At 44.0% G+C, this 141,760-nt stretch overlaps 1 protein-coding gene across 1 annotated transcript; it reads right to left on the bottom strand.

Annotated features, from left to right (window-relative positions):
- Positions 1-47,605: 47,605 nt before the first annotated feature.
- Positions 47,606-108,066, bottom strand: hapln1b (hyaluronan and proteoglycan link protein 1b). Its single transcript, XM_078215424.1, has 4 exons — positions 107,961-108,066; positions 74,579-74,947; positions 64,319-64,621; positions 47,606-48,119 (listed from the first exon to the last, which is right to left on the bottom strand). Exons 1-4 carry the CDS (start codon positions 108,064-108,066, stop codon positions 47,833-47,835), a joined length of 1,065 nt encoding a protein of 354 aa, XP_078071550.1. The 3' UTR covers positions 47,606-47,832.
- Positions 108,067-141,760: the final 33,694 nt, after the last annotated feature.

Genomic DNA, 141,760 nt, shown 5'->3' with positions numbered 1-141,760 from the left:
TACAACCTCACCATAACATTCCAACTCCTATACTCAATACTTTGATTTATAAAGGCGAATGTACCAAAAGCACTCTTTACGACCTTATCTACCTGTGACGCCACTTTTAGGGAATTATGTATCTGTATTCCCAGATCCCTCTGTTCTACTGCACTCTTCAGTGTCCTACCATTTACCTTGTATGCTCTACCTTGGTTTGTCCTTCCAAAGTGCAATACCTTACACTTGTCTGCATTAAACTCCATCTGCCATTTTTCAGCCCATTTTTCTAGCTGGTCCAAATCCCTCTGCAAGCTTTGAAAACCTTCCTCACTGTCCACTACACCTCCAATCTTTGTATCATCAGCAAACCTGCTGATCCAATTTACCACATTATCATCCAAATCATTGATATAGATGGCAAACAACAATGGACCCAGCACTGACCCCTGTGGCACACCACTAGTCACAGGCCTCCACTCAGAGAAGCAATCCTCCACTACCACTCTCTGGCTTCTTCCATTGAGCCAATGTCTAACCCAATTTACTACCTCTCCATGTATACCTAGCGACTGAACCTTCCTGACTAACCTCCCATCTGGGACCTTGTCAAAGGCCTTACTGAAGTCCATGTAGACAACATCCACTGCCTTCTCTTCATCCACTTTCATGGTAACCTCCTCGAAAAACTCTAATAGATTGGTCAAACATGACCTACCACGCACAAAGCCATGTTGACTCTCCCTAATACGCCCCTGTCTATCCAAATATTTGTAGATCCTATCTCTGAGTACTCCTTCCAATAATTTACCTACTACTGACGTCAAACTTACCAGCCTATAATTTCCCGCATTACTTTTTGAGCCTTTTTTAAACAACGGAACAACATGAGCTATCCTCCAATCATCCGGCACCTCACCCGTGGATACCGACATTTTAAATATATCTGCCAGGGCCCCTGCAATTTCAACACTAGTCTCCTTCAAGGTCCGAGGGAATACCCTGTCCGGTCCTGGGGATTTATCTACTCTGATTTGCCTCAAGACAGCAAGCACCTCCTCCTCCCCTTTAATCTGTATAGGTTCCATGACCTCCCTACTTGTTTGCCTTATTTCCATAGACTCCATGCCAGTTTCCTTAGTAAATACAGATGCAAAAAACCCATTTAATATCTCCCCCATTTCTTTTGGTTCCATACATAGCCGACCACTCTGATCTTCAAGAGGAGCAATTTTATCCCTTACTATCCTTTTGCTCTTAATATACCTGTAGAAGCTCTTAGGATTATCCTTCACCTTGTCTGCCAAAGCAACCTCATGTCTTCTTTTAGCCCTCCTGATTTCTTTCTTAAGTAGTTTCTTGCACTTTTTATACTCCTCAAGCATCTTATTTGCTCCCTGTTGCCTATACATGTCATACATCTCTCTCTTCTTCTTTGTCAGAGTTCCAATATCCTTCGAGAACCAAGGTTCCTTATTCTTATTCACTTTGCCTTTAATCCTGATAGGAACATACAAACTCTGCACTCTCAAAATTTCTCCTTTGAAGGTCTCCCACTTACCATTCACATCCTTGCCAGAGAACTGCCTGTCCCAATCCACGCTTTTTAGATCCTTTCTCATTTCTTCAAATTTGGCCTTTTTCCAGTTTAGAACCTCAACCTGAGGACCAGATCTATCTTTATCCATGATCAAGTTGAAACTAATGGCGTTATGATCACTGGAACCAAAGTGTTCCCCTACACACACTTCCGTCACTTGTCCTAACTTGTTTCCTAATAGGAGATCTAATATTGCATCCTCTCTAGTTGGTACCTCTATATATTGATTTAGAAAATTTTCCTGAACACATTTTACAAACTCTAACCCGCTAGACCTTTAACAGTATGGGAGTCCCAATCTATATGTGGAAAATTAAAATCCCCTACTATCACAACTTTATGTTTCCTGCAGTTATCTGCTATCTCTCTGCAGATTTGCTCCTCCAATTCTCGCTGACTATTGGGTGGTCTATAATACACCCCCATTAATGTGGTCATACCTTTCCTGTTTCTCAGCTCCACCCATATGGCCTCGGTAGACAAGCCCTCTAATCTGTCCTGCCTGAGCACTGCTGTAACATTTTCCCTGACTAGAAATGCCACCCCCCACCCTTCATCCCTCTGCCTCTATCCCGCCTGAAACATCGGAACCCTGGAACGTTGAGCTGCCAGTCCTGCCCCTCCTGTAGCCAAGTTTCACTAATGGCTATAATGTCATAATTCCACGTGTCAATCCATGCCCTCAGCTCGTCTGCCTTCCCCACAATACTCCTGGCATTGAAATAGACACACCTCAGAAGATTATTACCACCACACACAACCCTTCTATTTGTGATTTTGCATGAACTATTAACATCATTTATTTTCACCCCCGCTCCACTATCTGCTCTGGCACTCTGGTTCCCATCCCCCTGCAAATCTAGTTTAAACGCTCCCCAATAACACTAGCAAACCTCCCTACAAGTATATTGGTCCCCTTATAGTTCAGGTGTAACCCGTCTCTCTTGTACAGGTCCCACCTGCCCCAGAAGAGGTCCCAATGATCTAGAAATCTGAAACCCTGCCCCCTACACCAGTTCCTCAGCCACGTGTTCATCCGCCCGAGCATCCTACTCTTACCCTCACTGGCACGTGGCACAGGTAGCAATCCTGAGATTACTACCCTCGGGGTCCTGCTTTTTAACTTCCCACCAAGCTCTCTCTGCTGAATATATGTTGATTGTGTTTCTTTTAACATTTAACACATTTGAAGAATATCAACTATCAACATTACATTAATCACATGATACAGTAATTGGTGTCTATGTGATGCCATTATGATTTTAACTGCAAGTCCAGTGTTTCAGACACTAAAAGCACAAATTCCGACAATGAGAGAGCTGTCTAATTAATTACAAGATGCATCCACAGAAAGCTGACATTATTCAGTCAAAATTGGTTTGGACTGTTTGAAAGGACCATTCTACTTTAAAAGACTTAGACAGCCTTTATAGATCATTTACCAAGCACTCAACGTATTGACACAATCCAAGTTGAAGCACATCACTGAGTTACCACAAAATTGTTGTATCATTTGCACATGGTGCAAATATAATGGACAAATTCATACTTGACTATTTCACAATATATCACAATGTCTCCATCTAGTGGTCACTCCATGTGGAAGGTTTTTCCTTTTACTTGTGATACCAACATGTCGTCGTTTCTTTATTCTCGGGATGTGGGCGAGATATACAAGGCCTGCCTTTGTACCTGTTGCCAATTTCCCTGAGAAATTGTAGGTGGGCTTCTCCTTGAATTGCTGAAGTCTTTGTCACAAGGAAACTCTTACCATGATGATAGGGAATCCAAGGATTCTGGCACATTGACAATGATAACAGCAAGTCAGGATATATCATTTGGAAGCTACCTTGTTTCCACAACGTTGTGGCTTTTGCCATTCTCAGTGGTAGCAGGTGCTGTGGCTGTTGAGTACTGTTTAATTAACCTTGCCAAGTGAGGCACATGGCTGGAGCAAAGTTTCTTCAGTGTCACTGAAGCTACATCCATTCAGGCAAGTTGTAAGCATTCAATGGGAGATTGAAATGGGAGACTTTGAGGTTTCAGGCAGTGAGCTACTTATCTACCCTACCTCCAGCCCTACTTTGATGTTGATATTGGGTAGTCCGATTCAGGTTTTGGCCAAATTGTTGATGGTGGTGACTCAATGATGGTGTCACTAAAGGGAGATGGCTAAGCTTTCTCTTGTTTGAGATGGCCATTGCCTGACACTTACGTTGCTTGATTATTACCTATCTCTTGTCCAGAGGTTATCCAAGGCCTGTTAGGAACATAGGACATAGGAACAGGGGTAGGCCATTCAGCCCATTGATCCTGTTCCACTATTTAATGAGATTATGGCTGATCTGTGGCTTAACTCCCTATCTTGCCTTTGGCCCATATCCCTTAATACCTTTGCTTAACCAAAGTTTATCTATTTCAGATTTAAAGATAACAACTGATCAAGTCCCATTTGTGGAAGAGAGTTCCAAATGTCTACCGCCCTTTCTATGTGGAAGTGTTTCCTAACATCTCTCCTGAAGGGTCTGACCCTAATATTTAGACTATGCCCCTAGTTCTAGAATCTCCAACTGATGGAAATAGTTTATTTTTATCTACCCTGTCTTTCCCTGTTTGTATTTTGAGGATTACAATCAGATCACTCTTTAACCTTCTAAATTCTAGAGAAGACAGGTCTAATTTGTATAATCTCTCCTCATAATTAAGCCCTGAAGTCCAGGTATCATTCTTGTAAACCTACACTGCACTCCCTCCAAGACCAATATATCGTTCCTAAGGTGTGGTGCCCAGATCTGCTCACAGTGCTCCAAGTGGGGTCTAACCAGGGCTTTATATAGTTCTCACCTGACACCAACTGTCTCAATATCAGAAAGGCACCAAAAGGTGTTGAAAACAATAGAATCAACAATGAAAGCCCCTACTCATGCCTTTGTGATGGAGAGTACAGCACTTGGCTTAAAAGGGTTAAATTTTGAAGAGAGGTTGTTTGAAGTAAGCTTGTGTTCTCTTTAATGGAGAAAATTAAGGGTGATCTAATTGAAGGGTGTAAGAGGATTAAAGGATTTGATAGGCCAGATGCAACAAAAACCAATTCCTCTGGTGGGAAGTTCCAGATCAAAGGGCGAAACCGTAGAATTAGAATTGGCCTTTCAGGAAGCAATGTCAAAAACCACATAAGGTTATAGAATTCTGAATTTCTTGACACTTTCCACCAAAAATCTGTTGAAGCTAAAGCTGTAAAAGCTGAATTAATCCAAAATCTCAAAATGGAGATTGATGAATCTTTTCTTGTTTCAAATCCCCCAACACCCTCACCCATTCCTATCTTTGTAATCTCCTTCAGCCCACAACTTTCCAGGATATCTGTGCCTCTCTAATTCTGGCCTGTTGAGCATCATCCCTCATTTTAATTGTTCCATCATTGGTGGCCATTCCTTCAGTTTCCCTAATCTTCGGAAGAGGGTGGTGAATGTGTGGAATTCACTACCACAGAATGTAGTTGAGGCCAAAATTTAGTCTGATTTCAAGAATAAATTAGATGTAGCTCTTGGGCTCAAGGGATCAAGGGATATGGGAGGAAAGGGGGAATCACGATATTGAATTCGGTGATCAGCCATGATCAAAATGAATGAACAGGCTCGAAAGGCTGAATGGTCTATTCCCGATTCTAGTTTCTATGTTTCTAATTTCCTCCCTGAACCTCATCGCCTCGCTATCTCATAGAATCATACAATCCCTGCAGAAGAAGGCCATTCGGCTCATTGAGTCTGCACCGACTCTCTCACAGAGCATCTTACCCAGGCCCTATCCCTGTAACTCTACGTATTTACCCTGCTAATCCTCCTAAGCACAGTAAGGAGTCTAACAACACCAGGTTAAATTCCAACAGGTTTATTTGGTAGCAAACGCCTCCTAAGCTACAGATCTTGGGACAATAGGGGCAATCTCTCTTAGAAAAGTACAAAATACTGCAGATTCTGGAACTTGAAGTAGAAACTTGCTGGAAATATTCAGCAGGCAAGGCAGCATGTGTGGAAAAAGAAATAAGAGTCAATATTTCAGGATTGCTGATCTCGATCTCTTTTCCCTTCTTTAAAGCGCTCCTTAAACATACTTCTTTGACCAAGCTTATGGCCATCTGTCACAACATCACCGTACGAACCTTGGTTGCCCATCATGCTTAGAACATTCCTGTGACACATCTTGGGATTATTGTACTGAAGGTGCAATATAAATGCAAGTTGTTGCTGTTGTTATTATTAACAATATATCTAAATATGTTTCAGCCGAGGAACTCCTAGATTTGTAACCTTTCTATCTGACAATCACGACAATCCTTCTATCTGACAACCCTCTTCATCTTCCACTAACCCAGGGATGTTTCCAGAAGATTTTCCCTTTGGCCCTGTTGGCTATATTTACTAGGGCTCATCATTGCCACAATCAGAATGTCCACTCTCACTTAATGTGCCCATGTTTGGACCAAGGCTTTAATGAGGCCTGTGGCTAAGTGGTCCTGACCGAATTCAAGGTGAGTGGTTGTGATCAAGATATTGCTGTGTAAAGGTCACAGAATGAATAGGATTTTCCTCTCCGGAGACTAAGTGAGGTAGTGAATGGGAAATGCGACCAATTTCCCACCAGCCAGAATGGCAGCTCTCCACGTCAGATCGTTTGCTTTTCAGCTCATTCAATATTCATGAACGGGAACCATGTTGGATCTCGTGGTGGGATAGGTTGCATGTTGTCCGCTCTGCCGTCGCCTCATTAGATCATCTTTATGGGCACCATATTTAAACAGCACCTGCACACGCTGAAGATAGTGGTGGCTCTCAAAGGAAAGGAGCAGAGTGCCCCCAAGTTCAATGACAATGTGCTGACTTGACTTCTGGATGCAGTGGAGGCACACCAGAATGTCCTTTACCCCAGTTCAGCAACCTCACCACTCGTGCCAACTGTAGGCCTGCCATCCAGTGCAGAAAAAGGATGAATGATTTCACCCCCACAACTAGGATAAATCTATCTTCTCACTTTCAACTCTCAATCTCCCAAGCCAATGAGACATTCACGGGATACATTCTGTAGGGATCTCCCAGATTACCAGCACATGGGACATTATCACTGACTCTCTCACACGCACTTTTCATTTGATATTTTTATCTCTTCTCGCATCCTCAGACTTTTCGCAGGTCTATTCAACACCCAAAAAATCCAGGCATCCTTGTCATCTACTGTGGTATCCATCCTGTTCACAGTTTGTCCATCTGCCTTTATGCAGGAAAATGTCAGAGAGAGCTCCCGGACAGAGTGTGCGGCAGAGCAGGCTGGCAAAGATCGGAACAGTGCCTGTGCTGAGGGTGAGACCAGTATGTCCCAAGCAAGTGACATCCCATCACTCGCTCATTGTTCACCCAGTAGAACTGTGAATGCTCTGTAATGTTGGTTAGCAGCAAATCACTAATTATCTCTTGTTTCTTTGACAACACTAGTGGGAGACAGAAGGAGCTCACTGGCAGCCAGCCCCTTAGCCCCAATCCCCAATTCACCTCAGATGAAGATGCTGAGCAGCCACTGATGCGCGATTAAATCACTCGGGAGGCTAGATTGTACCCGGGAAATAAAGGCTTTTATTACTAACAAGAATGGAGCACACTTTATACAATACAATCCCAGACTAAAGGGTCACCAGGCAGTGCAGTGACCTTTATACTTCCCCTAGTAGGCGGAGCCAACTGGAGTGTACCACAGAACAATATCAACAGGTAGAACAGCCCAACCCTAACCCCAACAGTGACAACAGTAACATATCTACAAATACCCATAGTGCTGACCATCCATGGCTCAGCACTCATAGTGGTAACCAACTATGGTTCACCACATTCACCCCTCCTTTAAAACAAAGGCCGGCGGGGCAAAAAAAAAACAGAACAACTGTTCGTATATTCACAAGTTCAGTCGTATTGGAGGACCGCACCGTCTCTGCGACCTCCTCAACATTGGCGGTAACGCCGGTTCTGGTGACCGTGGTGACCTTCTCTCCAAGGCGGTGTCCAGTGACTCCTCCAGTTCCTCACGGACAGGTGGACCACGAGGTGGCGACAATCTGCTGGACTCGAGCACGCCTCGAGGTAGCGACAATCTCCTGGACTCAGGCAAGCTGTACATGGGAGTAAGAGGATTAAGTGGTGGTCCCGATACTGCCCGCGCCGTGTCAGGAGGGGAGATAAAGGTCAGGGGGTCCCTAACTAGGGGTGTGGGAGCGACTGGGGTTTCCAAGTCCCCTGCAGGCGCCAGATCTCTAATAGAGACCGTGTCCTCTCGCCCGTCAGGATATGCCACATCGGCATATTGAGGGTTGGCGTGGAGGAGATGGACCTGTTCAACCAAAGGGTCGGACTTGCGGGTCCTAACATGCCGCCGCAGGAGACAGGTCCTGAGTACCTCAACCAAGACGGTAATGAGGTCCCAGAGGAAGACTTCCTAGGGAAGGAAAACATCCTCTCATGTGGAGTAGCATTGGTTGCCGTACAAAGGAGGGAGCGGATGGAATGGAGCGCATCAGAGAGTATCTCTTGCCAACGGGAGACTGGAAGACCTTTAGACCTCAACGCCAGTAAGACAGCCTTCCAGACTGTAGCATTTTCTCGTTCAACCTGTCCGTTACCCCGAGGGTTGTAACTCGTAGTTCTACTTGAGGCAATCCCTTTTGAGAGCAGGTATTGCCTCAAGTCGTCACTCATAAATGACGAGCCCCTATCACTGTGGATATAGCTGGGGTAACCGAACAGGGTGAAAAGATCCCGTAATGCTTTGATAACCGTGGCAGCGGTCATATCTGAACAGGGAATGGCAAAAGGGAATCGTGAGTACTCGTCAATCACATTGAGGAAGTACACTTTCCGATCTGTCGAAGGGAGGGGGCCCTTGAAGTCCACACTCAGTCTTTCAAAAGGGCGAGTGGCCTTAATGAGGTGTGCCCTGTCAGGTCGGTAGAAGTGCAGTTTGCATTCAGCACATACCTGGCAGCTTCGGGTTATGGACCTGACATCATCCACTGAGTAGGGTAGATTCCGGGCCTTTACGAAATGGAAGAGCCGAGATGGCAGAGATCATTGTGGAGGGCCTGTAATCGATCCTCCTGCGCACTTGCACATGTTCCATGCGACAGGGCGTCTGAGGGATCATTGAGCTTCCCTGGACGGTACATGATATCATAGTTGTAGGTGGAGAGTTCGATTCTCCACCTCAAGATTTTATCATTTTTGATCTTACCCCGTAACGTGTTGTTGAACATGAATGCCACGGACCGCTGGTCCGTGAGCAGGATGAATCGTTTTCCCGCCAAGTAATGGCGCCAATGCCGAACGGCCTCCACAATGGCCTGGGCCTCTTTCTCCACCGCAGAGTGCCGAATTTCAGGGCCTTGGAGGGTGCAAGAGAAAAAGGCGACGGGCCTGCCCGCCTGGCTAAGTGTGGCGGCCAGGGCGAAATCAGATGCATCACTCTCCACCTGAAAGGGGATGGACTCATCAACAGCGTGCATCGTGGCTTTCGCGATGTCGGCTTTTATCCCTTCAAAGGCTAAGCGAGCCTCTGTTGCAAGGGGAAAGGAGGTAGACTTGATGAGCGGACGGGCTTTGTCCGCATAATTGGGAACCCACTGTGCTTAGTATGAAAAGAAACCTAAGCATCTTCTCAGTGCTTTGATACTAGTGGGCAGGGGAAGTTCAAGGAGGGGACGCATACGGTCTGGATCAGGGCCAAGGACCCCGTTTTCCACCACGTATCCGAGAATTGCTAGGCGGCGCTTGCTAAATACGCACTTCTCCCTGTTGTAGGTCAGATTCAGGCGAGACGCAGTGCGTAAAAATCTAAGGACGTTGGCATCGTGGTCCTGCTGGTCATGGCTGCAGATAGTGACGTTATCCAGGTACGGGAAGGTAGCCCGCAGCCCGTTCTGGTCCACCATTCGGTCCATTGCACGCTGGAAGACCGAGACCCCATTCGTGACGCCAAAGGGAACCCTTAAAAAGTGGTAAAGACGACCATCCGCCTCAAAGGCCGTGTATTTTCGGTCCTCTGGGCAAATGGGGAGCTGGTGGTAAGCTGACTTCAAGTCAATGGTGGAGAACACCCGGTACTGCGCAATCTGGTTGACCATGTCAGATATGCGCGGGAGAGGATACGCATCCAGCTGCGTGTATCTATTAATGGTCTGACTATAGTCTATGACCATCCGGGGTTTGTTTCCAGTTTTAACCACCACGACTTGCGCTCTCCATGGACTAGTGCTAGGTTGAATGATCCCTTCCCTGAGGAGCCGCTGAACTTCAGATCGAATAAAGATCCGATCCTCAGCGCTGTAACGCCTGCTCTTGGTTGCGATGGGCTTGCAGCCTGGCACGAGATTCTCGAATAAAGATGGTGGGGTGATTCTGAGTGTCGAGAGGCTACACGTGGAGCACGCTGGGCAATTTGGAGGCTGCTGTGCTCCCACTGAAAGTGGAGGGAGTGGCCCATCGTACTGCAGGGTTACACTCCTCAGGTGGACCATAAAGTCTAGTCCCAGGAGTATCGGAGCGCAAAGGTGCAGTAACACGAGGAGCCTGAAGTTCTCGTAAACTGTGCCCCGCACCGTTAGGTTGACCACGCAGCTCCCTAGCACGGTAACAGACCGGGACCTCGACGCCATCGAAATTGTCTGTCTGACAGTCCGTACTCGGAGACCGCACCGTTTCATGGTGTCAGGGTGAATGAAGCTCTCCGTGCTCCCGCTGTCAAACAAACAATGAATTTGGCGGCCATTTACCTCTATGCCCATCATGGACTTGTCGAGTCTGTGAGGCTTGGCCTGGTCCAGGATGATTGACGCCACCGTTGGGTCTTGGGTGCAACTGCAGGCAGCTGAGATGGTTGATGATGATGACCCCTGCTGGTCGTCTGCGGTCAGTGCCGACCAAAATGGCTGCGCCCATGGATCGCACGTGGTCGGTGGCGCTAAAAGTGGCGGCCCCTGCAGGTCGCACGTGTCTTGCGTCTCTGTCGTCAGGAATGGCGGCGCTCTGGAATCGCACGTGGTGGAAGACCTCGAAGAAGCTGGAGACAAGGAGACAGGCTCTGGAGAATCACACGCCGCGCTGCTATGCTTGGAGGGTGGTTTGGTCCTGCAGACTTTGGCATAATGCCCTTTCTTTCCACACGCAGAGCACAATACCGTTCTAGCTGGACATCGCTGCCGAGGGTGTTTCGCCAATCCACAGAAGTAACACCGCGGGCCTCCTGGAGCTGCCGCCGTCGTCAGGTCCGAGGTTGGAAACACAATCGCGCAGTTTTTCGGAGCCGCTGAGTAAAGTTGAGTTGGTGGCTGTACTTGCCACGATGTTCCCACGTGGTCGGTGGGGTACGTTTCTAGACTTCTGGAGGCCGTTTCCATAGCGTCAGCCAATTCTACTGTCTTAGCGAGGTCTAGATTACCTTGCTCTAGCAGCCGAAGGCAAATATACGACGAGCCGATTCCTGCCACGAACGCATTTTGGATCAAGTCGTTCGTATACTGGGCCGCCGACACTGGCTTGCAGTTGCAGGCTCTGGCTAGCTGCTGAAGTTCACACAGGTACGGTTCTGTCATTTCGCCGGGCTGCCGCCGTCGAGTGGCTAGAAGGTGTTGAGCATGGATCTCGTTTGGCGGTTTGTTGTACCGTTTCTTAAGTAGTTCGATGGCTCCTTTGTAGTCTTGGGCATCGCGGATTGATGAGTATACGGTGTCGCTTACCCTCGCGTGGAGGACCCGCAGTCTATCGGCGTTGTTTTGAATGGCTGTTGAGGCATCGATGTAGTCTTGAAAACACTTTAACCAATGGTCGAAAGTGTTCGACGCTCCTGCCGCACGTGGATCTAAAGTAAGCCGATCGGGTTTCAACATTTGCTCCATGGTTTTTTTTTACCAAAATTTTGTTAGTAATAAAATTGATGCGCGATTAAATCACTCGGGAGGCTCGATTGTACCCGGGAAATAAAGGCTTTTATTACTAACAAGAATGGAGCACACTTTATACAATACAATCCCAGACTAAAGGGTCACCAGGCAGTGCAGTGACCTTTATACTTCCCCTAGTAGGCGGAGCCAACTGGAGTGTACCACAGAACAATATCAACAGGTAGAACAGCCCAACCCTAACCCCAACAGTGACAACAGTAACATATCTACAAACACCCATAGTGCTGACCATCCATGGCTCAGCACTCATAGTGGTAACCAACTATGGTTCACCACAGACACTAATCATAGAACCATCATAGCATTCACCCAGACCCTCCACCAATACAGAGACACACATCATAGTGGGACCTGGTTCTAGAGCAGGTTTGGAATCGCAATCTGGCAACATCCCAGATTCAGGTCCACAGCTTGGGAATGTAAGGACAACCAAGGTGAACGGTACTCAGAGGACAGCTGGACGCCAGACTCCAGCTGAGTCCGATTCTGATGATGAGCTTCTGGACTCGGCCCTAAGGAGTTGGAGCTGCAATGACAGATACAAGAATGTCAGGCAACATTATCAAATGCAGTCAACAGATTGCAACAGATGATGGAGGAGTTTGTCCATGCTCAGTCTGAGGTCATAGCGCTGACATGCCAGCGTGCGAGATCAACACTGATAGGATGGTGACAATCATGAAGACCTTGGTCCACAACATAGACCCTGATGTGCGCCAGGAGTTGCACTTTATCGCTGCAAGCGTAGGTGAGTATCCATCAGTAGCTAAGCAAAAGGGGATGTGTCCTCTTGATCTCACTCCAGGTGCACCTTTTCCTCAAGGAATCAGGCAAGGGATCCTTGGGCACCAGAGGTGGCACCCCATTCCATCCACCCAGGTGATTCTCAGTATTCAGTCAATCCCATCCTCCTGTGACCCCACCAGCTGCAGATCTACAGGCTGAGGAGGAAGAATCTGCCCCACAACAGAAGACCCGAAGCAGACTGGAGCGTGCTGGAGAACATCCACTGGGATAGTGTGGCCCCTCTAAGGGGCAATCATTCATGGGCCACATGACCATGCTGGGACCTTTCAGAATGGAGCTTGTGAACCTTAGCCTATCGAGTGTTAGGACGCAGTAGGTGGAACCTGTAGTGCGTTCCCGGGAGTTGGTGGAACTAGACCTATATCTGTACTGAGCTTGTCTGTATGTAGTTACCACTATCATTCAATAAATCAACATTGTGATTTAAAGCTTCCTCGTCATATTAACTTACGCTATAATATTGGTGACGAGAATAGATTGGCCGACAGTTGGAGGCTGCTAAAGTTCCCCAATGCTTGCGTATTGTAGTGTACTGTGTACATGAGATGATGACATGTGAACACAGCAAAGCTGAGACATCTTTCTTTGTCCTCCATATATTTTCCACCAGCCTTGAGTGTGCTTTACCTCTAATCCCAAACTCTGAGCTCATGTGCTTTTGTATGCATGCAGCATTATCTCATGTCGGCATGCATATCTGTTATCATTATCCCAAGATTAGTGGCCAACTTCACACCTCCACATTTTTGAGGATACATATTGGTCCTTGTGTTTCCTGCTAGATGGTGTGATGATACTGTGCCTTGAAGAAATGTACTTGTGTCAAGTGTCTTATGCAGGATTTTTATTTAGTAGTCAGTGCTATTTACCTGTTGCCACTTTATCTATTATTGGCAGCCCGCATGTTGATACTGCAGAAACATAATTGATCCTAATTGTTGGAGTATTTGTTTTGGCCTGGGCTAATGCAGTTTTGCTATTTTTGTGTTTTCCACTGGGATTTTCAGAGTAGGGTTTGATTAGGTTGACTGACAGGAAAAATCATGTACTGGGCAGTGCTAGGCTTATAAAGAGAAACAAGCACCTAGTTGCTGTCTTGAAACTTTTCAGTGCAGTAGCTCTGTGTCTAAGTCTCCTTCTCTGAAATTTTGCTGTTTGAAGATAGACCTTTCTCTGGAGGCTACTCTCTGGGAATCAGAGGACAGGTATCATTCTGTATCTCTGTCCAGAGGTGTTAAAAGGATGGAAGCCTAGCACCCCACATAAGCCTGTGTGTTTTAGAACATAGAACATAGAACATTACGGCGCAGTACAGGCCCTTCGGCCCTCGATGTTGCGCCGACCAGTGGTACCAATCTAAAGCCCCTCTAATCTACACTATTCCAATATCATCCATATGTTTATCCAATAACCACTTGAACGCACTCAACGTTGACGAGTCCACCACTGCTGCAGGCAGGGCATTCCACGCCCTTACTACTCTCTGAGTAAAGAACCCACCTCTAACATCTGTCCTATATCTCTCACCCCTCAATTTAAAGCTATGTCCCCTCGTGCTAGCCAACACCATCCGAGGAAAAAGGCTCTCACTATCCACCCTATCTAATCCTCTGATCATCTTGTATGCCTCTATTAAGTCACCTCTTAACCTTCTTCGCTCTAACGAAAACAACCTCAAGCCCCTCAGCCTTTCCTCATACGATTTTCCCACCATACCAGGCAACATCCTGGTAAATCTCCTCTGCACCCTTTCCAACACTTCCACATCTTTCCTATAATACGGCGACCAGAACTGTACGCAACACTCCAAATGCGGCCGCACCAGAGTTTTGTACAGTTGCAGTATGACCTCCTGGCTCCGAAACTCAATCCCTCTTCCAATAAAAGCTAACACACCGTACGCCTTCTTAACAACCCTATCAACCTGGGTGCCAACTTTCAGGTATCTATGCACATGGACACCCAGATCCCTCTGTTCACCCACACTACCAAGTATCTTACCATTAGTCCAGTACTCTGTATTCCTGTTACTCCTTCCAAAGTGAATCACCTCACACTTTTCCGCATTAAACTCCATTTGCCACCTCTCAGCCCAGCTCTGCAGCTTATCTATGTCCCTCTGTAACTTGCCACTTCCCTCCCTTTTTGATGACTGATTCTGAAGAGGGGTTTACATCTATGGGGATATTGCTTAAATTGGAACTATAAAGATAGCTAGCAGTTAAGAACCATACCTTGTCATGTTTAAGTATTTCAATTGAAATAAGTTTTGCTAATTCTTGTTATATTTTAACTGCGTTGTTAAATAAAGTTTGTTTTAATAAAAGTTTCCTTATGGGTCAGTGGAATCATACCTGGAGCAAAACACCTTATGCTCACACGAATGCCAAAACCAATAAAGGTTGGGGTCTGGGCTAACTTCATAGTATGTGCGAGAGCTAGGAGTTACGTGCACATAGATATGGGAGGATGCAGCACTGGGCTATAAGGTGTGGCTAGCATTTCCTCCATTAACCAGCCAGCCTCTCAGATGAAATTGTTTGTGTGCAACTAATAATGCCATTGGTGTGCTGGATTTCTGTGTGCAAATGTCAAGACTGTTGGGATGAAAATGTGTCGCCCTGAAAGGGAATCAGAGCAAGGTTTCAATATGTATGCTCTTTATTATTAATGATTTAGTTCCTTAAGGGCTAGAAGAAGTATCAGCATTTTCAGGACAACAAGCTCTATAGTTATCTGAGGGAAACTGGGAGACTCGAAGCGGAAGCCTGTTGATGAGTGGTAGGCAGATACCAGAACATACCGCTCAAAGTTTGATGAAAGGTGAGCCGAACCAGCCTCATATTCTTCACTGAGAATTAGAAATGATTCCATCCCAAAGAGGGATGCAAAACATAGGACCGAGTTTGATCAAGAGGTAACACCACCAGTTTTAGATGAACAATTGGCTGTGTGGACTCAGAATCAACATCACTTGAAGCTGACATCCATTGAATGTAGATTGAGGCACCTTAGGTAGTTCATGCTGAAAAATTTTAATAGTTTATGTTCAATTAGCAGTACATTACATGTATTAATTAGCTGAGTACGCATGGGGTATGAGGGTCTGTGGCTTTAGGTGCAATCCTACTTGACAAGCGATGCATGCCATATTGTCTTAGGCCAAAGTAGGGTGAGGTTAGAGGATACATGTTTAATTGTGAAAGCAAATGCTGTCAAGATTAGGCTTTAGGAAGGGATTTCACATTTATGCTGTATTCCTCTGGCAAGTAAAACAGAGCTGAGGTCTAAAGCTATGTCTTTTAAAAAGAAATAGTAATTTTTCTTTAAAATGGACAACAGATTTGTGTAATTACTGTGGGTTTTATTATCAGTTTCTCTCATCAGGTAACAGCTTGGAAGTGACACCAAACATCCTATCAATCACAAATGACCTTGTGGTGCCTAGTTATCTTGGTGGAAAGCTACAAAGTGGAAGGAGAAAGACGCTGCCAAAGTGACTGACATTTCAGCAAACCAGATAGGAGTTGGAACGATCACCCTTAAGAGATAATTCAGAAATTGATCATGCAACATTTAACCAATTGGGAACTGATCATGTGCTATTAATCAGAACTAAAAAGGATACTACTGGCCATGCAGTGAAGTCGTTGCTAGCAAGGGTTAAGTAACAACTTTTGATGATATGCTCTGTGGTCAGTCAAGTGTCGCACATGCTCCCATTACTCCCAAATGTCCCACTGTGTCGCACCATCTTATTACAATCCCTGACTGTTCTCTATGCAGTATCGACACGAGTGAAGCCTCTGGCTCTAAGAACTTGATGGTTGGGCAAGACATCTCTGAGACTGCTTCAGAGGTTCATATAATGTTGCTTCATGAGTTTAAAAGCTGGAGGCAGCTTTAGTCTGCTGATTCTTCTTTATTGAAAGCACCCAATGTACATCTTGCAAGATTGAATGTTGACACGCGTTGCAGTCAATCTCAGTCGGGGTATCTTTCATCGGTCTCCATGTAATTCCCACCAGCCTTGAGTGTGCTTTACATATATACCAAACCTTGGGGCTCTAATGCGTTTCTGGTGCCTAGATGGAGTGTCAGCATTTTTGAGGGCAGAGATACCAAGGCTGTACGATAACTTGGGAGATTCCAACTGGAGCCATGGTCATGAGTGCTTGACAGAGCACAGACCGTGCTGCTGCTGAACTTTCGTGCTCCACTGAAAAATGAGCTGAAGTGCAGATTACTTTGTCCTGAAGAAAGATCTCACGCTGGGGACTCAGTTGTATTGCATGAACGATTGCCTCTGCAGAAATACTGCGGTACGGATTCAGATTAGATCTCAGGTATCAAGGTGGGAACTAGTAAGTGAGGATTGTCCTCCTGAGGTGCTTTGTTTCAGTGCAGGCATACTGCCATGTGTGCACTAAGGATTGCAGTGCTGCTTCTGCCTCTTGAAAGCTCCCATAGGCAATGGCCAGATGCTCGAAGAGACTGTATCATCTCAACTCTGCTCAAAAAACTCGCTGTTGCAGTAGTCATCCCATTACAGAAGGGTCACATTCTCCAGGGGCAGCCTTATACTCCAAGGATAAGAATATTGAGATGCAAGAGTATAACTATTCATTCAGAGATTGACGTGCTGCGTTGAGATGATGAGAATCGCAATGAAGATGTTAAATTGGACCCTGCATGGAGAGCACTGGTTAAATGGAATTGCGTGAGCTAGTTGTCATCATTCTCCTGAAACCTGGTGGCTATGAGCATGGCAAGTCCATACCTGCCTCATCTGGCTCGTACTATGGCCTCTTCTTCTGGAGCCTCATCCTCACTGAGCTCAGCCCTCTTGGGCGACACAGTGGTATAGTAGTTAGCACAGCTCCCTCACAGTGCCAGGGACCTAGGTTCAATTCCGGCCTCGGGTCACTGACTGTGAAGTTTGCACTTCCTCCCAGTGACTGTGTGGGTTTCCTCTGGGTGCTCCGGTTTCCTCCCACAGTCCAAAGATATGCGGGTTAGGTTGATTGGCCATGCTAAATTGACCCGAGTGTCAAGGGGATTAGCAGGGTAATGTGTGGGAGACAGGAATAGGGCCTGGGTGGGATTGTGGTTGGTACAGACCCGATGGGCCAAATGACCTCCCTCTGTGCTGTAGGGATTTTATGATTCTAATCTACTCATCGAAGGAGACGTGCAGCTCCTCCATCTCTTGTTCTGTACTGTCATCCCCCCTTTGGAGCGCCTGGTTGCAGCAAGCCACACTGATGCAGGAGAACATCTGTGGAGAGTGTTAGCATGCATCACCATACCTGTGCAGACATTGAAAATGCATCTTTCAAATGCCAATGGTCTGCTCAATAAATGAGCATATTACAGAATGAGCATATTATATTCTCCTCTGAGGCACTCTGCGGCCACCAAATTGGTGTCATCAACCACATCTTTTGTGGGTAACCTTTGTCACTGAGGAGCCAACTGAGGGCCCTTGATGATCTGTGGCACCTGTGAGTGACTCAAGCTATACAAGTTGTGGGAGCTTCACAAGTTATCTGCTTCTGATAGTTGCAGACCAGCTGCACATTGTGAGAGCAAAACCCTTTCCTGTGGCTGAATTCTAATGTCTGCCCTCAGGGAGATCTTAAGGTCACGAGTGTAGCCTGTGGGAATCCAGAGATCGTTACAAAGCCCGCTGCTCTGTCAGTCTAACTGGCTTCATCTGGGAAGAACTGGATGTAATTGTGCACCTTTCTAAATAGGGAGTGTGTAACATCTCGAACACACTTCTGAGCAGATGCTTGTGAAATCCCACAGAGATTCCCTTGAACATGCTATTCGTAAAGTTTAGAGTGTCAGTGACCTTTACAGTTACTGGCAATGGATAGTCTACAAGACCCTGTGATGTCAACTCCTCCTGGGGAAAATGACAAATGTGAGCCACCACATCCCTAGACATGCAAAGGCTCTTGCCACACTGTTCCTCACTCATCTGTAAGTATGAGAGGAGTCTTCTGTACACCCTTGGTCTTGCCAGACACCTCCGCCCAATGGCTCAGTCAGCCACATTGCTGTGGATTTCACAATGTAGGCCAGACCAGGTAAGAATGGCAGATTTCCTTCTCTAGAGGGCATTAATGAACCAGATGGGGTTTTAACGACAATCGACAATCGAATCGACAATCGAATTTTCATCTGGGTTTCCCTGATCACTCAGGCAGAAGAGTTAAAGGAATCCAAGGGAGTTGACATAAAGAGCACTTATTAAATTGGAACATGAACTACATCCTTCAAAACAATTCTGAATTGGGTAAGATGATTAGATTGGACCAAATTTGTTACTTGCAGAAACTCTTTCCAAGAATCATTATTCTTCTTATGAAAATGCATGATTTCTGAGTACAAATAACTTGTTTACTTAAGTACAATGCACAATACATCCTTCTATCTTGTTTTGTAACGCGGTGAGCACTACACCTTCACCAGGGCAATACAACATGCCATTTTGGAAAATGTCCAGCATTTATCTGTAAAACATGTTCTCAGATACACAGATTTATCGAATTCTGGCTGCAACAAATAAGCACATGAAGTCAGTGTTGGTGCTCCTTCATCACCTCCCTCTCTCCCCGCAGACAAAGCAAGTGAATAATTCATGCCAATGAATAATGGTTTCAACATGTGCCATGTACGTAATAGATCTGATTTAATGCTAACATCTAAATGTACTAACTATAGTTCACTTCTTTTGACTGCAATACATTCACAGCCTCAGGTTAGCATGTACAACAATCTTTTTGTTCGGGTACAAGATTATCTTTCTGACTTTGCTCTTGAATTGGACTCAGTGGAGCTGTAATCAGGCGTTTTGGCACACAGCTCATGCCAGAAAGAATTGTAAACCATGCCCAGTTCCGGTATGACGTAGGGCATTGGAGGCCCCACTTGTATTCTGGACTGCTTCAAATTTAATGTTCCAAATCCCATAACATCTGTTGGGACCACTGAAATGGACATATCTATGATAAGTCCTGCTGTGAAAAACAAACCTTTGGCATACATGAAATTTGCACAATTTGTCCCTTTTTATTAAAACTGCCTCTTACCAAAACAATGAACCCATTCAAGATAACCTGAAGAACACAAAACTGACTTTCTCTATCAAATTGATGATATATAAAGAAAAGTAAGACACATCACCTAACACCGTACTCTATTATACTGAAAAATTCTTGTCTTCTTGCACTTTCAGGATACAAAGATATTAAGGATGTTAGACATAGGCCATTCAGCCCTTCATGCTCTGCCTTTCAGTTGATCAGTGCTGCCAAACATGTTCTCACTGTGACCCCATTTTAATGCTTGAAATGGCGTGTGACACCAGAATGAAAGCAAACGACAGGTGTTGTGGTAGTGGGATGGGGTAGGGGTGGAAGAAGAGTTGTTGAACAGAGTGGTGTAGATGTTGAGCAGGAATGGGATGAGTTATTGAGCAGGAGTGGGAGGGGGGAGATCTTGTTTAAAGTTTAAGTTTATTTATTAGTCACAAGTAAGGCTTACATTAACACTGCAATGAAGTTACTGTGAAATTCCTCTAGTCGCCACAGTCCAACGCCTGTCCAGGTCAATGTACCTAACCAGCATGTCTTTCAGAATGTGGAAGGAAACCAGAGTACGTGAAGGAAACTCACACAGACACGGGGAAAATGTGTAAACTCCACACAGACAGTGACCCAAGCTGGGAATTGAACCCGGGTACCTGGAGCTGTGAAGCAGCAGTACTAACCACTGTACCACCATGCCGCCCTGTTACTGTGCCGCCATTGAACTGGAGAGGAGGGATGGCGTTGTTGAGCAGCAGGAAATGGTTTTGTCCACAATAGTTTTGAAGATTCTGATAGGGACTCGGACTAAGAATCATGCGCACACAGTATTGGAGGCTCAGCACTGGTCCCAGGACTTGCACCATTCACCATAGTGCACATTCTTTTTGTTTTATTCATACATGGGATGTGGGTGTCGCTGGCTGGACCAGGATTCTTGCTCATCCCTCATTGCCCTTGGTTTGTTAGGCCATTTCAGAGGGCATTTTAAGAATCAACCACATTGCTGTGGCTCTGGAGTCACATAAAGGCCAGACCAGGTAAGGGTGGCAGATTTCCTTCCCTAAAGGACATTAATGAATCAGATGGGTTTTTACGACAATTGACAATGGATTCATGGTCATCATTAGACTTTTAATTCCAGATATTTATTGAATTCAAAGTTCACCATCTGCCCTGGTGGGATTTGAACCTGGGTCCGCAGAGCATCACCCTCTGTCACTGGATTATTAGTCCAGTGACAATACCACTGCACCACCCGCCTCCTCCATTATGAGCATGTCCAAGGAAGTTTCCAATCAGCCAATTGGAGCACTGGATGGAATGGCCTAAAAGGGAACTGAAGTAGTAACCAATCAGAGCATTGAAAAGCTGTCCCAATTGCTGAACCATTTGGGAACAAATTCTAGGCATGGCCAGAGATTCTATTCATCGTTGCTGCCTCGGAGTTTGCCACCCCCAAACCTCAATGGAGGTCACATCCCATGCTTTGGTACCCCAGAAATAGATCATGGTGGACCTGTATCCTAACTCCGCCCATCAGTAATGGTGACCCCAAAAAGTTGTAAAAACCCTTCTGGTTCACTAATGTTCTTTGGAAGGAAATCTGTTTTTCTTATGCAGTCTGGATTATATGTGACTCCAGCACCATCAGTAATGTGGCTGACTCTTAACTGCCCTCTTAAATGGGCTAGAAAACCATTCAGTTGTGTCAAAATTCTTCAAAAAACTAAAATGAGAATAAAACTAGAATAAAACTAGACCACCTGATATTGACCTTGACTTGCTTTGAATATGGGCCGGCCAGTGTTGTGTTGTTGGAAGAAAGTGGCCCTAAGAATCCTCAAAATTGATGTTAGCTCCATAAAGTCTCATGGCATCAGGTCAAAATTGGAAAAGGAGAGGTGTGGGATGATTCTTTTGACCTTGCCATGCCTGGCGCAGATCGTGCTGATCCCAGAAAATAGTGTGCGATATTAAATTCAGCTTTGCACCTGGTGCTGAACAGTTTGCAATCATCCTGGTCCCTTTCCAATAGCGTGAATTGGATCGCACCCAGAAAGGGCACGAGGCCGATTAGCATATTTGGATTAGCATTTAAATATGCACAGCCCATTCAAATCCCAGCTTATGGGATCTTCCGACCCGTGGGCATGTTGTGAGAAAGGCGACAATCACGATTGGCCTCCACCAGTGGAGAGCAGACGCAATGGCCACATTGGGGGGCTCGGAGGCCAGTGAAGCCCCTGGGTGGTTGGGGACATGGAAGCGCTGTGCCCATCGGCGATGCCCAGCTGGCACACTGGCAGTGGCCACCGGGTGCCCCGGCAGTGGCCACCAAACACCCCGACAGTGGCCACCAAGCACCGCAGCGGTGGTCACCAGGCACCCCAGCAGTGTCAGTTGGGCATTGCCAGAGAAAGTAGGGCAGTGCCAAGGGGGTGGAGCCTGAGTGGGGGCTATGATGGGTTGGCTGTGCGTAAGATGGGGTCATGCAGGGATGGAGCATACAGGGGGTCATGATGGGAGGGCATGTTAGGGTCATGATGGGGGGCATATCCGGGGTCAGGCTGGGGGACCGATCGGGAAGGCCCCAATGCCCTGATGCTGGTGACCCATGTCGGGGCGGGGTTGGGGAAACATGTCGCTGATGGGGAGGGGAGGGGTCCCGGTGTCTGTGAGGGGGGAGGGAAGGGGTCTCCCAGTCCACTGTGAGATTGGAGTGCCCTTGTGAAACGTGTCTGAGTACTCTGAAGCCGGACTCTCCGGCATGGTTAGGCCCCAGCCTCCCCCGACCAGCGCACAACTCACCACTCTCCCAAAACATGGCCAAGTGAGGGGCAATTGTGGTGCGGAGCACACCTGATGGACCAGTGCAGAATGCTCCGATATTCTCATCATTATGAATGACATTTAGGGTGGGATTCTCTGGCCATTCACGTCAGCAGGATTCTCTGGTCCCTTGCAGTGAACAGAAATGTGACTGAGCGCCAATTACTCCGCCCTTTCTGGCAGTGGCGGCAGGGTGTGAACGGTTGGAGAATCCCGGCCTTAATTTTCTTTGGAAAACTCCTCCCCCTTCCTACTCAGTAGTTGTCGAACAAGAACCTGGAAGGGTAAGGGGCTTTAGTTAAGTAGGGCAGCATGGTCGGTGCAGGCTTGGAGTGCTGAAGGGCCTGTTCCTGTGCTGTAATATTCTTTCTTCTTTGTTCTAAGATGTTGCTGCATTTTTAGTTTGTAGAAGAGTTGTGGATTTGCTTTATTTATTAATATTCAGCTGCTTGGGGTGGTAATCCCATTTGATCTACAGGGGAAAATGAGTGACAATGGTTAAAGTATAATCAATCTTAATTGCTGGTGACCAAGCCTATCTTTGCAGTGATGGAATAGTGTAGCTCTATTTGGTTCTCTTTACAAGAAGAACATTCAGCTTCGAATATTAGTTTGAAGTTGCCACGTTGATTTCTGGGAAAGTGTACTTTGTTGAAGATATGTGTTCTGGTGAGGAGAAATGTGCATTTCCGTGTGGATTTTAAAATTTGTTCTCTGTTACCAAGATAGGCCAGTCAGTATCGCAGATGACATCACTGTGTCACTGATAACCTTAGACAAGTATGACTCAATAGTTTTACGAAATTCTTTCCGGTGGCAACAAAACCCTTTTAAATGAGATGAAGTTTTGCACAATTTTAAAGTATAAATTTATTGTAAAATTTAGAAAGCAAAGTGAAGGGCCATGAGTGCAGGATATCATTAAGATAGTGAAGTGGAAAAGAGAAGAGCAGGTTTATGGGGAAGTGTTAAGTAGGGAGGAAGGGAAGGAAGGGAAGGAAAGGAAGGAAGGAAGGGAAGGAAGGGGAGAGATGTTGGATGATATAATTAGAAATTCAAAGAAACAAGAAAGGAAAGTTTAGTGCCAATAAACTGTCTATAACCACTTCACGTTCTTTTTCCCAATTTTTGCAAGCACGTATACAATCACAACACTACACCTCCCGAAAGACGCAATGAACTTGACAAGGTGGAACTGGGTAGGTCACAGTTGCACAAGGGACAGTGAAATAGCATTAGGCTGCAAAGAATGTGCAGGCAAGTTGCTACCTTAATGGTCACATAGTTGATAACAATAACCTCTGTACATTGGGAAGCTGCGTTAAGGAGATGGAAGTGTTGGCTCTGTTGAGCATTGTATAAGACATTTGTTTCATTTATTTGTGGCAGTATTTTGGTTGATGCTTCAGGTGATTCCTGAGCTAGCTTGGAAGGAGGCCTGAGGAGAAATGCTGTGGGTGCTGGTGGCATTAATAGTATGATCATTGTGCTCGCAATTCACTGGAAGAGTTCTACAACAGATGTATATCTGTGAAACTGGCTGGATCAGACTCCAAGCCTGCTCTCAGTCATTACGGTGTAGGTATCATGCCATCTCTTATGTTTGGGTTTCGGAAATTTGGCTGCAAGGATCTGGTCCCTGTTAATCATGCATGCCTTCTTTCATCTTGCACAACTTCTACCATGCAATCGAGTCACCTTGAAGGGAATCTCCATCATTTTATTTTTATATTGTCTTGCCAAACAGCAGGGGACTCGAGCTTGAAGCTTGATGGCTTGTTGTTCCATGAGTTGGATTGGGGATTTATGTTAGAACATCTTGACGTGGTTGTTTTTTTTTTGCCATTTTCCTGTACTGATCTCCGACAAACATTTCAATTACAATGGGTTTCTCAGAACTCCTGGAGAAGTAATAGGATGTCTTTTGTTTTCATTTTCTGATGTCAAAGTAATAACCTAAGCTGAGGCAATCAAAAAAAAAGAATAAAGTGTAAAAAACTGCATTAAACATGCATTTAAAAGCACAGCAGTTGGAAGCAGAAAATAAATGAAAATGTTCATCTAAAATACCCAGGACTCTTGAAGTGCTCTTCCACCTATGAACTGCTCTTCACTCTTAATGTGGATGGGCTGTTAGTTACACAGCAAGATGCTGTTGTAAATAATAGAAGATGGTATTACATTTACATATATGCCGTGGCTGTTATGGATAATAAAATGTAGTCTTTTGCATAAACTATTTGCAAGAGAAATTTCTGCAGATGTTGAACCCAAATTCACAAATCTTGAGCAGTTCAGTGTGACTGGGCAGGATTGTGCTCTGCCAAATTTGCAAATCTCTGTCCATCCGAGTTATATCAGTAAGAGCGAGCTCCCATGAACAAACTGCGGCCTATTTTTGATTTGCAACTAAGGTACGTTTCTAACCCGACGCCAATCAAAACTCAAAAAAGGTGGAGACTTGTAATGTCGGGTCTACAGCACCCTTTATGCTGCACGTGAGTTTTTACAAGGAGCAGCTGGTGCCTCCTAACCCTTATTCATGGTGGGACCCGAATGTAGAGATTCCCAGTTAGTGAGCCTTAATACTGGCATCTATCTCTCCTCAAACTGAAGGTTCAGGTAGATGATAAGCAGTAAAGCTCTGCTTCCTTATCTTTTTTAAAGAGCCAGCATGATTGGGGATTGGAAGTTGCTGCATCTCTGTTTCTGGGCCTGAAAGCAAATGGCCTCTTCATACTCTGCTCCTTTACTGCTGGGATTGAGGATGTTTCTGCACAGGTAATGTCAGACCTGTGCAGGTAACATGAAGCTGGAAGTAAGAGTGGATTAAGCTCATGTCAGGCAGCACACACCAGACAGGGATCGGGGAAGAAAATGGGGCAGGTTTCATTTCTGATGACTTGAAGGCTCCATAGTTTCTCAGGATACAATCCTGACAGTACCACCAGGATCATGCTCCATCGCCAATCAGCTGGTGTTTGCAGCAGGGTGCTTAACTTGCTTGGAACAGGCCCCTGCGAATGTGCCCCCAGTCTCACCTCTGACACACAACAATGCCAGTGCTTGCCACTGTGGGTGGTTTCCCAGGAGTTTCCAAACTTGGTTCCCGTGGTTTCTGAAGAAAGGGAATGAGCAAGAAGAATATCCCCCAGGGTTTCCTCCAGGTGCTCCGGTTTTCTCCCACAGTCTGAAAGACGTGCTGGTTAGGTGCATTGGCCATGCTAAATTCTCCCTCAGTGTACCCGAACAGGCGCCAGAGTGTGGCGACTAGGGGATTTTCACAGTAACTTCATTGCAGTGTTAATGTAAGTCCACTTGTGACACTAATAAATAAACTTTAAAAAAAGAAATTCTCTTTACTTTGTAGGCCAAACTGCTTTTCTGCCTTGGATCCCATTGTTGAGTGTGATAACCCCCTTGAGGCCCATGGGTAATCACTGATTGATCTCCCTGTGGGGCTCACTGAGTACGAGTTCCCCCGAGAGATTAATCAGTGATTCCCCATGGGTCTTGTGGGGGTTATCACAGAGGGACTCACGTTTGCTGGTTGAAAGCCATTGTTCTTCAACTCATTCAGCCTCGAGAGGTATGCTGGGTCCTGACTGAGCCAGCGAAATGAAGATTTTGCTGCACATCTGTCAACATTATGGTGGTGGTGAGGGAGCAGGCCTGAGGAAAATCCAAACTTTTAGGTGCTTTTCCAGAGGTTTCAGTCAGTCTCCTGTCAGAGTTACAGCAGAAGACTGGTTAAAAACCCCACAGAATATCAGCAACAAGCTTTTATTGCCTTGTTTAAAGGCTTGAAGAGATCAAGGTGTTATGATTCAGTCATTGCAAAAGGGCTAGAGTTAATGTACACTGAGGTTTTGTAATGTGAACTGGTTAGTTCCACACCAGCATTTAGCTTTATAAACACCAGCTGTCGTCATTCCCATTGGAGTGAAAGAAAACATTAAACTGACAGTGAGAAATTACAAACTGGGATTACTGTTTCAAATCGCTTGATTTGTGAAGGATTCAGTAAATATTCCAAAGTGGTTTGTGTTTTCTTTCCTCAGTAATCATGTATAATGAAATGTTTATGTTCTCTTCAATTAATTAAATTTTGCAAATCCAATATTGCATGAGATTTATTCCATCTGCATTAATCCTTTCCATAGTGGTATCAAATCTGTGATATTCCATAGAATGAAATTTAAAAGGGGTCAACCTAGGCTTTTCACAATTTCTTTTTATTCATTTGTGGGACATGGGCATCGCTGGCTGGCAAGCATTTATTGCCCATCCCTAGTTGCCCTGGGAGGGCAGTTGAGAGTCAACCACATTGCTGTGGCTCTGGATTCACAAGTAGGCCAGACCGGGTAAGGACAGCAGATTTGCTTCCTAAGGGACATTAGTGAACCAGATGGGTTTTTCCAACAAGCGATAATGGTTTCATGGTCATCAGTAGATTCTTAATTGCAGTTGTTTTTAAAAAATCAAATTCTAATTCCACCATGGCAGGATTCAAAACTGAGTCCCCAGAGTATTGGCTGAGTTTGTGGATTGATAGTCTAGTGATAATACCACTAGGCCATTGCCTCCCCATGGCAGAAGTAACCAGAACAAGAGTAAAAGTATCTGGACACCACATCCAGCTATTACTGAGGATTATAAACTTGTAAAACTAGTCTCGATATTAGTCTGATGTCTACAAGAAGCATTCCAAATTTGTGCAGTCAGCAGAAATCGATGGAGAATTTTTCCATCTCTAGTACATTGCCTTGACATTTCCATATGAATCCTACTGCTGCTACAGAATGACTTTTGTGTATGTGCTCACTCAGAAACCGAACCCCAAATCATTGTCAACTCCTCTGAAGCCCAAGAGACCAAACATCAGGAAAAATAAGGTCCTCTCCCAAACAGCACCCAAGGCACAACACCTCCCTCTGTCAATTAAGATCTCTGGTGAGATCTTGCAAAATGTGGACTATTTCTTGTATCATGGGAGCCTGCTCTTGATGAAGACAGATGTAGATGACAAAAGTCATCATGGGTTCCAATGCACCAGCTTAGTTTTTGGCCAACTGAGATAAAAGGCAGGATTTTCCAGCCACGCTCGCCCAAAACTGGAACATCCTCCCAAGGTCAATGGACCATTGCATAGTCCATGTCCTGCCCGTTACAATTCCCATGGCGTGCAGAACAGGAAAATTCCGCCCAAGCGTATTTGAGGAGCAGGATCTCAAACCTGAGACTAAAGTCATTATTTACTGGGCAGCAGTGATCCCTCTGCTCCTATATGTTTCAGAGACTTTTTGAATGAAGAACATAATGGCGTAGGGACAATTTACCTTGACTGAGGTGGAGTCCAGGAGGTCAGGTGACATTTTGTGATCTCTGCTCAGATAAGGATTGACACACGTCTCTGGAAAATCATTTAACATAAATCTCTGGGGTGAAGAACCCTCCCTTGAAAAGACATTCAAAATGCAAGACCACTTGTGGAATTTGTCTGGGTATTTGCAGGAACTCAAATACAATGGCCCCAAGAAGCAGCAGGCAGAACCCTCCAGTATGGAGTATGTGTTGGGAGGTGGGAATGGAAGTGAGAATGATTTCCACTTGGCTGGCCACCCATGATCTTGTGCTAGTCAGCACATTCAATTTACATGCCCAATGAGCATAGCAACTCTTGAAGTGGGGTGGGACAGAAAGTCATGCCCCCACCACTTCCTCCTCAGCTGAACCATAGCCAGTAGAAGTGCAGGGTTGCCTGGAGCCAGCATCACGAATGCCTGATCGGCAAACTAATAGCAGTGATCAATCTAGTCAGCATAGTCTTTGAAGCTGTCCCTCCAGCCTTGACTATTTCAGCCAGTGGGAAGCCTGTACCCAGCATCAGTCTGACTCTGGCCTCCTCTATGCCACACTCAATTCAACCCCCAGGGCCTACCATAAACAGCATCAGCCCCACCCTTTAGGAACATCTCACACCTACCATCCTTCCCCAGATCCCACCCATTCATAGGGCTCCCACACCCAACTCATAAGGCCCTTTCCACCCGACCACATCTCTGTGCCCTCGCCATCCCTCTCTAACTATTTCCCTGCCTGGATTTCCTCCCTCCCTCCACCAGCCTCCCTGCCCCTTAGGCTGCCACAACTTGACCATTGTCTCATTGAACAATGTTCCACAAAGAGGAAAAAAACAGTGGCTACTCACTCCAACCCCAACAAGCTAACTACTCGCCTGCAGTCATACATCTGGGCGGCACGGTAGCACAGTGGTTAGCACTGCTGCTTCACAGCTCCAGGATCCCGGGTTCGATTCCCGACTCGGGTCACTGTCTGTGTGGAGTTTGCACATTCTCCTCGTGTCTGCGTGGGTTTTCTCCGGGTGCTCCGGTTTCCTCCCACAGTCCAAAGATGTGCGGGTTAGGTTGATTGGCCAGGTTAAAAAATTGCCCCTTAGAGTCCTGGGATGCGTAGGTTAGAGGGATTAGCGGGTAAATATGTGGGGGTAGGGCCTGTGATGGGATTGTGGTCGGTGCAGACTCGATGGGCCGAATGGCCTCCTTCTGCACTGTAGGGTTTCTATGATTCTATGTACTGCAAGCTAAATTGAGAGGGGAACTTAATTCTGCTGAGCCGGCCTTTTAATGAGTATGAATGACACACAGATGCATGGGAATGTGCTTCCCAATGCTCGCGACTGGGAAGCTCTCCATGCTTTTAAACTTCCCTGAACTTAATTGCAAAAGTTCATTCTGCCATTGGGAAGCTACTTTTTGGCCTCCTGCTCAATTAAGTTCCCCTGCCCATCTTGCTTCCTGTTCCCGAGAACGCACACAATTCTTGTAACCTAACTGAGAACAGTCTGAAGATACCAGATTGTCACCACCAGCCAACACCCACCTCTGAGAGTATCTATCTTTTCTACAGAAGCTCAGTCACAATTTTGAATGAAAATCCAGAGACTTCCAACCTCCATTTATCTTCAGAGAATCGAGACAAGGGACTCATCAGGCCTGCAGTGCTCCTCAAACTAAAGGACTGATTTAAAGCGCAAAGCTTGTTTCTTGTTATTCTGTTAATAACCTGGTGCATTCTATATTTATAGAACTCATCTTTTCTTGTGTACGTGTCCATGTGTTTGAGGGAGTGTGTGTTTTCATTGCATTTATATTTTGGGCGTTGTGTGAATAAATGGTTCTCTTTAATTTTGATATAAATTTACAAGAAAGCCTGTTCTGTGTCTATTCTTGAAAGTCACAACTTTCAAAAGATTTAATAGACTCCATCTGAAACACAGGGGCGGCACGGTAGCACACTCACCTCTCATTACCCTATACCAACCTATGGTTAGCACTGCTGCTTCATTGCGCCAGGGACCCGGGTTCGATTCCTGACTTGGGTCACTGTCTGTGTGCACTTTGCACATTCTCCTCGTGTCTGCGTGGGTTTCCTCCGGGTGCTCCAGTTTCCTCCCACATTCTGAAAGACATGCTGGTTAGGTGCATTGACCCGACCAGGCTCCGGACTGTGGCGAGTAGGGGAATTTCACAGTAACTTCATTGCAGTGTTAATGTAAGCCTTCCTTGTAACTAATAAATAAACTTTATCTTGTTGCAAGCAGCCGAGAAGTGAGGGAAAAGGGAAAAAGTTATCCTACCACCTCTCCCTGGCTGCAATTGACCTCAAACACTGAAGAAGTGCCATTAGCGATGTCTTTGCAAGATCCTCCAAAACCAGTGGCAAGGAAGATCGTCCAACAGCTGTGTCCTCTCCCATGCCAATGTGCTTGGCATTGAATTGCTAAACCATTGCCTGACACCAACCCCTGACTCAATTGCTCTACACAGAACCTGGTTGTGATGGGAGACTCCCAAGTACACAGTGAAAATACTTTAGGGAATATTTCAAAACATCCCCGACAACTCATGGTTGTCCTCCCCATGGACCCATACATCTCCAATGCCAACCTATGCCCTCACCCACCTCTCATTACCCTATGCCAACCTATGTCCCCAGCCCCCATTTGGCCTTATCCCCTCCTTGCCAACTCACCTAATATCCTTGGACAGTTCATTGACAGCATTGACAGATGTACTCCCTGTATATCTTTGACAGCTTTGGCATTCCCTGGACAGGTTTAACAGCTTTGCTATTCCCTGGACAGCTTTGACAGCTAGACAGCTCTGAAACAGTTGCTTTGTAGCTGGACGTCTGGACAGCTCTTTAAAAGTTCTTCAACTGCTGGACAGATCTTTGACAGCTTGACAGTTCCAATGAGTTTGTGTGTAAAATGTGCATAATTATGTTCACTTTTAACAATCCCAGAAGGTGTCTTACCTCTCCCACAGGTGGCCCAGGACCCTCTCCATAGGGGTACCATGGCTATCCAAACAAATCCACAAAATTCAGACCTCCGTTTACCTGTTCTAATCTGCACACCCTGGATTCCACTCTCCTGGCTGTCCAAAATCCCAGTTCCATAGAGGCAGCTGGATATTTAAATGGCCAACTGCCTCCATGAATGATGCATGCCTCTTCAACATAGCAAAAATCCAGGCCACAGTTTACCCCTCTGAAGAATGGTGAGATTACAAAAATATTGTTTTGAAAGGCCAAGTCAATTAAAGTGCCTGGAGGTAATCAACGCAGCTGCTATTGTTCTGCATTTGGAAGCATCCTGGGGCCACATTAACAGAAATTTCAATGATCAATAAGCTGCAGGGCTTCTCCTTGTCCCTGACTTCCTCCCACCAGCCGAAAACTTGTGTTGTGGCCAGGCTTGAAGCTGCCCTTAAATGGACATCAATTGGCCACTTAAGGTCCTCAACTGGGTACATGTTTCCCTGTAAAATGGCTGCTAGGTCAGGGTGGGTGGTAAGAAGGACACCTGCAGAATTTTACAACCACCCCTGCCACATGCAATCTCATGGGTATGGGTTGATAAAATTCTGCCCAGTGTTTTCAGAATTTAAGTAAGTGAAAGCAAAGGTCTGGTGCAGAAATGGAGCGAACAGAGATAAAAATGCAAAAAAAATTAATAACTCCTGGAGTTTCTGAAGTGACTATTTTGTTTAGGGACAATGGTGCTATATGAAGAGACTTTAAATTTTCACAGTAGAAATTAATAATAGTGTAGCGGGACCTCCAGCAGTGGATGGTGATGTTGGGGGTAGAGCACTGAGCAGGGGAAGAGGTTTCCCCCTGTGAATCCCTTCCTGCAGGGAAGCTGAGGGACGAAGCCAGATACCATGAGGTGAGGGAGAAAGCAGCCAAGACTTGTGATTGGCAGCGCAGTAGGAGCCTTGGGAAGCTTGCAGCCTCTGAGTTGGCTAAGGTACCAGGAAGGGAATTGGAAACCCAGTCAAATTGACTGGCGGCACCCCTCAGTCTGAAAAGCCTCATGGAGAGACAAAAGGGGAGCAGCACTGCAGCCAGGAGCTGGGGAGCAGACAAGCCTGAACAAAATTGGTGTGTGGCTGCGTTGAGGAGCCAAGGACCCAACTAGGACTAGTTTGGACCAGGGAGCGGCGCGGGCTAATTGTTCCTGGTTTCTCGTTTCAAGGCTTCATTCTACGATCATCTTGCTGGTGCCAGTACAGAGTGAGACTGCGGATAGTTGGGAACCTGTCTCGGGGGCAGGGAATTCATATGGTGTTCGTGGAAGTGGAAATGACTAGGGTTGGGAAGCATTTTCCGATCGGGGCCATTGTGATCTCCTGGACTCGTTTCGATCGCCTCAGGGGGTCGGAGAGGAATTTCCCAGATTTTTTTTTTCCCCATATTGGCCCTGGGGTTTTTCACTCTGGGTTTTCGCCTCTCCCTGGAGATCACATGGTCTGGAATGGGGGGGTGGGGGTAAGTTAATAGGTTGTAATGAACAAAGCATCGTAGCTGTGAGGGACAGCTCGGTGGATAGGATATTGGTATGTAGATAGGCTGGAAAATTGGGCGGGGATCCTGGATTCAGGATTCAATCCTGGACCGGGGAGCGGCGCGGGCTTGGAGGGCCGAAGGGCCTGTTCCTGTGCTGTATTGTTCTTTGTTCTTTGTTCTAGGACAGAGATCTGGAGCATCAGCAGTGAATATTCTCTGTAAATAGTCTGTTTCTTGGAGTTACACTGTTCCTTGAAAGGATGCCAGTGTAATATATCAACCTTGTTTTATAACCTTTGTGCAGTCTGTGCACTTAAACCACAAGTTACAAAATGAACAATTTATAAAATCAGGCAGTACTAAAGTAAAATGACCTTGAGCATAGCTTTGAATCTAATTTAATATTTAGCCTGCTAAAAGTAGACCATGTTTTATGATTCTTTTCAGATATTCTGGAAAATAGATATAATGAAGATTGAATTTAGTCTGTAAGTGCACAGGATAAACTATGTTTTAAAAATTCCTTTGTCAGTTCGTTAAAAGTCATAATATGTGCAAATTGCCAACCATATTTAATCATAGGAACATAGGAGCAGGAATAGTCTATTCTGCTCCTCTCGCCTGCTCTGCCATTCAACTAGATCATGATTAATCGTTTATCGCAACTCTGCTTTCCCATATTATCCCCATATCCTGTGATGTCATTCATAGAATCATAGAATCCCTACAGTGCAGAAGGCGGTCATTCGACCCATCGAGCCTGCACCGACAACAATCCCACCCAGGCCCTAGACCCATAACCCTATAAATCCATAAAATTTCATAACTTCATAAAATACCTATAGTTTTCAGGAGAGAGCAGTGAACATTTCAGATTGTGGTCTTTAATTATTTATATATTGTTCTTTTGTGTGAAATAAGAATAATGATAAATGTTCAAATTTTAACAGCTCATGCATAAGATGATGTGTGCATCCGTTAGGGCTCAGTACAGGTCGAAACGATTTGGGGTAGGTTTGGAGATTAACAGAGCATGTCGGTAAATTGCCCATTTCAGCAGTGAAGAGACCATATATTAGGGAGGTTTAATTTCAGTGATGGGAGCCCCCTCCCAGTGATTAAAGAACTGGTGGGAACACTGTCACTTTTCTCTGGGAGGCCTGATGCAATTACTTGGTAAGCAGGCAGTTACTTGAATATCCCTTGGGCCTTGCATTGGATAAAGTCACCAGTAGGAGGAATCTCCTGCCCTGAGTGATTCTGGCTAATCAGAGGCTAGCAGTTCTCCATTACCAGCAGCACCACTGGGAGAGGTGGCAGCTGCTGCTTATGATCTGAGACCTTCACCTGATATCATCGTTGGATTTCTGGAGGCGGCTAAGTGGGGTGGAATGGAGTCGGAGAGAAAGGGTTGAGGCAGGGGGGAGGGTTATCAGATGCAAAGGAGGGGGGGGGGGGTGGATGGCTTTTCGTGACACCAACCTTACTGATGTTGAGTCTTTAAATTGGGCATTGTGAGCTGTGAACACAGGACTCCACTGGTAGGCCACTGGCAAACCTGACAGGGTTTTCTGGGTGACCTTTGGGGGCCTTGGAGACCCATGCAAGTCCCCTAAATTCTGGTGGGCTCAGGGATAATTGGCTTTAAGTAGCTCATTAGTGAACCTATTTGACAAACTGGTGTCAATGGGATGAATTCCTGTGTAAGACCCCTCCTGCCATATTGGGGACAGTTTTCCCGACACTGGGAATTGGAAGTGGGTATGCTTACCCAATTCTCCTGCCCACACCTCCCGCCACTCCCCCTGGCCCCCACCCTCCCTGACATACCTGCTTTGGCAGCTCCATTAAATCCCAGCCATCATTTTGAGGTATTTAAACACTCGCATTCATCAATGTGGCTACAGAGCTCAACACAGCTTGCCAAGTTGAATACTAGAAATTGGCTGCTGGTGCTGTCAGCAAAGTAAGCAGTGGATACTTGAGACAATCATCAAATTCCTACAGTGCATAAGGAGGCCATTCAGCCCATCAAGCTTTCACCGACAACAATCCCACCCTGATCCTATCCCCCTAACCTCACTTAATTACCCCACCAATCCCCCTGACGCCAAGGGGCAATTTAGCATGGCCAATGCACTTAACCTGAACATCTTTGGACTGTGAGAGGAAACCGGAGCACTCGGAGGAAACCCACGCAGACACAGAGAGAACGTGCAAACTCCACATAGACAGTCACCTGAGGCCAGAATTGAACCCGAGTCCCTGACGCTCTGAGGCAGCAGTGCTAACCACTGTGCCACCATGCCACCCCTGATCCTGAGACACTGATTCCAAATTCGAGACAGGAGAGATTAAACAATGCCCGGGATTTTCTGGCTCTGCCGCACTGGGTCCTGCCACACTGGATATGGTAAGCCAGCCAGAAGTCCATTGACTTCGGTGCAGTGGTAAATCCATGTAACAGGTGGGACTGGAAGATTCTGCAATTAAAATGGTTCTTGGTGCCTTCTCTTTTGTTCTTTGTCTCACCCTCCCATCCTTACACTTGCTTAAAACCTATTACATCTCAAACTTTTCACAATCTGGAGAGAGGCCATCAACCTGAAATGTTGACCCTTTTCTCTCCCTCTCTCCACAGATGCTACCAGACCAGCTGAATATTTCCACAGCATTTTCTGTTTTTAGTTCAGATCTCCAACATCTACAACATGTTTCCTTCCTACCTATAAAGGGCCTCTTCTTTTTTCATCATCTGTATAACTGGTTCTGGCCTGTGGTTATGTGAATTCTACCAGTTCCTATCTAAAATGGCAAACAGGTTTCTATTTATGTGATAGGATCACAATGTCCACATTAAAAGGGATCTGTCTGCTGAAATAGGTAGGCACTTTGGACACCTTTCAAAAGGTGGTGGCCCCTTTCAAAATGAAGCCAGCTTGTCACTGTGCTAATGGGGAAGTGAGTCTACGAAACACATTTTGAGCCCATTACTGTCCCATTAATGTCAGGCAACAGCACTCACAATTGACTCTATTTTGTGTTTGCGCAAAATTAATGATTGAAGTTAAGTCCCCGAAAACACCCTCAAAAAAAGCTTAACATATATTAGAGAGCTTTCAAACATTTGATGGGACTACATTTGAAAACTGGCTCAGATTTCCCTCCTCTGTCATGGTGAAAATCCTGGAAAAAGCCAAAATTTCTAAGTCCCATTCCCGAGCTCAGCATTTTCCACCTTTATGGGAGCGAGACTGGAGTTAGGTTGAGGTTTACATATGTGGAATTTGCCAACAGCTGCCTCCATTTAAGTGGGATTTTGGAAGAATTTGAGGTGGAATCTGGTGATTGGACCAGGTAGGATGAACTTGGTGAACTCTTATGAATGGCTAGAAGAGGTTTACCCTTTCGAGAGGTATGGTACCCCTATGGATAAGGTTCCAGATCATTTTTGGGACAGATAAGGCACAACTTTGGGATTGTTAAAAGTGAACATGATTATGCACTTATTTTTAAACAAGCAATAAAGGATGTGTCCAGCTGTCCAGGAACCGTCCAGCTGTCCAGGAGGTATTGTTACAATTCCAGTGGGAAGATCCCAGAATGGCTTAAAAAACATGGAGGAACAAAGTCACAGGACTGCTAATTAGTTTTAACAAGGAGAAAACAATTTATTCAAGATGAAAAAATGGATGTTGATACATACTTCTTTACTCTTCCATTATCTCAAAAATATGCACAGATTTTAAGATTAATATCGATTACAAAGTACATCCTAAGTGACAATAGTCTCATTAACATAAAATCCCTTCTACCACACAGATTAGCTGTGGTTAAATGAGTTCTGCACTGAACTCAAGTTAATGTCTGTGGGTTTTTCCTCAGAATCCCCCCAGATGATTGTCATGTAAGTGTTTGAAACTCCACTCCCAAAAACCCACTTTAAAATCTAATACCCCTAATTAGCAGAATCCAGTCAGGTTTTCCAAATGACTCTTTTAAACAATGCTTCCACTCCACTTTTAACAATGAATCCAGTATCTAGGTTTTATACTTTTCTCTTTATGAGTTCTTTGTTACTGTTGTACAAGCTGTTCAGAATTGCTTCAACTGTCGATTCTCGGACTCTATTAAGATGGCATCAAACTTTGATTTACCTTTGAAGTCTGCTTTCCAACTTTAAATCTAGCTACTGCAGCTGGCTTTTTAACTCACACTTTGTTTATTTTTCCCCTTAGTTTCTGTTCTCTCAACTCCAGTCTTCTTCAAACATTCTTCAGTTTAGTTTTATGCCCCAATTCCCTGGTTCATAGAATCTTATAGTGCAGAAGGAGTCCATTTGGCCTGTTGAGACTGCACCGACCTCAATCCCACCCAGGCCCTATCCCCATGCATTTACCCTAGCTAGTCCCCCTGACACTAAGGGGCACTAGCATGGCCAATCCACCTAACCCGCACAGATTTGGACTGTGGGAGGAAACCAGAACACCTGGAGGAAACCCACGCAGACACGGGGAGAACATGCAAACTCCACACAGACAGTGACCCAAGCCGGGAATTGAATCGGTCCCTGGCACTGTGAGGCAGCAGTGCTAACCACTGTGCCACCGTGCTGCTCTCTTATCTGGACTGCATCTGGTTCTTTGGGAAGCCTGCCTCTTTGCAGCTCCTTTGACCTGTCCAGTCTTTCTTATGGCAGACTTGTTCACTCCCCAGTGTCCTGTCTTCAACTGTAAACGAATTCAGCTAAAAACTAAAACTTAAAAGGCTCCCTACATTAAAAGGCCTCTTACCTTAAAAAGGCCTACAGTTTCTAAGTAACCAGTGCTATTTCTGCCAGCCTATTTATTTTTCATGCTGTAACCCTCTCTAAGCAGAATTGAAATCAATCCTGACACATACAAACACCTTTGTCCAGCATGAATGTAACTCTAGGTTTTACCCTTCCAGGCATAGAAACATTAAATTAAACCCACTTAAAACTATATCTTATTTCGAATGTTTACCAATACAAACATAAATCCCTTGAAACTACCTTTGTTTTCTTAACAATATCCATCTGTCCAGGAAACATGGCTAAGGGAGGGACAGGACTGGCAGCTCAATGTTCCAGGGTACAGATGCTATAGGAAAGATAGAACAGGAGGTAAGAGAGGAGGGGGGGTTGCACTTTTGATTAGGGAAAACATCACGGCCGTACTGAGAGGGGATATATCCGCGGGTTCGGCCACTGAGTCTATGTGGGTAGAACTGAGAAATAAGAAAGGAGAAATCACTTTGATAGGGTTGTTCTATAGGCCCCCAAATAGTCGGCGGGAAATTGAGCAAATATGTAAGGAGATTACAGATAGCTCCAAGAAAAATAGGGTGATAATAGTCAGAGATTTTAACTTTCACAACATTGACAGGGACAGCCATAGTATTAGAGGGTTGGATGGAGAGAAATTTATTGAGTGTATTCAGGAGGAATTTCTCATTCAGTATGTGGATGGCTCAACTAGAGAGGGGGCAAAACTTGGGAAATAAGGAAGGGCGGGTGACAGAAGTGTTAGTGAGCGATCACTTTGGGACCAGTGACCATAATACTATTAGTTTTAAGATAGCTATGGAGAATGATAGGTCTGGCTCAAAAGTTAAAATTCTAAACTGGGGCAAGGCCAATTTTGATGGTATCAGGCAGGAACTTTCAAAAGTTAATTGGGGGAGTCTGTGGGAAAGCAAAGGGACATCTGGTAAGTGGGAGGCTTTCAAAAGTGTGTTAACCAGGGTTCAGGGTAAACACATTCCTCTTAGAGTGAAGGGCAAGGCTGGCAGGAGTAGGAAACCTGGATGCCTTGGGATATTGAGGCCCTGGTCAAGAAGAAGAGGCACCTAACATGCATAGGCGGCTGGGATCAAGTGAATCCCTTGACGAGTATAGGGGGTGTAGGAGTGGAGTTAAGAGAGAAATCAGGAGGGCAAAAAGGGGACATGAGATTGTTTTGGCAGATAAGGCAAAGGAGAATCCAAAGAGCTTCTACAAATACATAAAGGGCAAAAGAGTAACAAGGGAGAGAGTAGGGCCTCTTAAGGATCAGCAAGATCATCTATGTGTGGATCCACAAGAGATGGGTGAGATCCTAAATGAATATTTCTCATCAGTATTTACTATTGAGAAAAGCATAGATGTTGGGGAACTTGGGGAAATAAATAGTGATGTCTTGAGGCGTGTACATATTACAGAGAAGGAGGTGCTGGAAGTCTTAAAGCGCATCAAAGTAGATAAATCCTCGGGACCTGATGAAGTGTATCTCAGGACATTATGAGAGGCTAGGGAAGAAATTACGGGTCCCCTAGCCAAGATATTTGAATCATCGATTGTCACGGGTGAGATGCCTGAAGATTGGAGAGTGGAAAATGTTGTACCTTTGTTTAAAAAGGGCTGCAGGGAAAAGCCTAGGAACTAAAGGCCAGTGAGCCTCACATCTGTGGTGGGTAAGTTGTTGGAAAGTATTTTGAGAGACAGGATCTACAGGCATTTAGAGATGCAAGGACTGATTAGGGACAGTCAGCATGGCTTTGTGAGTGGAAAGTCATGTCTCACAAATTTGATTGAGTTTTTTGAAGAGGTAGCCAAGAAGGTAGATGAGGGCAGTGCAGTTGATGTTGTCTACATGGACTTTAGCAAAGCCTTTGACAAGGTACCGCATGGTAGGTTGTTGCACAAAGTTAAATCTCACGGGGTCCAGGGTGAGGTATCTAAATGGATACAAAATTGGCTTCTTGACAGAAGCCAGAGGGTGGTTGTAGAGGGTTGTTTTTCAAACTGGAGGCCTGTGACCAGCGGTTGCCTCAGGGATCAGTGCTGGATCCACTCTTATTTGTCATTTATATTAATGAATTGGATGAGAATATAAGAGGCATGGTTAGTAAGTTTGCAGATGACACCAAGATTGGTGGCATTGTGGACAGTGAAAAAAGTTATCTCCAATTGCAACGGGATCTTGATCAATTAGGCCAGTGGGCTGACGAATGGCAGATGGAGTTTAATTTAGACAAATGCGAGGTGATGCATTTTGGTAGATTGAACTAGGGCAGGACATACTCAGTTAATGGTAGGGCATTGGGGAGAGTTACAGAACAAAGAGATCTAGGGGTACATGTTCATAGCTCCTTGAAAGTGGAGTCACAGGTAGACAGAGTGGTGAAGAAGGCATTCGGCATGCTTCGCTTCATCGGTCAGAACATTGAATACAGGAGTTGGAATGTCTTATTGAAGTTGTACAAAACATTGGTAAGGCCACACTTGGAATACTGTGTGCAATTCTGGTCACCCTATTCTAGAAAGGATATTATTAAACTAGAAAGAGTGCAGAAAAGATTTACTAGGATGCTACCGGGACTTGATGGATTGAGTTATAAGGAGAGGCTGGATAGACTGGGACTTTTTTCTCTGGAGTGTAGGAGGCTGAGGTGTGACCTTATAGAGATCTATAAAATAATGAGGGGAACAGGTCAGCCAGATAGTCAATATCTTTTCCCAAAGGTAGGGGAGTCTAAAACTAAAGGGCATAGGTTTAAGGTGAGAGGGGAGGGATACAAAAGTGTCCAGAGGGGCAATTTCTTCACACAGAGGGTGGTGAGAGTCTGAAACAAGCTGCCAGAGGTAGTAGTAGAGGCGGGTACAAGTTTGTCTTTTAAAAAGCATTTAGATAGTTACATGGGTAAGATGGGTATAGAGGGATATGGGCCAAATGCAGGCAATTGGGATTAGTTTAGGGGTTTAAAAAAAAAAGGGCGGCATGGGCAAGTTGGGCTGAAGGGCCTGTTTTCATGCTGTAAACCTCTATGACTCTATAACTGTCAAGGAGCTGTCAAATCTGTCAAAGCAATCCAGGAAGTGTCAAAGGTACCTCAGGATACTAGGTAAGTTGGTATGAAAGAGGTAAGGCACATGGGGCCATGGTTTGGCACTATGCTGGAAAATGGGGGTGGGTGGAGGGACATTAAGTTGGCATAAGAGTGTGAGGGTCTATGTTCGGTGGGTAGAGGGGCAATAAGTTGGCACGGGGTCTGAGGCTATGGGGTTTGGATGGGGCATGGGTTGGCATGGATTGGACATAGAGAATATGTGGGGCTAGTGAGCGATTAGGTCTGGTGGGATGCCCTTTGTTTTATTATTTCTGTAAACCCAGTGACAGGGCACAGAGGCAGGCCTTGCGGCCAGCCCACCTCTGCATCTGGAAGCCTTCGGAGTTGTTCTGGTGTCACACATTTGCCATCCCCTCACCTATTCCCCGACCTGAACCAAAAATCAGCAGGGTGGGGGGGGGGGGGGGGGGGGCTGCATTTTTGAAGATCGGGTTCAGCAAGCCAAGAAATCACTCGACTCTGCCAGAGATTAGTAATTCATTTGATAAAATAATATGACAATAAAACCCACAAAATAAAACTCACGGAGAGGGTTAAGTTTCATACTTTTATTCGCATTGCTGTGCTCCTGTCACAAAATGCAACAAAAAAATGTTTTTTAATACTTGAAATAAATTCCTTCAAATATTGATCTTTGGGGTTGAGTTTTACCTAACTTTCCATATGTTATACTACAATTTACATTATATTAAATCAATTGCTTCACTTTGTTAATGTATTCCAAGTAATTATCTAGAAGACACATTAATAGTACTAATGCGGTACAGTGCAAATAGATGCGAGGATGGCATACAAACATAGAAGCACATCATAAATTTTATTTACATTGCAAGATAGCACACAGGACCCACTGAGTCCTGGAAAATTGTCTCTGCACCCAGCAACATGCCAACCGTTTAGTGCTATTGAAACACTATGTGCTTGTGATCTAAAAAATATTTTTGCGCTTTATTCCTCCATAACACTAGATTTCTGTAACGATGCCACCAGAATGCTGCAGGTTGTATTAAAGTAGTCTTCCAGAGGTTAGAATTCAGATACAGGCAATGCAGAGTGACAAAATACTGCAGTATGTGAGAAGAGGGGGAAAAAAGCACTGTCAGCAAAAAAGAAACACCAGCATCTTTCCCTTGGGCAAGACCTATGCAGCAAACTTGATGCTATTTAAAACACAGTTAGAATTTACAGTATCATAGTTCCATAAGCTGAAGCAGAGATTGCATGATAATGGGAAGTTGCATTTGAAAGACCCACAAACCGGACTGTTTATGTATGTACATTCGAAAACTAACATTTGACTACAAGCAAGATGTTTGAGATTTCCAGTCTTGTGGCCTATGTGTCTCTTCCTTTAGCAGTTTGTTAAAAAAAAATATACGGGGAGCCCATATTACTGCAAAACAAAATCCAGATCTCTGCAGAAATCAGTGTCATAATTCTGAACTAGCCCCTTGATCCACATTTCATAGAATGCATGAAACAATAATCCTTTCACATTGCATGATATTAAAGACGGATTGCTCTGCATAGTCAGGTCCGGTGAGAAGATTTTTTTTCATTTTCAGGATTTGCTTATCTCTCTCATGTATACCGTACATGCATTTTTATCAAAAGGTTACTAGATTACGCTCTTGTTCCGACTTAAATATTGACACGGAGCTTTAATGAAATTATTAATAAACCAAGAGGTCTAAATTGAATTTAAACATGTATGCTCTAGTCTGTCAAATCTTTATCTAAATTGTTAGTGTGTACAAACTGGTAGCCTCATTTATCCATACTGCTTCTCTGAACATTCATTGCACAAGTAACTGTCTCGGTAAATACAGACTAATTTACTTTGGAGTTCATCCTACCATATTCCTTAATATAATTTGCAACTTTTTCTGTGACAAGCCACAAAAGCAACTGCATATTTAAAAATACTTTCTGCAGATTTATACTCACGGCCTTTCTGTCTCTTCTTGTAGCTATGTGAACCAATGCATTGGTGATATTAAGACATTTTGCCATGTCTGAACGTGTATCAGATAGTAGCAATTTTTTGTTAGTAACATTTGGATATCTCATTCAGTAATAATCCCTATACGTAGCTGAAGATGGATAAGCATCACACATTAGGAATGCTACAATGGTACAAATATTTTGACTGTAGCTAATCATATGGTTCCTTTCCCCTGCAGTTTTGCCAGGTAACTCTTCAGAATGAATAGAGTTACCTCTGTAAAGTCATACAATGTATGGAAGTACCTCCCAGGCAATGACTACCAAAGTCTAAACAAAACATTCACACTTAGTCTGCAGCATTTCATAATTTGCAGAAAAAATGTATGTCCAAGTAGTGCCATTGCCCGCACATGCTAAGGAACGCACTGATTGCACACAAACGCACAAAGGGAGACTGCAACCAGAGACGCAATTGAACTGTAGAGCACACTTGAAGCTGACAGAATCTGCATACCTTACTGTCTGCTGCATCTAGCCTTATCATAAAGCCAGGAAAAACAGACATGGGTAAAAACTAATCATTCCTTTTGAAACAGTCAAATCCACTAATAGCCCAAAAACATTTGCAACCCTGGTCTACTGCATGCTGCCTTTTCCTGAGATAAATGTCATCTACCTGATAAATTTCTCATTCTCCTTCCCAATACAAGTCTCACCCTTTCCAGATAAAAAACATCATTTTCTAATAGGCGATTTCCTAATCAACATGGTCTCGCTATCAAAAGTCAGAAAGCTCTTTCTTCTAAACCAAAACCATCATGACAGAGTTGTGTCATGAGAGTTAAAACCTCACTTCTCATTCAGCACAATATTGCTCCTCAACACACCAGAATCTCCCTATTTATTCAAAATCATTTCATCTATAACCCAACAAATTCTTTCCAATGGGGATGGGTTTTGTCTGCACCACTGTTCTGTTCATGGTGAAAGTAGGGAGATAAACATTTTTTTGACTCATTGGCCTTCTGAGGTCCACCCAAGTGTTTTTGAGCTGGCCTTGAAATATATGTCCATCTGCTTCAAACAAGCAGGCGCCTAATTAAAATATTTAAATATGGATTCTACACTAGTTATAAAGCTCAGATACAATTTTCAGGGTCACTCAACATTCCTTCTGGCCCAGTCTGCGGCCTGTATGCCCGCCACCTGAATTGCCGTGTCTACCTTATTTTTAGTATAAACTTACAGTTTTGTGAAGAAACTGCAAGGTTTTCCGCTCTCTCCCAAGTGACAAGCTTCTTTCAGTGCTCTGTCATCCTTGGTGACATTATGTAGAGGAAGCTTGACCCATGAAAATGCCACTGTCCAGCTGATTTGCACCAGTGGTGAAACTCACCTCAATTTGTTCAACTTAGCTATCAGGATAATCATGACATCTGAACCATTAATGAACTGACAGAGTGTCAGATTAGTTTCGTAAGTAATCATATCACAAGATTTGATATTAATACTTTTCTACCACAAAAAAGTATCGGTTTACAACAGAAATAGAAATTGGGGAATAAAACAACATTCGTGGCATAAATTGACACATGGTGCATCCCATTGGAATGCAACTGATATACAAGTGTCATATCGAGCATCATAACACGCATGTAATCATGTTATGTTAAGTTCACCCAGTGGGAATGCACCATGTAACACTTGGTCCTTTATAAAGCAGTGTGCTTTGATTTTACAATAACTAACAGTTAAATATCATTTTCTAATGAATTAAATAATATCCTCACGTGCCATTTCATGCAGAAAATCTAAGAATGAGAATCTGTAGCAAGGTTTGGACTCCAGTTTGGACATTGAACATGGTTCTCTATTTTCTGAACCATTGATCTATTCCTCATCTAAATCAGTAATACCTTTCTGACACAAATAAATGGGATATAATTATATTAAAACTACACCAGATTCTTATTCTCATTCATGGTCCACTCCTACTCCAACTAGTAGCTATTCTGCTATGTCTCTAGGTAAGACTCAGAGCTAGGTAGTTTTTTCCAGTTTGGAAATCTTATTTACATTGGAACAGAGCTGCAAATGAGCAGTGGTGGTGACATATTTTTAATACTTCATTACCAAAGTTAACAACTAGCGCACAACGTCAAAACCAAAGACCACAAACAGTAATCTGAAATTCTAACACAACAGGGCACCAGGCATTGTTGAACTGGAAATACATTATGCTTATGACTTATATTCATTAAAAAATACTTTCAAACTGAATATGTTGTGAGTTCCACATTGTGATTGTTGTGATAAGCAATCAGGCGATTGGATCAACCATTAAATAAAGTTTCTATTCTCTTTTTGTTCATGATGAATGAACCCTTTATTATTCCTAACTATGAAATTGAGGCCAAGAACTGTTTGGAAAACAGTTTGCTTTACTGATAATTTCTTAGTTAGGTGGAACAGCTCCATTAGCAACCTCTGACCTGTGCATGAATTGAATGTTGCACGAAGTACGTTGTGAACCCATGGCGTTGCAAACAAATACATCCAACATAGACAAGGAAATTAAACTAACATTTTGAGAGAGATCTATGCAATTTTTTAATTGTTAAGTGTAAGAAAGTCGAATGAAGGGCTATTCTGATTTTTTAAATGTAAAACTGTAAGCAAATTATGGCTTATATAAGATAACAGATTTGTGTCATTTCTGCAACCACACAAGAGGCACAGTATTGATATGGCAAAGAAGGAGGCCATTTGGCCCATTGTGTTTTCACTGGCAGACAAGAAAATGTAAAATTTCATTTCTGTAATGGTCTGTGTCCCTTTGTGAATGATAGGCCCCTAAAATCTTCACAGGTATCTCATAAAAAAGCTTTGATGGTCTTTCATCCAATATAAAATCTTCTACACTTTAACCCCTGCCACTGACCAGAAAGGTGTCAAGAACAGTTACGCATGTGCACTTGGCTGCTCCACCATGATGATGGATGACTGCCCTTTAGTTCCCAGGCCAGTTTAACTTTAAACACTAAAAGATTTATTGTGAGAAGTTGAACAAGTGAACAAGTTGGAAGGGTTTTGTGCAGGGAGTTCCTACAATGCCTGACTAGCTCAGTTGACAGATAATGGGATGCTGAATCCCAAGGTCATGGTTTTGAGCACCATTGTTATTAATTTTACCATTGATGAAACTCCACAATTAAGAGCCTATAGCCTTGGTTTCCATGACTGGTTCTTACCCAAATTAATTGGTTACTTCGAGGGTGGGAAGTATTCTACCTGTAATTCCCATCTTGTACTCACTTCTTGAATGACTATTTGAAAAACCGTACTGCTTCACTTAATAATTTGCAAGCCTTTACCTTAAATAAAACATACCATCTTAAATAAAGCTCCAGAATCCATCATAATCAGCTAATTTTTGTGAAGAAAAATATATTTTATATATATATATGTTCATAAAAATATATACAGGGTAGTTGCAGGTAAGATGTTTCCCTTGGTTGGGGAGTCTAGAACCAAGGGGCACAATTTCAAAATAAGGGTGATGCCATTTAGAAGATAAGAGGAGAAACTTATTTAAACAGAGGGTTGTGAATCTTTGGAATTCTCTCCCCCAGAGGGGTGTGGAAATTCAGTCATGGGCCTGAATTTTCCGGCTGTTCACGCCAGCAGGATCTTCTGGTCCCACCAACAGTGCATCCCTGCCATGGGTTTCCCAGTGGCGTGGGGTACAGTCAATGCAAAATGCCATTGTGAGAAACACGCCACAAGGACGCCAGAAAATCCCCCCCCCCCAATATGTATGTTTAAGGCAGAGACTGATAGATTTCTGATTAACAATGACATAAAGGGTTATGGGGATAGTGGATGTAAAAGGCATTGAAGTGTCCAGTCACCATGATCATATTAAATGGTGGAGAAGGTTCGATGGGCTGAATGGCCTCCTCCTGTTCCTACCTTCCTACTAATAGAAAGCATAATTACTTTGGAAATGCACATTTAAGTTCTTCCACTAGAAGTAAACTCTTTCTTCCAACAATTCACTGGATAGATTTCCTCAATTTTGTCTAGCCATGAGAACCCACAATTGTCTCAAAATCCAAAGATGACAAAATTCGAAGGTGAAACAATTTTGAAACAAACTATTAATAAAATGATTCTCTGAGTAGCTTCATTAGCGAATTTTGTTATTAAAGAAAGTTATAAGATACCAGCTTGCGCAAAAATACATAAATTCAGCAACAGAAAGCAGAGCTACACTTAAAAGCATCCCTCACTTTGCACAGTCTCCGACTCTGATACTGACACCGCTATGTGCGCATGTGCAGGGAGTGCTCCCCCTAGTGTTGTGGCACAAATATACGCAGCCTTCTTAAATGCAGTGGTGACCTTCAGCTGATCATGGTGACATGAAGAGGTTGAAGAAGGTGTTGCATTTCTCAGACAATTCATTATTCAGCACAATAACCACAACTACTTGTTCAGGGAGAGCGAAAACTACTACGCATGCATCAAACAGTTGTGCTTAACAACAGAAATCTGGAAATTAAGCTGCTATAATTTATTGAATACACTTGTACCATAGTTGGAAGGAAATACATTTTGGGCCTGCATTTACATTTTATTTTCTTGACACTAAACTGTGTGATTGCACCATAAAACTTTTTGGGCCCTATAACCAGTAACCAAGTTCAGTTTCGTAGTTTTAATGCTGATTTTCAGATTTTACTTTGGGTACAATGAGGATTGATATAGTAATGCAGCCATTCTGTTGCCTCATCTTCTTCTAGTTTGTTTTTGGATTTATTTAAAGGATTCAGCAAAAGGCTTATCTCCTGAACGCTATTTCATAAAGCATTCTTGGTAACTTAAAAAAAAACACAAGCTTTTGATAAACAATACTTCCTTGTTCGTCAAAATTAACGTTGGCACAACACAGTACCACTCGCTGACTTTAAAATGTTGCGACCAAATATGGTGTGAAGCGACATAGCACCATTGTAGAAAGTGGTCCACTATCAAGTTTTTTTATTTTCTTGAAAACGATAATTGCTATTACGTTTCTGGGATAAAACTAGCAAATTCGTCAAGCTTGACGTATCACTAAATCTGACAAAACTAGAATGGCGAGGGACTTTTCTAAGTTGTTCAACATCTAATTGTTTTGCAAAGGCATGCATCATCAATGGCAGCCAAATCAGATATAAAAACTATTGGACAAATTGATAGCATGTTGCAGGAACTTAAAGTTAGCATCAGGTTTCTCCAAAGTTTTCTTGGAGAGTCAGAAACGCAGTAGGTTTCAGATAGTTTAAAAGATGAATTTGAATGTTTTTGTATGTTTGACAAAAAGATTGAAAGATTGCCTGAGAAATGCCCATTTCGTACTTAAATGGCCATACAACTTTTAGTCAGGTCAAGCTATGGCATGCCCCACCCATTCCTGAAATTTCTAACTATTAGACACTGTCAGAGCAATGTTTAGGGTAACTTTTGCTAACCAGTACTTTAAGAAGAAGCAAAATGGTGTTAACTCTCGGTATAGCTTCCTATAAAAATTATATTATTTTTAATATTTAATGATTGTATGATACATTACAACAAAGGAAAAAATGTTTTTGGCTTGTATGAAAATGGCATTGTACAGTAAGTAAAAATAGTTTTATCACAGTTTTGGTAACATGTTTCGAGTTCATATCATTGAAAGTACATCCTTCACATGTGCAGAATTAAAATAACACTTGTCTCCATCTAAGCTTTTAAATGAACTATCAGTTGCTTCTGAAGCAGTAGACACCATATAGCCGATGTTTCTTATCTGGGAAGCCTGCAAAGCGCACGGCTGCCTCGCTTTCACTGCACCGCTTTCGGGGTCTGCTGATGGGATAACGAACGCTGCCATCAGCGAGCCAGCCCGCGTCACAGCGGTCGTAGCCCAGCAAGTTCCAAGCTGCGTACATCTGGCCAACTTTGGCGATCGTCGATCCATCTTTAATACAGGCTTGTACAGCTTCTCCATACGTCAGCTTTCTGAAGTGGATCAGATAGTAGAAGCGTCCTAAGAAGAATTCAAAAATGGTAATCTGGTTAGAGGAATGCGCAACTTCAAGAGAGAGCTATTCTGCAGCTCTCCAAAACAAAATGCACATTTTTAACCCATTGGAAGTCATTTAATCAGCAAGCAGTGATTTTATTCAAATATTATAAAATGGCAATTTAGAAACTGTACAGAAAAATTATTTTCTATTATTTTCTCAGAATGAAATATTCTTGGTTTCCTTTCATACATTTTCTTCAGTCTTTGCAACATTAAATAAACTACTCCTGATCCTTACAGGGACTGGGCTGATCTACACACAGGAAATATATCCCGAGAACCACAAATGTTGATCAACAAAATCATAATTTCAAACAAATCGATCATTCCAGTTGGATCCAATTGTTATAACATTTCTCATATCCCTTCACTTTACAACTGGCTCCTGATATTGTCAAGTCCTGTTTGTTATTTGCTGACAGCTGAATCTTCAAGTCATTGAGGACATCACCTATCTGCTTGACCTGAAAAACAAAAGCTGGTGGGCGGGGCTGGAGGTGAGGGATGGGGCGTCCCTCATTATAAGAATTCAGTGCCATCTCCTTACTCCTTTTACTGACCCATCTCTCCCCTTCCCAGCAACCCCCATCCCACAATTCCACCCATCCCTCCTGTCATTACTCACCTGTGCCTAAGTCCATGGTGATCCTCGGCTTGGGTGGATGCAGTACCAACAGCAGATACCACTACCTAATGGCGCTGCTGAGCAATGGAGCCTCTGATTGCCCCGAAGCTCTCGGTGAGCAGGACTTCTGTCCTGGGGTCCTTGATCCCAGGGAAGGTCCACCACTGATTGGCACTCAAATTGGCTGGCCTTTCTGAAAACTGGTGATGCGGGGCTCTTGCCAGTTCTCCAGTCGGTGGGCTAGACTTCAGTTGCCTCCATTAAATACTGCCAATTTTGTCACTCTTTAAACTTTCAGGAATGCCATGGTGCAATTTCCCATGCAGAGCCCTGAACTACATACAGTATTAAAGGGCGGCATGGTGGCACAGTGGTTAGCACTGCTGCCTCACAGAGCCAGGGACCTGGGTCTGATTCCCGGCTGGGGTCACTGTCTGTGTGGAATTTGCATGTTCTCCCCATGTCTATGTGGATTTCCTCCAGGTGCTCCGGTTTCCTTCCACAATCTGAAAGACGTGCCAGAATGTGGCGACGAGGGGAATTTCACAGTAACTTCATTGCAGTGTTAATGTAAGCTTACTTGTGACTAATAAATAAAGTATTGCAAGTGTAGACTCACGTCAGGGACCTAAGCAAGGTTTGCAGGTAATGTTACAAGTCTGCAGTTCTGACAGAATGTATGCTAAAGTACATATGGTTTTCAAAATAATCAATTTGTGATGGGCCATGTATAAAATACATTTACACATTTTATGATCCAGTGTGCTGCTCATCTTGTCACTCAAGAAGAGTTCCTGCTGTGTGATGTTGATTCACCAGTGGCTCAAATCCACGGATGTCGAATGAGCAATAGTGATTATTCCATTTTAAAGCAAGGTAAGCAAAAACCAAGAGATCAGGGTGTTCCAAGATGGCACAATGAAAATTCAAAACCCAGTTGAATCTCTGTGGCAGACTCAGAAATTAAATGTATAAACCAAGCAGGCCTGTCGTATTAACCATGGTTAATAATTGACCAGGAACTGGCACATCACTGGAGCTTATAGAATTCAACTGGCCGCTCGAGCAGGAATTCTTCTCAGGCTATTCAAAGTCATTGGGTAGGGCAGCTCTCATGGAAGACGCACAGCTTTAGAATGTTCAATTTTAGGTGAATAAATTCCAATATGATTAATGTACATTCAACACTGCACCTATCTCAGAGAGCTGCTGCAGAACAGGGGTTGGGGGAGGTCCATTTATTTGCATGGGACTGAGGGACAGATGTACCACTAGGGTGTGTCAATATTTCCACATATTGAGGAACAATTTACTTATTCGTGAACCAGGGTTTTGGTTCCCTCTAGAAAATAACATTGATGCATCTCTATAGTCCCCTTTACAAAGTAGTGCCACTGAGAGGCAATATTTTATAACTTTGTTGCAGTGGGGGAGGGAGTGTGGGGGTGTGGTTCACCTGGATCTATGGCCAGAAATTTCCAGCCACCGCACCCCCCGTGTTTGTTCCTGTGGCGGAGGTGGTTCACCATTGGCCATTGGCGGGATCTTCCAGTCCCACTGAAGTCAATAGCAATGTTTAAAGCTCACACGCCCTGCTGCTGGGGAACCCGTGGTGAGGGTCAACTATGGCGTGACTGGAAGATCCTGCTTGCAGGAAGGGCTGGAAAATCCCACCCAATGAGAACTGCTACTGCGCTGACACCATAGATATGGAGAGCACCTAGCAATGTGAGGCTCTCCCTCTTTGTCTATTCCTCCTAGGGCTTTTTCTTCCTGAGGTGGATGTTCCATACTCTAAAATTGCTGCAGAATCCCTGACATAAGAAGTAGACAGTGCAATTTGATCCCTGACTAATTGCAAAAGTGTGTCAGAAAATCCATGGATTTCAGCTTCACTAATTTTGATCAAATTTTACACCCACCAATTAATGAGGCATATTTTCCGTTGTGCAATTTTGAGAAACCCAAGTTCATTAGTGGGAATGGCATAACACCAATCACAACACATGCTATAATTATGTTGCGTTCATACTTCTCAGGCAGCTAGCTGGTGATGAAAATGTGATTAATCTAGCCATCTGGAATGCACATTTGAAGCATTGAAATAGTTGGTTTTGGAGGGTCTGGTAGACAACATCCTGGAGACATTTGTTCACACACGCAAAGCTGAACTAATATAATTCAATGTTAAAAAGTCACCATCCTGCCTTCATATGTAAATGATTCAGCTATATAGAGATCTACATACTGTTAATTAATAATTATTTTGTCTTTCCTAAGAATACACATGGAAATGAATGAATATATATCAATGAGTGACCAAGAACTCTTGGGCTAGCAGACCTTAGGGGCCTTACCCCACCTAAACCTGCCACTGATTATTTTTAAACAACAATTATTACCAGATCTTGTTCATCCTTCTTCTTCCTTCCCTGCCCATGATCCGACTTTAATAAGGGCTTTAGAGATAGAAATTTGCATTGTGCACATTTTCCAAGATTGGCAATGGCATGTTCCAAATTGGATTCAAGTTTGATCTTACATTTCCATCACTGATTGATTACATTTGTTACAGAGCAAAATGGGCTATCATCACAAATTATAGTGAGGTGTACATTGATACTCAGGATCTGTTACATCACGACATTTGAAAGATTGCTGATGATTATTAACTGCTTGGAATCTTGCTAGACAGCATATTTCAAAATGTTCAGAATGATCTCGTTCCTGACATTACGTTTGCAATATTGTATCAAGGTTAATTAGGATTAAATATGCAAATCTTGTTCTTAATAAGTACATCTTAGCTTTCATTTATAATGTAGCTGAATTGCTGGATTCATATTCCCTTACAGTTGGATGAAAACATTAATACATTAATACTGCTTATAAAATACGGCAAACAAGTCATTATGAACAGATGGCTACTTTTGGCCACTTGGCGTTAGATGTTAACCGTGAAGCATATTAGAATCATAGAATCTCTACAGTGCAAAAGGGGGCCATTCAACCCATCGAGTCTGCACTGACAATAATCCCACCCAGGCCCTATCTCCGTAACCCCACGTATTTACCCTGTTGATCCTCCTGAAACTAAGGGACAATTTAGCACGGCCGATCAACATAACCTGCACATCTTTGGGAGTGTGGGATGAAATCGGAGCACCCGGAGGAAACCCACGCAGATATAGAGAGAATGCGCAAACTCCACACAGTCACTCGTGGCCAGAATTAGCACCGAGGAGAAATTTCTTAATGTAGAAATTTGCATGGGTAGATGGAATTCTGTGTCACAGGAATTGGTTGAGGCAAAGACTATTGCAAGTTTTAAGGGAAGAATGATTATATATTTGAAGGAAGGGATGATGACTATGGGACAGAAAAGAGAGAGGTTACTTTTGGATTGCTCCAGCAAAGGGCTGGCACCGGCACAACAGATAAAATTGACCCCTTTTGTGCTGTAAATGTGCTGCTTTATAGAACAAAACATTTCTTCCAATCTCATGTCTTTCTTTGAGAAACTACAATGGTCTAGAAAATCTGTGGGGATGTAATCCTGGCATTAATGCCAGATTGATGCCTGCCATGGAACTCTGCTGTTGGTCTTGCTCGTGTTTACGGGCTCAGAGGAAGGATCACACAGTTACGTATGGGCTTTTGGACATTGGGATTCATCCAGAAGGCCCCCAGTGAAGACTTTGGAACTGCCAATGGTGATCCGGCCTGACCACGCAGGGGTGCTGGACTCAACGGCAGGAGAACATTTTGCATGTCCCCAGCAGCGCCTTAGAAAGGCAACTGCTTAAATCCCAGCCCAAAAGTATCCAACCTCTCAACATTGGCCCCAACGTAGATTCCAAGGTAGCACTTGCTCAGTCATATGCACTGACTAAAACCAAATGTACCTGCATTGATTATGTGCTGCAAGCTTAATCAGAACTAGAGAACTAAGATTGGTGGCATAGTGGACAGTGAAGAAAGTTATCTCCAATTGCAATGGGATCTTGATCAATTGGGCCAGAGGGCTGACGAATGGCAGGTGGAGTTTAATTTAGACAAATGCGAGGTGATGCATTTTGGTAGATTGAACCAGGGCAGGACTTACTTGGTAGGGCGTTGGGGAGAGTTACAGAATAAAGAGATCGAGGGGTACATGTTCATAGCTCCTTGAAAGTGGAGTCACAGGTGGACAGAGTGGTGAAGAAGGCATTCGGCATGCTTGGTTTCATCGGTCAGAACATTGAATACAGGAGTTGGAACGTCTTGTTGAAGTTGTACAAGACTTTGGTAAGGCCACACTTGGAATACTGTGTGCAGTTCTGGTCACCCTATTATAGAAAGGATATTAATAAACTAGAAAGAGTGCAAAAAAGATTTACTAGGATGCTACCGGGACTTGATGGTTTGAGTTATACGGAGAGGCTGGATAGACTGGGACTTTTTTCTCTGGAGTGTAGGAGGCTGAGGTGTGACCTTATAGAGATCTATAAAATAATGAGGGGAACAGGTCAGCCAGATAGTCAATATCTTTTCCCAAAGGTAGGGGAGTCTAAAACTAAAGGGCAGAGGTTTAAGGTGAGAGGGGAGAGATACAAAAGTGTCCAGAGGGGCAATTTTTTCACACAGAGGGCGGTGAGTATCTTAGAATCTTAAAAACCCTACAGCACAGAGAGAGGCCATTCGGCCCATCGAGTCTGCACCGACCACAATCCCACCCAGGCCCTACCCCCATATCCCTACATATTTACCCACTAATCCATCTAACCTACGCATCTCAGGACACTAAGGGCAATTTTAGCATGGCCAATCAACCTAACCCGCACATCTTTGGACTGTGGGAGGAAACCGGAGCACCCGGAGGAAACCCACGCAGACACGAGGAGAATGTGCAAACTCCACACAGACAGTGACCCAAGCCGGGAATCGAACCCAGGTCCCTGGAGCTGTGATGCAGCAGTGCTAACCACTGTGCTACCATGCCGCCCCCTGCTACCGTGCCGCCAGATAGTATCTGGAACAAGCTGCCAGAGGTAGTAGTAGAGACGGGTACAATTTTGTGTTTTAAAAAGCATTTAGATAGTTACATGGATAAGATGGGTATAGAGGGATATGGGCCAAATGCGGGCAATTGGGATTAGCTTAGGGGTTTTTAAAAAAAGACGACATGAACAAGTTCGGTCGAAGGGCCTGTTTCCATGCTGTAAACCTCTAAGCTTAAGGAAACACAGCTTTTGGCCCTGCTCTAGCCTCCCTTACATTGGTGGTCTTATGGAGGATTGTCCCTCTTTGCAAAACTCTACCTTAAAGATGGGGCCAGGGATCTCCTGTATCCAGCTGGGTCTGTAGCTATCCTACGGACTTGAATGGCCACAGATTCCCTGGGCCAATAAAGTAAAAAATTAAGCAAACCAAACTAATAAGAGTAAAAACAGCAATAATTTAAACAGAATTGTTGCTGCCTTCCATCGATGACAAGAGATTACAAATACACAATGTGCTAATTCTGCTTCATGTTGATTATGGCAATGTAGTTTTCAATATTCAGTGATTGCCTCACTTAATCTGTTGCCAAACAAAGCAAACACAATTATATTGAATTGCTATGCCAAGATCTCAAAGGAAATAACTTTTGCCAAATTTGAATGACTTCCATTACCAATAGGAAAGTCTTCATTAAGTAAAAGCAAATGAAAGATTTTTCCACCCAACGATTCATGATTCCTCTGACGTCATATCGAGGATTTGCAGTTCCCTGGGGCTAACCACCTCCCCTTCACGACGGACGTCCAATCCCTCTACACCTCCATCCCCCATCAGGAGACTCTCCACTTCTTCTCTGAGCAGAGGTCTGAACAATCCCCATCCACCACCACTACTCTCCGCCAAGCTGAACTTCTTCTGCCACTCAACAAATTCTCCTTTAGCATTGTCTCACTTCCTGCAAATAAAAGGTGTGACTGAGGGTGCCCGTATGGGCACCAGTTATGCCAGTCTTTTTGTGGAGTATGTGAAACATTCTTTGTTCCAGTCCTATTCAGGCCCTCTCCCACAACTCTTTTTGGTACATTGATGACTGTATTCACGATGCTTCATGCTCTCATCTGGAACTGGAAATATCTATTGATATTGCTTGCAATTTCCATCCTTCTCTCACCTTCAAATGATCCATCTCCAACGCTTACCTTCTCATCCTTAACATCGCTGCCTCCATTTCTGGTGATCGATTGACCACCAATATTCATTACAATGACTCCCACAGCTATCTCAATACAGATCCTCACACCCCACTTCCTGTAAGGACGCCATCCCTTTTTCCCAGTTTCTCCACATTTGTCGCATCTGTTCTGATGATGCCGCCTTTGAAAACAGTGCCTCTAATATGTCTGCCTCTTTCCACAACCAAGGTTTCCACCCCCACCAACCCCCTCCTCAACTGGGCACTCAACTCGGCCAGGCCCACTTTCCATACTTGATAGAGTTGCTCATCTTCAGTTTTCACCTCACCAGGCTCTGCATCCAAAGGTTCATCCTCCACTATTTCTGCCAACTCCACCATAATGCCACCAAAAAACACATCTTCCCCAACCCCAACTGTCAACATTCCACAAGGATCGTTTCCTTCATGACACATTAGTCTGTTCTTTCATCACTCCCACCTCATCCCCTTCCCATGGCACCTTCCCTTACACCTGTCCCTTTACCTCCTTCTCAATGTTCAAGGCCGCAAACACTCAACACTCTTTAAAAAGGGTACCCCGATCTCCAAGGAGCTGGTCTTGCCGGTGTTTTTAGGTCCCCACTTCAAAATATATCCTCAGTGTGGGTGAATTGCAAACTGAATTGCACCAAGTCACCGATTTTTCGCCAGGGACAGCACTTCAAAATTCTTTGGGAGAATTCCGCCCATAATATACTTAGATTTCCAAAAAGCATTGATAAGGTACTGCACAAAAGGCTACTTAATAAGATATGAGTCCATGATGTTGGGGGTCGTATATTAGCATATGTAGATGATTGGCTAACTGATAGAAGATAGTTGGGATAAGAGGGCTATTTTCAGGATGGCAACCTGTAACTAGTGGAGTGCCACAGGAATCAGTGCAGGAGCCCCAATTATTTACAATATCTATTAAGAACTTGGACAGCAGAAGTGAATGTACTATTGCCAAGTTTGTGGATGACATAAAAATAGGTGGGAAGGCAAGTAGTGAGGATAACACACAGAGTCTACAGCGGGATATAGGCAGGTTAAGTGAGTGGACAAAATCTTGGCAGATGGAATATAAGGTAGGGAAATGTGAAGGTATGCACTTTGGTAGGAAGAAAAAAGGAGCTGAATATTATCTAAATGGAGAAAGACTGCAGAAAGCTGCAGCACAGAGGGATTTGGAGGTCCTCATGCATAAATCGCATGCAAATTCAACAGGTAATAGGGAAGGCAAATGGAATGTTGGCCTTTATTTCAAAGGGAATGGAGTATAAAAATAATGGAGTCTTGCTAAAATTGTACAAGGCATTAATTAGCCCGCACCTGGATTACTGTGAACAGTTTTGGTCCCCTTATCTAAGGAAAGATATGCTGGCATTGGAGGCAGTCCAGAGAAGGTTCACAAGGTTGATCCTGGGTATGGAAGGGTTTTCTAATAAGGAGAGTCTGAATTGGTTGGGCCTGAACTCAGTGGAATTTAGAAGAATGAGAGGCATTCTTATTGAGACATTTCGATTCTCAGGAGGGGCTCAACAGGGTAGATGTTGAGAAGTTGTCCATCCTTGTGGGAAAGTCTAGGTAAGAAGTTTAACAACACCAGGTTAAAGTCCAACAGGTTTATTTGGTAGCAAAAGCCACACAAGCTTTCGGGGCTTGCAGCTCCGAAAGCTTGTGTGGCTTTTGCTACCAAATAAACCTGTTGGACTTTAACCTGGTGTTGTTAAACTTCTTACTGTGTTTACCCCAGTCCAACGCCGGCATCTCCACATCAGGAAAGTCTAGGACCAGAGGGTGTAATCTCAGAGTAAGGGGTCGCCCATTTAAGACAGCACTGAGGGGGAATTTCTTCTCTCAGAGGCTGTGCCATTAAGTATGTTCAAAGCTGGGATTGAATCAAGGGTAATGGGGCTAAAGTGGGAAAGTGGTGGGGGTGGGCGGGGGGGGGGGGGGGGTGGTGTATTGGCGCTGTGCCCGTTGCCTACCTGCACTCACTGTGTCGGGGGGCACCCCGCTCACCTCTGGGCCAAATGAGTCCCTTAATTGGCCAATAAAGATTGCAGAATTTCCTCTCAGGACAACATTACTGAACCAGATGGATTTTTACAACAATCCAGTGGTTTAATATTTTATTCCGCATTTATTGATTAATTGAATTTAAATTCCCCCAGCTGTCTGAATGGGATTTGAACCCATGTTGCCAGAGAATAGACCAGGCCTCTGGATTTTTTTTGTTCTTTCTTGAACTGGTGCAGTCCATGTGGTGTAGGTACACCCACAGTGCTGTTAGGAAGGAATTCCAGGATTTTGACCAAGCGACAGTGAAGGAATGGTGATAAAGTTCCAAGTCAGGATTGTGTGTGACTTGGAGGGAAACCTCCAGATGGTAGTGTTCCCATGTATCTGCTCCCCTTTAGGGTGGTAGAGATCATAGGTTTGGGAGGTGTTGTTGAAGGAACCTTGGTGAGTTGCTGTGTTGTAGATGGTACAGAATGCTACCACTGTGTTGGTGGCGGAGGGAGTGAATATTTGTGGGTGGGGTGCCAATCAAGTGGGCTGCTTTGCCCTGGATAGTGTGAAACCTTCAGAATTGTTTAACTCCAGTCACCCAACAAATGGACAGCATTCCAACACAATTCTGACTTGTGCCATGTAGATGGTGGACAGGCTATGGGAATGAGAAGGTGAGTTATTCATCGCAGAATTTCCGGTCTCTGATCTGCTCTTGTAACCTCAGTATTTACATTGTTGGTCCATTTCAGTTTCTGGTCAATGGTAATGATGGTGGGGGATTCAGCGATGCTAATGCAATGGAATGTCAAAGGGAGGTGGTTAGATTCTCTCTTGCTGGAGATAGTCATTTTTTGGCACTTGTGTGGTGCAAATGCTGCTTGTCACTTATCAGCCCAAGCCTGAATATTGCGCACATCTTGTTGCATATGGACATGGACTGCTTCATTATTTGAGGAGTCTCAAATGGTGCTGAACATTGTGCCATCATCAGCGGACATCCGCATTTCTGACCTTATGATGGAGGGAAGCTCATTGATGAAACAGCTGATGATACTTGAGTCTAGGACATTATCCTGAGAACATCTGAGCAGTGATGTCCTGGGACTGAGATGATTGATCTCCAGCAACCTCCTTTGTGCTCGGTGTGAGCCCAACCAGCAGAGAGTTTTCCCTCTGGTTCCTTTTGACTTCAATTTTGTTTGGGCTCCTTGATGCCACACTTGGTCAATTGCTTCCTAGATGTCAGTGGCAGTCAGTCTCACTTGACCTCTTGAGTTCAGTTCATTTGTTCATGTTTGGACCTATGCCGTATTCAGGTCGGGAACTGAATGACCCTGGCAGAACCCAAACTGAGCATCAGTGAGCAGGTTATTGCTGAGTAAGTGTTGCTTGATAGCACTGCTGATAAGCCCTTCCATCACTCTGATAATTGAGAGTAGACTGACAGGGCAGTAATTGGCAAGATTGGATTTGTCCAGCATTTTATGGGCAGGACATACCTGGCCAATTTTCCACACTGCCAGGTAGGTGCCAGTGTTGTAGCTGTAGTGGAACAGCTTGGCTAGAGGCATGGCTAGTTCTGGAGCACAGCCTAATACTGTTGCCAGAATGTTGTCAGGGCCCATAGCCTTTGCAGTATCCAGTACCTTCAGCTATTTCTTGATATCACATGGAATGAATCGAATTGGCAGAAGACCACCATCTGCAATGCTGGGGATCTCAGGAGGAAGCCGAGATGGATCACCCACTTAGCACTTCTGTAGGTTATTGCAAATGCTTCCGCCTTTTTGTTTGCACCGATATGCTGGGCTCCCCTATCATTGAGAATGGGGATATCTGTGGAGTCTCCTCCTCCAGTTAATATTTAATTGTCCACTACAATTCATGACTGGATGAGGCAGGACTGCAAGTAGTCCTGTATTGTATCTTCACCAGGTTGATACCTTATTTTTAGGTGTGCCTTGTGCTGGTCCTAGCATGCCGTGTCCCACACTGTTTACTATACTAGGGTTGATCTCCCGGCTTGATAGTAGTGGTAGAGTGGGGGACATGACAGGCCATGCGGTTAAAGATTGTGGTTGAATTCAATTCTGCTGCTGCTGATGGGCCACAGTGCCTCATTAAGCCCAGTTTTGAGTTGCTAGATCTGTTTGAAGTCTATCCCATTTAGAACGTAATGGTAGTCTAGTGACATTACCACTATGCTGCTATTCCCTCAATGTCCAACACAAAAAATGGATCAGTCACACCAACATTGACTAAGAAACCCTAGTCATGAAGGACATAGTTGGGTTTGTATTAGGTGGTGAGCAAGCCAGTAAAATGAAATAAGCTACTTGATGCCATCTTCATTAACCTGTCACCCACAGCAGACAGGCCTTACAATGAGTAATGAGTGATGTGAATACACAGGGTTACCAGCATGCTAAACTTCAAAAGCCACCAGGTACAGAAAAAGCTGAGTCGTTGCAAAATCAATGCATTAGAACCCATCTGAGCCCACCTGATTGGTGGTGAACAACTAAGTGAGTAACAGGACAATAAGGCCTCATGAACATCCCACCTTCATGTTGGAAGCCAAGCAGATGACTACAAAGGATGAGCGTTTTGGAATTATCTTCAGCCAGGACGCCAACAATGCTGTGAACCCTGATAGCATTCAGAGGGGATCTCATAGAAACTTATAAAATTCTAACAGAATTAGACAGGGGGGGTTCACAAAGAATATTCCCAATGATTTGATTTGATTTATTATTGTCACATATATTAGTATACAGTGAAAAGTATTGTTTCTTCTGCACTATACAAAGCATACCATTCATAGAGAAGGAAAGGAAAGAGTGCAGAATGTAGTGTTACAGTCATAGCTAGGGTGTAGAGAAAGATCAACTTAGTGTGAGGTAGGTCCATTCAAAAGTCTGACAGCAGCAGGGAAGAAGCTGTACTTGAGTCGGTTGGTAGATGACCTCAGACTTTTATATCTTTTTCCCAATGGAAGAAGGTGGAAGAGAGGAGTAGTCCAGAACTAAAGGTCATAGTTTGAGGATAAGGGAAAAACCTTTTTGGACTGAGGTGAGGAGAAATTTCTTCACCCAGAGAGTGGTGAATGTGCGGAATTCACTGCCACAGAAAATAGCTGAGGCTAAAACATTGTCTGATTTCAAGAAGAAATTGGATATAGCTCTTGGAGCTGAAGGGATTGAGGGATATGGAGGGGTGGGGAGGGGAGGCAGGATCAGGATATTGAATTTTATGATCAGTCTTGATCAATTAAATGTTGGAGCAGGCTTGAAGGGCTGAGTGGCCTACTCCTGCTTCCTAGTTTCTATATTTCTATGTTTCTATTCCGGCAGTCCTGCTGAAGACTTGTCCACCAAAGCTAGCCACCCCCAAGCTGTTCCAGTTCAGCTAGGACATCACTGCAAGTAGTGATGTGGGAGAATACACTATATGATGTTCCACCATCATTATAAGCTTATTTAATTTGCAGTTACCTGCATGATAGCAGTACCCATCCAAATTCAACTCAGCGATATGATACTGAAAGATCTGATAATTACACAATTGGGCTTGGCGGAATGGATTCCTGGCCCATTTTCCACCTAGCTCCACTAAAATAATGTCTGAATATTGGGGTGGCATTTGCAAGGAAATCTTGCGTAATGGTGATCTTTGTTTCTAAAGTTGACCGATAGGCTTGTCCAATCCTTTTCATTATATGTCGTTGATAGTGTGTGTGAAAGGCATTGAAGTGTCCCATTAGCCATGATCACACTGCATAGTGAGGCAAGCTCGACTGGCTGAATGGCCTATTCCTGTTTCTATGTTCCTAAGATGATACACATTTTTTCAAAGCGACCCACTGGGTTTATTTTTTTTTGGCATCTTAGTAACTTGTAGGCATCTTAAGTCGCTGACAGTAACCAAACTGAGGGGAACTATTTGTGGGTCCCTGACAAGAGGATTCCCTTGCTCTTATATTAACATTAAAATCCAAACTAATAATGGGTTTAGGGACCTGAATTTACCCTGAATTTAACTACATACTCATCCTTAATCCAAACAATTTCAGTTAATTTCACTGTGTCATTTTCTACTGCGGTAAAAGCAAATTTAAGACAAAAAAGAATCTACGGAATTACAAGGTGGCAATTCAATTGCATGTTTCTGGTGACATTACAATTTTAGAGAAGGGAATATTGGCTTCACTCACAGCTTCAATTGCTGCCTTCAAAAATTGCAACCAGTTATTTGCTGCTCTTTACATAAAACTGCTTTAAAAAAAGAGGAATCTATCCAGGCTCAATTTTCTTTGCATTTTACATGAGCCACATAGAATATGGTAGGCTGTAGGTGAAAGAATAATTAAATTGTGTTCATATGGCAACACACGATTGGTGCTAAAGTAAACCCTATCAGTTTGGCAACTAATTATGTCGAATAAACATAACTTACAAAAAGGAGAAGAAATAACTAACTGGTTCTGTTGCATTCAGATATCTCGCAACCTACATGCACCACCCAGTCCTCTCACATGGTGGGGTGAATTATGAGGCCCTGGAAATGGACCAGAAGTGCATGGGCGACCAGAATGATACTAAATCCCAGTTATGCAATCTCTGGAGAGGTAAATAAACAGAGAAAACAAGGTGTGGGAAAATTTACAAATAAAATTTCTTGATGATTTCTACACAGACCTGTGAAAATGATTATTTAGCAGCCTTTTGTGTGGTACCTTATCAGACACTTTTTGGAAATCCAGGTAATTACAGGCCGGTGAGCCTTACATCAGTCGTAGGGAAATTATTGGAGAGAATTTTTCAAAACAGGATTTATTCCCACTTGGAAATAAGTGGACGTATTAGTGAGAGGCAACGTGGTTTTGTGAAGGGGAGGTCGTGTCTCACGAATTTGATCGAATTTTTCAAAGTAGTGACGAAGATGATTGATGAGGGTAGGGCAGTGGATGTTGTTGACATGGACTTCAGTAAGGCCTTTGACAAGGTCCCTCATGGCAGACTGGTGGAGAAGGTGAAGTCGCATGGGATCAGAGGTGAGCTGGCAAGGTGGATACAAAACTGGCTCGGTCAAAGAAGACAGAGGGTAGCAGTGGAAGGGTGCGTTTCTGAATGGTGAGCTGTGACAAGTGGCGTTCCTCAGGGATCAGTGCTGGGACCTTTGCTGTTTGTAATATATATAAATAATTTGGAGGAAAATGTAACTGGTTTGATTAGTAAGTTTGCGGACGACAAAAAAGGTTGGTGGATTTGCGGATGGCGATGAGGACCATCAGAGGATACAGCAGGATATAGATCAGTTGGAGACTTGGGCGGAGAGATGGCAGATGCAGTTTAATCCGGACAAATGTAAGCTAATGCATTTTGGAAGGTCTAATACAGATAGGAAATATACAGTAAATGGCAGAACCCTTAAGAGCATTGATAGGCAAAGGGATCTGGGTGTACAGGTACACAGGTCACTGAAAGTGGCAATGCAGGTGGAGAAGGTAGCCAAGAAGGCATACGGCATGCTTGCCTTCATTGGCCGGGGCATTGAGTTTAAAAATTGGCAAGTTATGTTGCAGCTTTATAGAACCTTGGTTAGACCGCACTTGGAATATAGTGTTCAATTCTGGTTACCACACTACCAGAAGGATGTGGAGGCTTTGGAGAGGGTACAGAAAAGATTTACCAGGATGTTGCCTGGTATGGAGGGCATTAGCTATGAGGAGAGGTTGGAGAAACTTGGTTTGTTCTCACTGGAACGACGGAGGTTGAGGGGCGACATGATAGAAGTCTACAAGATTATGAGAGGCATGGACAGAGTGGATAGTCAGAAGCTTTTTCCCAGGTGGAAGAGTCAATTTCTAGGGGGCACAGGCTTAAGGTGCGAGGGGCAAGGTTTAAAAGAGATGTACGAGGCAGATCTTTTACACAGAGTAGTGGGTGCCTGGAACCCGTTACCGGGGGAGGTAGTGGAAGCAGATACGGTAGTGAGTTTTAAGGGACGGCTTGACAAATACATGAATAGGATGGGAATAGAGGGATATGGAGCCCGGAAGGGTAGGGGGTTTTGGTTAAGTCGGACAGCATGGTCGGTGCAGGCTTGGAGGGCCGAAGGGCCTGTTCCTGTGCTGTAATTTACTTTGTTCTTATATTACATCTACTGGTTCCCCTTTATCTATTATGCTCGTTACAACATCAAAGAATTATAATAAAATTGTCAGGCATGATTTCCCCATGGAGCCATGCTAACTCTGCTTGATTATATTATGTATTTCTAAATCTGCTATTACATCCTTTAAAATGAACTCTTGACATTTTCCCAATGACAGATGTCAAGTGAATTGGCCTATTGTTATCTGCTTTTTGTCTCCCTTTCTTTTTGAATAAGGGTGTTAAATTGGCAGTTTTCCAATCCCCTAGGACTATTTCGGGATTTTTGGAAGATTACTACCAGTGCATCCATTATCTCTGCAGCTACTTCCTTTAAAATCCTATGATGCAACCCATTAGGTCTAAAGGACATATCATATCAGCCCTTTGGCCCCATTAGTTTCCTTCGGACTTTTTCTCTCGTGATAGTTATTGGATTTATTTCCTCTCCTGCTTTTGCCCCACAGCAAATGGTGAAATTTGAATTCAATCAGAAGAGAAAATCTGAAATTAAAAGTCTGATGATGACCATGAAATCATAGTCTATTGTCGTAAAAACCCATCTGGTTCACTAATGTCTTTTAGAGAAGGAAATTTGCCACCCTTACCTGGTGGTAAGGTGGTTGACTCTTAAATGCTCTCTTAAATGGTAGAGCAAGCCACTCAGCTCAAATGCAATTAGGGGCAAGCAATAGATGTTGGTCTAGCCAGTGACACTCACATCCCATGAATGAATAGAATAAAGAAGTAGGAGAACTTGCAGTGATGTACAGCTGGCAACCACATTGGAACTGCTGGGCGCTACTGATTACGTGAAGGCACCTCAAGATGCAGGCACCCTCTGAATCGCTATAAACCTGTCTGGTCATTATTGTGGAAGGGGCAAGCACTTTGCTGGATGGCCTGCAACCACTGCTGTGAACCTCAGATACATGTGAGCTCTGTAGGGAGAGGCAAAGTAAGCAATCTTTTCTCAGGTCAATGCCATTGCTACACCAGAGGGAGTAGAAGACTTTCCTTTTCAGTGGAGAATTACAATGAATCTGTTCAGTACTTTCATCTAGTGGTTTAACTAAGACTGAACCATACTACTGATCCATGTTTGTTAGCACATCAAAAATTCTATATCATTAAGGCAGAGCAGAACATTTGAATTTCATACCTTTGTGGTTGGATGTAAAGCAGAACACATCATATTTGTCCTTCATCTGATCTCTTAATCCATAACTTCTGATACCAGGAACTGTATTTCTTCCTCCACATGGTTCTCTGGGTTTGGTGATAGGATACTGCACCGACCCATCGCTCAGCCAGCCTGCGTTACACCAGTCCATTCCTGCTCTCCAAGCATCATAAAGCTGCTCAAATGAAGCAACAATTGCATCCTGATCTTTACAAGCCTTCTGAGCCTCAATAAAATTCAGGTTGTAGCGACCAAGGCGTGGAAAGTATGGGAACACGACCCCTGGAATCAAATAAGGAGCACAAGAACAGAGAAGTGAATATATCTGCATTGTTATGAATTAATACTCTACATAACACATTAATTTATGAAGTTTTAAAGTTTATTTATTAGCGTCACAAGTAGGCTTACATTAACACTGCAATGAAGTTACTGTGAAAATCCCCTAGTCGCCACACTCCAGCGTCCGTTCGGGTACACTGAAGAAGAATTTAGCATGGCCAATGCACCTAACCAGCACGTCTTTTGGACTGTGGGAGGAAACCGGAGTACCCAGAGGAAACCCACGCAGACACAGGGAGAATGTGCAGACTCCGCACAGACAGTGACCCAAGCCAGAAATCGAAACTGGGTCCCTGGTGCTGTGAGGCGGCAGTGCTAACCATTGTGCCACCGTGCTGCTAATGCCATCAGCTAGAGATATAGAACGTTTTGAAAAGAACACTTCTGCTAATCAAAGGACAATAGCCTACAGCAGCTGCTATGTTGCACTTGTGAAGGACAAAAGCTATTTGTGGAGACACAGAATCTATGAAACTCTCAGAGACAGTAGCAGGGGGAAGGGAGGTGGCGGGGGGCGGGGGGGGGGGGGGGGGGTGGAATTTGCTGACCTCCCTGCGGCGTATTTCTCACGACAGGTCCTGCCTTTGTCAATGGCATTTCCCATTGACTGCACCCCATGCTGCCAGGAAACCCCTGGCGGGGGTGCACTGTCGACATGACCAGAAGATCCCACCAGCGTGAACAGCCAGACAATTTTGGCCAGTTGCTAAGCAACCCCAGGTTCAAACCAGAGAGTGGTCGCATGACCCAATGCGTAGATGAAATATACTGAATTTGAACTAACAGTTGGAGAGACTACCACAGGAATAGAAGGAGCAACGGCCTTAACCCCCATACTGTTCTCCCAAAACCTCTTTCTGCAAAGCTCAGCTGTTTGCGGTTTGAAAACCCACTAGAAGATGTCATTACTGCAAACCAAGAATTCCAAGTTAACACCACTGTCTCCAGGAGAAAAGAGAATCAACCAACCATGGAGCCACTGCTCCAGAGAGAAACCCCAAGTACCAGCAGCTACTGTGGAAAAGGACTATTCAACTGTAATTAAGCATCCCTAAAGTCCATGAATAGGGTTTTCTGACTGTAATATTTTAATTGGCCAAGTTCTAAGATCTGATATTCTGTAAAATTTAATCATATGTGTGCATGTTGCAGTAGATATAGAATCATAGAACCATACAGTGCAGAAGGAGGCCATTCAGCCCATCGAGTCTGCACCGACCACAATCCTACCCAGGCCCTATCCCCATAACCCCCTGCATTTACCCTAGCTAGTCCCCCTGACACTGAGGGGCAATTTAGCATGACCAATCCACCTAACCCACACACCTTTGGACCGTGGGAGGAAACCAGAGCACGCAGAGGAAAACCCATGCAGATACGGGGAGAATGTGCAAACTCCACACAGACAGTGACCCAAGCCGGGATTCGAACCCGGGACTCTGACGCTGTGAGTCAGCAGTCCTAACCATTGTGTCACTGTCCCGTATATATTTGTACATTTTAAACCTTTTTGTTAAATATATCTGCATCTTTACCAATTTACTCATTAATTTAAGGAACCTGGCTGGCCTATTTCTTACACTGAGCTACACCCAGTGAAGTACAAATATTGAATTGACAGTATCACCTTTTTAAATTCAAACTAGGTTATAATCAACTCAGGAGTGGGACAAAGAGAGGAGGGAGTTCACCCCTTCTAACTTTGTTCTAACAGTATGAAGTGTTATATGTACATGATTGTTGCAAGCAGCACAAACACAAAGGTACACAGGCTGTCAGACGTATTTATAATTAGATACTTGCATTCAAATATGTGCTCATTTAGCATTCCTCACAATGCCTTGTTAGGACCTGGGGGAGGAGTGTTCTGATTCTGTGAAATTTCAATTATTCATTAATAACATCTGCAGACTGCAGTTGACATTTTTTCTCCAGCTTTTCTCCGTAATGCCACAATCTGACTGCGCCGCTCACACAATTTGCACATTTCCTCCGCAAAATCCCGTGTATAGATCTTAATTTTCAGAGCAGCTTGTCAAAACACTGTGGCAAAATTGGTGAAGGACCAATGAGAGGATTGCATGTGTTTTTGTTCACTGGACTCATTACTATAAATTTATTCATACATACATATGCATGCCTGCAACCTTTCCGCATAAATCAAGTCAAATCGAATCAAGTATTATAACATCTGTCAGCTTTCAAGGTGGAAAGCAAATTTAAATTATTTATAATTGACTGAATTGTGTGACTTTCCGCACTGCCTTTTTGCATGTTATTTTCTGCCCCCCTGCCCCAATCCAACCCCTCTCCCCATCTCATTAACTCCTCGGAAGCAATCATCGTCCCAGTTTGAAATTTCAGTCATAGCTATTTCCAGCCCAATACAACTCTTGAGCTCGCTTCCAATGGGTGGGTTCGACCTGTGCCTGACCATTCGGAGGCAGTGGGTCTGCACATAATTAAGCTGTGCCATCAAGTTTATTTTCATTCACCAAGGCAGGTGAAATCTTGAAATTTCCTTTCGGAAAAATTAAAACGCGTGGGAGATATTCAACAGGTCAGGCAGCATCCGGGGAATGAAACAAAGTTCAGGTTGAGACCAGTTTTCATCAAAACTGAAAGTGAGATTCTTTTATCCACTCTCAACAGTTTGCATTAGAGAAATATAGGACAGTGCCGAGATATGTAGGACAACTTCTGGATCAATTTAAATTTAAAAAGTAACTCTCAGTTTATTTTGACAGCATGGAGGATGAACTAGAAGTACGACTGGCGCACTTTGGTAAGCTTCACAGTCCCTGTTTATACAAGTCTGTGCCAGTCACATAATCAGGAATACGCCAGTGGTAAGATTCTGTAGCTTTTGTTGAACGGTTAGATATAAAACGTTCAGTTTCTATTTAAAATCTAGCAGGAAGATATAGAGATCAGCTTAAAGGTCTCTGATTCCCTAAGGTTTTGTTGTTCTTCTCTTACCCTGGATATTTAATGTTATTCTGCCCCTCTCAAGGGATATGGATGTCATAATGTGGGTTCTTCATGCTGTGATGGCGGTGGCTCATTGACGAGATCTTGAGGCTTGTGTGTTTGAACGTGAACACCTTTATTGGTAGGCTTTAGCTATTTACAGTTCCAAGTATGGTGTTGCTTCCAGCAGGCAGGCTAGCTGCTTCCAGAGTCTTCTTCTAGACTGTTCTCTGACCACCTGACTACATACATCACACCGTGGGAGGTGCTACTCTCCAGTCCCACATTAACCCTTATAACACGTTATAATGTGTGCAGGCACATATCATCAGAATGGGGAGCTGGCAGGGGTGTAGGGTTGAGGTAGAAGATCTGCAGTGATTGTACTGAATGGTGCAGCAGGCTCAGGGGGCTGAATGGTCTACTCCTCGACCTATTTCTTATGTTCCTGCCCTAATTCCTTGACCTTCTACTGCTCCTGCCCTTGTGCCCCAATTCTCTGATGCCTTACTTCCCACCTATTTTGGATCCCTGACCTTGCACTTCTTCTTTTCCTGCCCCACATTCTCTGGCGTAGTATTATTTTTCTCCAGCTGAGTTCCTCGGTGTGCTACCACCGCTCTCCTGTCATGGTGCCCAGTGCTCTGCTGGGCTTCTCCAAGCTGACTCTCCAATAATGCGTGTCCCTCTTCTTCTTAAGCACAAAAATTATACTGAAACTAAGGCACTTCACAGAAAGCATGTTGCAAGCACATGTTTTCTATTCAGGTAAAACCTCAAATCAGTTGCCTTTTTCCCTTCTGAAGTTTCATTGAAGAACTGTGAAGGTATCAACAGAAGTATTGAAAATAAAATGAATCTGGTTGCTGTATTTTCAGGTGTAATTAGGTATTCATTCTTTGAAGGGTAGGATCCTTAATTGGAAGTGATTGAAATCTTGTATATTAATTGTGGCAAATCATGTGCCAATGAATATTAATCAGAATTGCAGTGAAAAACATAATTTAAACAAAATGTGGGGCATGATCTAAAACACTGCATTTCACTTTATGGGTCAGGCCATGCGTGGTACACTGCAGCGCCTATTTGCAGATCCCACTACTGATTGATGTGGGAGTTTGACCTGCTGCCTCACTGGTTCATCCCACTTTATCCAATGTAGCAAACTTACACCATTCCCGATTGGGGAAAAGAGCATGAAAAAGGTAACTGCTGTATAAATTGTACATTTCTAGCTCCAGTCTGAAACAGGATAAATAGAACAAACAAATACAAATGAACGGAGGCATTTTATAAAAGTGAGTACAGGTCGACAGTACACGAGCATCAACCTTAAAGACACTGGCTGGGACTTCCTGCTCCTGTTTTCGTTGGGCAGCTTCAGCGACTGGAGCGAGGAAGCTCACAAGAACTCACAAGTCGCATTTCATGCGGACGTAAACCCGTAAAGGTGAATGTCCCTTCCACCCCGTCAGTGACAAGGTTCAATTTCAGGAACATCATTTAAATGCATTAACATCTAATTAGGCCTCTATGCCTGAATCATCCCTACCCCATTGGGCAGTGCCTGGCCAATGCCAAGAGCAGTGCCAGGGCAGTACTTGTGGCAATGCCAGGAGGCAGTGCCCAGACTGTGCCAAGGGGGAGTGCCGGGTGCAGAACCGTGGGGTTTTAGGTGAACTGCTTTGTGCCGTGGTGGCCTTTAAAAATGGCGACCCGATTTCCGAGGGACTAAGTTGCTAGTGGGGAAGGTGAATCAGGGGCCCGTGTTACATGGTGGGACCCATCCCTTTATGTTTTTACTGTAAGTGTGGGATTGTATGATGGAGAAAGCTGCCACTGCTGTCAGCAGCATCAACATCAGCTTCCCTCTCGACACTGGCCTTTGCTGATTCCTGAGAAAGTTATGCCCATTATCAATATTCTGGGGTTACCACTGAGCAGAAACTGAACTGGGCTAGTCATGGAAATACTGTGACGACAAGAGCAGCTCAGAAGCTGGGAATTCTGGGATGAATATTGAGTGACTCCCCAAAGCCTGTCCACTATCTACAAGGGTCAGGAGTGTGATGGAATACACTCCACCTGCCTGAATGAGTGCGGTTCCAACAACACTCAAGAAGCTCAATGCTGTCCAGGACAAAGCCACCTACTTGATTGGCACCCCATCCACCTTCTTAAACATTCACGCCATCCGCCTTCAGCACAGCTGTGGGTACCACCTACAAGATGCACTGCAGCAAATCACCAAGGCTTCTTTGACAGCATCTTCCAAAATCATGACCTCCACCAGCTCAAAGGACAAGGGCTGCAGGTGCAGGGGAATACCACCACCTGCAAGTTCCCTTCCAAGCCACACTTAGGAACATAGGAACAGGAGTAGACCATTCAGCCCATTGAGCCTGTTCCGCCATTCAACAAGATCATTGCTGATCAGGCCTTACTACATGTACCTGCCTCCGGCCCATATCCCTTAATACCTTTGCTTAACAAAAATTTATCAATCTCAGATTTACAGATAGCAACTGATCTCACATCAACTGCTGTTTGCGGCAGAGGGCCCTATTTTACCATTTTGATTCTAAGTGCTGGGCGGACTTGAAACTGGGAGTGTTTCAGATCTGACTTTTAGACCCGTTCTCAGGCGCCCCCATACGCACTCTGCCTGAAAAAATATCAGCGATTCCGAACCGCGCTGCACAAGCCTGTGGGTGGGGCTTAACATGCCCGAAATCCTGCAGCTCCGATTGGCTCCTCCAACTGTGCATGCGCAGAAAAAAATGATAGAATGCTGCTCCCCTGCCACATCGCTCCCGGGCCAGATAATACCTCCCCTCGGCTTCCACAGACATTGTCCCATCCCCACAACATTACTGACTACCCTTATCTCCCCACCCCCACACCACCCAGACTGATTGTGGGCCCCTCCTACCCCTTCCCCTCCACCAATCTCAGGCAGAGTGGTAGCGAGCCCCCTTTCTCTCCCACTGATCTCAGGCAGAGTGGCAGCGGACCCCTTCTTCCCCCACACTCTTCACAGGTAGAGTGGCAGTGGAGCCCCCTTTCCCCCCCACCAACCCCAAGCAGAGTGGCAGCAGACCCCTTCACATCCCCCCCCCACTGATCACAGGCAGAGAGGCAGCGGACGCCCTCATCCCCACCCCCCCCCCCCCCCCCTTCCCCCCCACCAACCTCAAGTAGAGAGCCGTCAGACACTAGGCACCTACCTCCTCATTAACTGGAGCATCCGAATCGGACTTTTATGGAGCATGCCTGTTTCACCCAATTCTGGATGCGCGAACGCAATGGTAAAGGGGGATGTGCCGGTAAAGTTGGTGGTGCAGCTCATTATGTCAATTTAAATGCATGCAAATGCATTTAAATCGATGTCGCACCCGTTTCGTGTGCGGTACCAATCGCGGCCATTTTTGGGCCTTGGTAAAGGGGGAACCGGCGCGGAGGTGGGCGCGGATCGCGCTACTTGCCTCACGCCCGACTTTACCAAGTTTTCGCACCCGAAAACATGTGCAACGCGATGGTAAAATCGGGCCCAAATCTCTAATACCCTTTGTGTGTAGATGTGCTTCCGAACATCACTCCTGAACGGTCTGGCCCTAATTTTTATATTCTACCCCCTCGTTCTAGAATCTCCAACCAGTGGAAATAGTTTATCTTTATTTATCCTCTCCTTCCCTGTTTGTATCTTGAACTGACTTGGAAATATATCACCGTTCTTTCATTGTCGTTGGGTCAAAATCCTGGAACTCTCTTCCTAACAGCACTGTTGGTGTACCTACATCACATGAGCTGCAACAATTTAAGAAGGCGGCAGTGAAAAGGGCAATTAGGGATGGGCATTAAATGCTGGCCTAGCCAGCGAGGCCCACATCCCGTGAAGAAAAAATTAAGACAGAACGCCTAAATTTTCATCTAGAAATAAAGAGAGTTGCCAACATTGGGAAAAGGTCAAGAGTACAATTTATTACCAAAAGAAATGGGATAATTGAAAGCATGTTTCAACACACGAAGGAACAGTGTTTATTTTTTAGAGTGAGATGAATCAAAATAGGTCACATTTTGACTGTGTTTCAATGCAAATAGTTGAGATTTGACAGGTAACGGATTGCCATACTGCTTCTGCAGAGGTTTCACACATTACTGTTACAGACAGATTTACATTTTATCAAACCTATCCTGCGCTTTTCCTGGGAACAATTAATTATGGTCGAAGTAGAAAAATAGACTATGCAATTTGTTTCGAATATAATTTCTGCTAGTTATGAAATTTGCCTCAGTAGTACAAACATACACAGCTATGGTATTGTACTAATTAATCTTTTGTAAATTCTATTTTTATCTTCAGTGCTAAAATGGGACATCGCTGCACCATAAGGGCGACTCCTTGTATGGATCTCTCCAATATCTCATCTCAAGCTATTAATGCTGCCTTAGTTTATAATCTGCTCAATTATCTTACATGAAATAGATCACTTAAACATAGATACTTTTAAATAAGCACCCGTCTGGTTATTCCTTCTATAATCAGAAGGTGGAATCTATTTTGTAGCTGTCTTCTTCCTATATTTTCCAGAGTGGTTTGCATACTTTAAAGCACATCAGAATTAATATCCTACCATAAAATTGGTGGGATGGTTATAATCTTCTATTTTAAGGAAGGTGGATCTAAATAATTTAATTGAGTTCCTCTCCTTAGTGAAAATTAAATCTCAATGAAAATTATGCCAAATGTCAGAGTTACGATTTTCTAAAATACCTATATTCTTTAGGAAGGAAGACCTTCTTATAATTCAGGACACCAAGTGATCATTTCTAGACTGTACAGCAGAGTCCAGAATTTTGAGAACTTCATGGTACTTTAACAGCAAGACACGGTAGCATAGTGGTTAGCACTGCTGCCTCACAGCACCAAGGACCCGGGTTTAATTCTGGCCTCGGGTCACTGCCTGTGTGGAGTTTGCACACTCTCCCGTGTCTGCGTGGGTTTCCTCTGGGTGCTCCTGTTTCCTCCCACAGTCCAAAGATGTGCTGGTTAGGTTGATTGGCCATGCTAAATTAACACTAGTGTCAGGGGGCTTAGCAGGGTAAATATGAGGGGTTACGGGAATAGGGCCTGGGTGGTCGATGCAGACTCGATGGACTGAATGGCCTCCTTCTGGACTGTAGAGATTCTGTGAAACCTCACGAGGCAAGAGAGATAAATACACCAAAAGGTCCAAATAAAGATAAATGCAGGTAGACTAGGTAATGGCCAAAATATCTGTGATATTTGAAGGAGGGAGAGACAAACAAAAGAGAAAAGAAAAATAGGCGGATTAAAGGAATTGAAGAGTCTGACAAAATTAAAGAGCTTTCTCAGCGAGGTTTAGTTTGGGTTGCACCAGGGAACCTTGGCTGCAGCCTTGGTCCAAATCTGAACAAAAAAGCCAAATTCCAGAGGTGAGTTGAGATCGGCTGCCCTTGATATCAAGGCTGCATTTGACTAAATGTGGCAACAAGCAGCCTTACTAAAATTGAATTCAATGGGAACTGCGGAGGGGGAACCTCTGAGGTCTGGGTTCAAATCCAGTCCAAGTGATTCAGCCTTGTCTGCTTGCTGTGTGAAATATGTTTGGTCAGTCTTCTGCTGAAGTGCTTGTTGTAATCTGAGGCGAGTTTGACCGAATGTGTGGTATTTTTGAGACCAGTGAATGAAGCTGGCAGCGATTGACCAGCCTCGCATGGCAAACACACTGTGCATTAGCAGAAGTGCTGCTGAGTTTGGAGGAGGACATGTTTGCAGGACATAGGAATTAGGAGTGAGAGTAGGCATTTCAGTCCCTCGAGCCCGCTCTGCCATTCCATTTGATCATGGCTGATCTCCATCTCATCCTAACTGCACTTCCCTGCCTTTTCCCCACAGCCCTTTATCCGACTTTTGATTAAATATTTATCCATCTCTTTCCTGAATCAATTGATTGATTCTACATCCACTGCACTCTGGGGCAGTGACTTCCATAGATTCACAACTCCCTGTGAGAAGTAGCTTTTCCTTATCTCTGTCTTGAACCTCCTCCCTCTTACTCAATCACTATGTCCTCTTGTCCTAGACTGTTCTAGAAGGGGGAACATTTGGTTAACATTTACTTTATCAATCCCATTGAGTATTTTATATACCTCAATCAAGTCCCCCCTCATTCTTCTGTACTCCAGCGAGTGCAAGCCCAAGCTACTCAACCGCTCCTCATACAACAACCCCTTCAAACCTAGAATCAATCTAGTGAACCGCTTCTGAACTGCCTCCAGCGCCACCAATTTTCTTAAAAAGTGACCAAAACTGAACACAATGCTCCAAGTGTGGTCTCACCAATGCCTTATACAATTGTAACAACACTTCTCTACTTTTATACTTTAGACCCTTTGCAATAAATGCCAAGATTCCATTTGCCTTTCTTATAACATTCTGCACCTCCATTCCCACTTTCGGAGACTCATGCACAAGGACACCCAGATCCCTCTGCACAGACCGCCTTTTGAATCTGTTTCCCATTTAAATAGTAATTTGCTCTTTTATTTTTCCGGCCAAAATGGATAACCTTGCATTTATCCACATTAAACTCCATCTGCCAGATTCTGGCCCATTTCCCTAGCCTGTCAATATCCATTTGTCGACTTATCTCTTCATTACAACCTGTTTTCCCACCTATTTTTGTGTCGTCAGCAAAATTCGCAATCCTACACGCAAAAGTGGCATTGATGTCCCTAACCGGAGAATACTAGCTGATGGTATTAGGTGTCACAGTCCTTTGAAATTACATCATTCACCCTGAATGAAGACATGCAAAATGCTTTTCAAGAAATTCACCCCACCATTTAGTGATTATTAAACAAATACTTCTGTTACGTATAGAAAGAATCACATATTTGTACCTTGCAGATCCAGCAGCACAGTCCCGGTGACGTCGTCTAGTCCCTCAATTATTTCACATTTGTAGTTACCATAGTCCTCCAATGTTAAATCTGTGATCGTTATGGAGGCATCATTCTCATTTTCACGAAAAACTCTTCCCTGGTAGTTGCCAAAACTTTTCCAGTTATTTCCCAGTGAAACAAATACATCAATTTCCTTGAGGTAATCTGAGGTGAGTTTGGTCCACTTGATCCTGACTTTGAGAGGGGCTTGAACTGCACGCACGGGCACAGGTTTATAATAGAACTTACAGGGCAGAGTGGCATTGCTGCCTCGGTATGAGACAACTTTGGGTTGTTCTATCTTTATGCCCAGTCGTGATCCTTTATCTCCAAAAAAAGAATAATGGATATGTTAGCAAAGACCCAGTTGCATCATTTTTATGTAACCCTTATAATGCCAGGAACAGATTCACACCAGAACTTGTTATTAAAATAAATCAATTTTGACAATGTGATTTGCGGAAGTTGATATGGTATAAATATCCAAAGTTTGCATTAAATCTCTAGATAGCACAGTACCAAAAATGCATCCAATAAATGTTTAAAACAAATTCATTAAAGTGCAAAATCCTTCTTAATTTAATTATTCCTGTCTGCTTTTATATTATTTCTGAAAAATATTCAGAATGCCTTTTAGAGTTTTAACAAGTTTATTTTAGTGTACAAATACCCGCAATTCTTTATTTGGGAGAATGAAAAATATCATAAATCAGACAACTGCTGTTAAAATTAATATTTCAGAAATATGAGAAAATCAAATTAATAAGGATTTCAAAGCTACAGTTCAATATCTTACAAAAGTGAATGACAACATCCTGCTTTTGGTTCATGGACTCCCAAATAATACCATTACTTGCATGAATAAACAAGCTAATCAAGAGTATAAAGTAGACCTCTCATGGAAGATGCAGATGATTAACTATCCAAATCAAATACTGTACTCCAGGAGAACACTGCTCCTAGCTTATTGCTCACTAGAAGAGATCTGTTAGCTATTGTGCTGTAGATTCTCAGATTCTATAAATTGTTTGTTTATAAGTCAAGAGTCACTAAGCTATCAGTCAGCATTCTAACCTCTTAATCGTTTATCAAATTTTCAAGCAACCAGCCAACATGCGCTGCATCAATCTCCATCTCATGAGCCTGTGATGAATAGCTCAAATCCTATTTCAATAACGGTTCAGGAATGTATCCTGCAGGTCACTCAGATACAATAAAGACAAACATTACATGAATTAATTTACTGAAGATTATTCACAATCAACTGTCTATATGATGGAGATTTGCTGTGATTGATTGGCTGGGAATTATCATACATTGACAAACCATTCTTGGAGTGAAAGAAGGAAAAATGATCAAGTTTAATAATATCAGAAAGCAATCTGAAAAGAAAACTGGAAAGAACCAGAATTAATCAAATGGGATTGGAACCAGATGAGGTAACATAAAGAACATACCTATTTTTCACTGACTATAACTACTAACTCACGGGATAATCAGATGAATGGAAATGTCCAAGGTAGGATAATAAGAATGTGCTGGATTAGAAAAAGACCATTGTAGCCCATCTAGCCAGCTCCAAGATCAAAATAGAAGTATTGAACAAGATCTGATTGGCAGAATATAGGAACCATTTGCAAACAGAGATGAATGGACATCCAACAACGATTAAGGTAGTAACCCAATCTGATGAATTCATATGGTGTCATCATCCATGATAGCAAATAACCCTGAGAAAATATTACACAATTGAAAAGATTCTAGTGTATCAACTACATCTTCTACAGCAATAGTTGTTGGTGCAGTTGAATGTTTGCTCAATGTATGAGGATGCCCCACCCTAACAAATGACAGCAAGTTTTCATCATATATATTTCAAATTACTAATAATCCTCAATGAATCAGCTCTTGTACTGTATATGTGTTTATTTGCATTGGAATGTCCTTCAGAATACATTCGTAGAATCATAGAAGCAATAGAGTCCCTACAGTGCAGAAAGAGGCCATTCAGCCCATTGAGCCGGCACTGACAACAATCGCAACCAGGCCCCAGCCCCATAACCCCACGTATTTACCATGCTAATTCTCCTTGCCACTAAGTGTCAATTTAGCATGGCCAATCAACCTAACCCGCACATCTTTGGACAGTGGGAGGAAACTGGAGCACCCAGAGGAATGCAAACTCCACACAGACAGTGACCCGAGGCCGGAATTGAACCTGGGTCCCTGGTGCTGTGAGGCAGCAGTTCTAACCACTGTGCCACTTTGAAAAATGGATTTAAGCTTTTCATTTCCCGAGACTTGTGAGGATGAGATTACTCACCAGCTAGCAATATACAGGTAGGAATGAAGCATCGTTATGAAAACCTTGGCCGTGATTCTCCCATCCGGCTGCACTAATGTTTTAGTGCAGCGGCTGGGAGAATACTGCGGCGGCCTATCTGCGGGATTTGTGCGAGTATTCGAGCTTGCATCTCCCAGTTCTAGAGACGCAAGGATTTCCGGCGGCACCTGCTCCATGCTGGCAATCGGCAGAGAGACGCACATATCGTTTAAATGGTCATTTTAATATTATTTTAATGTCATTAGCGAGCCCAGGACTGAAGTTTCCAGGCCCGCTCACGTCTCCCACCCCGCCAAAGTGTTTCACTCCAGCAGGGATTACACTAGCTCCCCACTTGTGGGGAACTAACGGCCTGACCCCGCTGGAATGAAGGGGGAGCAATCGGGATCCTCTACGGGTCAGGCATCGAGGGGTGGTGCCTCCGGGCATTGGCACTCTGGCAGTGCCAGCCTGGGTCCCGGCACTACCCAAAGGGCAAAGTGCCAATGCACAGGGGGCACCTTGGCACTGTGCATCGGGCATCGGGAAGTACCAAAGGGGCGGGACATATGGGGTCGGGGCCGAGGGGCGATTGGTGGGGGTGCGAGGTCCTGCTGCCTCTCTGCAGTCGGGATCGGTGGGGAAAGAAGGGAGGCCAGCGATCGGGGTGGGCTGGGGTCTGGGGGTTCAGCCAGGGGGGTGGTCAACCTGCTGGGGGGTTGAAACTGCAGTGGGGGAGAGGGAGGGACTGCAGGGTGGGTGATTGGGACTCTGGGGGGTGGTTACTGTCGGTGGCGGGGGGGGGGGGGAGGGGGGGGGGATCTGAACTGGGCCCAGGAATGGTCGGGGGCCAGCAACCAGGCCTTGGGGGGGGGGGGGGGGGGGTGGAGAGCTGGCATTGCGGGGGTCGCAGGGCTGGCCAGCAATTGGGAGGCCAGCAGTGCGGGGCCAGTGCGCATGTGCCAATCCTGGCAGTGGCACTGTGCATGCGCCGATCCTGGCAGTGGCACTGCGCATGCGCCGATCCTGGCAGTGGCACTGTGCATGCGCAGTGGCCCGCTCAGCGCGCTGATTTAAGCTTCTCAAGCGGGAATTGGCCCCGCCCTCTGAAATTTAATGATATTCACGCTGGTGGCATCCGCAGTGCACAGAGTGTGGGAGATTCTTCTCTGAACTCACACTGAAAACAACAGCGTGAATTACTCCAGTTTTCACACAAATTCGACACTTAAAATTCTTTTGGGAGAATTCCGCTTCCTATCTTTCTTCCGAAATGGTACAAGTTACAATGCTAAACATCAGTAAAACAGCATTCAGCTGAATGTGGCACCAAGTAGTTCTAGTAAGACAAGACTGTATGGCTGGAATTTTACCGTCCCGCCTGCCACGGGAATCGGAGTGGGGGAGGGATGGAACATGGAAAGGTCCATTGACCTCGGGTGGGATTTCATGTTTTGGAATGAGTGACGCCATAAAATCCCGCCCTCTGACTCTGGATGGGATTAGTATAAATGGTATTTGATGGGCAGCATAGACATGGTGGGCTGAAGGCCCTTCTGCAGTGGCGGGTTTGGTTATTGGGGATCAATCAACCTCAGGACATTGTTGAAGGAATTTCTCAGTGCATCGCCCAACTTCAACCATCTTCAATAATGGAGAGAAACTTCAAGATGCTTCGGTGCAGAAATGAGGAGGAATTACTTCACTTAAAAGATCGTGAATCTGTGGAATTCTCCAACACAGAGTGAAGTGGATGTCGGGACACTGAACAAATTTACAGGGAAGATAAATCGGATTTTAATTAGTAGGAGGATGAAGGGTTGTGGAGAGAGGGCAGGAATGTGGAGATGAGGCCAAGATGAGAGCAGCCATGCTTGTATTGGATGGCAGAACAGGCTTGAGAGGCTGAATGGCCTACTCCTTTTCATTGTTCTTGTGTTCTAATGTTTATCAATGGTCATCCCTCCATCATAAGTTCAGAAACGGGGCTGTTTACATTGCACAGCATTTGGCTCCATTTGTTCTTTCTCAGATAATGAAGAATTTTAATCTCGTATATAGCAGGACCTGGACACCATCCAAGCTTGGACTTGTACTGAGAAGTAACATATGTGTCACGCTAGTGTCTCACAATGATAATTCCCAATAAGAGAGAGCCTAACTGGACCAACCACATTAAGGTTGTGGCTATTACCGGTGAGGGACTGGATATTCTACAGCAATGGTTTCTCTCCTATCTCTCCAAGCCCCTCCAATGCCTATGGTGCATAGAGAATGTGATTAAATACTTTCTACTGGCCTGAACAGTTGCAGGTGTGGCAACGTTCAAGAACCTCAAACACCATCTAGGACAAAGCAGCCTACTTGATACACACCTTAATTTGAGTTGAAATGTCCACCTGTCCATATCCCATATACCATTACTGCAATGTGCACTGCTCATAGCATTCCTGGCATCAATGTACCAAGACTTTCTCAGCAACAGCTCCTAAACCCACAATTTGCACCACTTCTGAAGGAAGCTGGCAGCAGGGAAGACTATCACTTTGTGAAGCTTCTCATTAAGACACACATCTGAGTTGGACATAGAATCCCTACAATGCAGAAGGAGGCCATTCGGCCCATTGAGTCAGCACTGACTCTCCAACAGAGCCCACCCAGGCCCACCCCGTGCCCTATCCCCATAACCCCACACATTTACCCCACTAATTCACCTAACCCACACATTTAGGGGTTCTGAGGGACCATGGCCAATCCAACTAACCTGTACAACTCTGGACTGTGGGAGGAAACTGGAGCACCCAGAGGAAACCCATGCAGATATGAAGAGAATGTGCAAACACCACACAGTCACCCTACTTCACATTAAGTTGATCTTTCGCTATACCCTAGCTATGACTATAACACTACACTCTGCACTCTCTCGTTTCCTTCTCTATGCACAGTCTGTTTATCTGTAGCACGCAAGAAACAATACTTTTCAATGTATAATAAATCAAATCAAATCAAATCAAAACCTCTCAGCATTGTGGACATCCCTTCACCATATGGACAGTGGTGGCTCTAGGCTGCTTTCTCAAGAGAAGGGAAAAAATGCTCAGCCTACCTCCCAAGAATGAATAATAAAAGAAGTCTCAGGCTTCAAAATGATCCATTTTCTATTTTGAACTGAATACAGTCACTCTGTGCCTGGAAATCTTTGGGGATTTCTGTCAGTTTGCTGTGGTAACTTTCTTGGAGTCTGCTGGAATCCCTGGTTATGTGGGTATGAAAATATGGCTGCACAACAGCCAGAAGTCTGAATTTAATGGCCTTGACCTCAAATAATACCATCTGTTTAGCAATATTTTATCACAAGAAACAAACATAAGAACACAAAGGGTCTTTTAATGCAACTTCTGCAACATAATGAGAGCTACTTATGTATATCTGGATGTTGGTTGGTTTTGAAATGTTATGATTAATTCTCTATATTGAGTTAGGCTTCAATTGACACAACGCAAATGGTTGTTTTTGCCTAAATTAAATTGCATTTAAATTTGCTAACTAAAATCCTACTCCAAGCAATTACCATAGAAGTTAATGAATTGAATTCTCAAGGTTACTGGTGACATTTCCAGTTATTTAGGTCATACCGTAAGTACAGTGAACGTGGCCTGTATAACAGGGACATACGTGATAATTCCTACATATGCTTTCTGTTTCATTAAAAATGCATTTTTATCTAAAGTACGACGAAGTTAATCAGGAATATTGGATTGAATTATTAATTTGTGAATTTGCAATGTGTTATATTTTAGCTAGAATGTAGTTTCAGTTTAAAATTTATTTTTGTACTTATCTTCATACAGGCCAGAATTTTCCTCCCGTTCACATCCCGCTGCTGCTCCAAGCGAGGATGGAGAATTTGGCGCTCAGCCAAATCTCCGTTCATTGCAGCAGGACCAGAGAATCCCGCCGGCATGAACAGCCGGAAAATTCCAGCCCTGATATTTTTGTTTCAATTAATTGAAGTCTTCTTAGATATGCTTACTTATAATTAGTTAACATTCATTTCTTTCAGAATGTGAAATGAATTTAGACGGATTTTTGATAGAGAGTGGAGTCAAGGGTTATGGGGAGACGGCAAAGTGGAGTTGAGACCACAATCAGATATGAAATGACCTTATTGAATGGTGGAGCAGACTCAGAGCTGATTGACCTACGCCTATTCCTAAGTCCTATTTTCCTATGTATCTGGTTTATACACTGTATTTCCCTCTTATTCCTCCAACTGGGTTCTCTCTGTCAATCACCATCCAAAGCTACGAGGGCAGAAAGGCAATTCGAATTGTTTAAAGTTCTTCAGTGGTGTCACTCAAATAAAATCACCAGGGCGAATGCCACAGCGTCTACAAAAGCTGTTACTTGTGTCTTCATGTGGAAATGCCGGCGTTGGACTGGGGTAAACACAGTAAGGAGTCCAACAACACCAGGTTAAAATCCAACAGGTTTATTTGGTAGCAAACGCCACTAGCTTTCGGAGCGCTGCTCCTTCGTCAGATGCATAAGCAGATTTCCACTCCATTTCTTCAGGCACAAAATATCTGTCAATGCATCCACCATTTCCCTTTTTGCCATTTTAATTCCCTGGATCAGCTCTCCAGAGGAACAATACTCATTTTTCTTACTGCTTTCCTATTTAAATACCTGAAGAAGCTCTTATTATCTGTTCTTACATTTCCAGCCATCTTTCTCTCATACTCTACTTTCTCCCTCATTTTTTTTAGTCATTCTTTGCTAGTTTTTATATGTTGTGCAATCTAATCTGCCACTATTCTTTGTGGAATCATATGCATTTTCTTTCAATTGGATACCATCTTTAACTTCCTTAGTTAGTCATCAATGATATATCCTGTTCCTAGAGTCTTTCTTTGTTACTGGAATGTATCTTTGCAGAGTAGTATGAATTCTCCTTAAATATCTTTCACTCCATCTCTATTGACATATCCCTTAATCCAATTTCCCCGTTCACTTCTCCAGCTCTGCCTTTATAAGAACAAAGAACAAAGAGAAGTACAGCACAGGAACAGGCTCTTTGGCCCTCCAAACTTGGGCCTTATACCCTTGTAATTGCCTTTAGTTAAAATGCCGGTGTTTAGACCCACTCTTTTCTCCTTCAAATGAAAATTAAACTCAATCATGATCACTCCTACCCATTGGCTCCTTTACTATGAGGCAATTAATTAATTCTGCCTCATTGTTCATTACCAGGTTTCGAATAGCCTGCTATCGAGTTGACACTAGACCTTGCTGGACTAAGAAACTGGATTGAGTTCTTCAGAACCAGTATATCTGAGGGTGCATAGTGCAAAGTGACTGGTATTCAGACATCCAAGCCCGCCACCCAAAGACGCTGAATAAAGTATCAATTGGGCCAATTAGGAGTGCTGGGAGGGTTGCGGGCTGCATACTCAGAGAATCCCACCAAATCCGAGCAGTAGGACGGGATATCTGGCGCTGGTCTTGACCCGATCTATGTCATGGCCTGTAATTTAAAGGGCCACTCTGGCTTCTTCAACAGCACAATGCAGAAATGAACCTCCCCTGTATGAAGTCTCAAGTTCTGAAACCATTGGTTTAAGCCAGTATGTATCTATGTCTTCTATGGAGCACCTCCAGTGCCAAAGAACATTGATCAGCCGAGATTTAACTCAGCCCTCAGACAGCTCACCATTGCAGGCTGCCTGATTAAAAGTCAGGAAATATGGCAGATGCAAATCCCATTCAGACAGCGTTTTATTCCACTCTGCACACTGACTGCCTTTTAAATGAGAACAACTAGCATATTACCTTCAATCTGCATTGCGTGGACTGGCTCCCAATTTCCATGATGTGGAGATGTCGGCGTTGGACTGGGGTAAACACAGTAAGAAGTCCCACAACACCAGGTTAAAGTCCAACAGGTTTATTTGGTAGCACAAGCCACTAGCTTTCGGAGTGCTGCCCCTTCATCAGGTGAGTGGGAGTTCTGTTCACCGCACCGACCTCCTCTGAAGACAAACACGGGACACGGCGGACAAAGTACCCTTCGTCGTCCAGTACTTCCCTGGAGCGGAGAAGTTACGACACCCTCTCTGGAGCCTTCAACATGTCATCGATGAAGATGAACATCTCGCCAAGGCCATCCCCACACCCCCATTTCTTGCCTTCAAACAACCGCACAACTTCAAACAGACTATTGTCCGCAGCAAACTACCCAGCCTTCAGGAGAACAGTGACCACGACACCACACAACCCTGCCACAGCAACCTCTGCAAGACGTGCCGGATCATCTCACGTGAGAACACCATCCACCAGGTACACGGTACATACACTTGCAACTTGGCCAACGTTGTCTACCTGATACGCTGCAGGAAACGCATGGTATATTGGGGAGACCATGCAGATGCTACGACAATGGATGAATGAACACCACTCAACAATCACCAGGCAAGAGTGTTCTCTTCCTGTTGGGGAACACTTCACCGGTCACGGGCATTCAGCCTCTGATCTTCGGGTAAGCGTTCTCCAAGGCGGCCTTCACGACACACAACGCAGAGTCGCTGAGTAGAGACTGATAGCCAAGTTCTGCACACATGAGGACGGCCTCAACCGGGATCTTGGGTTCATGTCACACTATCTGTAACCCCCACGACTTGCCTGGGCTTGCAAAATCTCACTAACTGTCCTGACTGGAGACAATACACACCTCTTTAACCTGTGCTTAACCCTCTCTCCACTCACATTGTCTGTAGCTTTAAGACTTGGTTACCTATAAAGACTCGCATTCCAACCATTATTTTGTAAATTGAGTTTGTGGCTTTATATGCCCTGTTTGTGAACAGAACTCCCACTCACCTGATGAAGGGGCAGCGCTCCGAAAGCTAGTGGCTTGTGATACCAAATAAACCTGTTGGACTTTAACCTGGGGTTGTGGGACTTCCCAATTTCCAGACACACTAGCTAACCATATTTTCCCAGACTGGCGTGATGACACCAGGAGCGTGTCATTGGGAATGCCTTCCTTGTGAAAAAATGGAATGCACACCATTACTAGTGTGAAAATCTGCCAATGGTCCAATGATCTCTCGTGAGGATGAGATACTCTATGAAATGTGCATCATTACAAGTTGCTGGGTGATTTGTGTTGCCTCACCATTAGTTTCTTAAAAACGTTATCTCACCTTGCTCATCCTGTACGTTTCATGAAGATGCTGTATTTGCATATTATTCTCCCACTAAACTTACAGCAGGTAGCCAAGTCCAGTAATTGATTGGCTGCCAATCAACCCCTCTTGCCCAGAAAGTGAATGATTAAAAGTGTGGAGTCTCATTCTTTAAGATAGCTATGCACAGGGAGGCTTGGAAAACTTAGGTAGCATCAGAAGGACCGGGACATTTAAGGTCCAAGATGGCATTTAAAAGCATCAGTTCAAAAGAGCCAGGAGACTCTAGAGAAACAGATGACACCTACAAAACCAGTGAATAAACAGACTCCAAACTGAGAGCAAAGTGGAGTTATTAATGAATGAAATTAGACTAAAATAAAAACCCATTTATGGTGATGGAGTGTTGTGAAAATCTGGTTCACAATTAGAATACAGCTTTTCATTATAGGAATTAAAATTTTAACTGTAGAAACAAAAACATACAAAGTAGGATCAAGAAGAGGCCATTCAGCCCTTCGAGCCTGCTCTGCCATTCATTATGATCATGGCTGATCATTCAACTCAACAGCCTGATCCCACCTTCCCCAATTTCATTTAATCCACTTTGCCCCAAGTGCCATATATAATTGCTTCTTGAAAACACACAGGGGGTGATTCTCCCATCCCGCTGCGCTGCTTCTTTAGCGCAGTGGTCCAGGAGACTCTAGTGGCAGCTAATTCACACGATTCGCACTGGGCTTCCAGGCCTCCACGCATCTCCCAGCACGGGATTTCAGGCGCTGTCAGCTCTGCGCCAGAAATCGGCGCACAGCTGCCTAATGTATGCAGCAGGTAATTTAAATCTAATTTAAATCCTATGAGCGGGCCTAGGACTGAAATCTCCAGGCCCACTAGCTTCTCCCTCCGCCAGGAGTGGTTCACTCCAGTAGGGTTTACTATAGCTCCCCACCTGCTGGGAGCTGGCGGCCAATCCCCACTGGAGTGAAGGGGAGGGGGGCAAAAAAGACCCCCCCAAGTGTTGGGCTCTGGGGGTGCTCCTTGGGCACTGCCACCTTGGCAGTGCCAGCCTGGGCCTCCTGGCACTGCCCAAGGGACAAAGTACCAATGCCCAGGGGACATTTTGACACTGCCCACTCGGCATTGGGCACTGCCAAGGGGGCAGGGCCTAATGGGGGTGGGGCCAGATGGGGGTGGGGCCTCTGGGGGGCAATCGGTGGGGGAGGGCGACCAGTGATTGGGGCTGGCCATCAGGGTAAGGGGAGGCAGCCTGCTGAGGGTGTTGGGGCTCCGGGGAGGGGGGGTTGGGACAGCCGGTGAGGGGGGGGGGGGGGGGGGGGGGGTGAGGGGTGGGGGGGAATCGGGATTGGGTGAGAAATCGAGGCGGGCTGTGAGGGGTAGGTCAGGGCTAGGCTCAGACATGTTCCGGGGCCAGCGATTGGGCCGTGGGGGTCCCATAAATTTTGTACCTCAGGGAAAGCTGGAATTCAGAGGAGAATGGAAGTAAATTCCAGAGGACTGTGGCATACCTTTGGGTTCATCCAAATGAACATTCAAATTTTGTAAGATAAGGGAATTCTTCAGAGGAAGTAAAAAGTAGAACTGAATTTATAGGATAAGTCTTACAAGCCATAATGTTTTTAGTCATGCGTGCTTTGTTTATTTTCTCTTCATATAGAATAAATTGTTTTTGTTTAAAAATGTAAGATCTTGCGCTGTGGTTCTGTTGGTTAATCCTTCGGTGTTCAAATTTCTTCTTTAAAGTTAATAGTCCCCAACAGGATCAAAACAGCAGTCAGTACTGCAGCTAGTATGTCTTGGAAGGAGATGATTATGGTAGTTAATAGCATCTCCATAATCAGATGGATGTCAGTGTTTATATGTACAGGAACAGCTTAGCTAGAGGTATGGCTAGTTCTAGAGCACAGGTTTCCAGCAGGACAGCTGGATTTTGCCAGGCCTATTGTCCTTGCTTTATCCAGTGTGCTCAAACATTTCTTGCCCTTACATGGACTTAATCAACTTAGCTGATGCCTGTAAGACTGCAAGAGGAGGCTGAGATAGATAATCTACCTGGCACTTGTGGCTGAAGGTGGTTGCAAATGCTTCAGCATTGTCTTTTACAGCCATGTGCTGAGCTTCACCATCATTGAGAATGTGGATGTTCATGGAGTCTCCTCTTTAGTTGTTCATGACCATTCATTGCCATTGTTGACACCATCCAAGACAATTAAAACCGCCTTTTTTATTGGCACCTCATCCAGCACCTTAGACATTGACTCTCTCCTTGACTAGTGCACAGTAACTGCAGTGTGTCTCTTATAAAAGGTCCATTGAAAGATCCATTACTTGATCAGTGCAACTTCACTCAGTACCTCCGAGTCTTAAAGTAAGCATGTGACAGGCTTATTATTTGCTCCCAGTTCATCCACAGCCTAATCAGCCTTTCTTTACTCACCAGTGATGGAATCTGGGAAGTATCTGTGTTATTGTTTCAATATCTCTGTTGTGCTGCAAACCTGAGGGAAAACAACCTCATCAATGCAATCTCTAGTTGTTCCCTCTGAGCTGGGAACAGAGTGGTGGACCTTTACTATCTACATAAGAACAGACCATAGCGGTGCTAAAGCCTCTCAAATACTTAGCGAGGGCACATTGGATAAGTTGATAAATTGATAAGTTCCCTCCCAACCCACAACCTGTACTACCGAGAAGGCAGCAGGCAATGCCAACACTTCAAAGATCCTGTCCAAGTCACACATTCTTCTGACTTGGTTCCCTCATTGTCACTGGGCCAAAGTCCTGGAACTCCATGCCTAACAGCACTGTGGGAGTACCTACAGCACACATTCTGCAACAATTTAAGAAGACATCTTGCCACCGCATTCTTAAGGGCAATTAAGGGAAAGGTAGTAAATGCTGGACTTGCCAGCAGTGTCCACATTCTGTGAAACATTCTGAACTATCAACAGCAACATTTCAGACTTACAACTTATCCAATGTGCCCTCGCTAAGTATTTGAGAGGCTTTAACACCACTATGGTCTGTTCTTATGCAGATAGTAAAGGTCCACCACTCTGTTCCCAGCTCAGAGGGAACAACTAGAGATTGCATTGATGAGATTGTTTTCCCTCGGGTTTGCAGCACAACAGAGATATTGAAACAATAACACAGATACTTCCCAGATTCCATCACTGGTGAGTAAAGAAGGGCTGATTAGGCTGTGGATGAACTGGGAGCAAATAATAAGCCTGTCACACGCTTACTTTAAGACTTGGAGGTACTAACTGAAGAGTGACCTTCATCTCAACAGGCTCATTGTCATTTTGAGCAGCTACTAACACCTCAGAACTCTTACCATTCAGAGGCACTGAGGCAGACTGTTAGAATAAACCTGCAAAAAATAGAAAAGCCACCAGAGGATTTCCATGCCAAAAATTCATTGTGAATCTTATAAATGATTTTTCATCCATTGTTGGGAAGATTTACCTTGTGATATTACGGAGACAGTCAGCAAGGATCCTCACACTTCAGTGATCATTTGGCTTGGATTTCCAGTCAATGTAGCATTCAAGGAGGAATGGAAGGGTTTAACATGCAGGCAATTTTGACAAAATAAAGCTATACTGTGTTAAAAGAAGTGTGCTTTGACAAGCAATGATTTATGCTTCAGGGATAGGTGGCCTGATTATGCTTCAATCACCGTCTTCTAACTGCTGGAATTGTTGCTTCAACTGCTTTTTAAAAAATGATTTCATGGATGTGAGCTTTGGTAACAAATTCAGCATTTATTGCCGATTCCTAATTGTCCTTGAGAAACATAGAAACATAGAAAAACTACAGCACAAAACAGGCCCTTCAGCCCCACAAGTTATGCCGAACATATTCCCTACCTTTTAGGCCTACCTATAAAGGTGGTGTGCCACCTTCTTGAACCGCCACTGTGCAACTGGTGTAGGTACATTCACGCTGTTTTTATGTAGGGAATTCCAGGATTCTGACCAGGTGATAATGAAGGCAGGGAGATATTCTAAGTCAAGATGGTAAATAGATTGGAGGGAACTTTGGGGTGGTTGTGTCTCCATATGTATGCTGCCCTTTTAGAGGTTGCAGGTTTGGAAGATGCAGTCAAAGGAGCTTCAGTTAGTCACTGCAGTATATCTTCTATATGGTACACAATGTTGCCACTGTGCATCACTGGTGGAGGGAGTGAATGTTTAAGGTAAGGAATAGGGTGCAAATCAAATGGGCTGCTTTGTCGTGGATGGTATGAAACCTCTTGAGTGTTGTTAGACTTCACTCATCCAAGCAAGTGGACAGCTTTCCAACACATTTCTGATATCTGCCTTGTAGATGATGGGACAGGCTTTGGGGAGTCAGGTGGCAATTACTTACCGCAGAATTCCCATCCTCTGACCTGCTCTGGAAGCCACGGGCGGCACGGTAGCACAGTGGTTAGCACTGCTGCTTCACAGCTCCAGGGACCTGGGTTCGATTCCTGGCTTGGGTCACTGTCTGTGAGGAGTTTGCACATTCTCCTCGTGTCTGCGTGGGTTTCCTCCGGGTGCTCCGGTTTCCTCCCACAGTCCAAAGATGTGTGGCTTAGGTTGATTGGCCATGCTAAAAATTGCCCTTAGTGTCCTGAGATGCGTAGGTTAGAGGGATTAGTGGGTAAATATGTAGGGATATGGGGGTAGGGCCTGGGTGGGTTTGTGGTCGGTGCAGACTCGATGGGCCGAATGGCCTCTTTCTGTACTGTAGGGTTTCTATGTTTCTATGTTCCATAATATTTATATGACTGGTTCAGTTCAGTTTCAGGTCAATGGTAATCCCCAGAATATTGATGCTCGAGCATTAAGCAATGGTAATGTCATTGAATATCAAGAGGAGATGGCTAGATCTCTCTTGTTGGAGCTGGTCATTGCCTGGCACTTATGTGGTATGAATGTTATTTACCACTTACCAGCACCAGCCTGCATGTAGTCCAGGACTTCTTGCAAAAGTACATGGACTGCTTCAGTATCCAAGGAGTTAACCAATGGTACTGAACACTGTGCAATCCTCAGTGAACATTCCTATCACTGAATGCATGATGGACGGGAGGTCATTGATGAAGCAACTGAAGATGGTTTGGCCTAGGGCGCTTCTCTGGATGCCACTTGAAGCAATGTCCTGGGATTTAGATAAGTGGCCTCCAATACCTCAACCATCTTTCTTTGTGCTAGGCATGACTCCAAATGTTTCCCCCCAATTACCATTGATTTCAATGTTGCCAGAATTAATTGATGCCACACTTGGTCAAATGCCACTTTAGGGTCAAGGGCAGTCACTCTCACCCTACCTATAGAGTTCAGCTCTTTAGTCCGTGTAATGAAGCCAGGAGCCAAGCGGCTCTGGCAGAATGCAAACTGAGTTCAGTAAGCAGATTACTGCTCGTAAGTGCCACTTAATAGCACTAGTGCCAACACCTTCCACTTCTTTGGTCAGCATTTTACTGCCCCACCCACCACAGGAATCGGAGTGGATGAGGGGTGGACAATGGAAAGGTTTGTTGACCTCAGATAGGATTTTATGGGTCTGGGACGAATGAGGCCATAAAATCCCACCCTTTGTTGATGTTTGAGAGTGGACTATAGGAGCGGTAATTGGCTGGGTTGGATTTGTTGTGATTTTTGTGTACAGGACACACCTGGTCAATTTTCCACATTGCCAGGTACGTACCAGTGTTGTAGCTGGAATGGAACACATTGGCTAAAAGGTATCGCGAGTTCTGGAGCACATGGTTTCAGTACTACAGCAGCGATGTTGTCACGGTCTAACGGCCTTTGCTGTTTCTAGTGCCTTCAGCAGTTCTTGATATCATGTGGAGTGAACCAAATTGGTTGAAGACTGACATCTGTGTTGCTGGGGACCTCGTGACGAGGCCAAGATGGATCACCCATTCTGCACTTCTTGCTGAAGATGTAAGTGATTCAGCCTTGTCTTTTGCACTGTTGTGCTGGGCTCCTCAATCATTGAGAATGGAGATATTTGTGGCGTCTTCTCCTCTGGTTAGTTGCTCATGACTGGATGTGGCAGAACTGCAAAGCTTTGATTTGATCTACTGAGCATGGGGTCATTTAGCTCTGTCTATCCCATGCTGCTTCCACTATTTGGTATGCAACTAGTCCTGCAGTATGGCTTCAGCAGGTTGAACCTCATGCTCTTGACATGCTCTCCTGTACTTCTCATTGGTCCAGGTTTGATTCCCTAGCTTGATGATAATGGGAAAGTGAGGGACGTGCCAGGCCATGAGCTTACAGATAGTGGTTGAATACAATTCTGCTGGTACTGATAGCCCACAGTGCCTCGCGGATACCCAGTTTGAAGCCCTGGCAAACACAGCTTCTTTATGTAGGAACTTACTAATTCAAGGCAAAAATTGAGTAATTGACATCTTTAAAATGAAAAAGAAATTAGAGTGATATAGAGGAACAAGGGGCACAATTTTAAAATTGCAGCTAGGTCAATTGGTCGTGAAGTAAGGAGGACTCTTTCACACAAAAGGTGGTAGAAACCTGGAACTTTTTCCTCAAAAGAGCTATGGATTTCAGGTAATTGGAATTTTGAAAGATTGAGAACTGTTAATTTAAAAAATAAAAGCATTAAGTGATATGGATTAAGTGATATAAATCGTTGAGGTACAGATCATCCAAAATCTGACTGAATGGCAGAACGGACCCAAGTGCTGAATGGCCCACTCCTTTTCCTATGTTCCCATAAACTGGACCCAAAGTTCTGCAGGAGTTCACCACGCTCCTGCTGCAACTCCGGTGTTTGAAGTTTTAGTCAAATGGGTCACGAGCACTGGAGTGGTGTGGGTGCCTACCAGCCCCATGGTCATTAAGTAGCATTCCCAGTGACTTTACAGACTTCACCTGGATCGGGGGTAGGGTACAAGCATGCATAACCTTGGTGCAACTGCAAGGATCACTTTCTGATTAATTTCACCTCTACAGCTTTAAATTATTAACATACTGCAAAAATAATTAGAGATGATTGAGAGGGACTATTACATGTAATTTATTTTAAGACTATGTTATTTACCACAAAGCTCTGGCCACTTATGGATGTCACCCAAAGTCAAGAGTAAATATCAATCTAATGTTCAATCTGTACAATTTGCTGTAATTTAACATTCCAAGACTAAGATCCTTTTTAGTGGCTATCTGGTTCCATCTCAAGTTCTATCCATACTGTGGTCAATGGCCCATTCATTCACTTACAGGATTCCCAAGACACACTTTGCTCTTGCATTCAGCAGCTTTTCCAAATCAATGATCTCCGTCTATCATCCAAGACGATCAATTCTTACTATTGATTCTAATCTACATTAATCAATTTCCTTCAAATCACAGGGGCCAGATTTTGCTGCTTCAGGGAAATAAATGGCATCTGCTATTAGTTAGACTTACCTCCGCCCCTTTCAACTCAAAACATTTTAGCCCACAAAGTCACTGAAAGTGTGAGTTGATAATGATGCAGTGAGGGAATCAGGCCATCTGGGACTGGACTGGATAGGGCAACCAACGGGATATCTGTTTTCCCAATGAGACTGAAGGATTGAGCAATAGCGAGAGGGAGGGCTGAGGAAGAGGGTGAATTCAAGGGGGTGAATTCAATGTCAAATCAGGTACAGAAAGAGAAATGGAGAGAGGGAAAGCAAGACGTGGTTACGAGAGAGAGAAAAAAATGGAACAGGAAACGTAAGAATAAACTAAAAATTTGACATTTTAAACATTTCTGAATACAACTCATAGCCAAAGATTGCTCAGCAGTCATTAACACTCATCACAAGGTCAAAATGATATTTAGGCTTATAATTACTAGTCCTAAATATTTACAGTGGGTTTAGTATCTACGTCGCGATTATAACTACTTTGTGCCATTTATTGCATGTGAATAGTGAGGCACCTCCGGCATCTCCACATCAATAGTGAGGCAGACAGGGAATGCTGTTTTTGTGAAGCTAACAGTACATTGGCACAAAAATAATAACAGGTGCCGTTATTATGGAGTCACAGAATAATTAAAGCACAGAATGAGGCCATTTGGCATATGGTGCCTGTGTCACCTCTCTATAAGAGCCACTCAGCTAGTGCCGCACCCCTGCCCTTTCCCCATAGATGTGCAATTTTTCTCTCTGCATGTACTTAATCAATCCTTTTTGAAAGCCACCATCAAGCAGTGGGTTCCAGATCATAATGATACACTGCGTGTAAAAAATCTTTTTACTCATGTTGGTTCTTTTGCCAATCACCTTAAAGCAGTGTCCCCTGGATACCAATGGGGCTGGATTTTTCTGTGGGCTTTGGAACCCCAACGTCAGGATCAAAGAGATCCGGCATTTGTCATCTGCTGTGAAGCAGCCTCCTAATTCACTGACAGGTGGGATCTCAATGCTATGAGAGGGCAGAAGCCTCAGCAGCTCCACGAGGAGATATGGGTGCTGCTAAACTGGGTACTGAGACTGCACACCATTGAAGAATTAAACAAAAGCTAGACTGGCAGATCCATTGGGATGGAATGAAAACCCTTCTGCTGGATTGCATTTGGTTGTGGTCTTTCATGCTTTTGGACCCATCAATGGGTTCCCCTCCTCCAGCCTGTGGCACGGAAGCCGCCTCTATTGAGCTTCTGCACATGGCAGGTGACCACAAAATCACCCCTTACTGGGGCTTTAACCAGAATAATGGACTGCCTAAGTCAGCGGAAAGGCAACTGATTGATCAAGAGAGGAGCCATGGCATAAAGCCAGCAAGAGGAATCTTAGTAGCACCGCTCCCCACCAGGCAATTTAGTTCATTGCCCAATTAAGGGCCACCACTGACTAGGCCCTTCTGGCAACATGAGATCCCAGGGTGGCACTGCCCACTGGAGCAGGATTAGCCCCCACTTTTGGCCCAAGGCACATGATCTAATCCTCTTCCAGAAAATTCAGCGTTTTCCTCCATTGTAGCAAACTGCACACACACACACACACACACACTTTCTGCAGGCGATGGTGGGATATCTTCCAGCAGAGACAGATGTCATGGATCATGCTGCTGTTCTGTTGGATGTCTGCTTTTTGGTAGTTCACCAGTTGGACGTTAAACTGCAGACTGCTTGTGAAACTAAAATGTTAAAACTGCCCAAAAGGCCAGAGATTTGGTAATATGGTCCATTAATTGTTAGTTGCAGTTTAACAATCAGTTTCTGTGCTTCTGGCCAGAATAGTATTGTTCCTCCTCAGGAGAGAGACAAGGTGGTTATTAGCATCTCTTCCAGTGTATTGAGTTTTGATCTCGCTCTTTTGTGATAGTTCTGGTTGAGAAGCCAGTTCATTTGCATTTCCTCTGCTTTTGTCGATTACAAGGGATCTGTAAAATTAGGTGTGTGATTCAATGAGCTGAGTGAGGGATTATTTTGCTCTTGTAACTCCTGATGGTAGCTACTAGAATAAAAGACCAACCCTGTGGCCATATGACTTGTAGCAGCAATCCCTTTTTGGTTCAGTAGAAAGTAATTTTTTTTCAAATGAAAGTTCTTCATTTCATATGAGACCCAACAAGCATTCATTTAATTATAGCATCCTTTTTTCCCAATTTCTCCACCATCTTTCAGCTGCCTGCCCCCGAAGCTTTGGAAATCCTTCCTAAAAGTCTCCTCAGCACTCTACCTGACATTTCTCCTTTAAGATGCTCCTGAAAACCGACCTCTTTGACCATTTGGTCATCTGCTCTAATATCTCCTTCTGTGACTTTGTACCATATTTTGTTTTCTAATGCTCTTGCAAAGCACCTTGAGATTTGTTTTATTGTTAAAGACAAGTTGTTGAAGATCCAGAATGGAATCGTGGATTGTGCTGCATTTGTTGATCTCTGGGTGATTAGTGCAATTGGAGTCAGTACCAATGTACTGTCCATGCCCCTCATAATCTTGTAGACTTCTATCAGGTCGTCCCTCAACCTCCCGTCGTTCCAGTGAGATCAGTGATGATCGTTCGGGAGATCACTGCCATCCAGTGAAGGATGATGGAGGAATTCCTGAGGCTGCCCGCCCGATCAGAGGGCCTACAGTCTTGAAGGGTGGCAGTCATCAGCAGGTGTGAGCACTGTCATTGTAGGAGGGGGACTGCAAGATGCTCTATCTTGAGGTACCATCTGAAGGTGTCTCAATTCTGTTAACTTAAATTGTGGCCATAGATACCAGGCTATCATGGTGGAAGAGAAACACCTCCACAGGATGACCTGCGACTACAGCTAATGCCCGTTGATTCATGAACCTCTAATGGGTGGGTGGGTGGGTGGGTGAAGGACAATCCCGGCCACAGTGGTGGCAGGTTGGCACCAGATATCTGTGTGGGGCCCGTCCGTTGCCAGGAAGATACCAGTGGCATTTCAAATCTGTCCACAACTGAGCACATATACGCAAATTGGCTACCAGCTGGTGCCAGACAGGTAACCCATGCCATTTTCAACTGGCTTCAGTAGGATTGGCTTGACCCACCGGTCCAATGCCCACCAGTCTTACCATCCTCTCAGTCCGCCACCTCAAAGGCACCTCAGTGGAAGTGGGTAAGATTCCATCGAATGACTCAGGAAGAAATTAGAGCAAAGAAAAAGATATAAACAGCGTGTTCACAAGGTTTCTGCCCAACCTTGCCAACATTAGGTTGGTGGAGTGGGAGAAAACACAAGGAAATCCACCCTCCCCTTTAGAAGCTAAATTTGATTTGCCAGGAATGGCATAATGGAGCCAAGGAGGATCCTGTATTCACTGTGGGGAAAAAAATATCCAGGTCAGGGGCTAAAGCTGTTGTGTATTTTATAGAATATCATCTGTATGTATTGAGGCAGGTAGCAATACCTGCATTCAGTTGCCTATGTGTGGAACAATATCATAAAACATCACTGCAATTGTTTCTAAAGGCAAATTACTGCGGATGCTGCGGTTTGAAGCAAAAGCAGAAAATACTGGAAAATCTAGCAGGTCTGACACCAACTATGGAGAGAGAATAGAGCTAATGTTTCAAGTTGTCAGAGCCACACTACTATGGTTACAGTATATCAGCAACATTAAACCATACAGTGCAAATATATGGCCATACAAATTACACTGCATGTTGACATTATGCATGTAAGAATTCCTGTGATTTCAAGGACATTGTGTTCTATCTCTAAGATAAATCGCTCTCAGACGATGCTCGCCAATGGAAGACGAGTGATACAACTCAAAAGAAAAAATGGTCACTTCTCTCATGTAAGTGAGGGTACAGAAAATGGGCATCTTTTCCTTGATGCATTTGGGCTATTTTTTATCTATTCGTTCATGGGATGTGGGCATCGCTGGTTAGGCCAGCATTTATTGCCTTTCTCCAAAGTTATATCATATAGGTGCTGAAATTCCACAGGAGGTATATTGGTCTCCCATTGTACCCAGCACTTTCAGATTTTTTTTGCAGTTTTGTCTGAGAAATTTGCTGGAATTATGACAGGAAACCTGCAGGATTTTAAGGCTAAAATATCCTTGCAAAGCTGAATCGAAACATTGTTGCAGTACTCTGTACCTTTGTTGCACAGAGCTTATTATTAAGTTGAGGCAGATAAAATACTCCATTACTTTGTTCATTTTCAGCTTCCTATTTTTATTCTGTGTCAGAGTTGGGTGGATGTCAGATCACTGAGTAATTACAGACCACAGTAAGAAGTTTAACAACACCAGGTTAAAGTCCAACAGGTTTATTTGGTAGCAAATGCCACTAGCTTTCGGAGCGCTGCCCCTTCGTCAGGTGGAGTGGAGATCTGCTCACAAACAGGGCATACAGAGACACAAACTCAATTTACAGAATAATGATTGGAATGCAGTCTTTACAGATAATCAAGTCTTAAAGGTACAGACAATGTGAGTGGAGAGAGCATTGAGCACAGGTTAAAGAGATGTGTATTGTCTCCAGACAGAACAGCCAGTGAGATTCTGCAAGTCCAGGCAAGCTGTGGGGGTTACAGACAGTGTGACATGAACCCAAGATCCTGGTTGAGGCCGTCCTCATGTGTGCGGAACTTGGCTATCAGTTTCTGCTCAGCGACTCTGCGCTGTCGTGTGTCATGAAGGCCGCCTTGGAGAACGCTTACGCGAAGATCAGAGGCTGAATGCCCGTGACCGCTGAAGTGCCCCCCAACAGGAAGAGAACAGCCTTGCCTGGTGATTGTCGAGCGGTGTTCATTCATCCGTTGCTGTAGCGTCTGCATGGTTTCCCCAATGTACCATGTCTCGGGACATCCTTTCTTGCAGCGTATCAGGTAAACAACGTTGGCCGAGGTGCAAGAGTATGTATCGTGTACCTGGTGGATGGTGTTCTCACGTGAGATGATGGCATCTGTGTCGATGATCCGGCATTTCTTGCAGAGATTGCTGTGGCAGTGTTGTGTTGTGTCGTGGTCACTGTATCCTGAAGGCTGGGTAGTTTGCTGCGGACAATGGTCTGTTTGAGGTTGCGTGGTTGTTTGAAGGCAAGAAGTGGGGGTGTGGGGATGGCCTTGGCGAAATGTTCATCTTCATCAATGACGTGTCGGAACTGTTCCGACGTGCCACAACGAAAAACCGCACCGACCTCCTCAGAAGACAAACAGGGGACACAGTGGACAGAGTACCCTTCGTCGTCCAGTACTTCCCTGGAGCAGAGAAGCTATGGCATCTCCTCCGGAGCCTTCAACATGTCATTGATGAAGACGAACATCTCACCAAGGCTATCCCCACACCCCCACTTCTTGCCTTCAAACAACCGCACAACCTCAAACAGACCATTGTCCGCAGCAAACTACCCAGCCTTCAGGAGTACAGTGACCACGGCAACACACAACACTGCCACGACAACTTCTGCAAGACGTGCCGAATCATCGACACAGATGCCATCATCTCACATGAGAACACCATCCACCAGGTACACGGTACATACTCTTGCAACTCGGCCAACGTTGTCTACCTGATACGCTGCAGGAAAGGATGTCCCGAGGCATGGTACATTGGGGAAACCATGCAGACGTTACGACACCGGATGAATGAACACCGCTCGACAATCAGCAGGCAAGACTGTTCTCTTCCTGTGGGGGAGCACTTCAGTGGTCACGGGTATTCGGCCTCTGATCTTTGCGTAAGCGTTCTCCAAGGCGGCCTTCACGACACACGACAGTGCAGAGTCGCTGAGCAGAAACTGATAGCCAAGTTCCGCACACATGAGGACGGCCTCAACCGGGATCTTGGGTTCATGTCACACTATCTGTAATCCCCACAGCTTGCCTGGACTTGCAGAATCTCACTGGCTGTCCTGTCTGGAGACAATACACATCTCTTTAACCTGTGCTCAATGCTCTCTCCACTCACATTGTCTGTACCTTTAAGACTTGGTTATCTGTAAAGACTGCATTCCAATCATTATTCTGTAAATTGAGTTTGTGTCTCTGTATGCCCTGTTTATGAGCAGATCTCCACTCCACCTGACGAAGGGGCAGCGCTCCGAAAGCTAGTGGCATTTGCTACCAAATAAACCTGTTGGACTTTAACCTGGTGTTGTTAAACTTCTTACTGTGTTTACCCCAGTCCAACGCCGGCATCTTCACATCATAATTACAGACCAACCAGTGGGGAACCATCTGTAGAAGAATATGAATCATTCTCATCAGGATCAATTCAGGGAAGCTCTGCAGCAGAACTCCCAGTCAGCAACAACACTTGCCTCTCCCAGTGTAATGTAATCACTTAGGAGCAGAACATGAGTTAGGGCAGGTGATGGATGTGAGTGTGAGGGAACACTTTGGATCCAGTGATCATAATGCCATTAGTTTCAACCTGATCGTGGATAAGGATAGATCTGGTCCTCGGGTTGAAGTTCTGAACTGGAAAAAGGCCAAATTTGATGAAATGAGAAGGGATCTGGGAAGTGTGCATTGGCACAGGCTGTTCTCTGGTAAGGATGTAAATGGAAAGTGGGAGGCCTTCAAAGGAGAAATTTTGAGAGTGCAGAGTTTGGATGTTGCTGTCAGGATTAAAGGCAAAGTAAATAGGAATATGGAACCTTGGTTCTCGAGGGAGATTGTAACACTGATTAAGAGGAAGAGAGAGTTGTATGAAATGTACAGGCAGCAAGGAACAGATCAGATGCTCGAGGAGTATAAAAAGTGCAAGAAGCTACTTAAGAGGGAAATCAGGAGGGCTAAAAGGAGACATGAGGTTGCTTTGGCAGACAGAGTGAAGGAAAATCCAAAGAGCTTCTATAGGTATAGAACATAGAACATTACAGCGCAGTACAGGCCCTTCGGCCCTCGATGTTGCGCCGACCAGTGGTACCAATCTAAAGCCCCTCTAATCTACACTATTCCAATATCATCCATATGTTTATCCAATAACCACTTGAACGCTCTCAACGTTGACGAGTCCACCACTGCTGCAGGCAGGGCATTCCACGCCCTTACTACTCTCTGAGTAAAGAACCTACCTCTAACATCTGTCCTATATCTCTCACCCCTCAATTTAAAGCTATGTCCCCTCGTGCTAGCCAACACCATCCGAGGAAAAAGGCTCTCACTATCCACCCTATCTAATCCTCTGATCATCTTGTATGCCTCTATTAAGTCTACTCTTAACCTTCTTCTCTCTAACGAAAACAACCTCAAGCCCCTCAGCCTTTCCTCATACGATTTTCCCACCATACCAGGCAACATCCTGGTAAATCTGCTCTGCACCCTTTCCAACACTTCCACATCTTTCCTATAATACGGCGACCAGAACTGTACGCAATACTCCAAATGCGGCCGCACCAGAGTTTTGTACAGTTGCAACATGACCTCATGGCTCTGAAACTCAATCCCTCTTCCAATAAAAACTAACACACCGTACGCCTTCTTAGCAACCCTATCAACCTGGGTGCCAACTTTCAGGAATCTATGCACATGGACACCCAAATCCCTCTGTTCATCCACACTACCAAGTATCTTACCATTAGCCCAGTGCTCTGTATTCCTGTTACTCCTTCCGAAGTGAATCACCTCACACTTTTCCACATTAAACTCCATTTGCCACCTCTCAGCCCAGCTCTGCAGCTTATCTATGTTCCTCTGTAACCTGCCACTTCCCTCCGCACTGTCTACAACTCCACCGACTTTAGTGTCATCCGCAAATTTACTAATCCATCCTTCCACGCCCTCATCCAAGTCATTAATAAAAATGACAAACAGCAGTGGCCCCAAACCAGATCCTTGCGGTACACCACTAGTAACTGAACACCAGGATGAATATTTCCCATCAACCACCACCCTTTGTTTTCTTACAGCTAGCCAATTCCTGATCCAAACCACTAAATCACCCTCAATCCCATGTGTCTGTATTTTCTGTAAAAGCTTACCATGGGGAACCTTATCAAACGCTTATCAAATTCTTATAAATTCTTATCAAAAGTATGTTAGGAGCAAAAGGATAGTGAGGGATAAAATTGGTCCTCTTGAAGACCAGAGTGGTAGACTGTGTATGGAACCAAAAAAGATGGGGGAGATACTAAATGGTTTTTTTGCATCCGTATTTACTGAAGAAACGGGCATGGAGTCGACGGAAATAGGGCAAACAGGTAGGGAGGTCATGGAACCTTTACAGATTAAAGGGTGGAGGTGCTCGCTGTCTTGAGGCAAATCAGAGTGGATAAATCCCCAGGACCAGACAGGGTATTCCCACGGACCTTGAGGGAAGCTAGTGTTGAACTTGCAGGGGCCCTGGCAGACATATTTAAAATGTCTGTATTCACGGGGAAGGTGCCGGATGATTGGAGGGTGGCTCATGTTGTTCCGTTGTTTAAAAAAGGTCCCAAAAGAAATCCGGGAAATTATAGGCCAGTAAGTTTGACGTCGGTGGTGGGCAAGTTATTAGAGGGTGTGATAAGGGATAGGATCTACAAATATTTGGATAGACAGGGACTTATTAGGGAGAGTCAACATGGCTTTGTGCTTGGTAGGTCATGTTTGACCAATCTATTAGAGTTTTTCGAGGAGGTTACCAGGAAGGTGGATGAAGGGAAGGCGGTGGATGTTGTCTACCTGGATTTCAGCAAGGCCTTTGACAAGGTCCCTCATGGGAGGTTAGTTAGGAAGGTTCAGTCACTAGGTATACATGGGGAGGTAGTAAATTGGATTAGACACTGGCTCAATGGAAGAAGCCAGAGAGTGGTTGTGGAGGATTGCTTCTCTGAGTGGAGGCCTGTGACTAGTGGTGTGCTGCAGGGATCGGTGTTGGGTCCATTGTTGTTTGTCATCTATATCAATGATCTGGATGATAATGTGGTAAATTGGATCAGCAAGTTTGCTGATGATACAAAGATTGGAGGTGTAGTGGACAGTAAGGAAGGTTTTCAAAGCTTGCAGAGGGATTTGGACCAACTAGAAAAATGGGCTGAAAAATGGCAAATGGAATTTAACGCAGACAAGTGTGAGATATTGCACATTGGAAGGACAAACCAAAGTAGAACGTACAGGACTCTGAAGAGTGCAGTTGAACAGAGGGATCTGGGAATACAGGTACAGAATTCCTTAAAAGTGACGTCACAGGTGGATAGGGTCGTAAAGAGTGCCTTTGGTACATTGGCCTTTATAAATCGGAGTATCGAGTATAAAAGTTGGAGTGTTATGGTAAGGTTATATAAGGCATTGGTGAGGCCGAATTTGGAGTATTGTGTCCAGTTTTGGTCACCTAGTTACAGGAAGGATGTAAATAAGGTTGAAAGAGTGCAGAGAAGGTTCACAAGGATGTTGCCGGGACTTGAGAAGCTGAGTTACAGAGAGAGATTGAATAGGTTGGGACTTTATTCCCTGGAGCGTAGAAGATTGAGGGGAGATTTGATAGAGGTGTATAAGAATTTGATGGGTATAGATAGAGTGAATGTAAGCAGGCTTTTTCCGCTGAGGCTAGGGGAGAAAAAAACCAGAGGGCATGGGTTAAGGGTGAAAGAAGAAAAGTTTAAAGGGAATATTAGGGGGGGGCTTCTTCACGCAGAGAGTGGTGGGAGTGTGGAATGAGCTGCCGGATAAAGTGGTAAATTTAACATTTAAGAAAAACTTGGACGGGTTCATGGATGAGAGGGGTGTGGAGGGATATGGTCCAAGTGCAGATCAGTGGGACTAGGCAAAAAATGGTTCGGCACAGACAAGAAGGGCCAAAAGACCTGTTTCTGAGCTGTAATTTTCTATGGTTCTATGGTTCTATGCAACACTACCACATGGGGCATGACAGGGCAACAAAGGGAGGCACCATGATAAATACTTTCCACTACACAAATAAATTCAACTGGACTAGCCACATAAACACAAGAGCAGGTCAGATGCTAAGAATACTGCGGCGAGTAACTCATCTCCTGACTCCCCAAAGCCTGTCCACCATCTACAAGGCACAAGTCAGGAGTGTGATGGAATACTCCCCACTTGCCTGGATGGGTGCAGCTCCAACAACACTCAAGAAGCTTGAAACCATCCAGGACAAAACAGCCTGCTTGATTGGCACCACATCCACAAACATTCACTCCCCCCACTACCGATGCTCAGTAGCAGCAGTGTGTATTATCTACAAGATGCACTGCAGCAATTCACCAAAGAACCTTAGACAGCACCTTCCAAACCCACGACCACTTCCATCTAGAAGGACAAGGGCAGCCGATACATGGGACACCAAGACCTGCAAGTTCCCCTCCAACCTACACACCATCCTGACTTGGAAATATATCGCCGTTTCTTCTCAGTCGCTGGGTCAAGATCCTGGAATTCCTTCACTAATGGCATTTTGGGTCAACCCACCGCATGAGGACTGCAACAATTCAAGAAGGCAGCTCACCATCACCTTCTCAAGGGAAACTAGGGATGGGCAATAAATGCTGGCCAGCCAGCGATGCCCATGTCCCACGAATGAATTTAAAAAAAGGATGCCTATCACTGAACTGTTATTTTGTCTCCTCTTTTGTGTGCATTCATAAACAAGTCTCCATACTATGCAGGCAGTGGCCTAGTGGTATTGTCACAGGACTAGTAATCAAGAGACCTGGGGTAATGCTCTGGGGACCCGGGTTCAAATCCCACCACAGCAGATGGTGAAATTTGAATGACCATGAAACCATTGTTAATTGTTGTAAACCCCATCAGGTTCACTAATGTCCTGTAGGGAAGGAAATCTGCTGTCCTTACCAGGTCTGGTCTAGATGTGACTTCAGACCCACAACAATGTGGTTGACTCTCAAATGCCTTCTGAAATGGAGGGCAGTTGGGATGACCCAGCTAGCTACGCTTACATCCCATGAGCGAATAAAGGAAAAGCTCCCCATGGACATAGCAGGTGTGAAGCCAACCATACATTTACAGACCCATTGTTTGGGTACTAACTAGGCATGAAGGATTGGAGACATACATGCACTGAATCAGGAGTGGAAAGTAGCAGCTTTGAAGAAGAATGTTGAGAAGACTAACTATTATTTTATTACTTTCTGGTATGAAAGTTATATTTCTGAGTGCATTGCATGTAATGTTTACTATAAACAGAATTTCAAACCCAGATTGTAAGCAGGGATATTTTAGAAGGTATGATAACTTTTAATGGGGAAAGAATGTTATGGTGAATGAATATGTCAAATTCCATTTTAATACATGTAGTTTTAACATTTTTACTAGTACTTTGAGGATCATGTTCCAACATTCCTTCAATTTTGTTATAAGAACTGCAAAGCAATAACCTTGAGTGTTGCATGTTACATTTAAGGGTAGTGTGGCTTGTGGCTTTTTAATTATCTTGTACTATCATATAATTCAATGAATAAACAATAAAACAGTGATGAATTAAGGTGTGCATCAGATCATCACCTTTAAGCTCCTACTTTTACTTATCTTCATTACCGTCTTCATCTATGTCCTGGCTGGTCTCACATAAATGAAATAATTCTCCTTTCTCTCTTTCTTGCAATGTTGTGTAACATGGAGCAGATTTTTTGATACGTTCTTAGGCATATTGTAAAGTATCCCAAGACTGAACAAGGTGGCAAAGATGTTACCTGAGGATCTCAATAATTTATCTTACAATGATTTCCACGTGGATGTACCTAGCTCTAGCTCATTACAGGGGCCATTACAGGGATTATAAGCCACATATGGAGGAACATGGGAGTAGCAGGAGGCCATTCAGCCCTTTGAGCCTGCTCAGTAAGAGCATGGCTGACCTGGGTTGTGGTCTCCAATCCATTTTTCCATCTGCCCCTATTTCCTTTTATTCCCTTTTCTATAAAAATTTAACTTTGCATTAAATGAATTCAATGATTCAACCTCCACTGCTCTATGGGGAAGAGAACTTCACATATTAACGACCCTTTGAGAGAAAAACATTATTTTCATCTCAGTCTTAAAAGGGAGACCTCTTAGTCTTTAACTGTTTCCCTTGTTTGTAGTGACATCTGCCCCCAGGGTCTTTGATCCCAGGGAGGACCCATTTCTGTCCAGTTAAATGCCTGAGTAGTCCTTCAACTGGCAGGCAAGACCCTCCTCACTGCCATTAAGTCCAACCCATTAACTCTGTTTTACTGGTCCTTAGACAGGACCTTCCAAATCAATGGTCACTACCATCTAGAAGGACAAGAGCAACAGATACCTGGAGACACCACCACCTGGAAGTTCCCCCTCCCAACGTTCACCAACCTGACTTGGAAATATATCGCCGTTCCTTCACTGTTGGTTCAAGATTCTGGAACTCCCTCCCTCCCAGAGTGCAGAGGAGATTTACCAGGATGCTGCCTGGTTTGGAGGGTAGGTCTTATGAGGAAAGGTTGAGGGAGCTAGGGCTGTTCTCTCTGGAGCGGAGGAGGCTGAGGGGAGACTAAGTGTGTTGATGAAGGTAGGGCAGTTGATGTCATATACATGGATTTTAGTAAGGCATTTGATAAGTTCCCCCATGGTCGGCTTATGATGAAAGTGAGGAGGTATGGGATAGAGGGAAAGTTGGCCGATTGGATAGGTAACTGGCTGTCTGATCGAAGACAGAGGGTGGTGGTGGATGGAAAATTTTCAGATTGGAGGCAGGTTGCTAGCGGAGTGCCACAGGGATCAGTGCTTGGTCCTCTGCTCTTTGTGATTTTTATTAATGACTTAGAGGAGGGGGCTGAAGGGTGGATCAGTAAATTTGCTGATGACACCAAGATTGGTGGAGTAGTGGATGAGGTGGAGGGCTGTTGTAGGCTGCAAAGAGACATAGATAGGACGCAAAGCTGGGCTGAAAAATGGCAAATGGAGTTTAACACTGATAAATATGAGGTGATTCATTTTGGTAAGACTAATTTAAATGTGGATTACAGGGTCAAAGGTAGGGTTCTGAAGACTGTGGAGGAACAGAGAGATCTTGGGGTCCATATCCACAGATCTCTAAAGGTTGCCATTCAAGTGGATAGAGCTGTGAAGAAGCCTATAGTGTGTAAGCTTTTATTAACAGGGGGTTGGAGTTTAAGAGCCGTGGGGTTATGCTGCAACTGTACAGGACCTTGGTGAGACCACATTTGGAATATTGTGTGCAGTTCTGGTCACCTCACTATAAGAAGGATGTGGAAGCGCTGGAAAGAGTGCAGAGGAGATTTACCAGGATACTGTCTGGTTTGGAGGGTAGATCTTATGAGGAAAGGTTGAGGGAGCTCGGGCTGTTCTCTCTGGAGCGGAGGAGGCTGAGGGGAGACTTAATAGAGGTTTATAAAATGATGAAGGGGATAGATAGAGTGAACGTTCAAAGACTATTTCCTCGGGTGGATGGAGCTATTACAAGGAGGCATAACTATAGGGTTCGTGGTGGGAGATATAGGAAGGATATCAGAGGTAGGTTCTTTACGTAGAGAGTGGTTGGGGTGTGGAATGGACTGCCTGCAGTGATAGTGGAGTCAGACACTTTAGGAACATTTAAGCAGTTATTGGATAGGCACATGGAGCACACCAGGATGATAGGGAGTGGGATAGCTTGATCTTGGTTTCAGATAAAGCTCGGCACAACATCGGGGGCCGAAGGGCCTGTTCTGTGCTGTACTGTTCTATGTTCTAACAGCACTGTGGGCGCACCAATACCACATGGAGTGCGGCAGTTCAAGAAGGCCTCTCACCGCCACCTTCTCGAGGGCAATTAGGATAGGCAATAAATGCTGGCCTAGCCAGTGACACCCACATCCCTGGAATTATTTTTTAAAAAGAAGCTGCCTGACCTGCTGATTATTTTCAGCATTTTTCACCTCCCCGTAAATGTGTGGAGTTTGCACGTTCTCCCCATGTCTTGGTGGGTTTTCTCCGATTGCTCTAGTTTCCTCCCACAATCCAAAAATGTGTAGGTTAGGTGGATCGGCCATGCCAAATTGCCCCTTAGTGTTAGGGAATTAGCATAGGGTTATGGGGATAGGGCGTGGGTGGGATTTTTGTCAGTGCAGGCTCAATGGGCTGAATGGCCTCCTCCTGCACTGTAGGGATTCTCTGATTCTAAGCTTCATGACTTTTCAACCAGAAACTGAATATTGGCACAGGGTAAGGGAATAGAATTCAATAGGTGGAAAAACAAAATGGAATGGCTATTGGTAATATTACCAAAATTGATTAAAAAAAGCATGGGGCTGGATATTTACCAGACAGCAGCTATTATCAGCAAGAAGCGAAATGTGACGTGTGTCTTGTGAAGCCCATCAGTTCATTGTCAACACCACTTTTCCGAGAACTATTTGGAATGTTTCTTGTAAGGTTTCTGTGATCATTAATCAATGATTTTCAACACAATGACTGCAGATCCTATGAACCAGCAATTCACAAATTTTGGCTGCTGGTTCTGAAATGTCATCTTTAATACATGCAATCTGTCCTATTATTTGGTTAAGTAATTTAGGTTATGGTAAAATATCAAAACCAGCAGTGAAATCCTAACCATGTGATCAAAGATAAGGTGAGATTCCAAGAAAGAGCTGGGTATTGATGAGTGACCTGACATGCCACCCTTTATGGAGCCAAGTGATTGCCTTTCTATTCTATTGATTCAGGCATATGTTAAAGATCACAGAAAGAGGCATTATGGTCACATTTAAGCAGAGATTTTGGATAAATCTTTTGCAGGTTGGCAAGGGGCAGTGCCAGGGAGAATGCCTGGGTACTGCTTGGGGGGGCAGTGTCCGTGGGGGCCGTGCCAGGGGCACCTTCCTCTGGGGAAGTCCTTGGAGGGAGTTCCCTATGTTCTTGGGGGGAAGGGGGGGGGTTTCCTTGTGTCTGTGCTGAGGGGTTCCCTATGTGTGTGAGGGAATCCTTATTTAATCTTTAGTTCTGTTAGATCAGGGCACCATTTTTCTTTTGGAAGGCCAACATTGCCGGCCAGCGTGATGACGTGAGACCTGCTTCCAGCACTTCTTTTCTCAAAGTGTTGAAAAATATGGTGGGAAAAACTGGCAGTGCAGCCAACAGGCTACACACTGCTTTTCTTGCTTGAGCCAACACTTCAAAACAAAAGGAAAGTTTTGCCCGTTAAGTGAGTTGGGTGATCTCCCTATTTAAGAAAGGTACAGATGCAGTCGAAGCAGTTCAGGGAAGGTTCACTCGAATGATACCTGGGATGGGGGGGCTATCTTAAAAGGAAAGATTGGACAGGCTGGGCCTGTACCTATAGGAGTTTAAATGATTGAGGTGATCTGATTGAATCGTAAGATCTTGAGGGGACTTGACAGGGTGAATGCTGAAAGGATGTTTCCTCTTATAGGAGAGATTAGAAAGAGAGGTTGCAGTTTAAAAATAAGGGATCTCCCATTTAAGACAGGGATGAGAAGAAATTTCTTCTCGCAGAGGGTCGTGAATCCTTGGAATGCTCTTCCCAGAGATCGGTAGAGGCAAAATCATTGAATATTTTTAAGGCAGAGATAGAGAGATTCTTGATCAACAAGGGAGTCAAAGGCGTTCAGTGGTAGGAGGATGTGGAGTTGAGGTCACAGTCAGATAAGCCATGATCTTATTGAATGGCAGAAGATGGTCGAGGCACCGAACAGCTTACTCCTGCTCCAAATTCCCTATATAATCTGCCAACATTCACCCTCAATGAATAGCACTAGAAACCTGGTTAATTAGCCACTCATCTCATTTTTAATTTCCGGTTTTGTGCAAACTAGTTGCCCTGTTTGCCTCATTGACAACATATTGTTCCAAAATAATTCATTCTATGCAAAACACTTCAGGATGCGATCAAGTGGTAAATAAATATGTTTTTTTATTTACACAGGAGGAGTTGGTATAACCTCAGATATTGGGAAACCTGCACATCCTTTGACACTGAAATGCGAAAATTTCAAGGCCATGGTTTCCATTGCTTATGAGACAGTCACAGAAGGAACAGCTGGTAAGGGAGATCAGCAACTGCCAGAAACTGAGAGACTGCTGTGGAGAAGGAAGGTGCTATATTAATTTGACAGAATATGCCAGTGAAGAATGAGACGAGAGAGCTCTGCTGTTACCTGCTGGTTGCTTATGAAATAGATAAAAGTGGAATAATTATTGGGCATATGTGAGAATAATTGAAAAGAGTAATAATCAACTGTTTCAACAACTTATACGCAATTGTATTTAATATACACCTTAGTGTGCATTAAGTGACAACACATATTGAATTAATGAAATTTATGTTTAATCTTTTAAGCAGGATGTACTAATTCTTATGGAATTTTCCATGAATTCAATAATAGTCGAAGTGGACCATCATGATAGACACACTACTTAGCAAAGATAGAAATATATTGCTGAGACCATCTTACCTGCAATGTAGACCGTCCTGAAGTATTTTGGATCTGTCGAGTTCTCACCAAAATCCGAATCAGCCCAGCAAACGGACACCAGAGCAAGTAACAGCAGAGGAGTCATCGTGGCTGCAGAAAATTCACTTCACTGTGGGAAAAACTAAAGGAATTTGGGTAATTGAATAAATGAGCAGAGATTTCAGCAGCTGCAAACTGTCTTGAGCTCACTGCAGTCAAAAACACAGAGTGATAATTATGCTAATCCTCAGTGGAATTTAAAGAACAGATACAAATATTAAGATTGGAATGTGTACTCTTATTACATTAAAATCCAATTCTTGTAACATCAGCAACATTGACCCATAGATTGCTTAGCACAAAAGCCCTCAAGTACAGCCTTAAAAACAGCTTCTACCCTATTTAAGGCATTCAGGCTGAAGAGAGAAGTAAAAACTGTCCTGTTTCTAGCATTAGTTTGGGATAGTGATACAATATTTGCAGTTTAATTTTGTTCATACTGTTTTAATTTTGATACAAAACAGCTAGAGTTAGAAGAATGAACACGATAAATAAAGTATCGTGAAACAACTCAACACTGCATTCAGGCATGTGCTCAGAACTGCAGAGAACACTTTGCAGTATTTTAGGTTTATCCTTCAAACAGAACTGAAACAAGAATATAGAACACAGATCAACTCACCGTCTCAAACATAGGCATCACTTGAAGTAGCAATATAGAAGAGAAGGTAGAAACTAGGTTAGAGTGGACAGTGCTATCACTGCAGTCACACAGATTGATTTTTCATTCATTTCGAACGTAGAATGCTGACGCACAGACTCAGTGTGCCAGGTAGTGTGTCCGCAGTCAGCAAAGCTGCATGCAGCAGAATGGCACAACCAGGCTGAGAACAGTCATAAGAGTTGAGCTAACTGCCATAAGGAATAGATAATGACACAGAAAAATAGATTTTGGATGCTGCAGTGCAACTAATTAGACTGCATAAAGCGTGGAAAATTCTATATGCAAGCATATTTATAGCTGTTCTTAAATGTCAGTTCTGGGCTATTTTCTTGTCCCTGTTATTTTGCACCATGCAATAATGTGTAATAACTTGCAAACGTCCCAATATGTGCTGCAGTCCATATGGAGACTGAAATTCCCCATTAAAGGTATCACTAAAACCAATGATCCTTTCCTGCATTCACATTCATGGGTACCATAGCACAGTGGTATTCTTCCTGGATTAGTAATCCAGATGCCTGGATTAATGCTTTGTGGACAATAGTTCACATCCCACTATCTAGGACCATTTAAATTCAATTAAAGAATAAATTTGGAATAAAATGCAATTTTCATTAATAATGATCATGAACCTACTGGATTGTTGTAAAAACCCATCTGATTCACTTAATGCTCTTCAGTGAAGGAAATCTGCCATCCTCATCCAGCCTGGCCTGTATGTGACTCCAAACCCAAATGTGTTTTAACTGCCCCCTGAAATGGTCTAGCCAGCCACTCAGTTGTACCAAACTGCCACTAAGAGAAAGCACTCGTGGGGTTGGCTTACTGCCACCTTCTGAAGGGAAAGGATGGTCAGTAAATGCTAGCTTTGCCAGTGGTGCTCACATCCCAAGACAACTTTTTAAAAAATTATACGGACAAAGTGCACTAGTAAGAGATTTCCCCTTATCACCAAGGGAGTTTGTATTGGCGTGCACAGGAAAGCAGGCAAGTAATGGTGTATAACTTGAATTTTAAGAATACATTTGGTTTTCTGTGATAGAAATGTAGGGGATGAATGTCCTGACACCAGAAAGGCATATGATGGTGAACTGGAGAGTTATTTACATGGATGTCAATCTGTGGCCTGCTTCAGTCTGGTAGGAAAGGGGAGATCTGCTTATCCACTCAGCCCAATATCAAAATGGAAGTTGACTGCTGATGACACCATCAGGATCCAATCAGCATATCTAAAGGAGGACATTGACAACTTTGGCCTGGATTTTTGCCGAGTCAGGTTGACTCAGGAGCCCTTTAAAAATGGTAGGTGGGTTCCAGCTCCAGGATTCCCCAACCTATTCCCATGCTATAGGAGCAGGAGTAGGCCCTTTTGCCATTTGAACCTGCTCCATCATTCAATAAGATGATGGCTGATCTGGTTGTGGTCTCAGTTCCAATTTTCTGTCTGCCCCCCACCATAATCCTTGACTCTCTTTCCGAACAAAAACCTGTCGAGCTCTACCTTAAATGAATTCTAAGAGCCAACCTCCACCACTTTCTGGGGAAGAGAATTCCACACACCAACAATCTTTTGGGAAAACAATTCTCCTCATCTCTGTCTTAAAAGGGACACCTCTTATTTTTAACTATGTGCCCTAGTTTTAGTCTCCCCACAAGGGGAAGCATCCTCCAGGTATCCACGCTATCAAGTCCCCTTAAGGTCTTCTATGTGTCAATAAGATCACCTCTCATTCTTCTGAACTCCAATGGGCACCAACCCAACCTGTTCAAACAAAGACAATTCCTTCATCTCTGGAATGAGTCAAGTGACCCTATTTCTAAAGCAATTATGTATATTTTTTGAAATAAGGAGACCAAAACTGCACACAGTACACCAGATGTGGGCGCATCAATACTCCGTACAGCTGTCGTAAAACTTTGCTATTTTGATATTCCATTCCTCTTGCAATAAACACCAATATTCCATTTGCTTTCCTAACCACTTACTGTACTTGCACACTGGCTTTATGTGATTCATATACCAAGTTACCCAGATCCCACAAAATTCCACAATCTTTCCCCCTTTAATTGGTATACTGATTTTCTATTCTTCTTGCCAAAGTGAACAAGTTCACATTTACCCATCTTGTCCTCCATCTGCCAAATTTTCTGCCCACTGACTTAACCTGTCTAAATCCCTTTGCAGACTCTCTACTTCGTCTTGACAACTTACGTCCCTACCTAAAAATTAGAGCACTGACAGAAAGCCATCCAGACTTGAAATGTTGGCCGGAATTCTCTGACCTTGTTTGCCCCACTACCGCTGTCAGCAAGAACGGAGAATTTGGTGCTCAGCCAAAACTGCATTCACTGCAGTGGAACTGGAGAATTCCAGCCATGGGCGAGGTCGGAAAATTCTGGCCGTTTGGGGTTCTATTCTCTCTCCACAGATGCTGGCCGACCTGCTGAGATTTTCCAGCATTTTCGGTTTTTGTTACCTTTCTATTTATCTTGGTGTCATTGGCAAATTTAGCTACTGTACATCCACTACCTTCATCCAAGTCATTGATATAAATTGCAAATAGTTGAAAACACAGCACTAATCCCTGTGGTATTCCACTCGTTATAGTTTCCTAATCCAGAGTGTTCCTACACTCTGATTCCTATTAGTTATGATGTGGAACTGCCGGCGTTGGACTCCTATTAGTTAACCAATCCTTTATCCGTGCTAATATGTTACCCCCTACACCATGTGCTCTTATCTTGTGTAGTAACATTTGACATGGCAACTTAACAAATACCTTTTGGAAATTCAAGTACACCACATCTACCGGTTCCCCTTTATCCACCTTGAACGTTACTTTTTCAAGAGACTCCAACAGATTAGTTAAACATAGGCTGGAATTCACCAATCTTGCGCACAGCTGGTTCCGCTGAGCGCCAAATTCTCCATTCTCACTGGCAGTGATGGAGGGGAGTACGACATTGGAGGTTTCAGCAACTGTTTCCTTTTCATCAAGCCATGTGGACTCTGCCTGATCAAATCTAAATCTCTAGTAACCTACTATAACTTCATTAGTAATCGATTCTAGCACTTTGGCTATGACAGATGTTAAGCTGACTGGCCTATAGTTTGCTGCTTTCTGTCTCCCTCCTTTCTTGAGGAAAGGCAATTAAATTTCCTATTTTCCAATCTGCTGAAACCTTTCCAGAATCTAAGGAATTTAGGAAGATTGCAACAAATGCATCCGCAACTTTGCCACCAGTTCTTTTAAGATTCAAGGATGCAGGCCGATCCTGGGTATTTGTCAGCCTTTTGGCCTAATACTTTACGTTGCACTCTTTGCCTGGTGATGGTGATTGTATTAAGTTCATTCCTCATTATTATCACTTGATTTTCAAGTATCTTTGGGAAGTTTTCTAAATCCTCTAGCAAGGAAACAGATAAAATATACCTGTTCAATGCCTCCACCATGTCTTTATTTTCCATGATCAATTCTGACTCATTCTTGAGAGGACCAACACTAGCTTCAGTCACTCTGTTCAAATACTTGTAGGAATTGCTACTATCTGTTTTTTTCATATTAATGGCTAGCTTTCTCTCATACTCTGACTTCTGTCTCTTAATTATCTTTTTAGCCATTCTTGGTAGGTCCAATCCATTATTCTGTGCAGATATGTACATTAATACTCTTCTTAACTTTCTCATTTAACCATGGTTGATGCATACTTTTGGAAACATGAAAACATAGAAAACAGAAGCATTCGACCCTTTGAGTCTGTTCCACCATTCATTATGATCAGGCTGCTCATCAGATACAATATCCTGATCCCCTCTTCTCCCCACATCTTTTGATCCCTTTAGCCTCAAGAGCTAGATCTAATCTCTTCTTGAAAATCAAGTTTTGGCCTCAATTATTTGCTGTGGCAGTGAATTCCACAGATTCACCACTCTCTGGGTGAAGAAATTTCTCCTCACCTCAGTTCTAAAACGTTTGCCCTTTATTCTCAAACTATGGCCGGAATTTTACCGCCCCGCCTGCCCCCCAATCGGGGTGGGCGAGGCTCATAGAACGGAATTCTTCATAGGCCTTGGGCGGGATTTTATGAGCCTCGCCTGAGTGAGGTCATAAAATACCAGCCTATGATTCCTAGTTCTGGACTACCCCACCATCGGGAACATTCTTTCTGCATCTACCCCGTTTAATCCTGTTAGAATTAATAAGTCTCTAAGAGATCCCCTCTCACTCTTCTAATCACCAATTAATATAATCCTAACCGACTTAGTCTCTCCTCAGATGACAGACCTGCCATCCTTCGCTGCACTCCCTCTATAGCAAGGACACCCTTCCTCAGATAAGGACACCAAAACTGCACAGAATACTCCAGGTGTGACCTCATCAAACCCTGCATAATTGCAGTAAAACATCCCTATTCCTAAACTCAATTCCTTTCTCTATGAAAGCCAACATACCATTTGCCATCTTTACTGCTTGCTATACCTGCGCACTTACTTTCAGTGACTGATACATGAGGACACCAAGGTCTCGCTGAGTATCCTCCTCTCTCAATTTACACCAATTCAAATAATAATCTGCCTTTTTATTATTGCTACTGAAATGGATAACCTCACATTTATCCACATTATATTGCATCTGCCATGCATATCCCCACTCACTCAGCCTGTCCAAATCACGCTGAAGCATCTCTGCATGCTCCAAACAGCTCACTCTCCCACCCAACTTTGTATTATCTGCAAATTTGGAGACAATACATTCAGTTCTTCTAAATCATTAATACATAATGCGAACAGTTGGGGTCCTAGCAAAGATCCACTACCCCACTCGTCACTGATTGCCAATTCTTTGCTTCCTATCTGCTAACCAGTTTTCTATCCATCGCAATACACTACCTGTAATCCATTAGCTTTAACTTGACATAGTAGTCTGCTATGCGAGACATTGTCAAAAGTCTTCTGAAAGTCTAATTAAACCCCATCCACCAGTTCTTCTTGGTCAACTCTACTAGTTACCTCCTCAAAGAATTCTAATTAATTTGTTGAGTGTGATTTCTCCTTTGTAAGTCCATGCTGATTTTGTCTGATTATACCACTGATTCCCAAATGAAGTGCAATGAAATCCTTGATAATGGATTCAAGCAACTTTCCAAGTACCAACGTTAGGCTCACTGGTCTATAGTTCCCTGTTTTCTCTCTACCTCCCTTTTTGAATAGTGGGCTTACATTAGCTACCCTCCAATCTGTAGGAACCAGTCTAGAGTCCAAAGAATTTTGGAAAATGATCACCAATGGATCTACTATTTCTAGGGTCACTTCCTGAATGCAAATAATCAGACCCTGGAGATTTATCCACTTTCAATCCCATCAATTTCCCCAAAACCATTTCTCTACTAATACTGATTTTCTTCAGCTCTTCACGAAAGCTTGTTTCTCTCAGAACTTTTCAAAGAGCCTTTCTTTTTCACTGGGATAAATCTTTTCTGAGAGTTATTAAATATCTCCTTATAAATCTGCCACTGCATCTCCACTGTGCTTTCTTTTAACCTAGTTTCCCAGTTCACCTGAAGCCAATTATGCCTTCCTACTCTGAAAGTTACCTTTATTTAGGTTTAAAATCTATCTAATGAGAATGCCTTTAAAGGATGGCAAAAGTCCACACTGCACACTCCCAACCTGGCTGCCTCCATCGTGGAGATAGATATGACCTGCGACTTCACATTCAGGGAGTTGGGCCAGGTTTTTAAAGGATCGCGGTTCACAGCCCCTTAGAGAAGTTGTGAGCCCTGATCTGCATAAGGTGACCTTTTAAAAGGTAAGTTCAAGGGTCCTCCTCATGCCCCCCCCCCCCCATGTCAAGCAATACCCTTCCATTCATCCCTTATGGCCCCTCATGCTCTCAATGCCAAGCTATGCCCTTCCATCCTCCCCCTATGACCCCTCATACCTCCAATGCCAAGCTATGGCACTTGCATGCCCACTGACCCACTATTCGCTGTATAGTGCCAATGGACCTATAGAGACAGTAGGATATGTAAAAAAAAGCTTTAAAAAAGTAATTCCATCATAACAATCTACTAAGTTAAAATGGCCATTTCACTTCGAACATCAAGAAGTGTCAATCATCTAGACCCTGTAAAGTATCAATAACAAAAATCTTCTAACCACTTAATCTAGTGTAAATAAACATTGTGAAATTGATGGCAGACATCAGAGAACCTGAGTTTCAATCGAGCAATGTTTCTCTCGGGCATAGCTGCATCAACAAGAGTAATGGTCGTCTGGGCTTGCAGCCAAGGTCCATTATTGCTTGCTAAATGAAATGATTTTTTTTAACATAGCAGAAAACTATGCATTAATTATTTTTTTAAAAAGCTTTTTTTATACATCCTATCACTATACGGTTAACTAGTTCTCCTATTTCTACTGGTTCTAGTATGGTGGATATGGCTGCTTGGCACTGGGGGCATGAGGGGTCACAGTGAGGTGGGTGGAAGGGCATAACTTTGCATAGGGGCATGAAAGTATACTGGGGATGGGTGGGATACATGAGGTGGCACAGATGGGGCATGGGGAGTGTGTGGAGGTTGAGAGTGGATGTGAGGGTGGAGGGCTGGACGGCCATTCTGTTTTAATTTTAATTGGGACAAATTAGACTAAGGCAGCCTCTTAGACAGTGTCTCTGCCACCAGGAGCTTCTGTGGCTGCCTCCAAACGTTTTCCTGGGTCAGCTTCCCAACTCCAGCACGCACCCAACCCCCGGCAATAAAGATCCTGCCTTTGTGGGAAATTTCTCCCAAGATGGGCAGGCCAAGCTGGGAATTTTCCCAACTTCCAGTACCCACCTCAAAGCTGTAAAATTCAAGCCTATCGGTGCATGTTCTTGGTTCCTGTAAACTAAAATTGCACCCAGTGGGAATGGGGCAGGCTATCAGTGGGTAAGTCCACTGCTCTATCTTAAATACTAACCTTGCTCCAACCCAGTTTCTGCCAAGCAAAGGGAAGCAGAAAGTCACACAAGTTACCTCAAATGCATTAGGCACATAAAAGTAGAAAGCTGAGAGCCGCAGCAAATAACAGTATATGTTATTGAGATCAGTCAATTCTCAATGGGTAGTTCATGAAAAGGCATGGGAGAATTTGGCAAGATAATGTTAATGGGGTAAATTGGATGGGAATTACTTCTGCCTGAATTCCCTGCCAGAAATATGCGCAGAATTGATAATGTAAATTTTAGCGCAAATCTGGTTTAATCTGATATGATTAAGGTTTAAGAACAAAGAACAAAGAACAATACAGCACAGGAACAGGCCCTTCGGCCCTCCAAGCCCGCGCCGCTCCCCGGTCCAGGATTGAATCCTGAATCCAGGATCCCCGCCCAATTTTCCAGCCTATCTACATACCAATATCCTATCCACCGAGCTGTCCCTCACAGCTACGATGCTTTGTTCATCACAACCTATTAACTCACCGCCACCCCCCCATTTCAGACCATGTGATCTCCAGGGAGAGGCGAAAACCCAGAGTGAAAACCCCAGGGCCAATATGGGGAAAAAAAAATCAGGGAAATTCCTCTCCGACCCCCTGAGGCGATCAAAACGAGTCCAGGAGATCACACTGGCCCTGATCGGAAAATGCTTCCCAACCCTATTCATTTCCACTTCCACGAACGCCATATGAATTCCCTGCCCCCGAGACAGGTTCCCAACTATCCGCAGTCTCGCTCTGTACTGGCACCAGCAAGATGATCATAGAATGAAGCCTTGAAACGAGAAACAAGGAACAATTAGCCCGCGCCGCTCCCTGGTCCAAACTAGACCACTCTTTTGTATCCCTCCATTCCCATTCCGTTCATATAGCTGTCTAGATAAGTCTTAAACGTTCCCAGTGTGTCCGCCTCCACCACCTTGCCCGGCAACACATTCCAGGCCCCCACGACCCTCTGTGTAAAATATGTCCTTCTGATATCTGTGTTAAACCTCCCCCCCTTCACCTTGAACCTATGACCCCTCGTGAACGTCACCACCGACCCGGGGAAAAGCTTCCCACCGTTCACCCTATCTATGCCTTTCATAATTTTATACACCTCTATTAAGTCTCCCCTCATCCTCCGTCTTTCCAAGGAGAACAACCCCAGTTTCCCCAATCTCTCCTCATAACCAAGCCCCTCCATACCAGGCAACATCCTGGTAAACCTCCTCTGTACTCTCTCCAAAGCCTCCACGTCCTTCTGGTAGTGTGGCGAGCAGAACTGGACGCAGTATTCCAAATGCGGCCGAACCAACGTTCTATACATCTGCAACATCAGACCCCAACTCTTATACTCTATGCCCCGTCCTATAAAGGCAAGCATGCCATATGCCTTCTTCACCACCTTCTCCACCTGTGACGTCACCTTCAAAGATCTGTGGACTTGCACACCCAGGTCCCTCTGCGTCTCTACACCCTTTATGGTTCTTCCATTTATCGTGTAGCTCCTCCCTACATTATTCCCACCAAAATGCATCACTTCGCATTTATCAGGATTGAACTCCATCTGCCATTTCCTTGCCCAAATTTCCAGCCTATCTATATCCTTCTGTAGCCTCTGACAATGTTCCTCACTATCTGCAAGTCCTGCCAGTTTTGTGTCGTTCGCAAACTTACTGATCACCCCAGTTACTCCTTCTTCCAGATCATTTATATAAATCACAAACGCAGAGGTCCCAATACAGAGCCCTGCGGAACACCACTAGTCACAGGCCTCCAGCCGGAAAAAGACCCTTCCACTACCACCCTCTGTCTTCTATGACCAAGCCAGTTCTCCACCCATCTAGCCACCTCCCCCTTTATCCCATGGGATCCAACCTTTTTCACTAGCCTACCATGAGGGACTTTGTCAAACAGTTTAGTTTGCTTTTTATTTATAAATGACTATGGATTTGTACTGTCACTTAGAAATAATCGTTAAAGTTATTCATGCCTAAGATGCTTTAGAATTTAATGTATCAAGGTACATTTAACCCAACAGTGCTGTATGTCTGTTGAACCTGTAGGTCATTTGATTTGTAACTGTTGTCATTTTTCTGATGCCACACCATGAAATGAGACAGCCAAGATAGTCTTGAGATTGGGCAATGTGTTCCGGGTGACTAGAAATATACTTCTTCTGAAACAGATTGGCAATCTGGAGATTTGTGGGAACTACCTAATTTCTGGGGGGGTCTTGATCATTCTCATTTGTCATGCCATAATGAAATAATAAGAACAGTGTGTGTGACCAGAGAGCTAGAAAGATCCTGAGCTTTTTTTCATAATTTGTGGACAGTTAGGATTAAAAAGATTGACAAATGGACCCTTGCTGTTTGTGTTATATATTAATGATGTGGACGTGAATGTGGGGGTGAGGTGGTGGGGTGGGGGCGGGGGGGGGAACGATTGGAAAATATGCAGATGACACAAAGATTGGCCGAGTAATGGATAGTGTAGAGGATAGCTATAATCTCCAAAATTATATTGATGGGTTGGTGGAGTGGGTGGTAAAATGGCAGATAGATTTTAACATAGAGGAGTGTGAGGTAATGCATTTAGGAAAGTCAAATGGTAATAGGGAAGACACAATAAATGGGACTATGCTAAGAGGAACAGATGAAGTGAGAGATCTTGATGTACAAATACACAGGTCACTAAAGGCAGCTGTTCAAGTAGACAAGGTTGTAAAGCAGGCATATGGAATGCTCTCCTTCAGAGAGGTATAGAATATAAAAGTAAGGATATAATGTTGGAATTGTATATAACACTGATGAGGCCACAACTGGAGCATTGAGTGCAGTTCTGGTCACCAAATTCCAGGAAGGATGTAATTGCTCTGGAGAGAGTGCAGAGGAGGTTTACAAAAATGTTGTCAGGGATAGAAAAGTGTAGCTATGAAGAGAGACTGGATAGGTTGGGGTTATTTTCCTTGGAACAAAGAAGGCTGGGGGGGTGACTTGATTCAGGTGTTTAAAATTATGAAGGGAAGAGATAGAGTTAGTACATTTTTGAAATTCAGTTGTGCCAAACCTGAGCTCATCAGCTCATTGAGTGAGAAAACAATGGAAATGTGCCCCCCCACCTACCCCCCCCCCCCCGCACCCGCCCCCTCGTACCCCCCGGCCCCCAGTGGAAAGTTTGGCCAAGTCTGTTCTAACAAGATTCAGCTGATGTGACAACCTGAGCCTTTGGGGGAATGCTGCTCGGACATGTCAAAGAAACTCAGTCTTGGTTTGAACATCCTATGCCACAGATAGTGTCTCCTCTAAGCTACACCCCTGTGCCGTTCACCTCACTGCTGTGCAGCTACAGGCATTGCAGCTGGCAGGGATCCTGGTCATATTGGTCCTTGCCCAAGGTACAAGCTCAAACAACAAAGACACCATCTACCCTGAAGTGATTTAGAAAATCTCCAGTGTGTGCAAAATAAATCCTCAACAACACTTTCTCACATGCAGAGAAGAAAACAAGCTACGAGTACTGATTATTTACTGCAATATTTCCCTGAGATTGATTCTGCCCCCTCACTTGCTTCTTGGGTTCCTTTCATTGGTCAGTTAGGAAGCCTTAAACCCATGGGTCCAACGTTAAAGTTAAAACTCTGCTGAAGCATCACTGTAACTAAGTTAATAGGCAGCTGCCTCTCTCAAGGGTAAATGCAGAAGCTGGAGGGATGAAGTTGGTTTCCTGATGGCCTGTCATTTTCCCTGGGATGAAGCCCCCACCCATTCCCAAATCCTTGTGCTCCTCCAGGTTAGAACTCCTTCCTTGTTTTCTAGACTAACCCCTTTTTTTGTATTCATTCGTGGGACAAGGGCGTTGCTGGCTGGCCAGCATTTATTGCCTAATTGCCCTTCAACTGAATGGCTTGCTAGGCCATTTCAGAGGGCAGTTGAGAGTCAACCACATTGGTGTGGGTCTGGAGTCACATGTAGGCCAGACCAGGTAAGGACGCAGATTTTCTTCCCTAAAGAACATCAGTGAACCAGATGGGATTTTCTGACAATCGACAATAGTTTCATGGTCAACAGTAGGTTCTTAATTCCAGACATTTTTTATTGAATTCAAATTCCACCACCTGCTGTGATGGGATTCGAACCCAGGTCCCCAGAACATTAGCTGAGTTTTTGGATTAATAGTCTAGCGATAATACCACAAGGCATCAACCCCATATCCATATTCATATCCAAAACTGTAAACTTTGGCCACAGGAACAGCATTGCCTGTGGCCGTCAAAGTTACCACAACTCTCTTTCTTCGTGCTTCCATTCATTCTAGGAGTGCAGGGGACATTTGCAGTTTCAGCTAATGTTCTGTCTGTGAATTAACCTAATGTGCAGCTCACATTTTACCCAGGAACTTAACAACCTTCTCACAGTCTTGCTGTTAAAAAGAGACAGACTAGCAAAGTTTTTCATCTTGCCCTATTCAGGACAGATGCAAGAAAGCCAAATTTCAAAGGGAGAAAAGGATGCTGATTGGTTGGCAACTTGATTTGGATTGGTCAATGTGTTGCCATGGGGGATGCACCAGGGAACTATTATCCCTCACACTGCTGTTTAATTCAAAAAAGGTACAATGCCTGGACACATTATTTTGCCCGTCAAGGACAGGTTCTTGCATATGAATATATGTAGCTTCTAACAAGTGTAAGTGAACCACATTGCGCGCCTGACTGATAATCTTAATTTGGTATACCTGTGTAATTCCGAGCATACCTTTGATAGTTCAGTGAGTGCTGTCCAATTGTAGAATCACATCTAATGTCAGACAGTATTATTCTGAGTTTTGCAAGTGTGTTTAATCCCCACGAGGTCCATGGGGAAAAAAACTGATTGATTTCCCTGTGGGGCTCATTGAGTAGGAGTTCCGCTGGTAACAGGCAAAGGCCTGCCCCTCTGGAATTCATTATCTGAGCCTTTTATAAGACAGGCCCATGATAGGGCCTGCTGTACTGAAGTCCCAGGCCCTTGTGTGTGCACACCACAGTTGTGGCTTTATTTTATGTTCTGTAATAAATGATGTTCCCTTCCAGTCGGGCTTCCTGAGTTATTACATCAAGCATGGCTGGTTGAGCATGGTCAATGTTCTTCCTATTGGTAACAGCTGCGGTGACGTTCTGCTCTACATAATCCTCCTGTCATTGGGACTTAGAAACATAAGAAGTAGGAGCAGGAGTAGGCCATTTGGCCCTTTGAGTCTGCCCCACCGTTCAATATGATCATGGCTGATTCTCTACCTCAACGCCATACACCCAAGCTCTCCCCTTTCCCTTGACACCTTTAGAGTCTGGAGATCTATTTCCTTCTTAAATAAATTTAGTGATTTGGTCTCCACAGCCTGGGAGAGAATTCTATAGATTTATCACCTTCTGAATGAAGACATTTTGCCTTATCTAAGTCCTAAATAGCTTACCCCTTATCCTGAGACTGTGATCCATTGTTCTAACTTCCTCTGCCAGGGGAAAATCATCCCCATATCCAGTCTATCCAGCCCTGTCAATTTTATACATTTCAATTAGATTTCCCCTTACTCTTCTAAACTCAAGTGAATACAGGCTCAGTTGACCTAATCTCTCCTCATACGACAATTCTGCCATTCCAGAAATCAGTCTGGTGAACCTTCGCTGCACTCCCTCTATGGCAAGTATACCCTTTCTCAAAAAAGTAGTCCAAAACTGCTCACAATAGTGCAGGTGCAATGAAGGCCAACATATTATTTGCCTTTATGGGCGGCACGGTAGCACAGTGGTTAGCACTGCTGCTTCACAGCTCCAGGGACCTGGGTTCGATTCCTGGCTCGGGTCACTGTCTGTGTGGAGTCTGCACATTCTCCTCGTGTCTGCGTGGGTTTCCTCCGGGTGCTCCGGTTTCCTCCCACAGTCCAAAGATGTGCAGGTTAGGTTGATTGGCCGTGCTAAAATTGCCCCTTAGTGTCCTGAGATGTGTAGGTTAGAGGGATTAGCGGGTAAAATATGTAGGGATATGGGGGTAGGGCCTGGGTGGGATTGTGGTCGGTGCAGACTCGATGGGCCGAATCGCCTCTTTCTGTAATGTAGGGATTCTTCTAGCATTCTTTCTTAGGCCTATTTAACTGGCATCACAGCAGCTTCAAAATTCATGCTCATCTGTGTGATGGGCAGAAGATCTTTTTGGTTTGAGGCAGCATTCTGTTAGTGAAAACTATCATTTGTGTTGTTGCTGCATCGTAGCAGCATGAAACTAGCTTCACCTGTTGTTTAAATTTTTGAGATAGTTTATCCTTTCATGATAATTTGAGGTAGATGGGTCAATTTTCAGGTCAGAAAATGGTAGCCTGACGCCCAATCAGGAATATGTGCAATAAAGAGCAACCTGATTGGGGAAGAGGTTGATCCTGCAGGATAGCTTTGATGCACCTGATTATAGCAGCCAATTTCCATGGTCCTATCTTTGAAATTGTTGATAGAGCCAATCTTATATTAACTATATTAACTAGTGAAAGTAGGCTGGTGGTAGACCGGTAGAGAACCCATCACCAGCTTTCTCAACCAGCATGTTGAGCAATGGGAGCTTGTTAGATTGTTTCATTTCAAAGGTGAATTTGAGCATGGGATGGAGAATATTAAGGTGTGTAAGGAATTTATTACATGCAGCTGCAAATTCAAATATAACAAACCTGTCATGTACGTATCGGAAAGGATAGGAGGTTAGGGGTAATTTGATTGGAGACGTGTTTCTCATGAAAACCGACGAAAGGAGCTGGCTCCAGAGGGGATCCAAAGGCAACTCCACCTGTTTTGATATCTATGGAGTGGTGTCATTAAAACTGAATTCAACTGCATGAGGTGCTAAGTTCATTAGTTCAGTGAATATCGATTCAGAAAAATGGTGGCATGTCTATATTGCCATGATATAGTGATGCGGAGCAAAGGTCTATGCTTTCCTTGAGTTGGCACAGTAAGAAGTTTCACAACACCAGGTTAAAGTCCAACAGGTTTATTTGGTAGCATAAGCCACAAGCTTTCGGAGCGCTGTACCTTGAGTTGCACATAAGTGAAAGGACTTGTGATGTTGAACGAGCACATAGACATGACATGGCTATCAATCTACTTTCAACTGCTACCTTCTCACATTTTCTATAGACCAACAACTGCAAAATGACATGGCGGCTCAGTTCCACCAAGCCTTGTCTTTCCTAAAGTACAGGAGGTGACTGAATGTAGCAATATGGCTAACTCAGCCTTGAGCCATCATCCAATAGCCGACATAATCAAAAAGGATTTCTATTCATTTCATGTGAATGTGGTCAGTGAACCTTAAAAATCTATGGTACAAAAGGAGGCCATTTGACCCATTACATCTGCGACAACCAAAAAGAGCTATCCAGCCTAATCCCATTTTCCAGCTCTTGTTTCATAGTTGATAGATTATGGCATTTCAAATACATGGCCATTTACTTCATAAATTTGATGCGAGTTTCTGCCTCTATTACAGTGAGTTCCACACACCCACCACCATTTGGGTGAAAAATTCCTCCTCAATTTACCCCTAATCCTTTGACCAATTATTTGAAATGAATGCTCCCATGCTTCTGGCCTCTCTGCTAAGGAAATATGTCTTGCCTATCCACCTATCTAGTGCCCTGATAACTTCATGCATCCCAGCTAAATTGCCCATCAGTCTCCTCTGTTTTCAGGAAAACTACTTCAGTCTATCCAATCTTTCCTCATAGTGCAAACTCTCCAGTTCTGGTAACATCCTCATAAATCTTCTCTGTTCTTCTCCAGTGTGATCGCATCTTTTCTCTAATGCAGTGAGCATAACTGTACACAGTACTCTAGCTGTGACCTAACTAGTGTTCTATACAGTTCCAGCACAATCTGTCTGTTCTGACAATCTATATTTTGGTTAATGAAGGAAAATACCCCCCTGTACGCCTTCTTAATCATCTGTCTTGCAACTTTCAAGGATCTGTGGATACACAATCCAGGGACCCTCTGTTTCACCTCACTTCTTATCTTACTATTTAATTTGTTTTCCCCTGCCTTGTTTCCTTTTGTAAGTGCATTATTACCTCACACTTCTCCAGATTGAATTCTATTAGCCACTTTTCAGCCCACCTGACCAGTTCATTGATATCTTTCAGTGTTCTACATTGACTCACTATCAACCACACAAGCGATTTTTGTATCATCTTCAAACTTCTGAATTACGCCCTTTACATTTAAGTACAAATCATTGATGTATATCACAAAATGTAAGGAACCTAGTACTCTATCTGCAGAACCCCACTACAAATCCAGTCACAAAAGCCCCTGTCAACATTCCGCTTTGCTTGCTGTCACTGAACCAATTTTGGATCCAGCTTGACACTTGCCCCTGAATTCCACAGGCATTGACCTTTCTGTCTACTATGCCAGTCTGCTATCTGGGCTGTCAAAGCCTGTATAGAATCTCTGTAGACTACATCAAATGCACTACCTCATCGACCCTTTGTTATACTTCAGAAAACCAGTGGGTAAATGAAACAACTGGAACCAATCTTTACAAATCTTTACAAGCATTAATTTATACAGATGCACATTACAAACAAGCAGCTGTTAACCCAATAACTGCAATTTCAGTCCGTGTTTTCCATTTTCATAGGGGCAGGATGGCGGACAGTTCACATTTTGTGCATGTGCGGTTCACAGAGGCAGATGGCTATTTAAAGCACCAGCTGCCTCCTTTAAAGCCAGGTTTCGGTAATCCAGGAGTGTGAATCACCAGTATGCACTAGAGACCTGGGAAGAGCAGATTTGAACTTTGTGCATTCCTTGGGGAGCCAGGGTACCCTTGAAGAGGTAAGGAACCCCTTTGGATCTGGTCCTGGATACTATTTGGGGAGGTCAGGTGCCCTTTGGAATTGTTAAAAGTAGGCATTGTATCTAAAAGTGTATAAAATCATTTACTGTCAAGCTGATTGGAACTGTCAACAGGCCTGTCAAAATCAACTACCAAATCTTTAAAGAGGATCTGGCAAAAGTATCAAGAAGACCTGCCAATGGGCTCTATCAAGAGGCTCATTGTCAAAAATGTCAAGGGGACCTGTTAAGAGGACTGGAGAATGTGTTGAGGTAGAAGATCAGCATGATCCAGTTAAACGGCGGAGCAGGCTGAAGGCGCCAAATGGCTTATTCCCGATCCTGACTGGAATTCTCGGCTGTTCACACCAGCAGGATCTTCCAGTTCGGCGGATGGTGTACCCCCAAAGCGGGTTTCCTAGCGGCACTGGGTGCAGTCAATGGAAAATCCTATTGACAGCAGCGTGACCAGAAGTTTCCACCGCCAGTGAATGGCACACTGCCTCCCACCCCCCGAAACACGCTGCAGGGAAGCCAGAGAATCCAACCCCCTCACCAACAAACATGTTCCTATGTGTCAAGAGGAACTGTTAAAAGCACTCATCAAAGGGAATTTTAAAGCTGTCAATGAATTTAAAAGTCCTGTCCATTAAATCTTTGAAAAGAGTTGCTGTGTTTAAAATAAATCATTGTTTGCTATTTTACTCTATCTGTTGACATAAGCCTGAGGGCTTCCATTACTGCTGCATGACTGATTTCACAACCATCATTATCGCAGCAGGGTGCCTGCCATTTCCGTTTGCTTGACAGCTACAAGTGGTTAAGACTCTTTAAAGTTGGACTACTAATTGCAGTGCTTGTTATATGAGATGGTGCACTTGAATTAAATATTTATTGTTATAAGACTTTATATATTTGAAGGAATGTAAATGTAGTAAATGGTTTCATGACTGAGAATGCTCAGTGAACATAGTGAAGCCTGCAATAGACACAGCCCTTTATTTTATAGAACATAATTTTATCTCAATGTGGAAAGGTCCTGAGGTTAACTCATGGTGGATACATTTAGTGAGTTGTCATTGTAGATGTAAGGGCAAAGGGCAGTTGGTGGGGGGCATGAGTTGTCACTAAATTGGCATCGGGGATAAAAAGAGCCATGAATGTGAGTACAGGGGCTATAAAAGGCCATGGCATAGGTATTGGGATATAGGGTGGCACTGAATGCATGAGGTGCCACGTGGTGTGGGTTCAGGGGCATTGATTGGCATAGGGGTTGAAGAGTGCCATGGGGTTGGAACAGGGGCTATATAGGGGGTTATGAATTGGTGTAGATAGGGCATGGGGACTGTGTAAGAGAGTTTGGGGGTGAGGGCTGGAGGGATGTTTTATGTCTTATTCTGGTTTTTTTTAATGTTTGGGTACAAGACTGGAGCCCAGAGAAAGACCTTTCACCCAGTCCACCTTTGCAGCTGGCATCTTCCTCACTACTTCAGGAGTCGCTCACCCTTACTCAAATATAGCCCACCACACCCCAAGACTGAAAATTTTATGTTCAGGCAGTCATTTTTAAAGATCAGCTTCACAGAGCCCGGAATTCTCCTAACTCTGTGCACCCGACTCACTGATGAAATTCCAGGCCACTGTCTTAGGTAAACGTTACTTCACATCAAAAAGCAAAATAAAACAATCATATAGTTTAAGCTAAAAATCTCAACTGCACTTCTCTTTTCCTTACAGCGACCCTCCCAGAGAAGGCTTTGGCCACTTATCAGGCTCTTGAATCTTCGTTCGTTTTTCCTGGGACCAACCCAAAGGTATGTCACAGCTCTCTGGAAGTCATTTTGATTTCTTCTCCATGTTCCAGCTATTCTCCATGATATGGGATGGAACTTTCTCAAAAAAATGCTTAGTGTCGAATTTGTGTGAAAACTGGAGTAATTCACGCTGTTTTTTTCAGGAGGAGTTCAGAGAAGAATCGCCCATACTCTGGGCACTGCAGGGGCCACTAATGTGAATATCATTAAATTTCAGGGAATATCATTAAATTTCATGTTCTATTCCCACTGGAGAGGCTGAAATCAGCGCGCTGAACGGGCTACTGCGCACGCGCCGATCTGTCAGTGCCGAGATCAGCGCATGCGCAGTGGCCCCACACTGACAGCCTGCCAATTGGGGATCAACTCGATCGTTGGCCAGGCCTGCGACCCCAGCAATGCTTGCTCTCCGCCTCCCCATGGCCTGATTGCTGGCCCCCCGACCGTTCCCAGGCCCAGTCCCGACACCATTCCTCCTGTCATCATCTCCAGCAGCCCCTCCCGACAGTAACTCCCCCCACCCTCGCAGTGCTGACCCCCCGGGCAGGCTGACCATCCACCCAGCTGACCCCCTCCAGCCCTCCCCGATCGCTGGCCTCCCTCCTTCCCCTAGCGGGACCCATCACCCCCACCGATCGCCTCTAGGCCCCACCCCATCAGGCCCTACCCCTTTGGCACTGCCCCATGCCTGATTGGCAGTGCCAAGGTACCACCTGGGCATTGGCACTCTGCTCCTTTTGGAACTGGGAATGGCAGATCCCATTCCCCATTCCCTCTCTGCCTGCAAACTCTTAACCTGAACGGTGACCACACAGTTATATCGACAAAGCTCTCAGCCTTGCGGATGCACGTCCCTCGACAATGAATGCTTTTAAATAGTCAGTATGAAGCGATAGGCTTTTCCATAAGCTTTGATCCACACTTCTGTTTCAGTTGCATGTTGATTTTTAAATTGTCAATCCTGAAACTGCCTGAAATTGGCCACCAAAACAAGAGGCACCTATGCTGACTGGACCTCTGGGAGCTCTGAGGGAATTGAGTCACTAATGGGCAGCGGGAACCCTGCTGCCATGAAACTCAACTCCACGGGAGACATTTAATTGCGGCATTTCCCCCCGCATGGTAGAAATTTCACCCCTGAGTGACAGCTGTGACTCAAGATTCAAAAGCAGGGGTTTGAGCTGCTTCACTTGAGGACTTTTCCACCACATGTGGCTATCCGGAACACAAGAAACATCCTGGAGTTCCCACGTGGCACAGGGGGTGAATTCTTCAGGTCTAGTTTTGGCTACTAGCTAAACTTATCAGAAATAAACTTAAGACTTATCCCTAATCTGGACAGAAAAGAACTCATGAGCTACTTGCCAAATAGCTCCTTCCCTGGTGCTGGCGTGATTCTAAATATTTATTTACCTCTCTTCCCAACCTCTGGGCTCTCTGTCTATACAGAGTGATGCTCAGAATTAATTCTGTTTACCCCAATCGTCTATGCCAGATTTATTTGAAGACAGAAGGAGATTTGGTAGGGTGGATTCTGGGAGACAGAAGGTTACTTGTGAACCACTCTCTTTAGGTCTGGCGAAAGGCAGCTTTGCAGCAGCCATAGACTGAAGCGGAACACAGATACAACTTCCATTCAGTTACTATGATGCCTTAACCAATCAGAGCATGTTACAGTACAAAGCCCAAGGCTTTTTAGAATCATTGGGTGAAATACAATGCCTTCCCTTTCCCCTGGAGGCAGTTTTGGAGGCGGGGGTGGACTATATGTGTTTGAGCAGGGGGGAAAGGGAGGAGGGGGCCCACTTAAATGCCTCATCCTATCACCGCTGAGATTGACTATGGAATCCTGTTGGGTTGCTTGCAGCTTCATGGGGAGCGGATCCTTCTATTTGAATGCATCCATTATCGAGAGACCCAGCACTGGGAAGGGGTGTTGCTAAGAACCACACCCCTGCCCTTTTCTGTGACACCCCTTCCCCTCTCACACCAGCAGTCACCTCTCCACCATCCCCATTTCACTGTCACGTACCTTCGTTCAGGGATCTGACAATGACCTCTGGTAAATACCCAAGTGTATTCCCGGTGGTAGCCACCACTTCTGGAGGAGCTGGCAGTAATGGAGAGCTGCCTGCCTCTGATTGGCTGACAGCACTCAGGGGTGACATTTCCACCATGCTGTGGGGAAATGCAGCACTTAAATGTGTCCCCTGGAGTTGAGTGCCATGACAGCAGGGTTCCCGCTGCCCATTCGTGACTCAATCCCCTCAGAACTCCCAGAGATCTGGTCAGCCTGGGTACCTCCTGTTTTGGTGGCCAATATCACCAGTTTCAGGGTTGAAAACTTAAAAATCAATGTGCAACTGAAACATAAATGTGGATCAAAGATTATTAGAAAAGCCTATTTCTTCACGGTGACTGAGCAAATAAAATTCTGCTTTTAGTGCAGTGGATTTGATGATTTTTATGAGCCTTTGGGGTCATATCGTGCAATTCAATTTACTTTTTCTATAAGAAAGAAACAGAACTCCAGTCTTCTGAATGGCATATAGAAAATAATCAGCTATAATGGGATTTGAGCTTGTCATGGTTCAAGTTGTAGGTCCACCCAATGTTCTGTTAGTTATATCACATGAAAATATCACTTTTGCACTGGTGAAATTAAACATTTTTAACATTTTAAAAGGGGGATTTATTTCCTCAAATCATCGGGAGACCTCAGGGTCAAGAATTTGAGTATTGCTGAGATAAGAGACACATTGTCCAAAATTTTCAGCTTACATTCATCATGACAAGATGTAAATATGCCATTCTTGCTTCTGTCATTGTGTGTGCAAGATGAAATTTTTGTCTCTTTTTCAACAAGTTCTCATTAAGAACGTTCTTTGGTGCTTATTAGGGTCATTTTCTATCATTTTGAAGTGTACTGTCACTGAAGGTTTTCTGGAATAATTTTATACGATGGATCAAAGCCCCGAATTATGTGTGAACATGTTGAACTTTTAAATATGACATCGTTTTCAAAATGGATATAGTAGTCAATGACTGAGAATGGAAATTCAGTTATTGTCTCAGTTGTTCCTATGTGGATTGTACTGACCTGAGAGACAAATCAAATTTCCAGACAGGGAAATATCAAAGGCACAAACGAATACAGACTGGACTGTCATCTCTTGTGGAGATAATGGAAACTGATTCTAATTTCAGCAGGAATCACAACCTACAAGTGATGTCCTAGGCATATTCTGTGGATTCTCCCCTTCCAGGATACACAGGAGACTGGAACAAAAAGTGAGTGTCGACTAGTGCTTGGTATGTCAGAGTGTGTGACACAGAAACAAGGAAGGACAGTAGAGTCACCCTGCTACTCATAATGATGGATCAAAGCCCCTAATTATGTGCTCTGGCAGGTAAAAAAGTTTCATCCTCTCACTGTTTTAAAAGCAGCAGTACTAACTACTGTGCCACTGTGCCTTCCCAAGTCTTGTCAAACTTGTCGAACAAATCAATACCTATATTGACAGAGAATGACAAAACTTCCCATACTTCAGCTCATCCTGTCAGATATTAAGTGATAGTTCATCAATCAGCTGGCAGATATAGAGGGATTTCCTATACCAAATCCCTTTTAAGATTTCAGGCTGGCTACAGTTTAAAATATAAATTTCTACTTGTATTTCTTCCATTCTGAAGTAGATGCGGTATTCAGTCAGTGTATTGTTGCTCTTGACAGGACTGAGCAAGAGAAGCTGCTGTTAATCATTAATATCATTCAGCACAAAATGATTTGCAGGTAATCAGGAAACATGTTGTGGCACACTGACCAAGAGCAGGTACTTAGTACTTTAACCTTATGTTAGCAACTTTCTTCAGATCAACTATTTTTTTTCCAGCCTGTTCCTATATGTCCACTTCTTTCTCCAAGCAGTATTTACTCTCTGAAAATTGCCTTCAAGGCTGCTAACCTATGCTTCTTTAGATGGTTTCCCTTTGTCCTCACCCCAGACTCAGTCTTTGCAAAACCTTAGCTTGTTTAAGTGTACACTTAAAGCAGCAAACTGCTACTTCTCCTGCAATCAGTCCTATTGACCAGTCTGAATGTTAAATTGCACAACGTTCTACTGTAGGCAAAGTTAACAATATTGAGGCAGTCGGTAAAAATAACAATTGAAGCAGCTAGTAAAAATGGAATAATTGTTCATACTGAGGCAGTTAAGAGGTGGGGAAAATTCTCCCAAAACCTTCCATTATCCACAACTATCTCCTAGATAACAACAACTTGAATTCAAAGTTTTAAAGTTTATTTATTAGTGTCACAAGTAGGCTGACATTAACACTGCAATGAAGTTATTGTGAAAATTCCCTAATCGCCACACTCTGGCGCCTGTTTGGGTACACTGATGGAGAATTTAGCATGGCCAAGGCACTGAACCAGCATGTCTTTCGGACTGTGGGAGGAAACCGGAGCAACCGGAGGAAACCCACGCAGACACGGGGAGAATGTGCAGAATTTATATTTTAGTGTAGAAAATACCTCAAAGTGCCTCACAGCTAGTTATTGGGAATGACACTATCCAACTGGAATGATCTTCTTCAAAACAAATATGCCTCACAGTGCCAGGGATTCGGGTTTGATTCCGGCCTTGGGTGACCATCTGTGTGGTGTTTACATGTTCTCCCTGTGTCTGCATGTTTCCTCCGGGTGCTCCGGTTTTTCCCAAAGTCCAAAGATGTGCAGGTTAGGTGGATTGGCCATGTTAAATATTGTCCGTTAGTGTTGAGGGATGTACAGATTAGGCGTATTATAGATTCTGTTTACACTGTTGCAGGTAGGGCAATCGACAACTTCTACATTAAAAATTGCCTAACGTTATCCTTTGTTCTTTTAATGACATAAAATTTCTGCCTCCGAGCTACCAATTTACCAAACATCAAAATTAGTTACTCCCTTAAGTCACCTTTTAAAACCCAACATATCAAGGCTGATATTCTGCTCCACGATCTCATCAAAAGATATGGTGATGAATGAAGGGAAACACAGACAGTGAGCCCAATATGCTATCTCAGTAAGGTAGTTCAGTGATAACATTACTGGACTTGTCATCCAGAGGTTACCATGGGGATTGGGGAACCAGGTCAAGTATTATTGAAATTCATGGCCAGGGCTAACACCTAAACAGAAAAGGCATGGCTTCTGTTCTTGCTATTGCAGATATGCTGTCTCAGAGACTTTAGGGAGAGAGAGAGAGAGAAAGAGAGTCTATTTACTACCAGATAGGATGCTGGTGGGAAGATGTTTTCTGGTTGACGAGATGGAAGTTTAAGGCCTTTGGAAGATTCAACCTGGTGTGGCCAACAGAAAGAATAACCTCTTTGAACCATGGTGCTGGAGGTTTTTATTCATATTTTAATAGAATCCCTACAATGCAGAAGGAGGCCATTCGGCCCATTGAGCCTGCACCGACAACAATCCCACCCAGGCTCTATCCCCTTAAGCCCACATATTTACCCTGCTAGGCTCCTACTATGGGCAATTTAGCATGGTTCAGCATTTCTTGCAAGACTGATCTAGGTGGTCACTGGATGTTAGAGCTCATCAGAATGGGAAGAAGTCAGTTAAAGTGGTTCATGTAAAGACTGCAATTCTGCAGAGAGTGTGCTGTAATGTATAAAAGTGGCATGAGGTTATCAATCATTTTAAGAAACTATTTAGGGATATCTTTTCTGTAGTTTAGCTGCTTACTAAGTATGTTGATGTTTATTTTTGTTTGTTACACGTACACATAACTAAAATGAAACAGAGGAGATTTGCCATTCTGAGCACCTAATGTCTTTTGAACCTTGCACGTTTGTTAAGTGCTTAAATGCATTAATGAAAATGAAATGAAAATCATTTTTAATGGTTAATGAACATGCAAGTTTCAAAGGACACTTCAAAGCCTTAAAAGATGAAATCTTGTCATGCGATTCCTTTAATTTGCTCACGAGGAATCAGAATCTTTTTAAAAGTTAATGGTCTCCACGGAAACATAAAACAATGTCTGTGAAAACATATAAAAACAAGTGCTTTCATTCTTTTAATTTAACAGGAATATTTGAACATTATTCGAAACTGTCTGTTCATTTTTCATGTTCTAACCCTGAGTATGTGTGTCCAGGTTGTAAAATCTAACAGTCTATTAAAATTCAGCTTACACCCAGTATAACGTAAGACCTTACCCTGACCTTCCTGTGTCTAATTGTGTGAAGGACTATCATAGCTCTCATTTGCTGCCTGCTTCACCCATGACTTTTAATCATTTACATTGATGGAATATGAGTGGAGTCTATCCCAAAATGTCATATGAAAAAACTAGCAAAATGAACAACTTGAATTCACACGTGAGCTGTTCATTTGCAGTATACATTTCAGACTTCATTTTAAAGACTTTAAACATGTTCAACTAACCTCTGTCATTGAACTTCAGTGTGATGCTTGTGTGAGGTCACTCAAAAAATGCATTCTATGTCATTGTCGACTTCTCTAAAGTTTATGAGAAAATGGGGGTGGAATTCACCGGCTGTGCTGGTCTAAAAGCTGGAAATTCCTGCCTGACTGTCAATGGGGTTTCACATTGTCCTCAATCTGCCCACTAAAATTCCAGAGGCGGGGGGGCAGGATGGGAGAATTCCGGCCTGGATCTTTCACTAAACACCTGGAAAAGTAAGGTCATCTTCCAACCAGCTCCAACAACACAATACACCCCCCAACATCGATTCAGACTAATGGCGAGATCTTGGAAAAGTGAGCCATTTTCCATATCTTGGGAGAGTCCTCTCGATGAAGGTGACAAAATTCATCATTGCCTTCAATGTGGCAGCTCAGCCATTGGCCAACTGAGGAAAAGAGCATTTATACCACTGTCTCAAACCTGAGGCTAAGTTCATGATTTGCCAGATAGCAGTGATCCCCTTGCTCCTGTGTGCTTTGGAGACTTGGACAACCTACAGCAGGCACCTCAAAACACTGGAGAGATATCATCAGTGGTACCTTTGCAAGATCCTTCAAATCCAGAGGCAAGAAAGGCAGTCCAACAGCAGTGTCCTCTCCCAAGCCAACTTACCCAGTATTGAGGCATTAATCACTCAAAACCTGCTCCACTAGGCAGGCCATGCCACTCATATGCCTGACACCAGATTGCTGAAGCAACGATTCTGCTCAGGACTCAGTCACTGCAGGAGACTCCGAGAGGGACAGCAGGAACACTATAGGGATTTACACAAAGCAACCCCTTAAGAGATCAAATATCTCTGTCAACTCATGGGACTCCAGGTTTGTGACAGACTAAAATGTAGACAGCTTATTTGGGAAGGCAGCAAACACATTGATTTTCTTTTTGTACCTTTTGGTACTTTATTCCCAATCAAAAATCCAATCTGGTCCAATCAGAGTCCCCACATGAGAGGTGAAACAGATCCAAGCTGACAAGACAGGATGTACATCCCATCTTGGGCTTGATCGAACAAGATCCAAGCTGACAGGATGAGGCATTGCACCCCCTCGTGGGCTTGATCTGAGCTTCATCTTAGCCAAAAGGCTCAAACACATTGAGAGATGTCATCAAGAGCATGCAGTGGCGAAGTTGCAACCTTGGAGAAAGCAAACAAACCACCAAACCCCACACCTACCCAATCCTTCATGCACCACCTGCCCCGCATTTAGCAGAGTCCGCTGATAGTGCATTGGATTTATCTGCCATTTTAGAACCCAAACTGGAGTGGAATCCTCAATCGTAAAAGACTGCTGAAGAAGAAGAAGACATTTCAGACTATGATTTCAGGTATTACGATCGAAACAAAAACAAAGAACAAAGAACAATGCAGCACAGGAACAGGCCCTTTGGCCCACCAAGTCTGCGCCGATCACGTTGTCCTACCTAGACCAACCACCTGTATCCCTCTATATCCTGCCTGTTCATGTGCCTATCCAGATAAGTCTTAAATTTTGCTAACGTATCTGCCTCACTTGGTAGTGCATTCCAAACCCGCAGCACCCTCTGTGTAAAAAACTTCCCCCGCACATCTCTAATGAACCTTTCCCCCCCCTTATCTTGAACTTGTGCCCTCTTGTGATTGTCATTTCTGCTCTGGGAAAAAGCTTCCAACTGTTCACTTTATCTATGCCCCTCATAATTTTATTAAAAATATGCATAAGTGAAAACAATTTGACACCTAAACAAATAGGAAATGGAATACCTAATTTTTTCAGGAAAATATGCAAATGGATGGTCAGAAATTCTGACCAGAAGCATCTCTGTAGAGCAAAAGAGAGCAGGTCACTATTTTTGGTATGGCAAGTTATTCTCACGGTAAAGAAAGCAGATGCTAAGAAAGGTATCTGGCAGATTAATATCATTTTGCCAAAAGAACTTGGCAAGAGCTGCTCAAAAAATTTAATGAAAAAGGATATTTAAGGGTAAAGTATTTAATGGAAAAAATGCACTGCAGGACACTTCCAAAAGTGTGAACCGAAAACCAGGTTTGCTAAGTTCTTTTGTCTGGATGCTTCGACATTTTGGATGTTTTTCAGAAATGTGACACACAGTCAAATATAGGACATCTATTTGCCTAACATTTTAGTTGTAACGCTGCAGGCCACTCGGCCCCTTGAGTCTGTTCTACTTTTCAATTACACTCTAGCAGATCTGTACTTTAGATCCATTTACTAACTCCGTGGTGAAAAGCTGAGGCCACAGTACAGATTTCTGGGGAACATCATTTCTCACATCCCACCAAATGGAATATATTCTCTTTGTCTCTATTCTTTGCCACCTATCCCCTAACCGACTATTGATGCATGTCACAAGGAGTGCTATGTGTTCTGTAGATTGCTATTTGCTCAAAAGTAACCTATTATACTTGATCATGTCATTTTTCTCTCTTTCATAAGCATTGCTGGCAAAGCCAGCTTTTATTTCCCACCCCTAAGTATCCTTGAGAAGGTGGTGATGAACCATTGCAGTCCATGTGGTATTGGTGTACCCACAGTGCTGTTAGAAAGGGAATTCCAGGTTTTGCATCCAGCAACAGTGAAGGGAGTGTGATATAGTTCCAAGTGTGGATGGTGCGTGTCTTGGAGGGGAACCTGTGTTCCCATGCTTCTGGTGCACTTTTCATTCTAGGTGGTAGATGTCGCAGGTTTGGAAGTTGCTGTTGAAGGAACCTTGGTGAGTTGCTGGTTGGAATCTTGTAGATGTTACTCACTGCTGTCACTGTACATTGATGGTGGAAAGAATGAATGTTTAAGGAGGTGGATGGGGTGCTGATCAAACAGATTGCTTTACCCTGGATGGTGGTGAGCTTCTTGCACATTGTTGGAGCTGCACTCACCCAGGCTAGTGGAGAGTATTCCATCACACTCCTGACTCATGTCTTGTAGATGGTGCAGTAAGAAGTCTCACAACAACAGGTTAAAGTCCAACAGGTTTATTTGGTAGCACAAGCTTTTGGAGTGTCGCTCCTTCTTCAGGTGACCCTCCGAAAGCTTGTGCTACCAAATAAACCTGTTGGACTTTAACCTGGTGTTGTGAGACTTCTTACTGTGCTTACCCCAGTCCAATGCTGGCATCTCCACATTGTAGACAGTGGGCAGCCTATGCTGCAGCCTGAGGGATTATTCCACCTAATCATACTTAGATTTTTAAAGTAGAGCTATTGACTCTAGAGTAAAAGCAGTATTTGGTTCAGCCTCTGACCTCCTGTTTAAGTCACAGCATTTATATGGTTGGTACAGTTCAGTTTCTGGTCAACGGTAACCCCCAGATATTGACAGAGGGGCATTCAGCGATGGCAATGTCATTGAATGTTAAGGGGAGATGGTTTGATTCTTTCCTGTTGGAGATGCTCATTCCCTGGCTCTTGCATTGCGTTAATGTAACCCAAGCATTGACAAGGGTCTTGCTGCATGACTGCTTCTGTATCCGATGACTCATGATTTGTACTGAATACTGTGCAATCCTCAGTGAACATCTGACCTTTTATTGGAGGAAAAGTCATTGATGAGGCACTGAGAGTGATTGGGCCTAGGGCACTACCCTGAGGAAATCCTACAGTGATGCCCTGAACCTGAGATGATTGGCCTTCAATATTTATGCTCGGTATGACTCCAGCTGGTGGACCTAAGACCTAGGACAGTCTCTTCAATATACCCCTGACAGCACGACCTCAGCCCTGACAGTCTCCATTGGCGGGTACTTAATTTGGAGGGGGGAACGTAATTCTGGCGAGTTAGGTTTTTAATAGCATTCATGAGATACAATTGAGTACAAATATGATTTCCGACAATGATAGTTGGGAATCTTGACCCACCTTTAGCCCATCACCCAAGTCGGGAGGACAAAATTCCAGACTAATTTCCCACTGATGGAAAACTGTCTTTTTCCATTGCGTAAATTTAGTGCCACACCCACCACGGTTCCTCCCTCTGGTGAGAGCAGAAAATTCCACCCCATGAATTGAACTGGTATCAACATCAATGCAGCAGTAATGCTAAATGCTACATTTTAGGAGAATGTCAAGTTGAAAGTCATTATGAGATGTGTTGAACAGATCAGCGTCATGTAAGTTACAATTAGCGTCCACTTAATTGCAGTCAGCATACATGCAGTGACTTTGAGATTTGTCTCCTTTCCACTGAATATAGTCTTCAAGGCTAAATATGCAGTATTTCTGCCATTCACAATAATTTGTGGATCCAGTGCTGTATTCACTATACAGCTGTGTGTCTCCTCCAGAGTCTAGAAAGAGTGCAGAAAAGATTTACTGGGATGCTACCAGGACTTAATGGTTTGAGTTATAAGGAGAGGCTGGATAGACTGGGACTTTTTTCTTTGGAGCGTAGGAGACTTAGGGGTGATCTTATAGAGGTCTATAAAATAATGAGGGGCACAGATCAGCTAGATAGTCAATATCTTTTCCCAAAGGTAGGGAAATCTAAAACTAGAGGGAGAGGTTTAAGGTGAGAGGGGAGAGATACAAAAGGGCCTAGAGGGGCAATTTTTTCACACAGAGGATGGCAAGTGTCTGGAACAAGCTGCCAGAGGTAGTAGTAGAGGCGGGTACAATTTTGTCTTTTAAGAAGTGTTTAGACAGTTATATGGGTAAGATGGGTATAGAGGGATATGGGCCAAACGTGGCAATTGGGACTAGCTTAGGGGTTAAAAAAAGGGGTGGTTTGGACAAGTTGGGCTGAAGGGCCTGTTTCCATGCTGTAAACTATAATAACTCCACAGAGGCGAAAGTCCCGTCACCAAGTTACTTTATTTACACCATACATCTGTACACAGCCAGCTCTCCAGTTGCTCCCCGCTGAATGCAGGCTGGGCATCTGACACACCTTCTTTAAATTGGGAGTATGAGGCTTCCTGATTTAACCACCAATTAGGACTCATCAGGTAGTTCATACTCTAGCAAGCCAATCTCATTAGCCTGGCTTTATATGAAGTCATCATATAAACCTCTATGACTCTATGAGTCAGGCTTTGCATATCGCCTGCAGCAGTGAATGCGTGTGCTCTATTGATCTAACAATTCCACTTCAATCACAGCAGGGCACTTGTCAGTTAGTGCACCGCTATACCCATTGGCTGTAACTTGCTGAAATTCTTCTGAGAATCATTTGTGGATCATTCTTTTATGTCACTCTTTTATCAGAGATAGCATTCATTTGATCAGAATGAAACTCTTTAGTCAGACTGAAATGTGAAAAGCTCGCAATGTCCTAATCAGATTCAGTATTAAGGTTCTATCCATCTATCCATCCCTTAGGACTCACTCCACATATGAGCTTTAAATTGCACTGTGACTTCTCATGACATTTAGTAGTAATGTAAACAGATTTGACATACTTTGTGCAAATTGTGTATTTGTACAATACATTAAGCATTGCTATTGATCACTGTTTTAGAGTGTGGAGCTATTCAAAATTACATTGCTTTAATATGAATCGCTGAAACTGCACAAGTTTCTATTTGAAGTCAGTCCAGTATTTTCAGGGAATTTTCACAGTAACTTCATTGCAGTGTTCATGTAAGCCTACTTGTGACTAATAAATAAACTTGAAAACTTTTACTTAGTCTTGACGAACAGACAGCGCATTACAGCATGGCAATATTGTCACAGACCTTAGATGACTTTCCTTTTGGGCTGAGACAATCGGCTGAATTTTAGTCACCCACAGCTGAGTAAACCCACATTGGGAGCACCAAACAGGAGGTGGGTGGGTTGTAATTTCATATTGACCCTCCGATTCTTACCACTCACCATTTTGCCTGGGTTGGGAAATGTTGTGGGTCTCAACCCGATGCCCACATAAAATGACATTGGGTTCACGACTTGAATGGCAGCTCCAAATTCATTTCCCCCCCCACTGTCCTTGGTTGCTATTTTCATGGATGTAAGTAGGGTCCTGAAGACTGTGTGAACCACATCCAATAAATCAGTTCATGAATCTTGAGGTAATCTACTGGGGTCAGGTAAGTTTAAGTGCTCTTGTCAACTTCAACTGTCATAATTAGACACTGTTTGAAAAGTTAAATATGTTATTAATGTAGTGATTGATTATAGGGCTCTGTCCTTAAAAGGTATGCGACCATTAAGTTGACCAGCATTGTGTAAATTTTCAGATGCTTTAGAGTACATTCTTCAATGGGGTAAGTCCTCTTCTGCATTCTATGATATAGAGCAGGGGTCTCCAAATTATGGCCTGCGGGCCACATCCGGCCCGCAGTGGGCCGCACCCAGATCGGAATTTGGAGACCGCTGATATAGAGAATCAGGTATGAATGTGTGTAGGGGGTCCTGTGGATTGATTTTCACATGGATTTAAAGTCCTGACAGCTACTAAGGCTGGAATGTTACTGCTGTTCACGCTGGTGGGATTTTCCCATCCCTCTGCACGAAACGGAGATTTGGCTGGGTGCCAAATTCTCCAAAACAGCTGCAGCGGGAGTGTGGCATGAATGCATTCTAAGCTATTGAAGTGCTCTAGGTACAGAACTAATGAACCATAAAATAACACTGGGAAGTCTTTGAAATTCCCATGGAGTAAAAAAAACAACCAGTCATTCAAAATTCCTTTTGAGAAACATTTTGTCTCTTACAACCTCATAGAACTGTCAATCAAACATAGCCAATGAAAGTCCTTTTGATAAAAAAAACCTTAATCCAGTTAACATCTCTTAATCTTAACTAAATAAACAAGCAAACATTTAAAGACAATTTCAAAGAAAGATACGAGGCGGCATGGTGGCACAATGGTTCACACTGTTGCCTCACAGTGCCAGGGACCCAGGTTCAATTCTGGCATTGGATGACTGTCTGTGTGGAGTTTGCATGTTCTCCCCGTACCTTTGTGGGGGTTTCCTCTGGGTGCTCTGGCTTCCACCCACAGTCCAAAGGTGTGCGGGTTAGGTTGATTGGCCATGCTAAATTGTCCCTTAGTGTCAGGGGGACTAGCAGGGTAAATACATGGGGTTAAGGGGGATTGTTGTCGGTTGAGGCTCGATGTACTGAATGTAGGGATTCTATGATTCTAAATGTATTATTACAAGCTCATAAAACTATCAAAGACACAAAGCAAGCAGTCCCCTTCAAACTATGTAAACAACCTGCTACAGGGTGGTAGGAGATCGATTTTCAAAATGAGGCCATCTGGCAAAACAGATGGTTGGGAGTGATGAGAGGGCCAAGGGCATTGTGGGCTAGAAGGACTAACAACCATGTGGAGAACTGGAATAAATGGAAGCAGGCTTTCCAACATGCTGGCTTTACCTCAAGATTGTTTTGGGAGATAGTGGTCCCAACGCGAGCTCATGCCCGACTCCTAGAGTCTACGATTTTGTAGAAATGTGCTGCCTTTTAGGAATTGGGCACATGAGATGGCCCAAATCTCAGTTCCCAAACTGAAGACAAAACTCAGCATAATTAAAGTAAATTTATTGCTCTGATGCTGCCATAGAGAGTTATGCTCAAGGAATATCATACAGTTGGCACCACTGTAGAACATAGAACAGTACAGCACAGAACAGGCCCTTCGGCCCACGATGTTGTGCCGAGCTTTATCTGAAACCAAGATCAAGCTATCCCACTCCCTATCATCCTGGTGTGCTCCATGTGCCTATCCAATAACCGCTTAAATGTTCCTAAAGTGTCTGACTCCACTATCACTGCAGGCAGTCCATTCCACACCCCAACCACTCTCTGCGTAAAGAACCTACCTCTGATATCCTTCCTGTATCGCCCACCACGAACCCTATAGTTATGCCCCCTTGTAATAGCTCCATCCACCCGAGGAAATAGTCTTTGAACGTTCACTCTATCTATCCCCTTCATCATTTTATAAACCTCTATTATGTCTCCCCTCAGCCTCCTCCGCTCCAGAGAGAACAGCCCGAGCTCCCTCAACCTTTCCTCATAAGACCTACCCTCCAAACCAGGCAGCATCCTGGTAAATCTCCTCTGCACTCTTTCCAGCGCTTCCACATCCTTCTTATAGTGAGGTGACCAGAACTGCACACAATATTCCAAATGTGGTCTCACCAAGGTCCTGTACAGTTGCAGCATAACCCCACGGCTCTTAAACTCCAACCCCCTGTTAATAAAAGCTAACACACTATAGGCCTTCTTCATAGCTCTATCCACTTGAGTGGCAACCTTTAGAGATCTGTGGATATGAACCCCAAGATCTCTCTGTTCCTCCACAGTCTTCAGAACCCTACCTTTGACCCTGTAATCCACATTTAAATTTGTCCTACCAAAATGAATCACCTCACATTTATCAGGGTTAAACTCCATTTGCCATTTTTCAGCCCAGCTTTGCATCCTATCTATGTCTCTTTGCAGCCTACAACAGCCCTCCACCTCATCCACTACTCCACCAATCTTGGTGTCATCAGCAAATTTACTGATCCACCCTTCAGCCCCCTCCTCTAAGTCATTAATAAAAATCACAAAGAGCAGAGGACCAAGCACTGATCCCTGCGGCACTCCGCTAGCAACCTGCCTCCAATCCGAAAATTTTCCATCCACCACCACCCTCTGTCTTTGATCAGACAGCCAGTTACCTATCCAATCGGCCAACTTTCCCTCTATCCCACACCTCCTCACTTTCATCATAAGCCGACCATGGGGGACCTTATCAAACGCCTTACTAAAATCCATGTATATGACATCAACTGCCCTACCTTCATCAACACACTTAGTTACCTCCTCAAAAAATTCTATCAAATTTGTGAGGCACGACTTGCCCTTCACGAATCCGTGCTGACTATCCCGGATTAATCCGCATCTTTCTAAATGGTCGTAAATCCCATCTCTAAGGACCTTTTCCATCAATTTACCAACCACCGAAGTAAGACTAACCGGTCTATAATTACCAGGGTCATTTCTATTCCC

Source organism: Mustelus asterias, chromosome 6 (assembly GCF_964213995.1).
Source record: "Mustelus asterias chromosome 6, sMusAst1.hap1.1, whole genome shotgun sequence".
Taxonomy (NCBI): domain Eukaryota; kingdom Metazoa; phylum Chordata; class Chondrichthyes; order Carcharhiniformes; family Triakidae; genus Mustelus; species Mustelus asterias.
This window is presented reverse-complemented; position numbering and strand designations above follow the sequence as displayed.

Coding starts and splice junctions, on each gene's coding strand:
- hapln1b (XM_078215424.1), bottom strand. CDS start 108,066: ATGACTCCTCTGCTGTTACTTGCTCTGGTGTCCGTTTGCTGGGCTGAT. Junction 74,948..107,960: donor CAGGACGGTCTACATTGCAG/GTAAGATGGTCT, acceptor CTTTTTTTGGAG/ATAAAGGATCACGACTGGGC. Junction 64,622..74,578: donor TGTGCTGCTGGATCTGCAAG/GTACAAATATGT, acceptor ATTTGATTCCAG/GGGTCGTGTTCCCATACTTT.